The following is a 121,896-nucleotide window of genomic DNA, read 5'->3' as shown; positions in this document are numbered from 1 at the left end:
TGTTCCATATTTAAGGTAGCAGTACATCATGCTATATTGAGTCTTGCTGAATCCCAGACTCCAAGCATACTGGTCCCAGTTCACAAGCAACTAAGCACACTTCTATGCTTTGGTTTGCTTGGGGGAAAAGCTGAAGTACAAAAGGTGAGAATCCCCCCAGAGCCCCCATTGCTGTTGGCACTGGGGGTAGAAAGAGAAAGAGACCTTGGCAGGAGTCAGTGAGCAGAGCCGAATGTTAATGGTCCTCCAGTTCAGGCATAGTTGAAAAACATGGGTTTGGGGCAGTGTTGTATAGTGGTTAGGGTTTGGGAACTAGGATCTGGGAGACTCGGGTTCAAATCCCCACTCTGCCATGGAAGCTCACTGGATGACTCTGGGCCAGTCACACACTATCTACCTAGGAAAGAAAGAAAGAAAGAAAGAAAGAAAGAAAGAAAGAAAGAAAGAAAGAAAGAAAGAAAGAAAGAAAGAAAGAAAGATGTAATCTCTCCAAATTTCAAAATAAGACAAGATGGCCAAACATACATCCTTGATTAGGGAAAGGTCATTAGATAAATATATTGTTACCTGGAAACCCCTTATAGATTTTTTGCGGGAAACAGAGAGAAATTAGTTGATGGTTTGTGCTTTTGAAGATTAGGAGGGGGGAAAGAAAATATTTAGAGGGTAAAAATTTAGGGTTAAGGTATCATATTGATGTAAAGGTAAATTTGGAGTTAGGGTATGATATATAAGACTTATATATCACAGTACTTATTTCTTATTATTTTTATTATCACATGGTACTTATTTCTAATTTCTTTTGTTTTCTAGTTATGTTTTTTTATACTTTTTTCTCTTTTTATCAGTTGTTCTTAGAAAATTGTTTTAATAAAAAAGATTTATATAAAAAAACCAAACTCCAAAATAAGCTACACTGTAAGTAAAGGAGCAATCCGAAGCGTGTTTACAGAGAAGTAAGTCCCATTTTATTTAATGTGGCCTATTACTCCTAAGGACTGCAGCCTCGGTGCAAAACGTTGAATGTTCGCAATAAAAATCCTTTCAATAGATTCTGACAGGGTCTGAATTGGCTGAAAACCACAGGAAAGAGATACGGTGGTCACGGTGAATAGCTCCCTGAAATTATCAACTTAGTGTGTGACAACAGCAAAAAAAAGACAGATTTCATGCCAGGGGGTTATATGAAAAGGGATTGAAAACAAAATGTTGTAATGCCTTTATATAAATCTATGGTACATCCACATTTGAAATACCACATACAGTTCTGGTTCCTCTTTCAAAAAAGGGATATTGTAGAGCTGAGAAGGATACACACACACAAAAACAACCATCAAGAAGTTGGAGCGCTTTTCTTCTGAAGAAAGGACAGAGGTTTTTCAGTTCTGGGGGCAGGGGAGAGAAGAGAAGGAGAGAAAGCAGTTTATAAAATGATGGAAAGGGCAGAGAATGCGGGAAAAGAGAATATAATCTCCCTCTCCCCAATATGACAGCTACGCAAGATCCCCCAAGAAAATCAATCAGCAGACAAAAGGGGCATACTATTCCACTCAACAGGCAGCTGGCTTGTGGAACTCATTCCATGGGACATGACTGAAGATTAGTCATTTGAATGGCTTAATAGAAGGGTTTGGAGTGGACGAATTCATGGAAGGAAAGCCCATCAACTTTAAGCCAGGATAGCTAAATGGAACCTTTGTGTTCAGAGGCAATGTCCTTCTGAATTCCAGATGCTGGAGATATACAATAGGAGTAGGCCTTCACACCCTGCACATAGATGTTTTGGAAACATCTGACCAGATGTGGACCCAGTTGGAGTCGTCTTAAAATGGCAAATGGAGAGCCAGTTTGGTGTAGTGGTTAAGAGCAGCAGGACACTAATCTGGAGAATCGGGTTTGATTCCCCACTCTTCCGCTTGAAGCCAGCTGGGCGACCTTGGGTCAGTCACAGCTCTCTCAGAGCTCTCTCAGCCCCACCCACCTCACAGGGTGATTGTCATGAAGATAATAATAACATCCTTTGTAAACCACTCTGAGCGGGTGTTGTTGTCCTGAAGGGCAGTATATAAATCGAATATTGTTGTTGTTGTTATAACTGAATATATTTGAAGAAGCAATGAGTACAATATGAAGTATAGTCAATGACTCAGACATTCAACTGATTTATGCTACAGTCCTAGACACATTTACTTGAAGGCCCCCTGACGTTATGCAAGATTCCTGCCCATTAACTTGGTTGGATCAAACTGAAATCAATGAACTTGGTAGGAACCTGTGTTCTTTGGTTCCATTGATTTTGAAGGAATTTGGGGCTGGTTAGAATTTCTTCATGCAGTGACTTACCGCTCAGAGAATTGTAGCAGAACGCGAACAACGTCCTTTCAAAAATGCCCTGCTTCGAGTCTTACGAAAACATTGTCTGGAGACTGAGGACCTCTTACAGATGTGCGAGTGATTCCCTCAGGGGATGAAGGCAAATGGGCGAATTCACCTGTAATTTTTAACTTGAGTTAAACAAATTAGCCCTGACTTGGATAGCCCCGGCAAGCCAAATCTCATCAGATCTTGGAAGGTAAGCAGGGTCCACCTGGGTTAGTAATTGGATGGGAGACCCCCCACCAAAGACCAGGGTTGCAGAGGCAGACAATGGCAAACCACCTCTGTTAGTCTCTTGCCATGAAAACGCCACTAGGGGTGGCGATAAGTCAGCCATGACTTGAGGGCACTCTCCTCTACCTCTAATGCCTCAGGTAGCCTTAATTTAAATAAATAAATACGATATGATTCTTTTAACTGGAGATGCCTGGGATTGAACCTAGGACCTTCTGCATGCTATGCAGATGCTCTGTCCCTGAGCCACAGCCTGTCTCTAAGTCTCCCATTTTGTTTTGCTCCATCAGACTAACACAGCTACTCTTCTGGAGCACCGAGAGCTGCTTTACAGGCATCGTAATGTCAGTGCAAAGGGGAGATGGAAGTGCCTAACCTGCATACACGTGAGATGACTGCAGCCCTCCCTCCAGATGTTCCTGCACCTGGAGAAGAGAATCCAACAAACATGGGATGTGCACTGCCCACCATGAAGTTCTCCTGTGCATGCTTCATTGGTATGAATGAGGAATATGCAAGGCCATTACTGAGCAGGAGGGGGAAGTGAAAATGGCCCTGGAGGAAACTCGGCTGAGCAGCTCCTACCAGCCAGCACGTCAGGAGCCACGGAGTCTGTGGCCTTGACAATGGGCGTCCATCCATCCACTCGCCCTCATCCTGCAACATGGTGGCTATGCAGGGGGAGATAATTGGTGAGCTGGCCCTGATTACCGGGGAAGGGTCTAAGCCAAGTGCCCCCTGGAGCCTCTGGCAGAGTTGCTGGGGCTTGGCCACCAGAAGCCCTTAGGGCAGTGGACCACTGGGAAAATTCCCTGTAAGTGAAACGTCCAATCTGCCCCTGTTACTTAGCACTCATATAACTTCCATCCAGGGCTCATTTCAAGGGGGAACGCACAGGAACACAGTTCTGGCAGTTCCCCAAAAAGGTCACATGGCAGGTGGCTCCGCCCACCTGACTCGGCCATTTTGGGCCCGTTTCGGCCTGGATGGGGGCCGAAACAGCCTGGATCAGGCCTCTAACGGGTGGTGGATCTCTCTCCTGCTCATCAGCAGCCTGATCCTGACCTTTTTGGGCCCCTTTTCAGCCATTTTCAGCCCCTTTTTGCCATTTTGGGCCCAATTTCGGCCCTGAATGACTAGGATTGGGTCCAAAACAGCCAGAATAGGTGATGTCAGGGTGTGTGGCATACGCAAATCAGTTATACTAATGATACACTTCCAGAGATGGTAAGAGGCATGGCATATGCTAATGAGTTATGCTAATGAGTTCCTCCAGCTCTTTTTCTACGAAATGACCCCTGCTTCCATCCATAACTTCCACGGGGCGTACCTAAGAGAGCCCTGACCTAGATAACTCAGCTTAACCCAACTTTGCCAGATCTTGGAAGCTAAGCAGGGTCAGTTTAAGATTAGTACCTAGGAATTGCTCTGCAGAGGTAGGCAAAGGCAACCCCCCCCCCATAATGTCTCTTGCCTTGGAAAACCTGAAGAGCCACCATAAGTCAACTGTGACTTGACCTCAAAACAAAACAAACCCTAGAAGGCCTTTCCCCATCCCCCACTGTCTTTAATGGCACCCCAAATCTGCCACCAGCCATCACTGCCTTGTCACAACAACTCATGAAAGGGCTGCCTCTGCACAGAAAGCCACAGCAAGCCCACTGGTCCACTGCCCATCCTGGAGTTTAGAGCAGCGCCCCCCAACCTTTTTGGCACCAGGGACTGGTTTCGTGGAAGACAATTTTTCCACGGACCGGGGTGGGGATGGTTTGGGGACGATACAATTGTGCTCTTTATTTCTATTATTACATTATACATCTCACCACAATGCAGAAACAGTGGGAGCCCTGAGGTTGTTTTCCTGCAACTAGACGGTCCCATCTGGGGGTGAGAGGAGGCTGCAGGTGGTGGCAGACACAGTATAAGGCCAGTACTCACGGACCGGTCGTCGGAGAGGGCAGCAGCAGCAGCCAGCAGGCAGCTGCAGCACACAGAGCCACCCAGCAGCCACACCGCCATGAGGTCTATATTTTTTAGTGCAACTGTGCAGGCAGGAGGTCAGTAGCGCTTCTCCACTCTCCAGCAGCGGCTATGCCACTGGAGGAGAGGAAGAGGCAGGCAGAGGCAGACTGGGACAGATGGCAGGTGATGCTCAGGGTGGCTGGCTGCCCAGTGGGCCCGGTGGTGACCGGAGGAGTCAGGACAGATGGGGCAGGCGGCAGGCGGCACTCAAGGAAGCTGGCTGCCCGGTGGGCCCGGCAGTGACCCAGCACACAAAGGTGCAAGGGCAGGGCAGCAGCAGCTCCAGCAAGCACAGCCGCAATGACCACAGCACGAGGCGGCAACTGTGCATGTGCTGGCTGGGAGCAGGAGGAGAGACCCAGAGGCATGATAGGAGTCAGCCAGCCAGGAGAAGTGATATTTCTAATGAAAAGCGCAGGGCCGGCCAGGCCAGGCCAGGTGCAGGCAAGGTGCGGTCACCCCTCCCAAGACAGTGACCGCCTACCTCGCCTGCTCCCTGGAGCCGGCTCTGCACTCACCTCCTGTGCGGCCCGGTTGCTAACAGGCCACGGACCGGTACCGGTCCACATCCCGGGGGTTGGGAACCCCTGGTTTAAAGGAATAGGCACAGCTCCTTGTATGCTTTTAAGTATCCATCATGACACATTATGACACCCTCGAGGTTCTACAGCAGAACCAGCAGATTATTTCTAAAGGTTTACATGGTTATAAATGACCAGAGCCAAAGAAAAACTGCTGCTAGAAATACTAGCAGCTGCTTGGAATGACACAAAAGGGGACAATTGGGCCAGAATAAAAGTGCCTAAAACCCACTGATCGGAAGCCCTCTCTTAGCTTTTCCATTATGCTACAGTAGCAGAATGGCTGGGCTGTGATCGAGAAGACTGCTGGTTCGAATTTTGCTACAGACAGACTAAAGACCTTTAAACAAACCCTCGCTGGCTCTTATTGATGCTTCCTCCTGTTCGTGGTGTTTTGTGTTTTCTTTATGGCATTGATAGTCTGCCTTTCTCACTGAGATTCAAAGCCTCGGTGAGATTTGTATTTGGGTACCTCAAATTGAGTGGAAAGGCCTCTTTTAAAATGTTTTTAATAAGTAAAAATAAACTATTTCTCAGCCTCATTCTTCCCTCTCTATTTTGGGGGGCAATGTGACTATCCTGTTTTAAAGGGCTATAGTTAGAATCTGTGTGCTAAGATCTTAGCACAGGGATTAAGCAGCTGGACTGTGAATCAGCACTCTACTGGTTCGAATCCCACTGCTGCCATGAGCTCAGTAGGTAGCCTCGGGTAAGCCACTCCTCCCAGCCCAGCTCCCCAGCTGTATAGTGGGGATAATAATAACACTAACTTGTTCACTGCTCTGGGTGAGGCACTAATCTGTCTAGAAGAGCGGTATATAAACACAGTTATTATTATTTATTATTATTATTATTATTAAACACAAAAAGCCACATGGGAAATGTTGGCTAGAACATCGCCAACATTTATAAAGCAGCTCACAGTTCAGACAGAGATTTCTCTTTGTCATCTAAAGAATCTCTTGGTTTATAAAGAAGAAAAATATCTCTGTGCTAGTTTCTCATTCTTATTCTCTTTGTGTTTTAATTAATGTAAGTAAATAATTTTTTTTAAAAAAATCTAGTACAGAATTAACCAGTTCTCTTTTTTGGCTGTCTGCCAAGGAAAGAATTTGTGAAGCTCAGTCTTATCCCTTTTTGCTAGGAAATGACTCACTGACTTTAGTTGGGCTTACTGCCAAGTAAGCATAGGTAGGATTGCAGCATTTACTCGGAAGGGACTCGTTCTGAGCACACGTGGCTAGGATGGGGCCGCTGGCCAATTTATGCTTTGTCTTTTCTGCGACTAAAAACTTAAAACTCGCACATTGCCCAAAAACACAATATCTGCAATATTGGATCAAGAGATAACTTTCAATTTAATAAATAAAAACTACAATTTAATAAATAAATAAACCATGATCTAGTCAAACTTGACACCTTTTAGATCTCATTTTATTTATTTCATTTATATCCACATTTCTCCCCGATGGGAACCCCAAGTGGCTTACCTAATTCTCCTCGCCTCCATTTCACCCTCTCATCCATCCTGCGAGGTAGGCGAGGCTGAGAGAATGTGACTGTTCCAAGTCCACCCAGGCCAGAGTGAGAATTCGAGCCGGGGCCTCCCAGATCCTCGGCTGACTCTAACCACTATACCACATTGTCTCCCTGAAATTAAATTCAGTGGGATCTAAAAAAGCTAGCTGGACCGTGCCCCTTGTCGATTTCATTTCTAGTCTGGGTTACAACAAGGAGACCCCAAATCGCCTCAACCACAAAACAAGGGCTCTCTAAACTTGGACCTAAATTGACCCCACAAATGACTCATCTAAACTTTGTGTTGATTCATCTGCTTCTTAAAAACTATTCGCAGCCCCTGTAGATGCCACGGAGTTCAATTAGGCGGGGTAACTCGGAAAGAATAAAGATAGCAAAGGTACATATCCAGGGTGGGGGACTTGCGAGTTATAGAGACACAATAGAGTCGTTGCCATGAGCTGGGGTTGGTATGGGGGTCCCTTCTCTTGGTTTCCCTATTCCTAGGATAATCGTCGAGCTGTGTTCTCATTTAAGAGGTTACAATCTTGTGGACATGTATGTACTGAAGAGGTTGAATTCGGTGAGCTTTGCCTCCGCACTAGGATCCTTGAAAACAGGCAAACTGATTATTTTTCATACTGCTTGTATCCGAAACATGGAGCCCTCTTTCTTTGAATGAAACTTCGAATGAATTGATATTCTTCCCTTCCTGACTGCTTTCCTCTTTTCTTTTCCTAATAGAGCCAGTTTGGTGTCGTGGTTAAGAGCGCGGGACCCTAATGTAGAGAGCCGGGTTTGATTCCCCACTCCTCCACTTGGAGCCAGCTGGGGGATTTTGGGTCAGTCACAGCTCTCTCAGAGCTCTCTCAGCCCCACCCACCTCACAGGGCGATTGTTGTGAGGATAATAATAACACCCTTTGTAAACCACTCTGAACGGGTGTTAAGTCATCCTGAAGGGCGGTATATAAATCGAATGTTGTTTTTGTTGTTATAGGGTTGGCAACAACTGTGGAGGAAAAAAAATATCCGCTCCCCCTTAACAAAGCTTAGACAGTAAGTTATTCACCTAAATGCCCCGGAAAAAACTTCAACTGCCAGTTTCCATCCATGAAGCCTCTATTAAAGGGAGAGAATATTTTCTCCCAGACTGTTGGCAACCTTATTTACGACTGAACATGCCTTAATCTTGACCGACGGGAAGATTGCATTCATGGCTAGGTACCTGGCATTTTTGGGGCCAGGGAGCCTAACAGAACCAGAGATACCATTCATCCACCTCTCCCCTTTTTCCACACTTTAGGGAATCTTAAAATGAGAATCTCTTTACGCATCTTACACGGGGAGGCTCAAGTGACTTCCTTTCTGTGCGGTCTTATATTCAAGTGTACTTTCCCTAGCAGTGCACGTGTATCCACAACGGGAGAACAAGTGTAAGGGTTTTCACTTGAGCATCCCCGTGTAGAGAGACAGTCAGGTGGGTAGCTGTGTTGGTCTGCAATAGAAAAGCAAGATTCGGATCCAGCAGCACCTTAAAGACCAACTAGATTTCCCCAGACCCAAACCATGCTCTTAAAATGAGAAGTGATATATAAAATGGAGAAAAGGAGCAAGAGTCCAGTAGTACCCATAACACTAACCAGGGCTGTTTTTCTGGGAAAAGAGGTGGTGGAACTCAGTGGGTTGCCCTCAGAGAAAATGGTCATATGGCTGGTGGCCCCGCCCCCTGATCTCCAGACAGAGGGGAGTTGGCTCGGAGGGCCATCTCAACTCCCCTCTGTCTGGAGATCAGGGGGCGGGGCCACCGGCCATGTGGCCATTTTCAAAAGGTTCGGAACTCCGTTCCACCTCATTCCTGCTGAAAAAAAGCCCTGACACTAACAAAATTTGTGGTAGCAGGGTATGAGCTTTCGGAAGATATCTGAAGAAGTGAGCTGTGGCTCACAAAAACTCACACCCTGCCACAAATTTTGTTAGTGTTATGGGTGCTACTGGACTCTTGCTCTTTTCTACGGCTGCACACAGACTGACACGACCACCCATCTTGATCTATAAAGTGGAGAGTGACAGCAATCCCTGCAGAAGGTAAACTGTCTTCTAAAGCAGTGGATTCTCTAGGCTGGTCGTTGCTCTCTTTTCCCCTTCTCTTTTCTTCGTTCCTGAGCTAGTTACAAGAGGTGTCCTTCGTACTGTCGCCTACCACAACCTTGGCCACGTCGCCTCTGCAAAGCCCTCGGACGGACGGACACCCAGGGAGGATTTCCCCGGAGAACCCCTGGGGCCGTTCCCTTCTTCTCTCCTCCTCGCAGCCTGCATCTCCAAACAGCAGCCGGAACGGTGTAGAAGAAGCCGCGAGACTCCTGCGTATTTGGCCCTGCCGCAGACGAACCCGACGGCTGCCCCTCTGGAAGAAAACGGGAGTTGCTCGTCTCTGCTCCAAAAACAAGCCGGGCGAGCAATCCGCTTATTGGGGGAGGCTCAGGCGAGAGCCCCAAAAGCGCAGCTCAAACGATTTCAAGATCCGATTGGAGAATCTATTAAAAACTCGTTTGGCGAGGAGAAGGAAAGCGGCAAACCCAAGCGGCTTAGCTGGGCTTTCTTTGCTTTTCTAGAGCTAGGATGGAAGATGTAAAGCCCAGACGCCAGGGCGCGCGGTGGCGAATGCGCCCGTGCGCGGCGGTTGCGGATCCGGGGTGAAGAATTCGGAGCAGGCTGTGCAATGGAAACGGCTTTGACCTCCATCCCAAGCGCGTTGCTTGGAAGGAAGCTCGTCTGAAACCTGTGGGAGTCCAAGAGTCACCTCGGGAGGGTCTCACGGAGGGCAAAGGCTTTTCAAAGGGACAGGACAGTCGCTTGACTGGAAAGGTCCTATCCCAACTCTGGCCAATTGCTAGAGAGTTCAGTGAGCGCGGATGGGATTGTAGCCTTACAGCACACGCGGAATTAAGCCTGCCTAAATTGCTTGAAATCATTGGTGAGGATGCGATTGCCGGTCGTTTAACACAACCAGGCAAAATTGTGTGCGAAAGGTATTCTTATCCCACCTATATCATTTGTCAAGATGTGCCTGATCAGTTTTATCTATTCAGAAAATCAATGACAGATAATACTTGGCTGTGCACAGGCAGGGCACTTTATCTTTAGGATTGCCGGCAATAGGGGGGGGGGGGGAAGATGCCCTGTTGCTTTAAAAGAGGCCATTTACCGCCATTCCGTGAAAAGGTTCCTGAAGATCGGAGGGAGGCGGTGGAAACTGTGGAAAGGTGCCTGGAGGCCGTTGTGGGATGAAGGAGAGCTAAGACGCTGAAACTTTATCCTGACAAAATGGATGTGCTACTGGGGGCGGGTGGGTCTCACCCAAGAAATGGATTATCTTCTGTTCTGGATGGACTTGCACTCCCCACAAAGGAGCAGGTTTATAACTTGGGGGTGCTGTTGGACCCAGGCCTCCTGCTGGATAAACAGGTAACAGCGGTGGCTGGGTGCCTTTCACCGGCTCTGGCTGGTGGACTAGCTACTGCCCTTCCTGGGCAAGAAAGATCATGCCACTGTGGTGCATGCCCCCCTCCTAACATCCAGACTAGATTACTCTAATGCACGCTGTGTGGGGCTGCCCTTGAAGACTGTCCAGAAATTGCAATTGGTACAGAATTCTGAAGCTAGAGATGACTGGACCCCGGAACCATATATCACTCCAGTCTTGTTCCATCTACACTGGCTCCCAGTTTGCTTCCAAGCCCAATTCAAGGTGCCCCAATTGACCTTTGCAGCCCTATATGGTTTGGGGCTAGCATAGTTCCCCCATAGGAAACTTCCCATCCACTCCAGTCATATTCAGAGGCTTTGCTTCCGGTGCCCCTGCCCTCTGAGGCTCGAGGGGTGGCAAACATAGAAAGGGCCTCCTGGGTCATGGAGCCAAAACTTTGGAACTCCCTCCCCAGGAAAGATTAATCTGTCTCCCTCTAGCATTGTCTCCCGCCAACTGGTGAAGACTTTTTGTTCGGTTTGGCATAACCCCAATAACTGTTACAGGCCCCAATATAACCCCAATATAAACCCCAATAACTGTTTGGGGTTTATCTCGAGATAGTGGAACAACGGAGGTGCAAATCCGCTGGGGAAGTCTCTTGCACGAGTAAAAGAACAGAAGATGAAAAAAATGTGCCCAAGTTTCATCGGAGATTAACAAAACAAAACCAGCGTCCGGCTACGTTAACTTTTAAGCAAACGAAAGGAATGAGAGAATCTAAGGTTTGCTGGCCCAATATTTTATTACACTTGGGATTCCTCGTTTCGTTTTTCTTGTGTTTTGGTTGTCCCCTCCCTCCTAAAATATCTGGTCCTGCACATGCGCTACGGAAAAAAAAGAGAGATCACCTGTGCACGTAGGCATCAAGCCTTCAAATAATAATAATATTAATAATAATAATTAATAATAGCAATTATGATAAAGAAAAAAACGATCTACCCACGGAGCAATGCTTTAAATAAGTCAATAAACATTATATAGAATATTTATAGATATAGATATATATCAAAAAACCCTTTTGAAAGTAAGCCGACAGAGAAAACGAACAAAACGTCTTTTGGAGAGAAAATTCAGGGGTGTGTGTGTTGTGGGGAGGGGGATTCAGGGCAGGCGATGGGGCTGCCGCCCCCACGTCCCCTCCTGCGTTTTATTTTCGAGGCATCTTTTCAGCAGCTCCTTTCCGAAGAGCGGAAGGCGAGGAAGGCGCGGCTGGAGGCAGTCTCTCCCGGCGGCGTCTTAGACGGGGCGGGAGCTGGACGGTCCTCGAGGAGGAGGCTTGGCCAAGCGGTGCCAGCGCCCGGGCGGCAGGCGCCGGCTGGCGGCGGAGAGGCTGGCCGGGCAGGCGCGCCCCGTCGGTCCGTCCCTCCCTCCCGCCCCCCGCGGTCCGGTCCAGTCCGGTCCGGCCCAGCTCTCCGTCGCGGCGTCACAGGTCGCCCTCGCTGTCGCTGGAGGTGATGGAGATGGCCGAGGAGGCGGCGGCTTTGCTGGACAGGCTGGCGGCCGGGCTGGAGGCGGCGCCCAGCAGGGGCGGCTCGCCCGCGCTCTCCTCCTCCGAGGGCAGCGACCGGCCGGTGCCCTGCGACGACAGGACCTGCTGCTGCAGCCTGCGGGGAGAGAAAAGCCGGCCGTCACCGGGGCGCGCAAGGACGGAGAGGGCTGCCCGCTGGGTCTCCGGGGTGGCCAGCTCCAGGCGGGGAAACCCCCGGAGATTTGGATGGCGGAGCCAGGAGAGGGCGGGGTTTGGAGAGGAGAGGGACCTCCTCCGCGGGATACAGCGCCATTGAGCGCGCCCTGCGAAGCGAACTTCTCTCTCTAGTCTGGAGAGCAGTTCGAATTCCAAGAGATCCCAGGCACCAGCTGGAGGTTGGCAGCCCCGCCTGCGCCCCACCCCGTTTTCACGCCTGTCCCGAGGCACCTTCACCTCTGTGTGCTCCGCCCCCCACCCCACCCCCCATGCATGGCTCCCACCCGCAGGGATTCCCTCCCTCCAGCCCTTTTGTGGTGCCCAGAAGGGCACAGGCCTCTACTGTTATTGCTCCCCCCCACACACACCCCAGGTTCATTTTCCGAGCTGAGGGAAGACTGGCAGGAAGTGCCTTGTTCTGAATCGGACCCTCGGCCCGTCAAGGAGGATTGCCCACTCCAGTTTGGAAATTCGTGGAGGTTAAAGGGGCAGATTTGGGGGAGGGGGGGTTCAGTGGGGCTGTAGCACCAGGTGCCTGCCCTCAGAAGCTGCCCTTTCTCCCATAACTCCAGGCCCCGGCTGAAGGCTAGCAACCCCCAAGGACAGTATTGTCTACTCGTCCTGGCAATGGTGCCCAAGGTCTCAGCTACAGGTCATCACCTCCTGCCTGGTCCTTTTAACTAAAGACAACAGGGATTGAACCTGGCACCTTCTGCATGCCACGCAGATGCTCTGCCACCAAGCCACAGCCCATAAACATTCCTCACGTTATCTTCAGCCGCAGTTCATCCTCAGACCCCTCACCCCATCTAGCCCAGACCCTCCACTTCTTCCTAGTTGCCCTCCCCACAAACTCCAGTTCTGTCCTTGGAGCGCCCATCACACTTTTACCCCATTGTAAATAGGAAACCCAGCCTCTAGTAGTAGCTATCAATTCCCATCATTCCCTACCAATCTCCAGATACTGCAAACCATGTTGCTCTTTGGCAGAATCAGGATATAAATCCTTGATGCATTTATCCAGGCCCAGTAAAAACAGAGACTGTGTCTCCCCTCCCCAGTCAGCTCTCATGCAAACAATATCATGAAGAATGAAAGGGGGGGTGCTCTTTGGTTTCTGAAATGGTCAAATCCTAGGTTTTGTGTTTACAGCTGCAGGGGCTTCCATTTTTTGCCCTTCTTCCCACAAGGTCCCTGATACTAGCTCCGCCTTGTGCCCCCTGAAATTGGCAAAGCATGCTATACAGAATGCCAGGCCAGAGGCCCAAAGTTCTTGGCCTAAAAGATTTTCTCTCCCGCCTCCTGTCCCTATCTGTTTGTTTTTGAACATCCTGCTTGGTGAAGAGTTCAAAAGCTTGCATGATGCTGCGTTTTTCCGTTTGGCTTTGATGAAAGATGTTACATGGCTTTCGTTTCTGGATTTTGCAACACCACTACCTACATTCTGTGTTTTGGGAGCTCCCAAAAAGGACCACCCCACCTTCGATCTCATTTTCTCCTTAGGCTGCACCTCCACCCAAGTTTCAACCACCCCCTCTGAGCCTAGATATCTTACTCCAGTCAACAAGGACTCCCTTCCCCGCTTAGCCATTGAACTCCACTGTGTTTCCCTCTAAACCTTCACCTTACCCCAACGTCACCCACACTCCCTGTCTTCAGGCATCCCAGCTCTGTTTCATGCTCCTGCTTCCAGCTCTGAACCCTCCTACCGTCACCAAAAGGTGGCCACTAACCCCAAAATGCTTTTTCTCAGATTAATTCATGGATCAGGAATTAAATCCCACTTCAACCACCAATACAGTTGAGATCTGAGCCACCTCTCCAATAAAAAAATCTCTGAACAAATGAGGGAAATATTCCCTTTTACAGCCTCTGATTCTGTTACTAAAAAGGTGACCACATAGATACCCTCATGCTACATTTTACATCAGTGATCTCCAACTTGGTGCCCACGGGCACCATGATGCCTGGTGATGGATTTCTTGGTACCTGTTTGCTATTTCCCAAAGTAAATTGCCAGTCCTGGCTACCTTCCACCTCAGTGGAGCAGGAGGTGCTCCAGAAAATCCAAAGAGGCATCACTTTTGTATCTATAGGGAATACTCAAAACATCTGCCTCCATCATAGGTGGTTGCTTGAGCTGCAACCTCCCAACATTTTGTGAATGGCTCCAGTACTGTGGCAGTCAGTTTGCAGTGGTACCTACTCCCCATTCTTAAAATCCCCAAACTGTCCACAGGTTGAACGAGATTGGCAAGTCTTGCTTATACACAGGGTACAATAAAGCTTTATTCCTAAACTGTTTATGCCTCCTAGTTCAGTCTGACATCACCCCACTCTTTTATTTTATCCTGCCCAACAGAAGAGCACCAGGAGCAGACTAGGAAGTGAAAACAGCCCTAGAAGCCATGCCAAGTACAGCTACACGCCAGCGCTACAGGGGCTGTTCAGCTCAGCTGCCCCAGCTATGAGCATTAGCTCCTCCATTGCTTCCTCCCAAGAAGTTACGGCTCTGCAGAAGGAGGCAACAGCTGAGCTGAGCCCAACTACCACAGCTGGTGAAGCAGTTCTCGAGGCAGAGCTGTTGCGGCTTGGCTATGCTTCTTCCTGGGCACCAGTGGTGCTCTAGGGCAGTGACCCACTGGGAAATTTCCCTGTAAGCGAAAGAGCCAGTCCATTCTTGTAGAGCACATTCCTGTGCATGTATAAGACATTGGGTTCAGTCTAACAGAAACTGGATAAGACCATGGCTAGTCAGAGTAGACAGAACTGGGCGACCTAAACCAATGGTTTGTTGCGAGGAAGGACCCCCATCCTTGCAATGACCTTGGAGCCTCTGTAAAGCAGAGCTTTTCTGATGTGCTTTTGATGGCTCATGAGTGAAAGTTATGATCTGCTTCTTTTGCATATTTCTTGGAAGCAAGATTCTATTTGTTTTTAAGTGTCGCAAGCCGTGTTGAGTCCCATTTATTGGGAGAAAAATAGTAAAGAGTCCAGTAGCACATCTAAGGCTAACCAACTTTATTGTAGCATATGCTTTCGAGAGCCACTGCTCTCTTCGTCAGATGCATCTGATGAAGAGAGCGGTGGCTCTCGAAAGCTTATGCACAGTAAAGTTGGTTAGTCTTAAAGGTGGTACTGGACTGTGGTTGTTGTGGGTTTTCCGGGCTGTATTGCCCGGAAAACCCACAACAACCATCGTTCTCCGGCCGTGAAAGCCTTCGACAATACATCGTGGTACTGGACTCTTTACTATTTTGCTACTACAGACTAACATGGCTAACTCCTCTGGATTTATTGGGAGAAAAGCAAGATAAAATTATTTTAAATGAATAAGCATAAATAAGTAAACAGCAGCCTGAATATCCTGGACTAGCTGGAGTTTGTCAGGACTTGGAAGCTAAGCGGGGCTGGTCCTGGTTTGTTCTTGAATGGGAAGGAAGGCCGGGGTTGCTATGCAGAAGCAGACAAGGGCAAACTGTGTCTTGCCTTGAAAACCCCTTGAGGCTTTGCCATAAGTCAATTATGGTTTGACAGCACTATATTATTATTATTAAATGGGAGGAGGCTGCTAGGAGGGATGTTAGGAAGGGCCACGGCTCAGCGGTAGAATGTTTGCTTTGCATGCAGAAGGCTCCAGGTTCAATCCTCAGCATGTTCAATTGAAAGGTTCAGATAACAGGTAATGCAGAAGACCTCTGCCCAAGACCCTGCCTGGAGAGGTGCTGCTGGTCAGAGTGGACAATACTGACCTTGATGGACCAAGGGATTGACTCAATATACATTTTGCATGTATTCATGCAAGATGTTAACACAGACATGAAGCAACCTGCAACAAGTAGTCACTGGCCATTCTGCGAGGCCTGCAGCAATGATGAGTCTCAGAGCAGAACCACAAGAGACAAAAGGCACAGATTGGACACTTGTCAGCTTCCCTCAAGTTTTGATGGGAAATGTAGGCAGCTTGGCGGAATGTTGGACAAGTGACAGTTGAAAAGTCCGTTGGACAGCAGTCGGAGAGCCAAGCTGCAAGACTAGGATGCCTACATTTCCCATCAAAACTTGAGGGAAGCTGACTAGTGTCCAACCTGTGCCTTTTGTCACTTGTGGTTCTGCTCTGAGTCAAATGAATCCTGTGGGGGCCACTCGGCTTAACTTCCCCCGGGCCGCCAGAAGCACTCTAAGGGAGTGGCCTGCCAGGAACTTTCCTATTGAGTTAAAGAACTCATCTGCCCCGTCTGTTACCTGAGCTACCATATCCCATACACTTCACGTGCAAGCCTACCTCACAGAGGCCAAGTGCTTCCTCACCTAGCATATACATTTTCTCCAGCAATCTCTGTTGTGCTGTTTATTCCACACATCTGTCAACACTCTTGGTATCACCCTCCCACACACGCCCCACCAGAGGAAGGGCTTTTTTTTCAGCTGGAATGTGGTGGAACGGAGTTCTGGCACCTCTTGAAAATGGCCACATGGCCGGTGGCCCCGGCCCCTGATTTCCAGACAGAGGGGGGTTTAGATTGCCCTCCATGCCACTGGAACAGCATGGAGGGCAATCTAAACTCCCCTCTGTCTGGAGATCAGGGGCCGGGGCCACTGGCCATGTGACCATTTTCACCCTTGTTCCAGCTGACCCAAAGTGATGTCATTGTGCAGTCCTGAGTTCCACCACCTCTATTCCCAGAAAAAAAGCCCTGACCAGAGGTTATCAGTCCTTCCAGCTATCTAACTCCAGAAAATGCCTCATACTGTATTTCCCTTTTCTTTGATACCAAATAACCAAGTTAGGGATTTTTCTACATTGGATTCTTTGCAAATTTATATATATATATATATATATATATATATATATATATATATATATATATATATATATATATATATATATGTTGTAGCCTATTTACATTTTTTATTGAAATGTCTCTGAAATTGACAGGGCTGACTCACACTGTGTAATCCGCCTGGAATCTCAGTGAGATAGGTGGTCTATAAATAACATAAATAAAAATGAATAAAATAAAATCATTTGAAAGAAGTGCCTCAGGCATGGCCAAGGAATGCTCAGTCCCCAATTTCCTTCCCTTCAGTTCAGGAACCAGTGAGCTTTGTTGGGCAATCTATCAGTGCGCATAATAGCTAAAGAGAACATCCATTTTCAGGGGCAGTATACCTCTGGATAACAGATGCTGAACACAAACAATTAGGCAAGGCTCTGCTTGTAAACTTCCCCAAAGCATCTGGGATAGATCTCTCCAGATGATTCTAGTGGGTTACATAATGGATAGACTAGATGGGGTTTTGGCCTAATCCTGTGTTCTTATTGCAAACCACTATATTAGAGTACTTAATATACAGCCCAGAAAGCTCTACAGTTAAGGAAGGCACTGCTGCTCCCCCCCCCCCCACAAAAAAACCCCACTGACGGGTAGTCTCTAGTTTCATCATTTCTTCAACTCTGTATTGCTAGAAATGCTTATGTTCTGTTTCAGCATTTCTTCAACTCTGTATTGGATCCTTGCTAATATTATATCTTTGTAAACTTGTGTTTATTTACCCTATGGCATTGTTTATGAAATTGTCCTTGATACTGACTGTACTGATCTCACACTGTGTAATCTGTCTTGAGTCTCAGGCAGGCTATACATGACATAAATAAAAATAAATAAAAAATAAATAGATATTTGAGTGGGGCTTACTAGAATCCGTCTTGAGTCTCAGTGAGAAAGGCGGGCTATACATGACATAAATAAAAATAAATTAAAAAATAGATATTTGAGTGGGGCTTACTAGAATCCGTCTTGAGTCTCAGTGAGAAAGGTGGGCTATACATGACATAAATAAAAATAAATTAAAAAATAAATAGATAATTGAGTGGGGCTTACTAGAATTTCTGGGATCAGAGGGCAGACACCCAACAGAACACAAATGGAAACTCACTTGTTTCAGTTTTGGGGATCAATGGCCTTTGGGTACTATATAGTAATGCAGTGACTATATTTCTCCACCCCCTCTAAAAAAAGGGGGGGGATTTGCTTTGACAACTTAACTACAATAGCATGCGCCCGGAAATCTACTCTTTCCTATTATTTCAATCCACTTTCCTCTCCTTAAATATGAGAACAAATGTTAAACTGGTAAATGATTCCTGTCTGGGGTCATAGACGACCCCCCAGTAATCTAGAAATCTTAGAGAATATTTTAGAACTTTGAGGGCCTATAAATGGGGGCATCCGGGCATCCAGGTTAGTCAACTATCTCCACATACAATGGGTTCTGACAGCTAGGAGAAGAGAACTGTTTTCTACTGTTTGCTACTGTTTACTCTGCTCTGAGGATGAAATTCCAGATCCTAAGTTTCTTCCCAAGGCTTTTGAAAAAGGAGCAGAAGCAGCAAATAGGAACCAAACCTAGCATTAAACCTAGTAGGGCCACCAGACACGAGATTCACATTGAATGTATGCCTGAGATCTGTGAATCGTCAGCGACCTATCACAAATATTTATTTATTTACTTTGCCTTTCTCGCACAGACTCAAATATATCAATATAAATAAAGTTGCTTTGTTTGGAGTGCTGTTTTGAGGTCCTGATTTTTTAGTTGTGGATTTGGGGAGAGGCCAGAATTGCTGCTCATGTAGTGACTGCATTTAGATTAAGCTTCCTCGGTAATTTTAATACAGCTCTGTGGTTTTCAATGTTTATTCCAAGGATTTTTTAAATATCTTCCAGGGGTTCCACGATTAAAAGGTCAGGAATCTGAGTCAAGATTTTCTGAAAAAGCATTTCTAACAACAACATTCAATTTATATACTACCCTTCAGAACAACATAACAGCCACTCAGAGCTGTTTACAAAGTGTGTTGTTATTATCCTCACAACAATCACCTTGTGAGGTGGGTGGAGCTGAGAGAGCTCCAGAGAGCCGTGACTGACCCAAGGTCACCCATCTGGCTTCAAGTGGAGGATTGGAGAATCAAACCTGGCTCTCCAGATTAGAATCCTGTCACTCTTAACCACTACACCAAACACTCTGTTTTTCTTCTGCAGTGCCTAGCTCCAGGGAAGAGTTGGATTCTGCTGCATTTTGCACAAGGCAAATGGGTTAGGCCCAAAATGTATGACCATTAGAGGGAGAGAGAGTTCCCTAGAATACAGCCAAAAATCTTCACTTGCAGAAACATCAACAGAGAAATCTAAGTGGGAAAGGATGCCCGAAGGGCAGAACATTTGCGAACGCTCCGGAAGCAAGCCCAGGCCTGAGTGATTCCTGCTATCCTACAAACCACAGCTTCAGGGGCCACTAATCTCAGATCTGGCCAGCGGTGAGACAGCAGTGCAGGAGGCAACAGTGAACTCATTGTTGGTGCCACTGGGTTGCTTTGAGCTTAGTGGCCCCTTCAGTGTTAGCAGAGCTACAGAGGCATGGCTTTGGTTGCAGAAGCCCCCCCAGGAGTTTTCAGCCCCCCTGAAAGTTAAAGGGCCAGTCTGCCCTGATGTCCTGCTTAGGGACAAGAAAGAGGGGGACATCAACTGGAATGTGGAAAGAAACAATTTTGGGTATATCTCCTGTCTGGCAACTCTCCTAATTCGCCATCTGCCCATTAGACAGCTTTGCAAGTTCAGCACTTTCAAGCTCTGCCAATCTAAACATTTGTGCAACATTTAATTTAGCTGTTGGTGCATTTAGTTATATTTTCAGATTCTAAATGGTATTATGAGTGATAATAATGTAACATAGAAATAAAAGACTATCATTACTACAACAACAATCAATATTTATGCATATTTTTGGAACTTCATAATTATTGGGGAGGCACTATCATCCATTTATTTTATCTCTTCATATATTTCAAATGTTATGCCTTTATTGCAATTTTCTGACAATGCTATATTAGATGATCTTGTTATGACGAGGAATAGGTGAAATTACACGGGTCACTGGAGCCCCCAAACACGCATCATTAAACATAGTTGGGACACAATCGCAAGTATAAGATGGCTTGTACTTGCAAATGGCTCTTACTTACAAGGATGAAGTTAGTTCCCAGTTCTTTATTCTTGTTTCCTAGTTCCTTATTTGAGAATCCAACCTTTTATTTGGTCTCCATGGAAGCCACCTCTTCATAGCATTCAGGAAAAAATCAGCGCAGTTAAAGAATATTTTTGTGTTTATTATATAGCTCACAGCTATTGCGGTGGGATCACTCCATGTCAAGCATTTCTACGTACACCCTACACACTATTATTTATTTATTTATTTATTTAATTTGACTTATATCCCGCCCTCCCCACGAATGGGCTCAGAGCGGCTCACATCATTTTAATTTTAAAGTAAAGGGATTTATATTTTTAAGATGCAGATGTTATACTTGGGCTCAGCGAATTGTTTAGAAAAACAGTCAGTGAACTGTCTAAAGAGAAAAGTCTCTGCTGAGAAATTTAAGTGGATGAGGGCAAAGATATTGCCTCATTTCTCCCCCCTCCTCATTTTAAAGTATATTCTAAGTATACCAGTTTCTAAACATACCTATACAAATGGTTTCAAATGGTTTAATACTTGGGACTACGCTGTCTTAGACAAGAAATTATGTATAGCAATCTGTGATGTGTTTTGAATGCTCAAATGTGCAAATCATCATCATCATCATCATCATTGCTACTACTATTGCTGCCATTGTTATCATCAACATCTCTTTATTTGTCCAGGCTCATGATTATAGCAGACAATGCATCTTAGAACAAAGGATGGTCTATGCTAATTAAAACACACGGGCTAAGGCTTATTTAGACAAAGATTTTTGCAACTGCCTATTCTAAGACAAACAAAATTATTGGACACAGTCTGAAAATTTGCTATTGAAGATGTCAGTTTCTGGTTTTGTGTATTGTAATATAATGGATGCATTTTGGCAGTTTTTTAGCAGAGGGAAAAAAGTTGTGTCTGTTACGTGAAGCTGCTAGGCTCACTGGCTATTATTGCAATACATTGATTACATCCCTGGTTTCAACCAATTTTACTATGACTACCTCACAAAAGGGGAAAACAAATCCAGGTTTTCTTTGAATTCAGCTATTAAATCAGCCTCCTTCATATAATTTAAGAAAAGGCCTGCATCTCAAGTTTGTGAAGGATTTTTCAAAATAAACACATTTATTCTTGGAGTATTCCCCATACTTAAAAAAAATAGAACATCTGCAAAAATCTCACAGAATAAGGCAAAATGTTTTCTGAATCAATATTTTAGTAAGCAAACATTAAAAAAAATAGCACTACATATTTTAAAGCAGCTTTGATAATATGAACACTTTGACCAACAGAGATAAAGAAACTGTCCTACCATTAAATGTTGTATGGTAGATTTCTTGCTCTTTTGCTCTCTGGCTATTTTTCTACAATCCACTTAAAGCCCAAATCCTGTAACTTCATTGCTGACTTCAGTGGAGGATGCGATTTGAAGGATGCAATTTAACTAACCATATAAAGCTGCAATCCTATGAATACTTGAATGGGGAGTAAAAGTCAATGCACTCAATGGGATTTACTCCCGAGTAAGCATAGCTAGCATATGGGTGCAGGTACATGAACAAAAACACTCTTTGATCTTCATGGAAAGAATATACTCAAGAATGTGTACTTCACTTGGCTGTGAAATGGACTCTCTTTCTTAAAGCAGTATTTTCAAGTTAATGTTTCCAAATCTTATTTAAAACACTGAATGGGAACAAAATTGAATTTATTTACAGTTGTTATTAGGATAAGCAGAGTTGAGTTCACCTTGCTAAATATCCCCCCCCTCCACATGTTATTCCCAGATCAGGGCGCTGGAAAATTCTTAATCCAACCAATAGCGCAAATCGTATCTCTTTGATTTAAGCGGATTTAGCCCCATCGAAGTCAATAGGGCAAACCGGCTTACATCCGAGTTCTCCGACACAAAGGAGTCTGCGTTGCTCGCCTCCTGTAAAATATAGGTCATTTGTGCTAATTAATGCGTCTAAATGGCTCCAGGAGCGCTTTCCTTTTCCCAGCTAGTTTTTCATTTCAAGCAAGCTCGTCTTTCCCTCTCTGCGCTCAAAGAAAGCTCCCTTTCCCCCACCTCAAAATCAGTGGACTGTTGGGATATGCGATGTCCGAGCTTTGCCCAACATTCAAATGAGCATCTTTTCCGAACGGGGTACATCCAAATTGAAACCATAGGCGAGGAATGAAGAACAATGGGGGAAACAGGTCGTTGTAATGGCGTTTTCCAGTGTGCAAGGGCATGCAGGCGGGTCTTGCTGCATCTGAACACGGATGTTTATCCAGGGTTCTTTTTATCCGTGTGAATGCAGACCAACACCACCGACCCGTGTGATTCTTATCTCTATTCTTAAACAAATGGACAGCAGAATGAAGTATAGACCGAAACACACACACACACACACACACACACACACACACACACACACACACACACACACACACACTAAGCTGGTGCAATGGGAAAACCCCTTTTGAATCAAACCGTGCTTCGATTCCTAGCAAAGTCCTTTTAAAGCCAATCTGTAATCTAGTCGTACACATTGACTGGGAGAATTAAATCTCATTAAATTTAAAAGGGTCTTACTTGAGAGAAAATATGGGGTTAGGACCGGGGTGCCATCAGCCTTTATCTACGCTGCCTTACGGCCTATGCGCATTTAGAAATTTCCATCTGCCTGGGTATCAGCTGATAAAGCACAGGAAAATATGTAAGTATATAGCATACCCTTCTAGACTTCAGTTCTACTGTACATCAATGTACGCTTCCCCTAAAGCACATCGGATCGAGAGAAAGCGATGCAATGAGGCAAAATATATCTGCCATTGTCAAGTTAGAGACAGAGCCTTACAAAGAATAGTCCAGTGGGGGGAAATGTAATTATAGAGAAATTGTTACAAAAATCGATGGTTCTGCAATACAATAGAAATTGTAACATAGCCCTGTTACTCTTTGTTATTATTATTATTATTATTATTGTGAAGAATATTTTAGCGATTCTTCAGGCCGATCATTTCCTCGCTCTAGAGATTATTTAAGGGTAGCCTGTCACTAGCTTGAGTGCGAAAGGCCAGAGAGAGCGAAGGAATCCGTTTGGCCTGTAAAACATATGGACGGATCCTGCACTGGGAAGGACAGAAGCGCGGATTCGGATGGCGCTCACGCTCGCTTTCTAAGAAACGCCCTGCCCTAGCAGTAGCAATTAGGCATTATCAAGAATTGTAAGCGAATATTTGTGCACGTAACACATACACACACACTCTGGGTTTAGAAGAGAAGCCGTAGGCTTCGAAATATCGGAATTTTGCACACAACTGGAAGGCTGCGATTCCTGGGAAGTATTGGGGGGGTCGAGTTAAACGGCCCCCCTAAACTACGGGGTCCTTAGGGCGAAGGAAACCCTACCGATGTCATTTCCACACGGTGCTCTGACGATTAAAGATATTTCTGGGTGGGTCCCCTGTTGTGTTTTAATAGCTGCTTTGCAAATTAAAATAAAACCTCTTGTTAAGTATCCCACCTGACGTTGTCTCCTTGCCTGCATCAAGCTACAAAATCCCCCCTAGGGAGAAAAGCAGGGGATAAATATTCAAAACGACTAAACAAATCCAAATAAACAGGACGCCTCGCTTAAAGCGAAGCGGCTGGCTTTGGAACCGGTGCATTCATTTTTGTCCTCCTTCGCCCCTTCTGCCTGCGAGGATCTTGCCTGGTTATGTAAAAGCGGAGCACCGAACCATCAAGAAAACTGATACCGCTTTCGCTGCTCCTAAGCCGAGTTTCACCCTTCTAAGTCCATCGCGGTCAGTTCCTGGGGTGGTCCCATGAATCAAGTCGACAGGACGGTGGTTGGGGCGGGGGTCCGATCTGTTTGGAACCCACCCAGCCCCAAAGAGACTCCCCTGGGCGCAGGGAGGGAGCTGAGATTTCCAGCGGGAGATACAGAGAAATCGACCGCGCTGTCTGACTGTCAGCTGGGAAAGCTGCGGTTGCATCCCCACCCTCTGCGAGTAAGGCCCACGAAACTGACCGCGACTTGGTTTCTGAATAAAGGAGCGGAGGATGGCGCTGCACCATGCGTGCCAGGGGGTCTGTTCCCTCGAGCTTTGGGTCAGAACACCAGACAGGCCGGCCACTGGCTCTTTTCTGGGAAGTGCCAAAAGGGGTCCTACGGGCTTTGCTGAGAAATAAGTCCTCCTGCATCCAGAGTTGCGCCTTTCTTTGCCAATTTGTTGGGGCTTGCTCGGCCCGAATCCTAGGCGTGCTTCCTCCGGAGAGAGTTCACCAAGGCTTACTCTCAAGGAACGGAGCCTTAGGACTGGAGCTGCCACCTGACCCGGGGGCTCTCGCATTCCTGATCCTCCCCCGACTCCCGCTGATGTTTGCAGCTCTTTTGGTGGCCTGGCACCCTTGGGGGATCCCGTTCCCACCCCGCGCACGCCTCTGGAATGGAGCAGGGCCCCCGCCCGCCAGAAGCAGGAGCCAGAGGTGCGCTGGCAGATGCGCCTTGGCGATTTTTGTTCCAGCTGGTCAGGCGCGCATCAGGACCAATGCGAAAGGGTTTCAGGTGGGCAGCCGTGTTGGTCTGCAGTCGAACAGCGGGACTGGAGTCACAGCTCACTTCTTCAGATTGTGAGGGTATACGCTTTCCAGCGGCAACGTCGTCTTCTTCAGGTACAAGGAAGAGCGGAGACCTCTGAGTTTTTATACCCCAATATAAGGGATCTGAGCTTTCATACCCCTGGATATGGGATATAAAGGCTCCACTCCTCCCTGCCCCCGAAGCAAGGAGCAAAGCTCATACCCTGGGAATCTTGTCGGTCTCCAAGGTGCCACCGGGCTCCAGCCCTGCTGTTCAAATGCGAAGGCGCCTGTGTGTGGCTGGGGGCCCGAAGCCTTGCTGCGAAGCGACGGGCTCTACGCGCGTTCAGGCCCGTCGGGGAGGGCCCGATCCCGGGCTCCAACCCTCCCTCTCCCGCCCCGGGGCGGCACCGACCTGTTCTTGGCGGCGGCGGCGCGGTCCCTCTGGCGGCGGTTCTTGAACCAGTTGCCCACCTGGGTGGGGGTGAGGCCGGTGGCCTGGGCCAGCTCGCGCTTCTTGGCCGGGTTGGGGTAGGGGTCCTGCAGGTACCACTCGCGCAGCAGGTGCCGCGTGCGCTCCTTGAAGCAGTGCGTCTTCTGCTCGCCGTCCCAGATGGTGCGCGGCAGCGGGAACTTCTTGCGCACGCGGTACTTGTCGACCGGGCCCAGCGGGCGGCCGCGCAGCTTCTCGGCCTCCTGGTAGTGGGCCTCCAGCCAGAGGGCCTGCAGCTTGGCGTGCGACTCCTTGGGGAACTTGTGGCTCTCCAGGATGTGGTAGAGCTCGCGGTAGTTGCCGCCGTGGAAGGCCACCACGGCGCGGGCCCGCAGCACCGACTCGTTCCTGTGCAGCGCCTCGCAGGCGGCCGGCGCCACCGGCAGCGACCACAGGAAGCGCCCCAGGCGCTCCACGTCGCCGCTCTCCTCCAGCGTCTCGCACACGCCGGCCACTTGCGCCGGGCTGAAGTTGAGCAGCGGCAGCTGGAACATGGAGGCGGCCGGCCCCGGCGGCGCCCGGCCGCCCCGTCCCCACCGGCAGCAGCGGCGGGCCGAGGCGCGCCTGCCTGCCTGCCTGCCTGCCCGCCCGGGCCGGGAGCCGAGCGCGCGGCGGGCGAGCGGGGAAAGGGCCGCGATCCGGGGCGCGCCCAGGGCGCAGCGCTCGGGAGGCAGCCGCCGCGCGCCCTTCTGCGCTCCGGCGCCCGCGGAAAGAAAGGAAGGAAGCGCGGCGCGGCGCGGCGGCGGCTGCCTCAAGTTGGAGGGGGGAGGCGGAGGCGGCGGCCGCGGGCGGCGTGAATGGGGGCGGGGGAGAGAGGAGGGAGGGGACCCCCTCCCCTCCCGGCCCGGCCCGGCCCAGCCCCGCCGCCGATTGGCCGGGCCCGGCCGGCCGCCCCTCGGTTTCCATGGCGCGACTCCTGCCCATCACTGTCAGAGCGCGCTGCCAATCAAAGCGCCCGAGCCCTGCGCGCTCTTGCTCTCCCCCGCCACCCTTCCCCGGCCCTTCCTTCCTGCTTTCCCCCGTGCCCACCGAGCGGAGGCTTGGGGCGGGTGGCTGCGGGGAAACAGCAGCCTTTGAGTCCCCGGGCAGCTGAGGAACAAGACTGACAGGGCCGAAGCTTCCGAGAGCCAGAGTAGAACCCAACGGGATTCGGGTCCGGTAGCACCTTAAAGACCAACTCGATCCCCGGGCGATGAGCTTTCCAGAGTTAAAGCTCCGAAGCTGGGATGCGTGAGTGGGGCGAAAGCGCCCCGATCCCTCGCACCCTTGCCTCTGCCCCGGTCTAGAGCGCGCGAGTGGAGATGGGGCGCCCCGGGCTGCTGGACCGCTCCTCTGCCCGCCCCCCGCTCAGCTACCGGGCACCTGTGCAGCGCGTGAGAAGGAACCTTAGGCGGGCCCGGGGAGGCGGGAATGGGACCCCAGAGGCACCAAAGAGGCCGGCCTCTAAAAAATCCACCGGATCAGTCTGGAAAAAATACCGTAAGGGACGGCGTAGGGGCCCGTGGAGTGGAGCTCTTTGGTCGCCCTCCCCATAACTTCAGGGTAGCCACTCCGGCTCCCCGTCCGAAATGCCGGCAGTCCTAGGCGCTAGCGGAGGAAGCTCAGTTGAACTCGGTGGGAGTCGCCAGGGATCGAGCTGCGTAAGGGGGCTGGGGCCGGGTCCCGACCTCTCCACCGCCCGGAAGGAAAGCGCGGGTCGGAGAGGCCACCGGCAAAACAAACGCGAAGCTCGTCTCGGCGCGTCCCATTGGTCTTCCCGGTGGGTTGTAGTCTTAGGCGTGTGTTTTACTCGGAGGTAAGTCCCTCCCAGGGAAGTGGCCCCTAGGGTTGTGGTGTGTTACCCCATACGAAGAAAGTCACACCTCCCGGGCAGAGATCAGGCGCCCAAACCGGCATCATTTTCTCGAGTTTTAAAGACTGGCGCCCTGGCCCTGTCGCCTCTTTCGTTTGCCTCTTTGACCCCCGCTCCCAAACTCCTCCGTTTTCCCTTGAGCAGCCTGGAATAAACACCCAAGAAGGCCGCGGAAGAAGTGAGAAGTCACTGGTCGGTCAGGACAAACAACTTCAAGGAATCGTTTTAAACTATTGATCATCTCCCCCCCAAAAATATCAGTGCCCTTCATTCTTCCATGTTACTGGAAATGAAAAGTCAGCGGAGGCTGAAAGCGTGGGAAAAACTCCTTTCCCGCTCTTGAGACATAGTAGTAGTAATAATAATGTGATGGTGTTCTCCGAGAGATGGGGAAGGAAGGATGGATGGATGGATGGATGGATGGATGGATGGATGGATGGGTAGATTTTGGTTGACCGCTTTTCTTCCCCCCTCCCAAGAATATTATTAGACATAGCTCGTGGGGGGAAACATATTTGGGATTAAATTCCATTCTAATGCAAGGCTGTAAATAGCCAGTTCTGGTCGTCGTCGTCCCCCCCCCCGCCTTTCTTGCCACCTCTTTCCCCTCCGCCGGCAGATGTCAAAAGGAACGCCTTCCCGATCCGCAGCGTTGGGGCTCCTTTTTATTTTAAAACGTGAAGATCATTTCGCTGCCTGCCCTGTGGATGAAATGGACCATATTTCAGTGTTCTCCCACAATCGCGATCTGCAGTAAAGAGCGTGTTGTGTGTGTGGGCGCGTGTGTGTGTGCGTGATGGGGGGACGGAGGCGGAGAGGAGACGGAGGACTAGAGAGAGAGAGAGACAGAGAGAGAGAGAGACAGAGAGAGAGAGAGAGAGAGAGAGAGAGAGGCGAGGACTGTCTTTTCTTTAGTATCAAGCACACACTGACTCTTTCTCGGCGAGATCTGGTAAACCAGACGGCGGATACATAGCGCGGATGGTTTGGAGGTGTCGGGTCAGATTAAGGCACGCCTGGCTGGGCGGCCAAGTTCGTTCTGACGGAAAACCCTGAGATTATTTTCACAGATCTTCACAGTTCACTTGCAAAAAAAAAAAAAAACCCTCGGAGCCATTTTCATCATTTATGCGGAGCTCTGAGCTAGCGGGACGGAAAGGCTTTCAGTACTGCTCATTTTCATAAAAAACGACAGGCGAGGAGGGGAGGGGATGCCCTCGTAGAGACCAACAGGATTTTCAGGGCGCCCGTCTCCAGATACCAGAGGGAAGCTCCGCTCTGCAACCCAGGGAAAGCCGCGGCGCTTTCCTCTTATCCGTTCCAGCGAGTTCAGACCGCTTTCCCAGCGCGACAAGCCCGCATGTGGAAGACATCGGAGTAAATAAGAAAACTCCCCGTGTCAAACAACATTCAGCTTCACTTCCCAGGGCCGCATCCACTAGGCGTTCAAAGCCTGGGTTAGTCCCACTTCATTTCTCCTAGAAGCGATTTCCATGAAAATCATTCGAATCTCCTTTCGAGGAAATATAACTGGGGGAAGAAGAGTGTTAAATGTTGCAGTTTACTTTAAGGGTAAAAAAAAGACTGCATTGCAATCCACGCCAAGGATGAATTTCGTGGAAAAAAATATTGATTTTAAAATTGGCTCCTTCTTTTCAACGTGAAGGGGGTTCTCTCCTGGTTATACCCGGAGATGCCAGCCGGCTACTCTAGTGGGTAGCAGAACTCCGAAGTTTCTTTTGACTGGGTCGTTACTTGAGATCCTAGAAAGCAATTCGAACCAGGTCTAATTCACCATACTAATGCAGTCTGTTCAGTGGCGATTACTCCCAGGAAAGTGTGTTTACAATGGATGACAGTCCCAATTCGAAATGAATCTACTTAACACTATGAACTCCAAAGGGACTGAATTTCAAAGGAGCTTGTTTAGGCTGAAATTATAGGTAGGTCCTTTTAAAAAACAATGGAGTCCAGATCCTGAAGGGCAGATAGGCGAGTGTCTGTTGCAGCCGAACAAAAAAAAGAGAGGCTTGTACCGTCAAGGACTAGCAACTTTATTGTGGTTCCATAGCCCTTTTCATCAGATGTAAGAACGACCTCTTCTCTTTGGCATTTTGAAACGCAACCAATCGAGTCTGTGACATGGGCCTTACTTCGGGATAAGATAGGTTTTCCCATGCAGTTGCACAATGCAACGCGAGCAGGTAAAGTTCTACTGATTTTAAGAGTCTGCTGAAATCTCTCCCATTGAAATAAACTCAGGTGGGCAGCCTTGTTGGTCTGTAGTAGAAGAGCGAGATTCGGGTCCAGTAGCATCGTAAAGACCAACTAGATTTCCAGGGTATGAGCTTTCGAGAGGCAGAGCTCCCACTCTCGAAAGCGTACACCCTGGAAATCTAGTTGGTCTTTAAGGTGCTACTGGGCCCGAATCTTGGCCATCGAAATAAATGGAACTTTAAAATGCTTGGATGGGAGACCGATTCTCGCTGTTTTCAGAGGGAGAGATTTAAGCATGGGATTGAGAGGTATGGGTTTCAATACTGCTTTAAATCTGGCTGGATCCGGAATCCATGACTTTTGGATCAGCAGCAGAGACAATGGACCGACTTCAGTCCTTGCCATCCTGCCCGGTGAAGACGCCCGAGGTCTAGGCATAGTTAGCAAGCGGGAAGGCAGTTTGATCTTCTTCATTCTACGAATGGAGTTCACTGCGACGAGATGTGGCGATAACCAGGGCTCAGGTGGGGGCTGGACAAATTCTTCGAGAAGGACAGGTCGATCAAAGGTATTAGCCATGTTAGCTTAACTAAGCCCCGGGATCAGCGATAGCATCAGGGCAGCGACGGTTAGGGGACACGATTGCTTCCCTTGCCTTTCTTTGCTCACTTCCCAGATCTACCTGGCTGGCCAACTGGAAAATGGATGCTGGTGTAAATGGATTTGCGGTCTGGCCATCCAGGGATTTTTATATCGAAGGAATATTCCCTTATCCTGCATTCTCTGTGGTGGCCCCACTTTATGGAATGGCCTACCTGAAGAGGTCGAGAAAGCTCCCACTCGTTTAGCTTTCCGCAAACGATGCAAAATTAAATTATTCTAGAGGGCTTTTTGCTCAGATAGGAGGGCGGTAATATAAAGAAGTGGTCTCAAAGAGCTCATCAGTAAAGGGACAGGGAGGGAACACAGACTCTACTACTATGGCTCTAAGTATGATCGACCATAGACTCTACTACTATGGCTCTAAGTATGATCTCACTATATGTCAGTCTCCCAATTGTTTACGCTCTGTTCCAGCATTTCTTCAGCTGGATTTCTGCTGGTTTTAAATCTTTGCAAATTTTTGCGTTATGTACGTTGTTACATGATTATTGAAACGTCTTTGCAACTGACTGTATAATCCCCTTGAGTCTTAGCGAGAAAGGCGGACTATAAACAACGTCAATAAATAAAATTAACTGGCGACCTTAGCATTCTGGTTTTCAGATAATTAAAACAATCGAAGAGACGCAATAATGGCAGACGTCTATTTAAACCCCTAAAGGCCCTAAACTATATTTAACATTTTTAAAAGCGTTTATGCATCTGGAGAAAGCTGCAGCTCGGGCTCCACTGGGGCCAGACTGCTGGAAGATTCCAGCAAGGCGCTTTTCTCCATCTTGCAGACCAATTTCTTACAGGTGCGGACGCTGAGAGAGTGAATATCAAATCTCATACATCGGCCAGAATTGACAGTAGAATTGGCTGTCTTCTACTTTCTGTTTAGCACTAACAAATGCTACACCTGGTGGGTGGGAGAAGATTCAGCATAAAGGAGGCTTGGTTCATTTTGCATTCTGTTTTTCGTAAGTGCAAACCCACTTGAAGCAACGGTGAAAATTCAAGCGGGGAGGGCGTCAAGGTACTTTATAGTGCCATGTTCAAAACCGGTTTTAAATGCATTTGGTAACCTGTTCCAAACGGGCAACGCACCCCTAATTTGGAACTAGAGGTCAGTTAGTTTAATAAGCTCACTCCCATTTAAGCCAAAAGATCTGAATGGAAACCAATTTAGAGTCATTGATATCCAAGTGAAGAAATAGGCTTTAATTGTGTAGCCCAGTTTTATTGCCTTATATGTATTATATGGGTCTTTCTTTGCCCCAACTATTGCTACCCAACAATTCTGCAATGAAACTTGAGCCTCAAGGGGGACAATAAATGCAGTGAACAAACATACATAAATATATTAATACAATAGCATAACTAGGTCTTGGGTGGGAATGTTGCAATAGGAGCATAGCACTCTGTACATGGTGTCTGTCCTTGCCAGGGGCCATAAAGGCGGCTCAGGTTCAATGTGCATATATTGAAAGGGGCTGAGGAAGAAGAGAAGAGAGGAGAAAGATACCATCCACTCTGCAAGCCACCAGAAAGCGCTCTCACTCACATTTGAGAATTATAAAAGTGATTAAAGCAGAAAACAAAAGCTTTGGTCACAAGTTTCATCTGTCTGCTTGGCTTTGCAAGAACCTTTACCAAGACTGAGGATTGCTGCAAATGGTGAAGTTCTACAGGGCAAAGTAACAAAACCTAATGACTCCACACTGTATGCAAATGAGAGATGTTCAGATTGTGTTCTGCAAATCAAAATGAGAGTCCAAATGACACAATGCGGAAGTTACATATGCACATTACCATGTACACTGTTTTTCACAACCACAGTAACAGAACAGTTTTTATAAATATTTTTTAAAATGACTTGCTATTACTTACTATAGTCACTAACACAAGGGATCTATAGATCCCTTGTGTTATAGATCCTCTGGATCTATAACACAAGGGAATGAGCATGCTATGCAGAACATTCATCAATCTCTGTTTTTGTATTCATCTGATGAAGAAAGCCATCAAAACCAGGAGGAATACCACTTTCCTGTTGCATTTGTGGAAACAAACATAATATTACTGTGGTTGTGCAAACAGACAAGAAAATAGTACATGTGGTAACGTTCTAATAAAAAGTGCACAATTTGAATACATTTTTAAAAATCTATTGATCCAGAGGAGTTAGCCGTGTTAATCTGTAGTAGCAAAATCAAAAAGAGTCCAGTAGCACCTTTAAGACTAACCAATTTTATTGTAGCATAAGCTGAGAACTGTGATTCTCGAAAGCTTATGCTACAATAAAATTGGTTGGTCTTAAAGGTGCTACTGGACTCTTAAAAATCTATTTACTCCCCATATTTGATGATATTGAATTAGCGTGTATCAAATTGTCAAGAGTGTGTATCAAACTGTTAAAAAGTCAGTTTTCTATCTTCTGGGGAAGCCCCCACCCCTTTTTCTGATACCCTTGTGAGTGACCTTGTAATTTTGTGAGCACTCCGCACTCTCCTGTAGAACATTTGAAAAATCTCATAAAGACAAGTGAGTACCCAATTAAGCTCAATGCTTAATAATAATGGCTGGAATCACTGTGGGTTCCTGTGAAAATTTTGCAATTTCTCCTTCTCTCCAGCCTGGCAGTCGATTTGCAAAGCTCAAGTTGTCCTGTGGGCTTGGAGAGAGTTTAGCTACATCTCTGCTTTCTGCTAATGTATCACCCAGTTAGGCACACACATCCTTGTGCAGTCCAGGCACAATGTTGCCCTGTGACTCTCACAGACCCTGCTTCCTGGAAAAGGAGCGAAGGCTCTCCGCCACAGCATCTAATTATGCTGAGTCAAGTAGCAAGCAAGTGTCAGGAGGATGAAAGTGTTCTTTGTCGTTGGCAAAACATTTAATACTTTAGGCCCTACTGTTTGCCTTGCAAATTGTACAGCAGCCTCATTAGCTGAAATCCAGCAGGGATGGTTGGAGAAAAGAAACCTCTGAAAGCCAAGGGGGTGGTTGTCGAAATGGCATTTATTTATTTAAATAAATGAATCCAATTATGATAGTACATATAAATGTTAAAAATGAAGCCATGCTCTTACAAGTATATCACCATGGACAAGCAGTATGCATCTTTGTTTCCATGCTGTTTTTTCTCTCTCTGACATTTTCATTTTATTTATACTGCAGCTCAAAGGAAAGTCATCATAGAAAATTGTGCAAACCTGAAATGAAAAGCTTCAGTGGAAAGTACCAGGAACTGAATAGACAGACCATAAGAGCTCCTATTACTTTAGAAGAATCAACATCAGCTTTAATTTGAAACGTTTCTAGCCCTCAGGACTGCCGAAAAAGCTTAAGCAATCCCTACTGAAATCTCAACGTTTCTTTGCTATTTCATTTTGTTTTAAATTTTAAAAAATTACAGAATATCAAGGGATACATAAATGCTCTTGAACAATGGCATCCAAAGGACTTTCTTCTCCTCAGATACAAATCTACACGCTCACCTTTGCCTTGTTCCTCCATCATAGGGTGAGGTGAATGTCTTCACAACAGAAGGTCTTTTTAGGAGCTACGCAGTGTTTCCCAACATTTTTTACATGGAGGAACCCCTAAATTGATTTTTCAAATCCTGAAGAACCCCTACCTATGGAAATGTTTACAGGCCAGAAAAAGTTGATGGCAAGGTGAGCAATTCAATTACTGATGAACGATTGTCAAGAAAATTTAATTACTGATGAATGATTGTCACACATACACACATGTATCTCAGCTTTCATAATAATAGCTGAGAAATTTTGAGGGATATTTTGAGAGATATTTGGAATTTCAACATTTTTATTATTTCGCAATTTCTCATGAAACCCTTCACAATGTCCATGTTTCCACAGAACTCTTCTTGGGAAACACAGAGGTATCTCAGGCTTTGAAGCTGCCTTTCTCAGAACTTTTTGTGTTTTTTTAAACATAGTAAAGAGTCCAGTAGCACCTTTAAGACTAACCAACTTTATTGTAGCGCAAGCTTTCTAGAATCACAGCTCTCTTCGTCAGATGCACTTTTTAAACATAATCACTTTTAGTTTGGCAGCTTAGCTGCCTTGGTGGCAGAAGGGCACTATAGAAATATGTTAATACAAATAAATAACCCCCCTGATCTTGAAAAGGTGTTCCAGGAAAGCTCATGTGCCTTCTTTAAGCCTTTTTATTTTAAATTAGGAAGTAATATTTTATAAATTAAGAACAATTGGGACAGGACTGTGGCAAGAACATGGTTACATGTTAAAGGATGGTAGGTGGCAGGTGTTGCAGAAACATCTTTTGTCATATATAGCGCTTCTGAGGAGGAACAGATGACAGCTGTAATTGCCCTCTTGAAGAAGGATCAATTATTTGGACCATTCTTCCTTAAACCTCACTGCCAAAAGGGGAACCACTCCTATCTGAATCTCTGTTCTGATATTTTAAAAAAAAAAGGATTCAAGAAAGTCACAGATTTGAAAAGTTTATTTACAAAAAGATAAGTACTAAGCACAAGATTCAAAATTATTTTATTTCCCCTCTCCTTATCTAATCTCTTTACAAAAAAAACCTCCATGATTTTTCTTTCCCCCAAAGTCATTTTCTTCTGCTTTCTACTCCCTCTTTAATATACAAAGTTCACTCTCCTCTTCCAGTTCTATCTGCCCGAGATCCTGGAGATCCACTGCAAATCAGAGTAGACTGTGCCAAGCTAGATGGGCCAATAGTCCGATTTGGTATACAGCAGTTTCGTAGGTCTGTGTGGTGACTGTATTCTTGTAGTCTGGAAGTTGTAATTTCTTCCTATCTGTTCCTGACCTGTTGTGCTCTTCCTCAGTTCTCATTCCCACTGCATCTTCTGTGAGAAAACTGAGTTAATTGTACTCACAACTTCATTTTTGTTTTGATATTCAGTCTTGGCCTTCTTGTCTCTTCAGGCTGAAAAGACTATAGTTGCTTCTTTTTTCCTTTTCTTTTAAATTATCCATTAATTCAGTATTTGACCAATGGGGCCTTTTTTGTTTCCTTGGTGATCGTTCGTTTGTCTCAATAAGTAAGTGTGAATTATTTCCCAACGGAGGCCTTGGTATATACTGATAATAAAAGTGTTTATGTTGGAGATTACATTGCTTGGCCAAATGTATGAAGGATAATTTTTTTGCTGTTTGGTTGTGGGTCTTGACAATCAGTATTTGACAACTCAAAGCGATTTGTGGTGGCGCAATCAATTGATTCTATTTGCTGAGAACGTTTATCACACTGTCATCATCGTAAGTACTTCTAGTAATGAATTTGATGTATATTACTTGTAATTCATATGTAACCTAGGACGGCAATTACCAGTCTCTCAGTTTGGGGATTTTTCTTTTCTTAGTCATGCTATTGATGTTCCACAGTCAATCAACCATCAACCAGTCTTGTTTCATAACTACTGCATCAGTTTTTATCTTATAAAAGATAAATCAAATCCAGATTTGAGTAATCTGTTAGGGCTTTTGCTACAGCTGCAGAAAAATAAATGAAATCAAATGAAAAAACTAGTAAATTCTACCATATTAATGAGATGTTGAAACATAACAGCATTATTTTGTTAGATTCAACTGCTATCATACCTCGTAATCCGCTTACTGCTTATGTTATAATATTGAGTAATCTGCTTACTGACTGTCTGAAAAAAATGATCATACATTGAATCTGCCTTGAATCCCAGTGATAAACGCAGGCAATTATTATTTTTATCATTGCCACTCTTGCTGCCTGTCTGTTATGTTGGGGGTCTGCCACTGAAAGTGGCAGCTCCGGGCAGTAACCGTGGCCCCAATGGGTGGCCCATAACCAGCCTGCTCCTTCCCTCTCTTTCTTCGGCAGGAGGCAGTGGTGTGGGTAGGCCTTTTGCTGGGTAGTTTTTTGCCTCCCAGTGCATTCTGTTGGGAAGCCTGGCAGTGCTTCTAGCCACGATCATGGCCACAGTGAGGGTGCCATGAGTGGAGCTGGCTTCCCTGTGGAATTGGATGTGTGCGCACAAAGTCATTTTCCTAGAGCACCAAACATCCTTGGGCCAGCCCTGTTTTTAATGAGTTGTAACCCATAGACTTGCTGGACTGCCTTTTCCTATTTGCACCTCAAAATTTCTGCATCTACCTCTAAAGGGCCTGCTTACAGATACAACACCGAGGGAGGTTAGGACAGTTTCTGATCATACTCTGGCTTTTTTCAGTAGCAGCCTCAATCTGTTGGAATGGGCTGCTACCTAGAGAAGTGTGGGAAGTGTCATCTGTAGCAAGGATGAGCAATTAATAATTTTAATGTATATTGTTTGTATATATGGAAAAGTGGTAGTTAAATAAAAGGATAAACATTATTTTTTACAGAAAACTAGTTGTTTTGTCAATTGCCCCCATAATTACACACATTTGCCTTATGAATAAAATGAGGAAACAAAGGATGCAGTTTGTGAAACCTATATCAGCCACAAGAATTTTGACTTGATTGCATTGAAATGAACTCGTCATCAGACAACTCAGCAGTTGAGGTGTTACGCAATGTTTATGAACATTCCAGTTGTTCAGGTGGTTAAAAAAATGACAGTATATAAGGTCAAGGGATGGATGGGGATGAATGTGGATTTACATGGTTCTCCACTTATGTCTTCATTATTTATGGTTTATAAGAATGGTATATTTGATTATCATGCCCTGCTTTATTTCTTGTCCCCTCATATTTTCAACCTAAAGTCAGGTTTGTCAGCTTTTCCTGATGCATGAGCTTTAATTTCCTGAGGCAATATATTCTGTCTGTGTCTGACAATAGGATATATTTTGAGCCGAAATAATTCATTGTGTTTACCTGTATTCCATTTCCAATGGTGGGTTTTTTCCCCCTTGTTTACTTCTTGTCTTTTCTCTTGTTCTGACTTCCAGCTTTAGGATTACCCAATTCATCTTCAATATTTCATTTATTAAATTACTTCCTTCAAACATCTAAACTCATTATTTTCTTTCTTCTTTGTACTAAGGGCAAGCCCAAATGCCCAAGCAACTGGGCTGTGTAATCTTGGGGCAGCTAAATTGCTGGCTGCCAGTGAGCATCCCAAGATCCTTTGCAATGCCATGGAGAGAACTGATACAGAACTGTGACATTTTTGATAAACCTTAAATGTTATCCAAATAAATAATAACAGACACACACCTTGTACAATCTAACAGTTGATTCCTATCTTGTCCTGTATCTATGTGTGGGATCCTGAATGTGCAGCTCTTGGATAATTCAGCGTAGCTATTTAGAGAATCCACATTTCCATTTCATATACCATACCAGCTTCTTCTGGGAACTGCCAGGGAAGGAACTCCCACAAATGTGGGGCTCTGATGCCGATCTAGTTCTTAAATTTTCAATCTCATTCATGCCTTATCTGGAGAAGTATCAATATATATGTACACAGTCTAGGAACTTATTTTCTCTTTTTCTACTGGATTCATCAAGGTGGATATCCTTATATCTTCGCATTAATTGATTACTTTCCAACAGTAGTTCATTAATGACCAGTCTGTTGTGATAAATATACTTTTGTTTCTCAGTTTGAGCACAATCACTTCAATAACGGTGTGATAGCTCTTAATACCTTCATCCATGAAGACCTCCTACATCCATAATCTTCTCTCTATATAAAGACAAGTGTCCTGACTGACTCAGCATCACCCAGCCCAAACCCCTGGACCTAGAAACATGAAATTTAGGGAGAACATTCCGTTCATGATGTAGAGACTCACTAAGAAGGGATTTTAAGAAATTCGCCCCCTAAGGGAGTAAAAAGGGGTAAAGTGTGTTTTCCCATAGGGACACAGCTTTCCTGTGTGGCTGGCAGGCTGCTCCTCCCCCCTCCTGCCAACTGCCAACTTGGCCACTCTTCCCTGAGGTCATTTGCATATGCAGCCTGATTGGTCATCACCCCAACATTCTAAACAGTATGCAGTTGTTGTTCGGAGTAATTGAATGTGTCCTGAGGTAAAAATACACCTCCCAGTCTTCCCCTCTAGGGTTGCCAATCTCCCTGTGGGGCCTGGCTTTCCTGTGTGGCTGGCAGGGTCCTGCCTGCTCACCCCCCCTTGATTGGTCAGCTGTAGAACTCTGTGTTCTAAGGTAAAAATCAGGTAAAGGAAACTGCAGACAGTTGAAGAAAAACAGCACAAGACTCCTGAATAGGGATTTTATATAAAAGTCAGTATGGCAACCGAGTTTTTAAATGTTCACGGGGAGATGGTGCATGCCGTTTCTAGGGGTCATTTCAATGTGAACCTCTCACACGAACCTGCTGAAGTGCCCACCACACCACCTCTCCCTCAGTCCAACTCCACCGCACACTTCTCGCAGCCATCACCTCTTACTGCCTCCAAAAATCCTTCTGGCAGATGTCGTGCAAGATACACCAATGCTAAAAGGAGGAAGCAACTTAGAGATGCGGCAACGAAATATGCACATCCTACTCCTGCAGTGTACCACCAAGCAGCAGTGGCTAAGTACCAGCAAGATCATTCCGAGGTGCACAGAGCAGCAGAGCAAAGCAATCCTGGAAGACGAGTAGAGAGGTGCTCACTTCCATGGAAGGTCAAGGCTCATTCAGGCATGGCATATGATCCTTCGTTACCTTCAAGCTGCCTCTTAACTTCATCCATGCAGAAACACCCCTGTTCAGCATCTCAAAACAAAGCAACATGGCCCAAGTGCTGTGGAACTGTAAGCTCATTGTTTGGGATGAGAGCAACATGGCACTTAAGGGGTGTTTTGAGGCACTGAGCATAACCCTCAAAGATGTCAGGGGCAATGAGAGAGTGATGAGGGGATTCACCGTGCTGCTGGGTGGAGACTTCTGGCAGATTTTGCCAGTAGGTCCAAGGGGAACTTGAGCTGACGAGGTTACCGTGTGTGTCAAGGCTTCGTATCTGTGGCCCCTCATCAGGAAACTCTCACTAAGAAAGATCATGAGGGTCCACTTGATAGTGAGAGGCGAATTCTCTGAACTCCTACTAAAAATAGGGGACAGAAAGTATCCTGAGTCCAAGGGAAAGGTGACCATCCCTGCAGGCCTGGGCACAGTAGTGATAACCCTAGCAGTCCTAACAGCTATGATATACCCTGATATCATCACTATCACAGAGAAGTCCATGAACTGGCTGTGCAAACATGCCATTCTGACCCCCAAGTATGACAAGGCTGCCCTCATTAATGAAACACAACTTAACTCCCTCCAAGGGGCAGAAATGGAGTACAGATCTGTGGACTCAGTGGTGCAAAATGGATGATGTGGTTCACTACCCCATGGAGTTCCTCAGCATGCTCAACCCTCCTGGCTTTCCAGCCCACAAGCTTCTCCTCAAAGTGGGGGCTCCAGTGATGCTGCTCCAGAACCTCAGCCCACTCAAACTCTGCAATGGCACCAGACTACGAGTGAAAGCCCTCCATAGGAACATCATCGAGGCCACATTGTTCACCGGCAGTGTTTGGGGGGAGTCAGTGTTCATAACACACATACCATTCATACCATCAGATAACCTCTTCAAGTTTAAGAGACTGCAGTTCCCTCTCAAGGTCTGCTTTGCTATGACGATCAACAAGTCCCAGGGGCAGATACTGAAGGTGGCAGGAATTGACTTGAGGGAGGACTGCTTCTCACATGGGCAGTTCTAGGGGGCCTGCTGCAGAGTGAGCTCACCCAGTAGCCTGGTGATCCTAGCACCTGAGGGGAAACCACCAATAAGGTCTACAAAGAGGTCCTTCAGTAGAAAAAAAAGGTTGTACGTATTTTTCACTTTATTTATTACACTACAGTCTTTTCCTCCTAAAATTTCTTCAATAAATGTTACATTTCAAAATTCACTTCATCAGTTTTTGGCATCAATATGCTCACCTTCATTCAAACACCTTTGTAAAGCTCAGGTACTATGCTATTATACTACAAAACCAACGAACCCCCCCTCCCAACCAAAAAACGTTACCCATAAGTATTATAACTGGATTTAAAGTAGTTAAATACCATAGCAAAGCACAGATATCAAGCTAGTCTCTCTATATAAAGACAAGTGTCCTGACTGACTCATCAATACCCAGCCCAAATCCTTGGACATAGAAACATGAAATTTGGGGAGAACATTCCTTTCATGATGTAAACACTCACTAAGAAGGGATTTTAAGAAATTCACCCCCTAAGAGGGTAAAAAGGGGTAAAATGTGGTTTCCCAAAGGGATACAGCTTCCCTGTGTGGCTGGCAGGTTGCTGCCTGCTTGTGACCCAACCCGTTGCCTGCTTGGCCACTCTTCCTTGATTGGGCCAGCCTTTCAAGGTAATTTGCATATGTGGGATGATTGGGGCTCACAACATTCCACACCTCATCTCCACCACCCCACCCCCAGAAATAGTTGGAACACAAAGGGTCATTTGTGTATGCGGCCTGATTGGTCCTTACCCCCCACATTCTAAACAGAATGCAGTTGTTATTGGGAGTCTGTGAACGTGTCCTGAGGTCAAATACACCTCCCAGTCTTCCCCTAAAAGTCCACTAGGGTTGTCTACTGACCCCCCCCCCATAAACCAAAAAATGTTACTTACTAATAAGTATAACTGGATTTAAAGCAGTTAAATACTATAGTGAAGCACGTGTATCAAGGTAGTAGGGGTATATAAAGAATATATAAGGGTGCTGGAAAATAAATGAAATCTCTGCCCACACAGCGGTCTATAACAAAAGTTACTGCTGCTTTCCAAAACACCATATGTAATGAAGATTTTAGATCCCAACACTGAATGTATTTGTGAATTCATCAACAAATTTATAAATCCCATTAGTTTCAATTGAATCTGCTCATTTACAAATTATTCACAAACTTCCAATGGCTCAGTGGTAGAATATCTGTGCTGCATGAAGATTGACCCAGGTTCAATACCAGATATTTCTAGCTAAAAAGATCAGGTAGTAGGTGGTGTGAAAGGCGTCTGCCTGAGCTGCTGCCAATCAGAACATTGACCTTCCTAGACTGATTATATGGCTATGTCTAAGGCATTTTGTATGTTCATGATTGTAGCTTCTGTAGGGTTTTCAGAAAAGTCAAAATATTTATTAATGTGAGTAATAAAACTGGAAAATTTAGCACAATATTTTATATAAAATGGCAGAGCAATCCTACTATATAAAAGAGTGTGTTCCACATGACTCACTTCCTACCCCGGTGCACCACCAGAGGGCACTGTTGCGGCAGGAAACCCAGGCTGGGATGAGGAGCAGAGAAGGTGGCAATGCCCACCCCCTGCCTTCACCTGGCCAGGATCAGGAGAGGAACAGGAGGCAATGCCTGCCTCCTGCCTTCACCCGGCCAGGATCAGGAGCAGAGCAGGTGGCAATGCCTGCCCCCTGCCTTCACTCGGCCAGGATCAGGAGCGAAGCAGGAGGCAATGCCCATCCCCCGCCTTCAACTGGCCAGGATCAGGTATGGAATAGGTGGCAATGCATGCCCCACCATCACTCAACCAGGATCAGGTGTGCAGCAGGTGGCAATGCCTTCACAAGGCCAAGATCAGGAGTGGAGCAGGTGGCAATGCCTGTCCCCGCCTTCACCCAGCCGGAATCAGGAGCAGAGCAGGTGGCAATCCTGCCCCCCTGCCTTCACCTGGCTGGGATGAGGAGTGGAGCAGGTGGCAATACCAGTTCCCTGCCTTCACGCAACTGGGATCAGGCGCAAAGCAGGTGGCAATGCCCACCTCCACATTCACCCAGCCAGGATCAATAGGGGAGAAGGTGGCAATGCCCACATTCATCTTCACCCAGTTGGGATCAAGAGGGGAGCAGGTGGCAATGTCCACCCTCCGCCTTCACCTGGCCAGGATCAGGCACAGACAAGGAGGCAATACCTGTTTGCCCACCCTCCCCTGTCTAGAGCCCATTGTGTTTTCCCCACAACGAGCTTTGTTGCTAGTTAATGATATTATAGTATCAAGTTCCAATGTTGCTCTGTATTAAAATAGATACTTGATAGACACAGTTTATTATCTGTACCAAACAGGACTGTAGGAGTATATAAATCTAACTATAACAATAAAATGGATGAATTTGGAAAATTGCCCCATTCTTTTGACATATTGAAGCCAGGAGGTATCTTATGAATACAAATAGATCATTGTAAAATAATGTAATGAACAGAAAAGCAGTTCTTAAAACACATGGACAACTTTGCATGGACTTACGGCTCTTGCTTGGCGATGCTACACAAATTCTCCAGTAGATGGAGCATCTTCATTGCTTTTCTTTAATCAGATGACAGATACACACACAGATAGACACACAGACAGATCATTCATGTTTAATTCACAAAACAGACTATTTTGGGTATCCTGTGGCAATTATCACCCAGTCATTATCTCAAGGCCCACTCATACAAATATTTCTGATGTGGCATGTTTAACTACTCAAGGTATGTGCCACATGCTGAGGATACAAGGATCAGAACTCTTCATAGATTAGCGTTATGATTTCTCTAGGTGGGTTGTAGGTAGTTCCATCCCAATATGGATAACTAATTTGTGCAGAGTTCTCTGTGTGGTATTGAACATTACAGTTACTTTAGATGGTGGAACAGGGACTTGAAGCCAGGGTGAATTGCAGCATCTGTATTCTTAAGGCTGTGAGGATAGGTTCTTACACACATTTGAAGAGTTCTTGTTTTTGTTATGATTTTACTCTTGCTTAGCTGTTTTGTCGAACAATAAATGTGTATTTATTTCATTAACGTGTATTTCTGCCACAGGCATATCACATTTTACAAACAGCCACACTACAGTTTGATGTAGCATTTAAGAGCAGCAGGACTCTAATCTGGAAAACCGGGTTTGATTCCCCACTCCTCCATTTGTAGCCTGCTGGGTGAGCTTGGGTCAGTCACAGCTCTCTCAGCCCCACTCACCTCACAGAGTGTTTTGTTATGGGGATAATAATGACACACTTTGTAAACCACTCTGAGTGGGCGTTAAGAGCATGGGACTTTAATTTGGAGAACTGGGTTTGATTCCCCACTCCTCCAATTCAAGCCAGCTGGGTGACCTTGGGTCAGTCACAAGTTCTAGGAGCTCTCTCAGTCCCACCCACCTCACAGGGTGTTTTGTTGTGGGGATAATAATAACATACTTTGTAAACTGCTCTGAGTAGGTATTAAGTTATCCTGAGGGGCGGTATGTAAATCGAATGTTGTTGTTATTACATTGTTTTGGACCTAGGAAAATGCAGTGTTTCACTGGTGGCTATGTAGATTTGGAAGAGGAGACAAACAAGTACTGGAACCATTCAGAAGGCTAGGAAAGCATCTTGCTATGAGTGTGGCTGCAAAGTATCCCTTGGTGCTGGTCAAAAGAAATTTTGTGAATCCACCATACAAGGGTGGTGGATGAAAGTTTTCTATGGAATTGGGGGGGGGGCCAATATTTTATGGGTACCATGGAGAGCTCAATATGATTTTTTTTATGTTGTGGTTTTTCCTTGATGGCACATAACCATATTCAAATTAATGAGAACTTCTTTCTTTCTTTCTTTCTTTCTTTCTTTCTTTCTTTCTTTCTTTCTTTCTTTCTTTCTTTCTTTCTTTCTTTCTTTGCATGCTTCTCTCCCTTATTTTTCCTTCACAGGAACCCTGTAAAGCAGGTTAGGCTGTGATTGACTGGCTTGGGACCATCCTGTAAGCTTCATGGCTAGGTGGATTGCCGAACCCAAGTCCTAGTCTCTGATATTCTTAATTGTGAGACTAGAAAAGGCATTGGCTGTCTAGGTCATGCCTTCATTTCTGGAAATTTGCCCCCAATTCCAGATCTGTTTGGATGGTGATTTTTGGATGCTCTCACGAGGCTCAGAGTTCATCTGCTCAGAATTCTTGCCTTATTACTGCATGGAGGGAATGGGGCTAAAGAGGATCTGAGATATTTATAATCTACAAGAGATAAATCGGTTAGTAGATAAGCATGCAGGGACACCAAATTTTGCATCTCTCTCCCCCCACCCCCCGCCCGATCGTGTGTTCATAGGAAACATTGCTTTGTTGCCAGTGCCACTTTTTTCCTGGTAGGGTTCCTGCGCCTTTAAAAGCTGCCAAGTAGAAATTTAAGTCTTTCCAAGCACGTGAATTTAGTGTGTGTGTGGGCTTTCCCTGCCAAATTTGTCTGTGTCAGACAATCGCCAAAAGCATAGATCTTAACCACCCTTCTCCGGGGGAAAGACAGACAAGAGGGCAAATCAATGGCACAAAACTTTCCCTCAAGTCGTTTCCTCCCTCCATTTTGAACGTTATCTGTGCGTATCTACCAAAGCTGTATTGTGAACATCCGTCGGTCTTAAGTAAGGGGTTTTATTCTTTGGACCCTACGAACTTTTACATTTTTTATGAGACTAACTTTATGCAAACGTACACTCCCTGCTGTTCCCCCAACCCCCTGTGTTTCCTCCTGAGGCGTTTCTCTCACCGCCCTTTCAAGGCAGGCAGCGCCGCCTCTTCCCGCCAATAAAAAACGTTGGCAAAAAGGCGGGAAAGAGCGGTCGAACGGTTGACAGAGAAAAGCGCTGAGGGGAGGATTCGAACGGGGCTGCAATTTGAGGCGCCCCTAAAGCAGAGCGCGGGAAAAATTCCCCCCATTCCCCCTCGCTCGCTTTTCCTTCTAGAATCCCAGAGGGTGAGATGGGAGGGGAGGGCGAAGTTCCTAGTATGCCTTTTGCTGATGTAACGCTAAATTCCGAGAGTAAATCTCACTGACCTCCATGGGATTTTATTTCTGAGGATACCCGTTTAGGAGTGCGTTGCATGTCCCGTAAATTCCACTGGGGACAGGTTCTCTGGACAGGTCTTTGTAGCAATATTCCTCACTTCACCCCTCTTACCATTTTAGACAAAATCTCTTTTTCTCTAATCTAGATTGCAGTCTTTGCTTCATACGATTCATATATAAAATTGCATTAAAAGAGTCAGGGAGTGATCCAGGCTGTACTTTTATGCCTCACTGAATAACACTGATTGTTCACTTTTGTACCTGTATTTTATTTATTTTCCACCTCTCTCCCCAATGTAGACCCAAGGTGGTTTACGTAATTCCCTTCATTTTATCCTCACAATAACCTTGTGAGGTAGGTTAGGCTGAGAGGGTGTGACTAGCCCAAGGTCACTCAGTGAGCTCCCATGGCAAAGTGGGGATTTAAACCTGGATCTCCCAGATCAACACTCTAATCACTATACCACACAGCTGTAAACATGAGTCTTTCTTCTGAGAAGACGTGTTTAGGCTTGTTCCCGAAAAATATGCATAAAATGAATCCTCAACCCATCTTTACAATACAATCCTAAAAACACTGGGAGAAAGTAAACCTGATATAATAGGCCTGATTCTGAAAACAGCTGCTTAGGATGGCTGACGTAGGGAGCCATCCAAAGCAGGTCTACTCAAAAGTAAGTCCCTTTTTATTAGAGCCAACCAAAATGACACAAAATTCAGCAAAGCCAGAATATGTATGTACTTGGTGGAGTAGCACGTCTTGACATTTTTCCCCCCACAGGGTATTAAATAGGGGAAAGTTTCTGTGTCTTCCCTGCCCCCAAAATTAGTTGGTCTGTGGTTTTAGAATGTTTCCCCAAAAGTACAGTTTTCTGTAGTATTTCAGGGTTACATACTACATAATATATAAGTACAATCAAACTTTTAAATGTTTAAATTAAAGTGAGCCTGCACAAAGAGATCCAAATGAATAGCCCTCACACTTTTTCAGTATCTCTTTTTAAATTTGATATATATCATCCAAAGGGACATGGGGATGGACCAAGCCAATTTTATCACTCTTATCTCATTGCCCTCCAGTTTGGTGTACTGGTTAAGAGTGGCACGACTCTAATCTGGAGAACCCGGTTTGAATCTCCACTCCACTGCTTGAAGCCAGCTGGGTGACCTTGGGTCAGTCACAGCATTCTCAGAGCTCTCTTTGCCCCTCCCACCTCACAGGGTGATTGTTGTGAGGATAATAATAACACACTTTGTAAACTGCTCTGAGTGTGGCAGTAAGTTGTTCTGAAGGGCAGTATATAAATCTAATGTTATTATTGTTATTGTTGTTATTACAGCTATGGGAGCAGATCTGCTAAGACCTCCTCCTTCCCCTGCCTCTGGTCCTCAATTGCAGCAGTGGGAAAAAGTGGGGGCAACACCACAATATCACTTTCAGTAGCACAGTAGCACAACTGGAAGGGATGTCATGCAGTACTCTAGCAAATACTGGAGCAAAACTCTTTGGTGAAACTACCATAGAGTGAGGTCATTTCCAGTTACATAACCAGAAATGATGTCAATGCTGTGGCACTGTGAGCCACCACACAACACTGGCCTCTCTCCTGAAAGCTAATTACAGTCCCATCATGTATGGCTTTTGTCCCTGCAGGTTCTGTTATCATCTTTTTGGTGGTTGGAGGGCATCTCCCTTTTTCACCAGTGGAAAAGCTGGTTGAATCCAACCCTTGATGCAGCAATGTAGATGTTAAACAGGGCAGACTCTCATCAGTGTCTGAATGAGTATGTGTGTTATGTGCTGTCATGTTGCTTCCAACTTATGGCGACCCTATGAATTGTCCTCCAAATTGTCCTATTCTTAACAGCCTTGCTCAGATCTTGCTGGTAGCCACAGCTTCCTTTCCTGAGTCAAGCCATCTCTTTTGGGGCCTTCCTCTTTCCCTACTGCCTTCCACCTTTCCTAGCTTTATTGTCTTTTCCAGTGAGTCTTTTCCAGTGAGTCATTTTAGTGTCTAGGGAGAATTCAGGCTTGATTTGAATTAGAACCCACTCATTGTCTTTTTGACCATCCATGGTATTTATAAAACTCCTTTAGCACTGCATTTCAAATGAATCAACTTTCTACCTGTCAGCATTTTTTCATTGTTCAACTTTCACATCCATATATAGTATCTGGGGAATACCATGATATGAATTAAATTTATCTTGGTCCCCAGCTTGGTCCTTAAAGATCTTTTCTAGTTCCCTCGTGGCTGCCCTTCTAAGTCTCAGTCTCTGATTTCTTGGCTGCCGTCTTCCATTCGGTTAATGATTGAGCCAAGGAATTTTTAACAATTTCAATTTCTTCATTGCCATCCTTAACATTGTGTAATTCCTTAGTAGTCATTACATTTGTCTTCTTCATGTTCAGCTGTAATCTTGCTTTGTCACTTTCTCCTTTAACCTTCATCAGTAGTTGTTTCAAGTCTTCACCATCTTCTGCCAATCTGAATGAGAGATAGTTTGAAAATCCTGTGTACCTCACCTTGAGCACCTTGTAAAGAAAGATAAAGATATAATAAAGAAATACACCTGGAAATTCAGGCTAAAAGACTTGAATATATATCGAAGAATAACTGAAATATATTCATTTGATTTTTGTAAAATATATATTTTTGGTAGTCATTATTTACCGTACCTTTTAAAAATATCAGGTCTCATTTGGGCTCCCATTCCTGGATATTTTGCACCATATTCTGTATCCATGCAAAATGGTTAATTCAAAGTCATAAAGCATTCTGATTGATTATCCACTCATCTTAATCATCTGCTTAAATTTCATTAATGATCAGAACACAGCAAATACCTATGAATGCAGTGTTACAGTGTAAAGAAGAGGCTGTAAAATTTTGAAAGTCTGTGATACTTGCCCAGACATATTAACATTAATTAATTGTAGCCAGCCTAGAAAATGATCCAGCTATTACCATACATATAAGAAATATCTACCTAAGACTCAGTGGTTGCAGAAAGACACATATATAAGCACTAGCAAGATGTTAAGCAATCTTAGGAAAAGCTGGAAAACAATGGCATTTTTATAGCAGGCATAAATAGAAGGGAAGCCCTCATCTTGAATCTGTTCAGTTTTCTTCACCTTTTCTGCAATATGGCAGATCTGAAAAAAACAATTCCTGAAAAACTGCAAAAATAGTGAAAATTACTAGAAACACACAGAGTTCTATATACGACTGACAAAGACTGAACACAGGAAGCTGCCTTATACAAAGTCAGAATATTGTTCTCTCAAAGGTAATCTTGTCTACTCTGACTGGTAGTGGCTCTCCAAGGTCTTAGGTGGAGATCTTTCACATCACCTACGATCACTACTACTATCCCCTTCCATCGTTATCTTCTACCAGTAAGTGAAGGACGTTTTGTTTTGTTTGGCGTTCCCTTACTGACCTTCCTACCTGTTAATTATATACAGGGCTTTTTTTCTGGGAAAAGAGGTGGTGGAACTCAGTGGGTTGCCCTCGGAGAAAATGGTCACATGGCTGGTGGCCCCGCCCCCTGATCTCCAGACAGAGGGGAGTTGAGATTGCTCTCGGCACGGAGGGCAATCTCAACTCCCCTCTGTCTAGAGGTCAGGGGGCGGGGCCACCAGCCATGTGACCATTTTCAAGAGGTTCCGGAACTCTGTTCCACCGCGCTCCTGCCGAAAAAAAGCCCTGATTATATACAAAATTTCATCATCTTGAGGGCCCTAATTGGGTGGAAAGGCTGGACAGAAATGTTTTAAATAAATAACAAATCCTGCTCAGTACTTTGAGCTGGAGATGCTAGGAAAAGAACTGGAGACTTTCTGCATGCAGAGCAGATATTCTACCACTTTGCCACAGCCCTTCCCCTAACATTATTTAATTAGCGCTATGTCATATATGTCTGCCTACATATCTGCCATGAGTATTTTTCTGTATCCTGTGCTCTGTACTGATCCTCTGAGAGTATACGAAATTGCATATCCGTGGCCTGTTTGGCTGGGAATTGCTTATCTTACAGGTGCCTACTGTGGAGTCTTTCGTTTTTGCAGCTGGTAGAGAATGTGTCCTTGAGTGCCAGCTTGAGCCTGGGAACTAAAAATGACATCATTTTTTTGCTTCTCTCCTCCCATTCTTCTTTCTTCCTATCTCAAACCCCCTTCCCCCACTTCCTGGCTCTTTTGCACCAGAATCCTAACCGTCCATATCCTACAGGCGGGAACTTGCCCTATAACTAACCCCTCCAAACCTCTACACGTCACTTCTGCCAATACCCTTGTTTGTGGGTGCTGATACTGATGGATCTCTAATAAAGTAACTTTAACTCATACACTGGAGTGTGTGCAGTGGACTACTATGGGGATCTAACTGCCAGAACCTGACACACTATTTAATAAGTGCTGTATAAAGTGTGACCTGAAGTTGTGAATGACAAATAAAAAGTGGCAGTTTGATGGATTGCAGGAGACTATGTTGGTTCATTTTAGATGAAAGTAGGTTCCTTTAGAAAAACACCATTTTGCTATTGTGGCCTGAGAGTTCTTTCATTTGCATGAACTAACATTTCACAGGCACACTTCTGGAGACATAGCCCGAGTACCTGAGTATACCCCAGATAGCTGGTTTGAGGAGGAGGAGGAGAGGCAGCACAGTCGTTTTAATATTCTATTTTCTTTTCTCTTAATGCAGATTACAAAATGAATGATGATGTTTTAAGCACCTTGGACAAACTGGTGCTACAGTTTGGTATGTCACAATGGATTATATTGAGGTCTATAGCTGAAATTTGAAAACAAGCAATACAGTATAATCCTCATTTCCCAAGCTCCAGATTGTCAGACTGTGGCTAGATAAGGCACTCTCTGCAAGGTTCTCTTTAGAAGCAAGAATAAGTCCAGTGTCTGGCAAAGGAAGCTTTATTGCAGAAAAGGTCCATTATAGTCCACTGTCCTGAATAGGAGACTCAGGATGGTACATGATCATTGTTACCAATGAAGAGCAAGCATAGGATACAGAGTAACAATACCCATCTGGATCAGCCTCCCCCCACAGTTCTCAAAACAACATCTTTCAGTCCTGGGAAGCTGCTCTCCTTCAAGGCCAATGCTTGGTGGAACGGTGTTAGACAAAACAGTCTCCTCCGGTGGGAATGCTGCCTGGGAACTGGTGCACCTGGGAAGAAAGCACTTAAACACTAGAAGCATTAGAAAATGGAGTCAGTACAGTTTAGATATATACTGGACCTGACATTCTGCCCCCCTTAAAACAGATCCCCCCCTGGTTTATATGGGTAGCGAGTATGAAAAGCTTTGGTTAATCTAGGAGCATGAACATGTGCAGAGTTCACCCATTCATCGTAACCAGAATCAAAGTCCTTCCATCTAATGAGGTAAAAAAGCTGATTTCGCTTGAGTTTAGAGTCCAAAATTTGTTGTACCTCATAGTGTATTTGGTCGTCAATTAAAGTTGGAATGGGTGGAGCTTTGATGTGCCATTTGTTGTCGGTGGGAGCTCTCTTTAAAAGGCTGACATGGAACGTATCATGCACATGGCGCAGGTTCTTGGGCAAAGTTACAGCAACAGTCACTTTATTTATTATCTTGCGCACAGGAAAAGGTCCCAGGAATTTTAGAGCGAGTTTGCGGCTTGTCTGAGCTAGTTTCAGGTTTTTTGTGGAAATATACACATGATCTCCGGGTTGTAATTCCCATTCGGCCACACGATGGCGATCTGCGTATTTTTTATAATCCAGTTTGGCTTTTTCAAGGTGTTTCTTAATAAGAGTCCACTGCTGCGCCGCCTCCCCCCACCATGAAGATACATCTGGCAGTTTAGAGGAATGGAGAGGGGGTGCGTCCAATGGGAAGGGATTGAAGTGAGTCCCGTATACAATTTTGAATGGGGCCTCTCCCGTTGAAGCGTGTACACTGTTGTTATAGGAGAATTCGGCTAGGGGGAGAAGGTCCACCCAGTTATCTTGTTGAAAATTGATGTAGCAACGAAGGAACTGTTCTAATATCTGGTTTGTTTTTTCGGATTGCCCGTCGGTTTGTGGGTGGTGGCTTGAACTGATGCCTTGCTCAATATTCAACATTTTCAAAAGCTCCCGCCAGAAGTTGGCAACGAACTGTCCGCCGCGATCCGAAATCACCTTGGACGGAAAAGAATGTAATTTTACGATGTGTTTTAGAAACAGATCCGCTAGTTTCCGAGCGGAGGGTATAGCAGTACAGGGGATAAAATGAGCTTGTTTGGAGAACAGATCTACCACAACTAAAATACAATTATGTCCTTTTGAACTAGGTAGATCAGTGATAAAGTCCATGGAGATTACTTCCCAGGGCCTGTTCGGCGTTTCCAATGGTTGCAGGAGACCCGGAGGTTTCCCTTTTCTGGTTTTTGCGCTGAGGCAAACAGGGCAGGAACTAACGTATTGGGAAATGTCTTTGCGCATGCCCGGCCACCAGAATTGTCTTTGAATTAGGTGCAAAGTTTTCAGGTACCCATAATGTCCAGCAGTGGGAGCATCATGACAGCGCTGCAAGACCTCCAGCTTGAGGCTGTCTGGGACATAAAACTTGCTCCCAGCTAGCCAATCCCCGTGTGGAGATTGGGTTAGTTTGTTTCGCGGAGCTTTATCCCCCTCCTTCTCCACTTCAGTTTTAAGTTTCGATTTCCACTCTTGGTTGGTCGGGAGGGGCTGCTTGGCACGGCTGCGAGTAGTCACCACGCCCCCAAGTTGCGTAGGCGAGAAGACCGTGTCGACAGTCTCCGCCCGTTTGCTCTTATGTTGGGGCATGCGCGACAGGGCGTCCGCCAAAAAGTTAGTTTTGCCCGGGAGATAATTTAGAGTGAAGTTGAATTTGGAAAAGAATTCCGCCCACCGCAATTGCTTGGCATTCAGTCTGCGTGGGCTTCGGAGGGCCTCCAAATTTTTATGATCTGTCCAGACCTCGAAAGGGTATCGCGCTCCCTCCAGCCAATGTCTCCAGTTAGTAAGGGCTGCTTTTACTGCAAAGGCCTCCTTCTCCCACACATTCCAATTCCTTTCCGCCTCCGAAAACTTTCTAGACAAGAATGCACAAGGCCGCAATTTCCCATCCTCCCCCTTCTGTAGCAAAACCCCCCCTATTGCCGTATCGCTGGCGTCGACCTGTACTATGAAGGGGGATTGTTCGTTGGGGTGGGAGAGGATGGGTTCCGTTACAAATTGCTTTTTTAGGCATTCAAAGGCCGTTTGGCAATCGGGGGTCCATGGTAATTTGGAAGAGGGTTTTTTAGCTTGGTCCCCTTTATCTTTGGTTTTCAGCAACTCTGTTAAGGGGAGTGTGATTTGGGCGAAATTTGCTATGAAGTCTCTATAGAAGTTGGCAAAACCCAGGAAGGATTGCAGTTCTTTGCGGGTGGTGGGTGTCTGCCAATCTTGGATCGCCTGTATTTTGGCTGGATCCATTTTCAGACCCTCTTGGGAGATACAATACCCAAGGTAAGTGAGTTCGGTTCTATGGAATTCACATTTGGACAACTTGATGGGCAGTTTATTCTTCATCAAGGCGGCTAGGACTTTTTGTACCATTTGAATATGTTCTTCCTCGGTGTCCGAATAAATTAAAACATCATCAAGGTACACCACCACCCCTTTGTACAGAAATTCGTGTAGAACTTCGTTTATCATGGACATGAATACAGACGGGGCTCCCGTCAATCCAAAAGGCATAACTAAGTATTCATATTGTCCGAGGGGCGTATTAAACGCGGTTTTCCACTCATCCCCTGCCTTGATACGAACGTGGAAGTAAGCATCTTTTAGATCTAATTTCGTAAAGATCTTACCTTGGGCCACGACGTTGAGAAGGTCTCGGATGAGCGGTATGGGATAGGCGTTGTTGGTGGATACGGCATTCAGTCCTCGGAAATCCGTGCACAGTCTGAGCCCCCCATCCTTCTTTTTCACGAAGAGGACTGGAGCGGCGTGGGGGCTAGAGGCTGGGCGGATGAACCCTCGTTGGAGGTTGGTGTCGATGAATTTCCGGAGCTCTTCGCGTTCATGGAGACTCATGGGATAGAGTCGTCCTTTGGGCAGTGAGGCTCCGGGTAAAATTTCCACCGCACAGTCCGTTCGTCGGTGCGGGGGTAGAGTATCAGCTTCCTCCTCAGAGAAAGCATTTAGAAAAGGCCAGTACGGTTCGGGTATTTGGTTGACTTCTTCTTGGGTGAGGAGGGCCTTTTCCTTATGAGTTGGATCTTCGCCCCAGTTTTGATTCCAACGGTGATTTTTACAGTTGGCATGACTGAAGGTAATACATCCTTGTGCCCAGTCTATGTAGGGATTGTGATCACATAGCCATTTGCTGCCTAGAATTAACGGGTACTTGGCAGTAGAGCTGATGACAAAGGACCTCTTCTCCCAATGTTGTCCCATGCCTGTGATCACCGGGATGGTTTCAGTTGTGACAGGATTCATGTTGGTACCATCCATTTGTTCAAAGATTACTGGATTTTGTAAATCCCGAGTTGGTAAGACCAGTCCATTGACTAGAGCTGGGGCTATAATGTCTCTCGAGCAGCCCGAGTCAATAAGAGCTTGCACCCGAATGTGCATTTTCCTCTCTGGGTTGATTAGAGTCACTGGCATGAATAAGATGGACCCAGGTGGCCGGTTCCGTGCAGGGACGGGCTTGGGGCGGATCTGTCGTTTGGGCCCTTTTACGACAGATCCATCTCGTTTCCCGACTGGGGACTTTCTGGATTGACTTCTGAAGATGGGGAAGCGGGATCGTATTCCATAACTTCTTCCGCTTCCAGCCCTCTCTCTGAGGCTGACCTTTGGGAAGCGCCGCGGCCTCTATTCGCTCGTGGAGCTGGAGTCGGGCGTTGGAGCGTAGGAAACGGAGCAAGGGTTGGACGCCGTAATTGAAGCGGAGGTCTTTGCACAGGTCGGTAGGGGCATTGTGCTGCAAAGTGACCAGCCTGTCCGCATTGCAAACACAGCCCTTGTTGCCATCTAGCATCTCTCGCTCCACGGGTGGCGTAGCCAGCTCCCCGTGCTCCCCTCTGTAAGGTCAATGGTCTTCTTTGTCCCGTTTGTTGTTGTTGTTCAACCAAACGGACTTCCAAAATGCGATTCTCCACTTCACAAACAAGTTGAATCCAACCTAACAGTGTAGGGGGATTGTCTTGCATGAGGGCTCTGACCAAAAGTTTCGGGTTAAGTCCTTGTTTGAACAGAATAATTTTTGTGGACTCCTCACACCTGGGGCACTTGGCTGCTAATTGCCGGAATTTTGTGACATAGTCTCTTGCTGACATGCTGCCTTGTTTGAGGGCTTGCAATTCTGTTCGGGCCCGGGTTTCTTCTAAGGGGTCTTCATATTGTGCTCGGATAGCATCCACTAACCCCTGGAGAGTATCAAGTTCTGGGGCCCCCACATTGTATAGTCCTACATACCAATCTGCTGCCTTGCCCTGCAAACGAGATCCAAGATGTTCAATTTGGCTAGCCTCACTGCCAAAAAGGTGCCCCCACCGGTTGAAAAATTGTACCACTTGCACCAAGAAAAATCCCAGTTTGGAGGGATCCCCATCAAAGGTGGCTTCCAGCTTCACCCAGCCCATCGGGAGTTCTTGTCTTGGAGCAGGCGCTGGGTAGAAGTCCATCGGCAGTCTTAATTGCGCCTGGGGCGCGGGAGGAGGTAACTGGAGCCTCGGTCGGGGCAACGGTGGCGGCTGTACTGGCGGCGGTTGAACCGGCAGTGCCGGCGGAGGTTGGGCCGGCGGTGCGGGCGGAGGGTGCCGTGGTTGAGCTGCCGGGGGTGGTCTCGGTTGGGCCGGAGGCTGCAGTGGCGGGCGAGTAGGTGGCGGCAGTCTTGGCCTGGCTGGTAACACCGGAGGCGTTGGCGGCAGCTGTTGAGGTGGAGGAGGCTGGGGTGGTTGAGTGGAGATCGGCCGCTGAGGAGGGGGTTGGAGGTGCCGTAGTGGTGCAGGCCTTCCCGGTTGATTCGGAGGTGGTAAGGCGGGCCGGTCCTGGGGCTGCTGCAACGGTATGAGCTGCGGTCGAGGTGAGAGGGGCCGCAGCGGCGAGGGTCGAACGGGCGGAAGGCCGCGCGGGCTTGCCCCTCCAGGCGTTGTTATTCTGGGAAGCAACGGCTGGCCTCGTGGCGCTGGTAGACCATCTCCCGAAGGTTGCCCGACGGGAACAGTTTCTCGCGGTTGACCAGGGGCTCCCCCCTCGGATGGAGCCGCGTGTGCTCCCGCTTGGTCCGGCCGGACCGTTATAGGAGAAGTATGGGGGGGTATCACCGGTGTATCACTTGGCTTTTCCTCCCCTTCCGTAGGCCTCTCAACGGGAGTCTCGTCTGGCGGCACATCCCCTCCCGCGTTAGGAGGTTCGGTGGGAGTCTCTCCGGGTGGCTCAACCGGGTTATCCCTTCTCGGTGGAACTTCCTGCTGTGTGGGAAGTTCCTTGGGTTGTTCTCCCGATTCGCCAGGATAGGTGCCCCCCTCGCCTGTAGGTGACAACCGCTGCTGAACTTCCTCCACTGGATAGGAGATGACACTTTGGAGGGTAGCTATCTGTATCGCCATCTCTTCAGGAGACAGTCTTTCTCCTGCTCCCATTGAGGAAATTAAATGAATGGCGTGAGCCAAACTTTCTTCCATATCCATCAGCTTAGCTTCTAACTGTTGCATTCGACTTGGCCCCGGTTGTTCACTCATGGAACCTTCATTCGTTGTACTCACCGGGGAGAAAGGGCCCCAAGGAGGAGGGTCCCCTTGGACGACTCGCGACCTCGCGGCTAGAATTCCCTTGGCCATACCTGTCACGGCCGAGATGCTGGTATCTACCGCATAGGTGCGACCTTGTATCTGCTCCCAACTTTGTTCAGGGACTTCCGTTGGCTCTTTCCACGGAGCAAGTTCGGAATAATCCCAACTCAGGGCGCCGCGGCGAGACATGTCCCCCTCCGTCTGCTCAAACGTCCTGTTCCAATATCGCCATGGTTGGCTGCTATCTAGCTCCGGGACGGTTTCTAGGCTTCGGCGCCCGTCCATCGAAACTCGTGGATGGAGTCCACCTGCCCGGCGCTCTCTCGTTTCTCGGGGTCTGGCTCCCCACTCCGACGGGGTGGGTACCGAGATCAAGGGGAGAGCGGTTGCTTTCGGCCTTGCCCCGAGGTCGTCTTCGGTCTCGTCCCGAGTACTGAAGTCGATGAGAGGCGGGGTGGAAGTGGAAGCTCCGGTTCCGTTCCCGGTTGCTCCCAGCTCCTGGGAGTCTTGGGCTTGCACAGGTTGATTGTCGGGAGACGCATACGGATCAAACAAAGGATCCCTGTCCGGGACAACCTTGGATTCCGCTGGGCCCGACTCAGACATGATTGGTAACAAAATGTCAGACTGTGGCTAGATAAGGCACTCTCTGCAAGGTTCTCTTTAGAAGCAAGAATAAGTCCAGTGTCTGGCAAAGGAAGCTTTATTGCAGAAAAGGTCCATTATAGTCCACTGTCCTGAATAGGAGACTCAGGATGGTACATGATCATTGTTACCAATGAAGAGCAAGCATAGGATACAGAGTAACAATACCCATCTGGATCAGCCTCCCCCCACAGTTCTCAAAACAACATCTTTCAGTCCTGGGAAGCTGCTCTCCTTCAAGGCCAATGCTTGGTGGAACGGTGTTAGACAAAACAGTCTCCTCCGGTGGGAATGCTGCCTGGGAACTGGTGCACCTGGGAAGAAAGCACTTAAACACTAGAAGCATTAGAAAATGGAGTCAGTACAGTTTAGATATATACTGGACCTGACACAGATATCCAAATCTTCTAATTCTGTGAATTCATTATTGCTTGTTTAGCGTGTGTATAACAATGTCCTCACCATATGGGGAAGTACTTGTTACATACATACATCATTGCTACTTTTGTTTTAAAATACAAAATGTTTTTATATTTGATAACTAATCAGACAATATTATTAAATATATATTTTTGCTTCAGTTTTTAAGCTTGAACAAGAATCTTACCGCAAAGAACATGTGAGACAACAGATACAGAGTAAGTAGTGGCATACTTCTTTCTATCCAGTAGCACATTATGTTTTAATGACAGGATGTTTCGGGGGTCATTAATTCATAGGGTTGCCATAAGTTGCAAGTAAGTTGGGCACATAACAAACACTTTTTTACAATAGCAAGCCTATAATATGGCCAAAGAAGGATCAGATTGCTAACGTATCATGTACAGGACCGGTCACAAGTGCATCAGAAGTGATTATTCATAGATTATGCCAATATAATAGCTAAGGGTCATGGCACAGGTAATTTCAGTGCCATTTTTGGATGGACTGGCCCTTTAACTTACTGGAAAAATTCATGGTGGGTTGATTCCCCAGGTGGGGCCACTGGGTGCCAGAAGCGTACTGAGACAAGTGGCCCCATGATGCTGGCATATTTATGACAAGCGACTTCCAAGCCCCAGTTCCCATTTTCTGTAGAGTTTGAATTTGCCTCCATTTCTAGGATCAACCCAATCACAGACCACTGGCAATTGAGACATACACCTGTCCCTTGCCTCTGGGTTATTGCATTATGGTGATCTTCCAATACAGAATAAATAATTTCTTTCTTCCAGTACATACTGGAAATGTTGTGGGGAAAAAAGGCAAAGTATGTTGGCTGCAAGAAGAGATTAACAAGAACGACGAAGTGATTGTTGGCCTTCAACGCAACAATAGCAGCAAGGAGAACTGTAATGTGTACGTATATTGTAAAAAATGTATCTGTAAAATTACTTAAGGCTATAATACAATTCTTTTTTCTATCAAGGAGTAGTTTGACATTTATGGACTTAGCTACTGGAAAGAAATGTTATTTTATTATAGACTGAAAATAACATTTAACACATTCTGAAAGTTCAGATAGCTTTATATGCATTATAGTAGCTTTACAACTGTTCTGTAAGGTAATAGTATTATCACCCCCATACAACAGATGGGGTCTGAGAAAAGATGACTTGCTTAAGACTACCTACAAAATTCATGGCTGAAATGAGATTTGAATTTGATTTTCCAATTCATATTAATTTCTCTTAATCAGTTTCATATGGAGAGCATTTTTATTAGTGCTGTATTTGGTTCATTTTGTTCCCTAATAACTCTGCACTTTCCTGATTTTAATTATTACATCTCTTTATGTTATTACATGTTACATTATTACATTTTTAAAAGTTCTTTACCTGTTTCCATTGGTTTCAGTGAAAAACACTCTGTAACGTATTTTCAACCTAATTGAGATAAGTTCTTGAAAACTGTACTTACTGGTACTAGGAAGAAAGGGTGCAAGTTTAAAAGTTACTAGGCCTTACTTTCACAGAATGGGAAATGCCAATTATTTTGATGACTTTCTTACTTATGATGATGCTTAACAAATAGTTATTTAATATAGGTTCAAATTTGTTGCCCTAGTTGGAAGCCAACATATATGATTCTTAATAAGCATGAAGATTATTTGCAGAGGGAACTCCAGAATGGCATGGACGCAACAGAAAAAGACAAGTATGCATGAATTTCTATGGCTCTTTATATTATAAAAAATGTCACACATTTCTAACTATCATTAATTATCAATTTCAGTTGTTATTAAAACACACAATATATGAAGTTAGGACTGCATTCTTTCATGGATAATCTGGATGCTTCCATATGACAACCATTTCCTGTTTTTATTCCATTGCTGCTGCATATGCAGAGACGTTTGCAGAGCGTCCACGTAGAAATTTCCCCCACACTTTCCTTGTGCAAGTCCCCTATAGCCACTGTTCCCTCTATGCCACCAAAGGACGTTTTCAGATCCTAGGGGACTATCGCAAGGGAGGATACGATGGCCGCAGCCGATTGACACAAGGAAAATGGTTCCAATGAGGGTGGGAGCTGAAAAAATGCAGTGCTTTTTTTCTAAAGAATTGTTTAAGGGTACTCTCAGTTTGACTCAAGAAAATCACCAATCACATAAATATCCATAATAATACATTTGGAGTTGGTTTAGCGGGAATTCTGACATTTTAAAATTTTTACTTTCTCCTGTTAGATTCACAAAATGTTTAGGGGTGTGCGTCCCCCTGTGTCCCCCCAGAAAAAAAGCACTGCAAAAATGTATACCTTTCTGACCATACAACATTCAAAGGCATTTTGCAATCTTTCCCAAATTCAGGTTTGGGAAATGTCACTGTAGCACTGTGTAGCACTGTGATTCTCGAAAGCTTGTGCTACAATAAAATTGGTTAGTCTTAAAGGTGCTACTGGACTCTTTTTGATGTAGCAGCACAGGAAGGGAAACACAGAAAGTGGATGATTAGGGGACAGCATCGTGTGGATGGTCCCAAATGAAGTGTTGCAGTAAGGAAGAGCAAAACATCTTTGTTGCAGCTTCCTTAAAGTAAGGATGCAACAGTGTTCTAATGGCACTTTTTTAACCACAAGTCTCATTCCACTAGTGAAAGTAAAAGAAAAACTACTAAAGTGGCCTCAATTTTTCTTAACTATATACCAGAAGAATTAATGAGCTTGCCACCACCACCAAGATTTTCTCAGGGTTCAAGTGGCATTAGAAAGTTGAGATTTAAAAAGGAAGTTAACATCAATAAACAGAGTAAACAGCATCAAAAGTTGATTGCATTTTCTTGGTTGGTTTGTTTGTTTTTTAAAAAAGGAAAATGTACCAGGATTACATGAATCAGTATGAAGAAACTTTCAAACAGCACCAGGCAAAATATTTAGGAATGCCAGTTGTCCAGAAAAATATGGAATTTAAAGAAATACAAAACCGAGTTCTGAAACTGTCAGAACTAGTTAAACAGAAAGAATCTGAAATAATGGATCTTCAAGGTAAAAACATGGTTTCTATAATGTGAACAGAAGCATCAATTGGTAAGAGTTTCTTTCCATGTTCACAAAATAACAGTTAATGTTCAGTGTGCATGAATTCCCTGAGAATCTTTCTTGATTTATTTGTTTATATATTTTTGCTCCAAACCTCCTTTCCTTTGTTTTGTTACCTCTTGTCAGTCAAGGCCTGTTCTTGCTTCCTATTTTTTGGATAGCCCTGTATCCCTAGAGGCCATCTGCTCTATAAGAAACTTTGCCAGTGGAAGGGCAAAAGCACCAACCATAGCCCTGCTGATCTGCTTCTTTTTCTATTTTGCCATTTGTACTTACACAAGTTGTAGTCTGACAACAAAGCATCAGCAAGACATGCTGTCTTTACAACTTTTTTGCCCCAAGGTCCAATCCTGTGCTATGACAGAAAATACTATACCATGTGGGTCTGATTCCTCCCAAATATCTTTTCCCACAGAGGAAGAGAGGTCTATGGATGGTTCTATCATGCTAAGAAAAATTGTATTGGGGAAAAGTATGCAAACAGCCATAATGTGAAAATCTACAGATCCGCAGAACAGAGTAAAGTACATGTAAAGCAGCATTTGGTCAGAAGTCATCCAATGATGACATAGTTCAGCACGTAAAGTGATTTTTTTTCTCAGTGGTTTTTTAAACAGAAAGGAGTTGCCAAGGCTGTAATTTAAAGGGGGGGGGGTTGGAAGAGGAGGATCCAGCGCTGTCCCTCTCCTCAGGTTTCAGAGGGGGATGAACCAAAGAGTTAGAAAGATAGAGAGGTCAAGGTACTCTGTTTACTGTTTACTATTGATTACTGTTCTGACTGTCCTTTAATATGCAGATTGGTATTCTCAGGATTTCTTCCTCCTGATTTCCTCCCTCTCACTCCTTCTCTTCCTGACATTGTTCCAGGCAACACCTCTCTCCTTCTCCTCCCTCCATCTTGGCAGCATGGATGCAGGCCTTGCCCTGCCATCCATGTCCATCCTTAGACTAAATGAGTAGTTAGGATCTATCTCTTCTCCTTTCCTATCAGAGTATGGAGTTCCTGCAATAAAGAACTCTTATTCCTTTTCTAAATATAAACCAAGTGTAGGCTCTTATTATTTTCTCTCCTGCAGACACACCAGCCAGCAGAACGAGCTCACACAACCACCTATAATTACACTTCCTATGCCTATTGATAGACTCTGCTAATGGCCCAAACATGGAATCATTTAATTAGGTTTCTGGGGCCTACATAATGATTTATTCATCAGGGGGAACAAATACAGGAGAAGCAGAGCCGTTTAACTCGCCCCTTATTTGCTATTTTCCCACCCACCATCTCCAAGTTGCTTTTACTTCTACTGGGGAAAATTTATGCACTCCTAAAGGTTTTCCTCAGCAGAGATAAAAGCCGCTTATGCTGGTGATTTTTTGATATATGGGGAGTTAAACATACTGCAGCCCAAGCTCTGCTCATGACCTGAGTTCAATCCTGGCCGAAGCCGGGTTCAGATAGCTGGCTCAAGGTTGACTCAGCCTTCCATCCTTCCGATGTCGGTAAAATGTGTACCCAGTTTCCTGGGGGTAAAGTGTAGATGACTGGAGAAGGCAACGGCAAACCACCCCGTAAAAAAAAGTTTGCCAAGAAAATGTCATGATGCAACATCCCCCTATGGGTCAGAAATGACTTGATGCTTGCACAGGGGACTACCTTTATCTTTTTTACTTACTCTGTGCCAGTCTCCCCTTTTAAATTGCAGTTCTATTAGCTACTTTCTCTTTCAAAAAGCCACTCATGAACTTTCACCTTTTAACTATTTTCATGAACTAGAAAAATACTGAACAGCTACCACCTTCATAACTGTGACATCAACAGAAAGCAGCTAATTATTTCATTTTGTGGTCTAAGTAACCACATTGCCACTTCATTGAAATACTCATATTCAAAACAAAAATACAAGGAGATGGAAGGCAATTAACACAGAACAATTTCCCCCTTTGTTCTACAAGATATGATGTAACACAGACTAGAGGGAGAGGTTTATATTTTTTCCTATTCCTTTATGGATAGTTTTTATTTCAAATGTGTAAGAAGGTTAAAGATAGATTAATCTATGAATACTTTGTTTTCCAGAACCTGGTCCATTTCAGTCACTTTCTTATTGGGCATCTCAAATGTATCCAGACAGTTAACTGTGGGCCATTAAAAAGAAAATTAATAATGATCTTTTTGGTTGTTGGGGGTTTTCCGGGCTGTATTGCCGTGGTCTTGGCATTGTAGTTCCTGACGTTTCGCCAGCAGCTGTGGCTGGCATCTTCAGAGGTGTAGCACCAAAAGACAGAGATCTCTCAGTGTCACAGTGTGGAAAAGATGTAGGTCATTTGTATCTACTCAGGAGGGGTGGGGTTGAGCTGAGTCATTCTGTAAGAGTTTCCCAGGGTGTGGAATGCTAATGGCGGGAGGCTTCACTGAATCCTGAGGAGGTTCTTTTGCATATGGATTGGTGCTTGATGTGCTAATCTTCTCTGCAGGGCTATTGTCGGGTGTGGAGTGTTTTGTTAACTCCCCATATATCAAAAACCACACCCGACAATAGCCCTGCAGAGAAGGGCTTAATTTTAGTAATGGAGCTTAATCTCATCAGATCTCAGAAGCAAAGCAGGGTCAGCCCTGGTTAGTATTTGGATGGGAAACCATCAATGAAATCGAGAGTTGCTCTGTAAGAGGCAGGCAATGGCAAACCACCTCTGTTCGTCTCTTGCCTTGAAAGCCCTGCGGGGTTGCCTTAACTAGACTGTGACTTGACAGCACTTCACACACACACTACTAGATATTATAATAAAGTGTTTGTTTTGCGCTGTAATTCACCATAAGTCTTCAGGATAAAATTAGGGTGGAATAAAAATTGTAATGTATAATATATGTAAACAGAATACACCAAGTTCTATTCATGTTATTTGTTTTTCATTTAATACTCGCAATAGCACTATGAAATAATCATAATTTGGTTTTTCCAAAGCTGAGCAGAGACTTGTCTTATGAAAAGCAATGCCATTAATTCAAGTTGAAGCTATGATTTGGAGTAATTTATATCCAATATTTAATTAGTTTCTTAGCCACCCTGAAACCCTCCTCAGAGGCTGAGAACCAATCCTTAGCCTATTTAAGTCGAAGTACAAGGACTTAAGTCTTCAAGGGCTAATTTCACACAGACATCAAGCTTATGATTTGGTCTTTGTCCCCTTCCCCCCCAAATTCTGACTAAATAATTTCCATGATGCATGAGCTTAGCATGCTACTGCAAGCCTTCCAAAGGTGACCTCCAGTAGTGGCACAGAAATTACACAGATAGCATGGTTCAGTCCGGAGATGGAATAAAGGTACCTGTTGGGTTATGATTTTTGATTATGATAATATTTTAGCAGAGTAGAGCTTTGCACAGCATATAAAGAATCACAGAGACGTGTTCAGCTTCTAAAATAATGTTTACTACATAAAGGATAAAATAATAAAGGTTACATTGGTGGTAAAATAAAGAAGAGCTAACTAGCTTCTACTTCCTTACATGCTGGAGGTAACTGTGCAACTGACTAGTGGGCAATGGTGTCCTGGACAAAGGAAAGAATGTTAATTGCCCCCAATAAACCTGGTCAGCCAATAATCGATCCTAGATTAGTTCATTAGGCATGCAACTCCCCTTTACCCTGACCGGAACAGTAACTCGACACTTAACTGGCCTCATGCTAATTAATTATGCCTAGCTAAGACAGAAACAGATTAACCCCTTCATGACAGAAGTGAATGACACGTGCAAATCCCTACAGTACCTAACCTTAAGCAGCATAGCAGTGTAAATCAGCCCCTAGTCCCATTACACTAGAATAAGCTGCTTTGAGCCTGTGGGATACAGTGGGGTATAAATCTAACAAAGAAATATTTTCAGTGTCTGAAGTCCAAGTAAGTGCTTCAGTCTTTGGACTGAACTGATTTTCCATTCAGCTTTTTTACTCGTCTGTTTGTTATGTGTAGTTTATTGATTCCTTAACGTAAGAAAGTGCTTCTTTGAGGCAGAACACAAAAGAAACTCTTCAGCATGCTGCAGTTCTCAGGCAGCAATCACTTGAACTAGAAAAAACAGCAGAGGAGCTGGAGAAGAAAATGAATTCTTTCAGGCAGGTAAAAAGTCTATTATTCATTTCATATTGTGTTACGTTATGCACTAAACTATCATTCCATATCTCACCATGCTGGAGAAAAATATATTGTACATAAAAAAATAGGACCCTGCAGTTAATACTTTCTCTGTGATATTGTTATTAGAATGTTAAATTATTTTATTTTAAAAAGAGGAAATGGGAATTCTCCATGAAGTACTGAACACGCCCTACTCTTCTTTGAGGTTTACATCACTGTTGTTTCTCATACATCATAGGAACATCTCTTCCAGTTCTCAACAGCTTTTGAATATGAGCTAGCATTATTACTGAGCCCATGTTATGTATTATAGATGATATGTCTATACATAACTGTTTTTGAGAAATCGAAGCCGTTCCCATCAGTGATTCTTACACCAACAAAATAGCAAAATATTCATTAGACAGACAGGTAGACAAACTCATGGAGGAGAGATCCATCAATGGCTACTACGTTTATGTTGCAGTAGAAAAGAGTCCAGTAGCACCTAAAGACTTAACAAAATTTGTGGCAGGGTATGAGCTTTCGTGAGCCACAGCTTAATTCTGCAGATACCTTTCGGATGCTAGTGGACTCTCACTCTGTTCTACTGCTACAGACAAACACGGCTACCCATCTAAGTTTATATTAGTTTTTATTTTATTCATTTTTAAGAATTGTATTTTGAGTGACATTAATATTGGTTTGGGGAATGTTTTATTGTTTATTGTGCTGCTTTGAAAATTTAAATTGAGTTGTCCTGTTTCTGAGTTAAATTATTTAATATGTTTATATTTTATATTCTTATTGTTTTATATTTGTATGTTTTATCTTTGCTGTACACCACCCTGAGTCCTTCAGGAGATGGGCGGTATAAAAATTCAATTAAAGTAAAGTAAAGTAAAGTAAAGTAAAGCTGGAATTTAAATAATTTTTTTAAAGATACCAACGGCTGGCGGATGTAAGCCATGGAAAAAGGAGACTATCTACACAGATTGGGAGTAGCCAGGAGTGAAAGTAAGCCACTGAACTGGATCAGATTACCAGAAAGAGGCTGAAATGGTACTTCCCATGTTCAAGTCTCCCGAAAGAGGCCGTATCAGTAAAAAAAATCGTTACTTTCAGTCCTGGGAGCATTATTCCAAGCTTTAAAGGAACACTCTAACTAAAGTCCGTAGGGTAAACAGCAGCACTTATCATATGAATTTTGATGAATTGTTTTGTTTCTTTACCTTATTTTTCTTTTAGAAACTTGAAAGGATTACAGAAGATCAAAACCATTCTGAAGTGGGACAAGAAAAAAGTGAGAAAAATCATGAAACAAGGAAGGAATTTGATCCAAGGTAGCACTTTAAAATCTAGTTTACTACACATAGATGACTGTGGTGAAATAAATTCTAGGACGCTACATAAATCTTAGGACATACATTAGTCTTATATTCTTGTAACTGCCAGGGCTTTCCTCAAAGAATCCTGAAATCTTCTATTTGCTGAGGGTGCTGAGAATTCTCTATTAGAAATCGCTGGTGCGCAGAGCTAGATTTTGGGGGGGGAGAAAAAATGCCTTTTAAATCAGTTTAGATCTGTAATGTATCTGCCCACCCTCTCAGTTGGAAGAGGCCCTTCATTACTTCACTGTAGTACATAAGATTAATGTGTAACTCCTGCGCTTCCACTACATCCCTGAGAACTATATTCTTCAACCCTAACATCAATTAAGTTGTTTTATACATCTTGTGCAAAAAGGCAACAATAATTATTTTTAAAAGCTGTATGATGAATGATCTACCATATGCTGCAAATTCATTGCCAGTTGGGGCTTTAAGGGAATCTTGCTTAGGAAAATATGGCATCTCTTCTTCAAGTCTTGCCTCTCATCTTAGTATATCCCACACCCTGCCATTTCCATCTCTCCTTTCTTTTTGTGAATCTTCCATATTTTGTTCTCTACTTGTTTTCATTGAAGTCTTTTCCTCCTTTCAGCTTGCTCAAAATGGGTGTTCAGCCACATTTGTTAAATGAAGAATGTCAGAAATATAAACCACTACACTTCCCTATCATTTCTCAGAAATCAATCTGGAGCATACCAACTCTGAAGCCACTACATCAACAGCCAGAGACAGGTGTAGTTTGTCTATTTTATTTTTGTCTTTTGGGGATTATAACTCTGATGTAATAAGCAGTGTCAATCACAGCTGAGGGCAAACTCCATGTTTCATGAAGCAAACATCTCTGCTGCAAGTATACCAAGGTTTATTGTCGAAGGCTTTCACAGCCAGAGAACCATGGTTGTTGAGGATTTTCCGGGCTGTATTGCCGTGGTCTTGACATTGTAGTTCCTGACGTCAAGACCACGGCAATACAGCCCGGAAAATCCTACACCAAGGTTTCCTTGTAAAGTGAGAACATGTAAAGTGAGAAGGGCATATCTGTTTCTTTAAACACCTGTGTAAACATTATTTATTTAAAATATTTGTATCCTGCCTTTCTGCCCAGTTATTTCAAATATTTGTATCCCTCAAGGAGGCAAACAATTAAAAAGACAATAAAAATAAACTTTAAAAATAGTACATATATATATATAACAATCAATTAAAAAAGACATACTTGAAGACTGATAGGACCATGAATCCTGATGCATGTATATGAATGTTTGATGATGCAAGTAGTTTTTCCACAATGGTGTAGCCTGGAAAGCATATTTACCAGTTATTCTCGAGCTGCCCTGGTTAACCCAGGAGGAGGGCTGTGTGAGTGACTATGCACAGTTTGGCTGAGTGTTTTGACCAGTATTCTTAGTTTAAAAGCCTTTATATTTGTGGCACCTATATTCTATTATACCTCAATCATACAGGACATCAACTTTCTATATTAATTTGATAAATCTATGCCTTTAAAACCAACAAGAGTTGGCTTGGAAGGCCAAGATATCCCCTTATAATGAAACACTGATGATTGTTTTTTGCAGGCAGCCAATGAGAAGCTTATACAAAAGAAGAGAGGTGTCCTTGATACATATGCCAGAACAAGAGTACCACATCTTGTAGAGCCTGTGGGCACTTTTAGAATTTTGAGAACAGGGAATGAGCAGTACCACAAAATGGCTGCCGTGGAGGGATGGGGCCAATCACTAAATGTTGGGTAGTCGAACATCCTCCTACTCTGAAATTGGTTGTTTCTGGATTCTCTTGCTCTAGTGAGTTGGAGAAAAGCCATACTTTGGGGGACAGATGCTTCAGGGAAGTAGCAAATGGGCACTAGGAAATCTATCAGTGGGCACCATGGTGCCCATAGCTGCCAGGCTGGAGATCACTATACTAGAATACAGAAAGTAACAATTTATTTCTTTGCACTATAAAAAGAAAAGTACACAGACAGGAAGACTGGCTCCATATTTTATTCATTCTAACATTCTGAAGAAGTGAGCTTTGACTCATGAAAGCTCATAACCTACCACAAATGTTGTTAGTCTTATAGGTGCTACTGGATGCTTGCTCTTTTCTACTGTAACATTCTATTTGTCTTTCTTTTTTTAATAACATATATTGTTAGAACTTGTTAGATATTGTATTGCCGGGGGTACTGGTAAGTGGTAATGATTGTTTTATAAACAGGGAATAGATGTAGTACTCATATAAATATTGATGTAAAATGTATTGAAAAATTGATTTAAACCTCTTAAGAGAAAGGAAAACAATCAGTTTTGAAGCTGATTTCAAATGAATGTGGGCTATATCCACATCATGCTATGCTGAATAGGTTTCAAATGTTGCACTGGTAAAAATTTGTCCAATTTAGTAAAATATCACATATCACACAAATGAAAATTTCATGATCCCATCTGTTTCCCCATCCTGGCCTTGACAGATGCATTTTTGCTGGGCCCCTAATCTCTTGAGAGAGAAAAATATGTAAATATTTATTTATTTCAGATTTCTGTTCCGCCCTCCCCGTGAGTGGGCTTGGGGCGGATAACAACATATTAAAAATACAATTAAAATTCATGTACATTCAAAACAACACATTTAAAACAGGATGGTGGACAGCTTTCACAGGGAGGGTTAAGATTTTATACACCCCTTTTTTCAGGCTGGCGGAGGCCCAGCCTCAGCCATATGCCTGGCAGAACAACTCTGACTTGCAGGCCCAGCGAAAAGATAGTAGGGCCTGCCGGGCCCTAATTTCAGCAGTCCTCAAATTTTGAAATTTCAAATTCAGTCATTATGGGGTTAATGTGTTTACCTACCTGGAAAGGGAACCTGGCTCAAAGCCAATAATCTGCAAGCCCGGGAAACTTGAGAGTGTTTGTAAACTGTTATTGGTCAACAGGTCAGGTGACTTTCTTTCAGGGTCTTCGTGAAATGTTGAATATGTTTGATCCTAATGCTGAGACAAAAGTTAAATGATGTTTGTTAGATATGAATGCATAATGACTTCCATGCTAGACCTTGAGAAGGGGTGTTGGAATATATGTGTGTTGCAAGGTCTGAGATTCAGTCATCATGGGGTTAATGTGTTTACCTACCATGCTATTGTTTAGATTGACCTGGAAAGGGAACCTGGCTCAAAGCCAATAATCTGCAAGCCCGGGAAACTTGAGAGTGTTTGTAAACAGTTATTGGTCAACAGGTCAGGTGACTTTCTTTCAGGGTCAAGAAGAAGGAGGAAGAAGAAGATTCTCCATTCTGTTATCCCAGCTCTTTGTTGTAAACAGTAGGGGAAAATGTAGCTCTAGGCATTTTGTTATTTTGTAGCAATCCTGTGACCCTTTTCCTTTAGAAGTAAATGTTTTTTAAAAGCTAAACTCGTGCGCTGACTCTCTATTGATTCAAGATCCATTGCACCTCTGAAGAAAAGCTATTTTTAACCTTTTCCCCCCTGACACTATGGACATTAGAGATGGGCACAAACCCAATTATGAACCAAAGTTCGACATGAACAGGGCCGGTTCATGGTTCGCGAACCAGCGGTTTGTGGGAGTTATTTCTCAAGAAACGCAATGAATTTTAGCCCGGTTTGTTTGGTTTGTATTTCGGTTTGTCACTGCAGACAGCCAGGCACCGATCAGTTTCCTAGGCAACGGGGGGGGGAATGGGCCCTCTGCAGACCTTTTGCTGACACGAAAGTGACATTTTCATGAACGAACCAGTTTGCAAACTGGGGCAAGTTCATGAAAGTTCATGGTTCATAAAATGTGACGAACCACAAACTGCATGGTTCAGAGTTTTCCCAGCTCGTGCCCATCTCTAATGGACATCCTTTATGGCAAATGATTCTGAGCTTACTTTATGTAAGAATAATGCTGTACTGTTATATAAGAATATATAAAAATTCTGTAAAGACTATTTACAGTGAATGCACTAAAAACTCCTAGTGAGTAGAAAAATCTAAAGGTGTTTATGAAAGTGAGGAAGGAGGGAAACAGTTTCCACAGGGAGAAGAATATTACATTCAATACCGTGAATGATCTGCACAAAAAGGTTGCTACAACTCAGAGCCTTATTCTGTTTTCTCAGTTCTGCTGTATGTATCACAGACCATCCCAGTAATAATTCAAATGTATATCTTAAGATGATGTCAGATTTGCCCTGAGCAGGTAACGCTGCAAATGACCATGTTGCTATTTATACAGATTTAATATAAACTTTCTTTGTTTTGTCTGGAAATGAATCTAAACTATAGCATGTTGTAAGGCCACTAATCTATTCTAAAATAATCTAGATGTTCAGGAGAAAGAAAATTCTGCAAGGCTTTCAGCCGTGACCAGTATTTATTTCAGTCATGTGGAAAATGAAACACAGGTATACAAACGGAAAATAGATGAGGCCCATTGGTAAAATATGAAAGGATTAATGCAAGTAATTTTTTTATCTTGTAAAGTGTTATTTTAATTATTCTTAAGATGCTTTAATTTTATTTAAGTCAGTACTTAATAGATCGAACAGCTAATAGTAACTGTCTAATTGTTTATTTTATTCATTTAAAGCACTTATATGACATTTCTCTTAAGGCCTGTTAACTTTTAGTGATCATTCCAATCATACCCAAATAACTTTAAAAAGAACCCAACTAGGCAATAGAGGAGCAATTTCTAGGAGTAGCACAACAGAGTATCATCACAGAAATCCCAGTGCAAAACATCATTAAAACTAGTCACCAAGCTAGGGTTCCCAGCCCTGCGCCAGCAAATGCTAGGAAATTGGGGGGCAGTACCTGTTGAGGGTGGAGCTTCAGAAGGCAGTGATACCACTTCTGGGTGATATTTTAGGAATTTCCTGTAATGTTGATGGTAAAGACTGTAGAGACATGGGGGGATTTTTTAGAACGTTGCCATCAGTATCTTTCCCCCATTCTATCTCCTGCTTCTCAAATGATCAAGGGCAGGGAATTTCCCACTTTTGGGGGGCAAATAGCAAACCTGCATCAAAAGCCTTCTGGAAATGACAGATTTAATCCCCCTCCTGAAAGGCTGTGAGGAAACCTCTTTGGGTAAGCTGTTCCACAGCCTTCAAGCAACAACAATCATGTCCCTGTCTTTTGCCATAACTATCCTCACTTCACCTGTCATGGGTACAGAAAGAAAGTCTTACACAGGGAAAGATGCTTTTTAAGAGATGTGGTTCTCAAACTGTAAAGGGCTTAAAAGGGTAAGAGCCAGGTCCAGCACACTGAATTGGGCCTAGAAGTCAACTGGCAATTAGTGTAGCTAAATAGTCTGATTTGATCCTGTATCTAGAATCTGTGATGAGGCAAGAGTTGACATTGTGCACTAGCTAAAGCTTCCGTATCTTCTTCAAGGGCAGTTCCATGAAAAGGCCATTAAAACAGATGATCCTAGAAGTTAGACAAGTATGGATCAGTGCAGCAAGATCCTTTTTTTTCTTTAAAAAACCACAAATATAGAAAGATAGAATTAAATATATTTAACTAAATTAATGTATGCATATTTGCATTTAAAAGACTTGGTCCGTCAAATACCACAAACAGGTTTCTGCCTGTGGTTTGGTATTAAAGCATTTACAAGGGACTTCAATAGATACAGGAAAATCTTCCAAACTGAACATAAGCTAATTCAGCAGCAAAAAGGCATTCTCTCAACTTCACTTAGCTTGGAAGATGGGACACCCCCTATCCTGATGCAGCTGATCTAGCCACATGGATCCATGCTATTACCTTGAGGCTGTACTACGGTAATGTACTTTACATGGGTTCACCCTTAAAGACAACTAGAAAACTCCGCTTGGGACAGAATGCTGTAGTCCGACTACATTTAGGCGCTGAGGAGACAGAATATATCATCCTCCATTCTGCAGACACTCCACTGGTTAATGAACAGGTACCAGGTTCAATTCATTGTTCTGATTATCACCTACAAAGCTCTTGGACTGTCTCTCTTGCTATGTTTCACTACAGCAGCTGTACTTGTCTGAACAAGGCCTTTTGAAGGTGCCTCCCTACAAACAGGTGGAATTGGCAACTGCCCATTCATGCCTATTCTCTGTGATGGCTCCCACATAATGGAATAGCCTGTGTGAGGTTATCAGAAAGGCCCCTACATTTCTATAATTCTGCAGAATGTGAGCTTAGAGGCACTTTTTAAGAAAGGGACCAAACTGGCTATGTAAATTTGGGCAAGATCCAGCTAAAATGAAACTATTGAAGTCTTATTCATTTCAACATTCATTACATTTTTATCCCATCTATTCTCCAAGGAGCTTAGGTGGCACACATAATCCCCTCCCAATTTTATCCTTCCAACAGCCCTGTGAAGTGGGTTATTCTGAGAGACAGAGACTAGTTCAAGTGAGCTTTGTGGTAGAATGGGGATTTGCAGAGGTCATTTCGTAGAAAAAGAGCGGGAGGAACTCATTAGCATAACTCATTAGCATATGCCACACCCTTGCCATCACCGGAAATGTGTCATTAGCATAACTGATTTGCGTATGCCACACCTCCTGACATCACCTATTCTGGCTGTTTTGGACCCAATCCTGGCCATTCAGGGCCAAAATTGGGCCCAAAATGGCAAAAAGGGGCTGAAAATGGCTGTAAAGGGGCCCAAAATGGTCAGGATCGGGCCGCTGATGAGCAGGAGAGTGATCGTTCACCCGTCAGAGGCCCCATCCAGGCCGTTTCGGTCCCAATCCAGGCTGAAACGGGCCAAAAATGGCTGAGAGTCAGGTGGGCGGGGCCACCTGACATGTGACCTCTTTGGGGAACTGCCGGAACTGCGTTCCTGTGCGTTCCTCCTCGAAATGAGCCCTGGGGATTTGAATCTGGGTTTTCCTACTCATAAGTTTGGCTGCATTTTTAGACTGTGTTATTTCTAGCCCACCTTTCTCTGAGACTCAAGGAGGTTTACAGAGTGTAAGTCAATATGATCAATGGCCAGGATGTTCAATAAGCAATACAATAAGGTATGAATGCTGGAATTTGAACAAACAAGCAGAAATCACATACAGAGCTGAAACAAAATGTAAGCAATTTGATGTATTAAAAAGCGGAGGGGAAAAGGCAAGCTGGAGGGAATCTGACGGCAGCAAAAAATATTGTTTGAAAATTATGACCTATAAATAGAGATTAAGAGAGCTGTACTTGTGTATCCTAAGGAAAAGTCGACATGTCTGAAGTTATCTTTTTGTATTTTCTTCCATTTGAAATACGTCCTTTCTTTCAGAAATGTAATGACACCACAGAAACTTACAATGCAAAAGCAGCCCAGGTTACCTCAATGACAAGCTTGCAAAAAGAAACACAATTCAGGTAATGTTTCAGACAAATCCTATTTTCACGTGTGTCTCTTGCATGGAGATAATGCAGCTGATGCAAACTAATCATCCCGTTTACTATCTTAGGTTGCTGGCTAATCCAAAGCAAATGAATAGCAAGGAGTGGTTGGAGACAGAGGCTACAGAAACAGGTAAAATACTGCTGAAACATCAGAATGGAAAATGCTATTTAAAAGGGAAATGGTTTAGTAAATACATAGTGTTTTCCTTGAATGCAAATTTGTTTAAAAGTTGTGGTTTATTGTTAAATAAAGAACGGAAGATATAACTATAGTGTCTAGTGTTGTTGAGTAAATATATAGTGTTTTGTTTTCCTTTTTTCAAAGCATTTTCAATTCTATTGTTTCATTCGGCTGAGGCAAAGAAAAATACAAAATTTCCTCCCGATATTTGTTTGTTGTATGAGCTACAAATTGCATAGCTTAGAGTTCTTGATTTTAACATAATGGAATGCCTGATCCTGTGGGTTCTTGTGCCAGAATATAGGTTGCCAGGATAACATCCACTCACTGTTTTGGCCTAATATAGAATCTTCAGTATTGTGCCATTGTCACAATCATATGCATTGATTGGGCCAGCTCAGCAACGTAGAACATCCCTGTTCAGTCAGGAATAGCCAGTCATCACCTGAGACAACATTGCATGAAGTGGCAGTAGCAGAGTATAACAAGGCTGAAGCTGTGGTTGCCTTATCTGTATGCTTTCCAGTCAATTTAGAATCACTTACATTAGAAAAAAAGCATTAACATACATCTGCTTTTTTGCTTCCCCATAGGATATTACTTTAAAAACGAAGGTTGCTAACTCCAGCTTGGGAAATTCCTGGACATTTTGGGGTGGAGCTTGGGGAGGAGTTCAGAGGATGCCATCGATTCCACCCTCTAAAGTTGTCATTTCCTCCAGGGAAAGTGATCTCTGTAGCCTGGAGATCAGTTGTTATTCTGGGCGAACCCAAGCCTCTCAACCTGAAAGCTGGCAACCCTATTTAAGATATTTCTCAATATGTAAAAATTTGGGCCACATCAGGCCTGTAAATCCTCTTTGACAGACCCATTGAGCCTCTCCAGTAATCACAGTTCCTGCACTATTTTATGTTATTTGCAATGGTTAGGGCATCCCAGTACTAGTTGCTATGCTTCCAGCAAAGGTAAAGGACAGCTAATAGCTCTCAGAGTGATGGAGCAAGGGCTTGATTGGCACTCCATATTCAGCTATAACCATATTATTGCACATTACTCTGTGAGCTGTCTTTATAATGGTGTGTGTGTATGTGCTGTCAAGTCGCCTCCAACCTATGGTGACCCTATGAATGAAAGACCTCCAAAACGTCCTATCATTAACAGACTTGCCCAGATCCTGCAAACTGGAGGACATGGCTTCTTTGATTGAGTCCAGCCATCTCATTTTAGGTCTTCCTCTTTTCCTACTGCCCTCTACTTTTCCTAGCATTATTGACTTTTCCAGAGAATCTTGTCTTCTCATGATGTGACCAAAGTATGATAGCCTTAGTCTTGTCATTTTAGCTTCTAGGGAGAATTCAGACTCAATTTTTGTCTTTTTGGCTGTCCATGGTATCCACAAAACTCTCCTCCAGCACCACATTTCAAATGAATCAACGTTCTTCCTGTCAGCTTTCTTCACTGTTCAACTTTTACATCCATATATGGCAATGGGGAATACCATAGTTTGGATTATCTTGATCTTGGTCCCCAGAGATATATCTTTATGTTTAAGGATCTTTTCTATCTCCCTCACAGCTGCTCTTCCAATCTTCTTCTGGTTTCTTCATTGCAGTCTCCCTTTTGGTTGATGATTAAGCCAAGGAATAGAAAATCTTGAACAATTTTAATTTCATCATTGTCAATTTAAAAATTGTGTAATGAAACCTTAATGATTTAAGAGAAACACACCATTGTACTTTCATTCTCAAAACATTTGTATTAGGAAGAACATGAGTGTTTGGAAATAATGGTCAGATTTTCAAATATTCATCTCACATGACCTGATTGACAAGGCATAGGCACATTATTAATGTAAGCAATTTTCTATTAGCAGAAAAAGAGATTGACATCATAAGAAGGGAAGAAGGCAACAAACCAAAAGATTTTGCATATGTGACTCAAGTGAGTTTAACCTTAAATTTGTTTTATCTAATTATTTTCATTGCATTAACGCCTAGTTAGCTCGTTAGAAGATTTTTACAGTTCTAAGTACAATCACATTGTGTTGATAACATATACTTCAATATCTTGAATTATCTTATATGTTTCCCCTTTGAAAGCAGCCCTTTGAGGAGGATGCAATTCAGAAATGCCACCTGCATCCTACCAGAGATTTCCTTCACAACAGATTCATATCTCATCATTTTTCTAAGAAGGAAGATTGTGATTATTTATTTCATTTATATTCCATTTTTCTTCCAGGAAACTCAAGGCTGTCTTATCCAAGCCTGTTTCAGCAAGGTTATAATGTGACCATTCTTTTACTGACTTTGGAAGACACTACCAGCCAAATTCACAAATTATTCTAAAGTACTTGTGTTTAAATTAATGTATGGCCCACTCTGAATATTGACTATGTGAGCAAATGTTAGATTGAGGAGGGGCTATGTTGGCCTAACACAAATCAAAATTGTGTCCCCTCTGTGACTTTTGTGCTGAGAAATCTGTATGGTGGAGGAGTGGATTATTCCTGTGCCCCAAATCCAGTCTAGGAGCTGGGCCTCGCTGAGATCTGGGAATTCACAGTTCAGTGAGTGGCTTAAATAAGTGGGTTGTTCTTTTCCACGACAATAAATCTTGTAGACTTTTTGTGAGGAGAGCTGGTACTGCACTGAGTGTGTACTCCTCCTACTCCCTCCATGGGCAGAACTAAGTCAGTTTAGAAGGTTAGTCCCTTCAGCTGGGACCTCCCCACCCAGTTCAGGTCTTGCCTGCTGTGCAACAACAGATAATTTCAGAATTTCTTCTGTGTTGTTAATTTTACCTCAGTACTAGAGCTTTTCCTGATCTTTACCTTTCCTGGCTTAGAGTTGGGGTTTTTTATGTGGAGGTGGGAGTTGACAGGAAAGGGAGCTGAGATACCTTATATTCTTTTCTCCCCTTATAACTTCTTTCTAAAGTACTTCAACAATCAGAATACGGAAAGATCAGGTTAATTCAGTAGCTTGTCCTTGATCTAAAAGAGTGTGGAATTCTGAGCTTTCAGTCTTAATGCTTTCAGTCTTAATGCTTAATGCTTCTGGAAGACTAAAGATACAGTTTAGTGTCTCTTGGCAGGGAGTAATGGATGCTAGTCTGTGTCAAAGATGGCGCACAAACAAAGGAGTAAATTATTTGGCTAACAATTAAGAAGAGCTTGACTCTTATCCACACAAGTAGAGAACAAGATTTTTGTTCGAATATACTAAAATACCAAGCTTATGGTTGTTGCTTGGTTTAGATTGATCTCTGGTCATCCTCACTTAAGCTCCATGAAAGAAATAAACAGAAGTTTCAGCACAGAAGTTCCATAAAGGAATTTTTTTCTCTGCCATACTTCAGTTTGTTCATAGGTATCCCTTATGATCTGCCTGGTGTCATAATGCTCTTACAGAAAAAGTCATTCAGCCTATACAGTTATCCCTTTCAGTTCTAAACTGGGACGTTTGGCTTTGGGTAACTATAATTTCAACCAGGGCCCTTTTCACACTGCTTACCGGGACTCACAACGACGCGGAACATCACGCTACAAATGCGGAAAATCGCATTTTCTGTGTTTGTAGCGCGATGTTCCACGTCGTTGTGAGTCCCAGTAAGCAGTGTGAAAAGGGCCCAGGGCTTTTTTTCTGGGAAAAGAAGTGGTGGAACTCAGTGGGTTGCCCTCGGAGAAAATGGTCACATGGCTGGTGGCACCGCCCCCTGATCTCCAGACAGAGGGAAGTTTAGATTGCTCTCCGCATCACTTGGTGGCATGGACGGCAATCTAAACTCCCCTCCATCTGGAGATCAGGGGACAGGGCCACCAGCCATGTGACCATTTTCAAGAGGTTCCGGAACTCCAGCTGAAAAAAAGCCCTGATTTCAACCCTCATTTCCTTTATCACAGTTGTATTGATGGGGCTTTTTTCTCAGTCATGTTGCAAGCTGAATCCATGTTGCAAGCCAAGAAATTATGCTGCTATATTTTTGTTCCATGCCTAAACACACCAAAGTAAAAGGGAGCCTTTTTTGTAGATTTTTTTCTTTTGTCTTAAGTTGTAGGATCTAAAGGAACAGGAATAATATAACCTAGATGGGCATATACTTGAAATCCATGAGAGATTACCCCCCCCCCCATCATGTCTGTACCCATACATCCATGCCATTGTCTAATATTGACCTGATATTTTAAACCATTGCTGTTGCTGTATCCTGATGTCATATTGCTAATACCATAACTTGATTTCACAGACTCTCTGAGGCTGCAGGTGTCTTATCTAACGCTTTGAAGCTCTCAGTGCTTCTGACCTTGTACACTGCTCGCTCCCATGAATTACTGTATTTCAGCTTTAATCTCATGCCTTCTTAGTGTGTAGACTTGATAGATAAAATATATGAGAAGTTCTTGGGATTGGTTCACGCCAAAAGTTATGTTTTACTATTGGGAGGGGGAAAGGAGTAATTGTGCTCTATAATCGAATGATTTTCACACGTCTTGAGTATTCCTGTCAAACTGCTGTTACAGCTTAGTTGCTTACCTTGCTTCTGAGTAATCCTATGGACATATCTGTGGAAATGATCTGATTCCTGAATAAAGCCTTTTAACCAAGAACCTGGATTCTTGCAGTAATGGTACAGGGGTATATCTGCCATAGCCTGTTATCCATAACTTGACACCCCCCCCCCCCAAATCTGATATCTTATTTAACCCATCAACAATGGGTAGGAAGATCTTTAAAAGTACCAAAAGCAATTGGGTTAAGGCATAATTTACAAGATCCAGTTCTGAGATGTCAGTTCTTCTGTTTAACATCTCTCACCAGAATACCCTCCTCCATTGATGAACTCCAACAAACACTGAATTTATTTTGAATGTTTTTTATTTTTGTTTTGTTGGAAGGTATTGTTGGAGAAATCAGTGTCTCGGATCCACTCTCTCTCAGTCAGCTAGATAGCTCTGTCTCTTTCCTTTCCTATCAAGTATGCTAGTTCTTAAATAAAATTTCTTTACTCTTTAATCATTTCGAGTTGCTATTGTTATATAGACGCTCTGCCAACAGGTATCCCCAACCAGGATATCTTGCTGTGTTTGGGATGGGATTGGACAGTTACCCTGTTTGTAATGATTTCAAGTAAATGTGTGCATATGTCTTTAAATGCTTGGTGAGATAGGTGAAGAGTAGGGGAGAAAGAGAGAGATGAGTGAGTGATATGATTGGTTGATGACTGAGAGTGTGGGCGGAGTGAATGCAGTTTGAGACTGACAGGGCAAGAGAAAAAAAGTTTCAGTCCGAAGAAAGCAGGCTAGCTGTGTGCTGCCTGAGTATATTGAAGTATTTATGAGAGAAATATAACCTGTGTGGAACCTGAACTGAGCATGTTTGTGAAAGAACACCCAGTCAGGGAAAGAGAGGCCAGCTGGGTGCTGCCTGAGCAGGTTTAATATTTCTGTGGATGAGAGTCAGAGAAAGAGAGGCCAGCTGTGTGCTGCCTGAGCAGGTTTCATATTTCTGTGAATAAGAGAAAGAGAGGCTAGCTGTGTGCTGCCTGAGGAGTTTTCTGTGAGAGAAATATAGAGCCTAAAGAAAGAGGCTAACTGTGTGTGAAGCCTTACAAGAGATCTGTGTGAATGAGTTTAAATGAAGTAACATTAAGAACTAAGAACTACTTTTATGAAACCAATACGCTTCTTGAAAAATAAACATTTATTTTGTTTTGTTATATCCCAGAGTAGCTGTCAGTGTTATATCCCATTCCTATCCTCAGGGCCACATAGAACCACAAAGGAGCCTGACATTTAGGAACGTTACCAAAGGCAAAACTTAATTAAAACATATTGGAATATAATATTCCTGGTGGCAGCTAACTACCCAGAGGGTGTAAGGGGAAGATTAAAAGAAAAATCTACCCCCCCCAAAAAAGTAAAGGTCATAACACTGTTGTTCCCAGATTTTCTGTGAAGTGTCATTTGGGAGGCTTGTGGTGATCCTCTGTCCTATCCTCTTGTTCTCTGTTGTTTTCTTTATATACAGTTTGTAAGCAAGGATCTATTTACGTAGAGCTATTAAAACTTAATGTAGTTTGTGGTGCATTGTGCTCCAGAACTGTGTGGGTTCCTCCGGCTAGAAAGGATTTGTATTGCCCTGCTGGTGGAATGAAGGAGAGAAGAAACATCACCACAGTACCATTCATCTACTGCTGAGAAGAAAAATTTCATGTTTAGTCCAACATTTCTTTCTTAACTGTCAGTATGACCATCTTATGAACTGCATTCAGATTACATTCCTCCACAGCCATCACCCACAATTAACTAAGACACCAAAAGTGATCCGTAAAGAATTAATGAGCTTTATTTATAATAAAACCCAGATGCCGTGCCATGTTCCGACATATGCATAAAGATCAGCCGTAGCAGAGAATCTTATATACTTTTCGATTGTTTACAGAAAAGAGATAAAATTGTTATACAAAACTAGATACAAACAATTCTTCAGAATCAAATTCTTCAGGAGACGTGGCACAAATACAGGCCTGATTGACAAGGTAGTAAACTCTCTCTGTAATATAAACATGCTCCATGTCTGGTGCCACAAAGGAATCTTGGGTGTCTTCCTGAGAGAGTGTTTATCCAAGGTAAATTCTTGAGTACAAAGTCAAAACAAGAGAGATACTGTCCTTGCAACAGGGCTTTCTAACCACAGTCTCAGAAGGAATCTGCTTACATAGGAATAACTTTTGCCTTATGTGCAAATGGTCAACTCCAATAAATGCTCATACATACATCTTTTAGAATAGGGGTCATAGAAATTCCCTAACAGTTAGATATTAAAATTGCTTACTTTTACAAAAAAGCCCCAAAACATAAATGGTGTTATTATAGTTGTAAATGCCATTCACTGCCTTATATTTGACATTTCCATTTAACAGGATGGACAGACAGAATGTAGTATTAAGTCAGTTGGACATAATTCTGCTTCAGGAGATGAACATGCTGAAAACTTTCCAAGAACCCCTGAGCTTAATCTGTCTGTGAAGACACCTGAGTCCAATGAAGCTCCATTTGAATTGTAAGTATTTTTAGTTACAATATTATTCAAGAACTTTGCCCGCCTCCAAGGCTCTTGACATCAAATATTCTCTTGACTCCAATTAAAGCCCAGATTTTGGGTATGTTTTGAGTGGTCCACAGAAGCAAAGTATGCACTTTATTGATTCATATCATATCCTTGTTGGCACAGATGGTGTTTCTTCCTATCATGGGGACCAAGAGAGCAATTGTCTTAATTTTTTTGCAATATTACAAAATTCTGGCCACTTTTGAACCCATGCAATAATGGGAGACTAATATTATGCTAGCAATGGGAGACTTACAATGGGGCATCCTTGCAGCCAAAGTTAGATGAAGCTACAGAAGTTGTGACACCAATGGGGATCCTAATAGCCAAAAGAATATTTTCACAAGTCACCACATTATTCGCTTAAATTATTTTTACTCTCTGCCAGTGACATCCTAGGTACCTTATGATATTTTTTAAAAAATTTCAAATCAGTACAACTGCCAACATTAATAAAACAACCAGCAATTAGCATAATAATTAGAATAATTAGAATAGTAATTAATTCTGCAAACAGTTGTTAGGTTTTTTTTGTTAAAATGGCTGTAACACTAAACTGAACCCGGGAGAAAAATATTTTAAAGCAGTAGATAGATAAATTAGAAGCAGTAAAACTATTGAGCAGATTTTCAGTGCAATCCTAAGACTGGAGTAACTCTGCTTAGGATGGCACCGTCACAGCAGGAAAAAAATAGTTACTTAAAAACCAGGCAATCAAAAGTGATTAAAACATAAAATACAAATTAATGAACAAAAATGGTGGAATAAACTAAAAGTCTTAAACTAGTACTGCAAATGTACGAAGTTTTTTTGATGCTCCATGGCAAAGAATGCCATCTGTAGGGACTTCTCACAGCCGTTTAGCAGGCAGGGGCCCATGGAAGAGGACTTCTGAACAGGGCCTCTCAGTAAATGGTTGGTACAGATGGAAGCAAGTTGTCCTTCAAGTCTCCTAGCGCTAAACTACAAGAGATGAATTACACGAGGACGCCCACGTGAAGGGAGTCATGATGTTAGCTGGGAAGCTGAGTTTGAAAAGACAGATCGGAAGGCTTTGTCAATTTCCCCTCTCTACAGAGCCTGCAAACATTGCTCCTCAAGTGGTTTGTTTATTTCCTCTTTGCCTCCCGAAGACTCCGTCAGTTTCACCTCCCCTTCTAGGAGATGAAGAGGAAATAAACAAATCCTCTGAGGAGTGATTTTTGCGGCTCTGTAGATAGGGGAAATCCACAGAGCCTTCCGATCTGACTTTTAAAACTTGGCTTCTTGGCTAACATTGTGACTCCCTTCACATGAACGTCTTTGTGAAATTCATCTCTTGTAGTTTATCTCCTAGTCTCCCAATTTTGTAGAGTTTTAGAAGTAAAGCCATCATTTTGAATTCAAACCACCACTAAAAATGACTCAGTGGCCAATGAAGGCCATTTAGCAGTATGGCAAGAGACATGCCCCCTATCATTTTTACCGGTTAGTGATCTTGCTGACAAATTCTGCACTAACTGAAGGTTCTGAATAGTCTTCAGAAGCAGGCCCCGTGTAAAGCATGATGCCATTGTCTAGCATAGAAGTGATCAGAGCATGAGAAACTGGCCAAATCACCTTTCTCAAGGAGGGGGCATAACTGGATAGTTGGCTAAAGGTTCTACTGCTGCAGAGAAGACCTAAGCCCAGTTCCCTAGACATAAACCTAATAGCCCTCCAAGTTGCAAACCTGCTGTTTTAGGGAGAGTGCAATCCCATCAAGAACAACCTATCTTCTCAAACTCTACAGCATTGTATCTATCTGGCACCTCATTATCAACCAACATTATCTCTGTCTTTTCTGGACTGAGCTTTAGTGATAAGTTGCTTGACCGGGAACCATTCTGGGGTTAGATGTCACAACTGTAGCAGGTTATTCTACATAAAAACTCCCTCACTTTCAGTTAGACTGTTATAGAAATATTTGCGAAATGAAAGCATTTAGAAAATTGAACACTAGGCCCAGCGGAGATATCATGCTGAGGTTGGCCAGAAGTAGGTAATTATTAGAGCCAGAGGATACTCAGGTCAATTTAAAATAAGCATGTCTTTATTTGTCATAGTGAAGTTTTAAGCATATAAATTTATTTTCTTCTCATTGCTTCCCTTTTTTTCATTATAACAGACTTCAGACAGAAAATGAAGGATCAAGGTCAAAGTCGCCAGGTTTCTGTTTTCTTTCTAGCTTTAATGCCAAGTCACCAGGATTTAATTTCTTTGAGTCTTCTGCATTTGGAGCTGAACAGTCACCAGACCAGGTAACATTAAATTATCAGCAGCAGGAGATCAACAGATTGGAAAAATTTGCGAACAGTATTCTTAAAATTGGGCACAGTTAGGCAGGTCCTGCTGAGAGGATTAGATTGCTTCTACAATATTTTATACAAGTGAAACTGCCGTACACTCAGACCATTGGTCTATCAAGATCAGAATTATGTACTCTGGCTGGCATTGGATCTCCGGAGTCTCTGGTAGAGATCTCAAACACATCACCGACTCCTGATCCTTTTAATTGGAGATGCTGAAGACTGACACTCAGGGCCAGATCTAGGGTTGCCGGTGCCCAGGGCAACCCAAGTCTGCCCCCCCTGGATGTCATCGCACAGGGCAGCGCGCATCGCAAGCCGGCTGCCCAGGCATGCTGCGGAGCTGGTAGCAGCAGCGCAGGTGTCTGGGAGGCCGCCCGTGTCATTCGGCTGCCCCGCTGAGGGGGTGGCCAGCTTGTCGTGCGCCCCTTGTCCTGCAGGGCAGGTGAATGGTGCGGGCGGCCTCCCAGCCACCCGTGCTGCCGCCGCCAGCTCTACAGCACGCCGGAGCAGCCAGCTTGCCACGTAGGCTTGCCGTGCGCTCCCTGCCCTTGGGGCAGGCGAATGGCGCTGATGGGCTCCTAGCCCTCTGCTCAGCCACCCACGTGTTCCCAGCGGTTGGCAGCTGCACCCGGCGCCCCCTCTTTGATGGCATGGGGGGGCAGACTACCCCCCCTACCACCACCCCCCATCGATCTGGCCCTGCTGACTCTGGAATCTTCAGCATGCAAAGCAGATGCTCTATGAAGCACAATCCCTCTCTTTTCTCATCATCTATCTTGTCATAGGAGCATAGGGGCTTTTTCTTCTATTTAGGCTTTTTTATTCATGGTCAAAGGCATGACTCTTTCACAAACACTTGCCAATAATGAAATTGCATGTGGATGGTTGGTTCAGGTTAGGATGCTGAAAGGATTGTGCCGGGAGCAGAATGACTACCAAAATTTTTACCTATCTCGAATTTAATCTGTAGTTTTCATAAACACAGAAAAATGTTTTGGAGGTGAAGTGTTATGCTTATCCCTTGGAAGTCAAGGCTACAGATTACAGCAGACAGTAGGCTGCTGTTATAGTCAGTATTCCCATGTCATGCTCTCCCTTAATGGTTAAGTGGTTGGGTTGCAAATCAATAGTCTGCTGATTCGAATCCCATAACTGCCATGAGTTCAGTAGGTGGCCCTGGGTGGACTGCTCCTCTCAGCCCCAGCTCCCCATCTGTATTATGGGGATAATAATAACACTGACTTTGTTCACAGCTCTGGATGGGGTACCAATCTATCTAGAAGAATGGTATATAAATGCAGTTGTTGTTGTTGTTGTTGTTGTTGTTGTTAGGAGCCCCGGGCGCAGAGTGGTAAACTGCAGTACTGCAGTCCAAGCTCTGCTCACAACCTGAGTTCAATCCTGGCGGAAGCTGGGTTCAACTAGCCGGCTCAAGGTTGACTCAGCCTTCCATCCTCCTGAGATTGTAATGAAACGGTGCTTGCACAGGGGACTACCTTTACCTTTTAAAAAGTAGTAGTAGTAGTAGTAGTAGTAGTAGTAGTAGTAGCAGGAGTAGTAAGTCATTTAACTTATCCATGACGTGATATAGTCACACTGCATTTTTGCACTCATCAATAATATGAAGCAGAAGTGAAGAAATGCATGATATAAAAATACCACATCACAAAGTAAGAAAAACTACATGTTGTGAGAAGACAGCATAACTTTTTGGGTAGCAACTGCATGCCTTCCATTATGAATAATTGTCCACGTATATTTGGACATTGAACAAATCTCTGAGGAATTTCACTAACACTTTGAGTGATTCCACACACGTTGGATAATGCACTTCCAATCCTCTTTATAGATCATTTGGAATGGATTTTTTTGTGTGCGGAACAAAAAATCCACCTCAAACGACTGATAAAGTGCATTATCCAACGTATGCGGAATCAGCCGCTGTTAAAACATACAGAACCATGTGCTAAAATAATTTACAAAATTTCTTGGCTAGATTCTACGGATCCAGCTCATGATGTCATAATATCTGCAAAAGAATACTAACATTCTCAGCAGTAAAACACAGAATAAACATGAACAGTTATGTGCTTAATTTATTTACATCAATCTAATAGGCACATTATTCATGTGAATATATTCTTGTCATGCTATTCTGGAAAAAATTTCCTCCTTGGATTTTTGTATAGCCTTATGGGTGATAATCAAAGTCTATTCATTTGGAGTTAGCTGGAAAACAGGATCTCCTCAGCCTGTTGGAATGTCCAGTCCCTTGGAGTATGTCTGAAATTATTAGCATTCCCCTTGAAATCACAGTCTTCACCCACAAAGACGTAAGCAGTGGGGTCCCAAGGATCAGTACTGGGACTGGTGCTATTTAATTTGTTCATAAATTATTTGGAATTGGGGGTAGATGATACCAAATTACTCAGGATAATAAAAACCAAGGTGGAGTGTGAAAAACTATGGTAAGATCTCTCTAAATTGTGTAAGCAAGCAACTATGTGGCAAATGAAAAAGAGTCCAGTAGCACCTTTAAGACTAACCAACTTTATTGTAGCATAAGCTTTCGAGAATCACAGTTCTCTTTGTCAGATGCATGGAGGGCTAGAAGAAACTGGTCAGATCTATAGGTGGAGAGAGGAGGGAGGAGTAGATGCAAACAGTAGCTTCTGTTAAGGAAGTCAGTTACTTCTGATAATGAGATAACCATTCATAGTCTCTATTCAATCCCAGCTTGACTGAGTCAAATTTACATATGAATTCCAATTCAGAAGCTTCCCGTTGGATTTTGTTTTTGAAAGGTTTCTGTTGAACTACAGTGACCTTTAAGTCCTTGATGGAATGTCCTGGTAGATTGAAGTGTTCTCCCACTGGTTTCTGGACGTTTCCATTTCTAATGTCAGATTTGTGTCCATTTATTCTTTTGCGTAGAGGTTGGCTGGTTTGTCCAATGTACAGAGCAGATGGACAATACATCAGATGGACATTGTTGGCACATGAGGGCATATATCACATTGGAGGATGAGCAGCTGTAAGAGCCAGAGACAGTATAGTTGATGCCATTGGGTCCTGTAATTGTATTTCCTGGGTAGATATAAGGGCAGAGCTGGCATCTGGGTCTGTTGCAGGGCCTGGTACCTGCGCTGGTGACTCTGCTAGCTGATTCATGATTGTAAGTGCAAATGAAGTTCAACGTTAGTAAAGTGATGCAGATAGGAACAACCCCCCCGCCCACCCCCACACATACTTTAAATGTACACTGGTGTGGTCTGAATTGTTTGAGGCAGAAAGATGTCTTGGGGCTGCATTAGTAGGCTTGATGAAAAGGTCATCTCAGTATGCAATAGTGGCAAAAAAGGCAAACTGCACTTGGAAGTATTAGGAAAGAGATTGGAAATGTAATGATCAGTATTGTAATACCCTTGCACAGAGCTATAGTGCAGCCTTATTTGGAATACTGTGTGCAGTGCTGGTTGTTGCACCTCAAAAAGGATATTTCAGAGCTGGAAAAGTACTGAAGAGGACAACCAAGATGATCAAGGGGCTGGAGCACTTCTCCTGTGAGGAAAGGCTGAAGTGTCTCAGACCTTTCAGTCTGGAAAAGAGATGGTTAAGGGGAGACATGACAGAGGTTAACAAAATTATGCAAGGGGTGGAGAAAGTGGATAGAGAGAGCTTTTCCTCCCTCTACCATAATATTAGAAGTCAGGGGCACCCAATTAATCTCATGGGCAATAGATTTAGAACAGACAAAAGGAAATACTTCTTTACTCAACAAGTAATCGTTGTCTTCACCCAGTGAGAATTTATGTTTAGAAGTGTATAAAATTTTATAAAAATTCCCTCCTGAACAAATTGAAAATGAAATTAGATGCAGTAAGCAGTTGTGTGTTGTGCTCCCAAAAGGGCATTATGCTGGGTTTGCCTACTCTCCAAACTTCTTTTCTGCTTGCAAGGAAAAAGATATAGATTTCCTGGCTGCATTTCACGTTTGGTTTGGCCTTATCTAGAGGTGTCAAGGATCAATACTAGAGCAAACCAAAGTCTATGCTCTTACGGAGCAGTAGGAGGGTGCTGGGAAGTGAAAATGGCCCAGGTGCAAGCCCAGCTGAGTAGCCCCTGCATTGTTACAAGCCAGCACTTCAAGGCCACTGAACTCCACGGCACCAACAATGAGCATTGGCTCACCCTTTGCTTCATCCCACCAAAGGGCAGCACTGCAGAAGGAGACAATCAATGAGCAGACATTGATTACCAATGACAGGTCTGAGCCATCCCCTAGAGTTTCCAACTCTGGGTTGGTTGAGAAATTCCTAGCAGCTAGTCAAGGATCCTGGAAAGGTGGGAAAAGCAAGTTCTTGCATCTGGGGACAGGGTTGGTATCATAGTTTATTGCAGGCTCTGGTACCAGAGTCCATGTCCATGCTAGGAAGAACAATAAAACCATGGGGCTGTACAGAGACATAGGACTCTGTACTGGATTTCTGCTGGTTTTAAATCTTTGCAGATTTGCATTTATAGACCCATTACATTGTTTATTGAAATGTTCTTGAAATTGACTGTGCTAAGCGTCTCTCTACATGAGAGGCCTCAGTGCATGTTTGTCAAGTGTAGGGAGATGCAATGTTTGCCTGGAAGTGTAGTTTAAAAAGACAGAGCCCACAGAGACTGCTCCTCAGAGGGTTTGTTAATATCATCTTCACCTCCCTGAAGGCTCTGTCAATTTCATTTCTCCTGTCTAAAATTGTGTGGGATCACAACCAGAGGGCAGTGAGGAATGGAAATGGGCTGGAGCAGTGTATACTTTGCCCTGCCTCCGGCTCGGTCTTTTTAAACTAGCCTTCCCTGGTAACATTGCATCTCCTGACATTTGTTCTTCATGTGTCAGATGTCTCATGTAGCTAGACTCTCACTAACACTGTGTAATCCTCCTTGAGTCTCAGTGAAAAAGGCAGACTATAAATAATGTAAATAAATAAATAAAATCTCACTACAGATGCTAATATCTGCTCTAACCAGACTGCATTGTATCATTACTTCCTGACTCCCTTCTTTGCTTCATTCATCCCACCTCCTGGTGGGGATATAAAGGCTCAGGGATCTCCATTCCTACTCGTATCTGATGAAGGGATCTTTGACTCTCAAAAGTTTATATCCTGAAAATCTCTGCAACAGCGTCTTTTATTATCTTGCAACATTTTCTACACTTTGATATTCAGAACTTTTAAATAATCAGTTTTATAAAGTATTTCTTAATTTTCTAATTAACTCTTTATACTATTTAATTATAATCATGCAGTAATAAATGTTCTATTAAAATGCATCATTATTATGTTTCAGATAGGCAAAAACTATTCTGCTGGAAATCTAAACCCTGTTTCCCCACACGAATCTATTGGTAAGCTTTTACAATGAAAGAAATTTTACCATTAGTTTCTATGCATTCCTGTATTACTGATAACAGGCATACTGGCAGCCTCCCTACAGCTTCACTCCTTTGGCCCAGTATTTAAACTGGTCCCTGTAACTACCACATGCTGGAGCTCTTAGGCTTAGCAGCTGTTGTCTACCTATTTTATCTGTCCCCCAGTCCTTCCCCCATTTCTTTCCCCCCTTGTTCCCACAGCTGCTGTCTGATCATTTGAAGGTACAGTTTTTCATAAACACTTATCCTTTAATGTAAGAGAACCAACATATGCCCTAAATGCAAATTTTGGTCCATCATCTAAGAAATAGTAACTGTCCTAATCTTTAGCCATTTATTTCTATAATAAAATTATTACTGTTCAGATACCTCCTCCTGTAAATGCAATAATAGGAGTTGACTGTTATTTTGTAAAACCAACTTTTAATTCAAAATATTATTCCCTTCAAGGAGATTTATTTGGGAAAATGGAAAGTGAGGATTCATTCGCCTTTTCTTTTCCATCGTGTTCTTCCGTTCAAATTTTTCAAGATGGCAAAGACAACTTCAGTTTTCCCTTTGCTTTTGGATCCCAGCCTGCTTCTCAAAAAGGATTTCAGTCTTCCTCACAAAGTAAAAAGGCATTTTCACTTTTTTAATGATTTTTAATAGCTGTGGCAAACATTTTATCTTCCTGCCCAAAGAAGATAAAAATAGAACATCAGTATTTTCATCCAAGTGGTGACCTTTTTGCATCCAGCTGTATCATTTTTAAATGAGTCTGTTTAAAGAGATTAGAACTGCTTAGTTCATTAAAAATTTTGGTTAAGTTTTACTTTATGAAACACATGCAATCTCCTTGAAAAGCTTCTTTTCAAAGTAGCCTTGCCAATAGTTTCAGTGTTATTTATTAAGAACTGAACAGTTCATATATTGTTTTTTGAAACTAGCAAAATATTGTTATATGTTACAACAAGAGAATGTTTGCCATTGTAGTAGTTACTTTCAGAGTTTTTTTATAATTCCTTGTGATATATTTTTACTATCACCACATTAAAGTTGTTTTCACACCCAATAAACATTTCTCTATGGACTAAAAAGGAGTTTGCATAAACATTTAGCCAATTAACTCTTCTTTTTAAAAAATCTCTTTTGTTTTAAAAACATCATTATATAGTGTCATATGCTTTTGAGCAACAAAAGCTCTGAGATTGGGAATGGGACAGGGAAGGTTGGAAGAGAAATGAGGTCCATCCACAAACTTCACTGCTATACCCTTAAGTCTTTGGGTGGGGCAAACAGCGTGAAGCCCTGGCAGGCAAAGTCAGGATAGAAACTGGTAAGTCAAGGACAAGGTAAAGATGATAGCTGATGAATTTGGAAGCTGCCTGCTGAGTTATGGGAGAAGCCTATGTGAAGCTTATGGGTCAGGTCAGGATTAGAGCTTGACTGAAGCTAGATCTGGTGTGTTTACTTGGCCAGGTGTTGATAAAAGATTTTGGCAGACCTCTGTCTTCATTTCCAATCTGTGCTGTATCTGTTCCAATCAAACTTCTGTACTAACTACTTTGCAGATTTCTAAAACCATGAAATATGCTATTATATTGCTTCTGAAGATGGAAACCATTTAACTTGTCATAGTTAATAGTTCTTGATAACTTTCATGGATTCATCTAGCCCTTAAAATACACAAATAGTTAATGGAATCCATCATATTTTCTGACAACAAATTCTATAGATTAATTATATTTTCCATGAACAAATTTTCGTTTTGATTGTAATGACTTATATTGTGTAATCCGGCTTGATTCACAGAGAGAAAAGTAGACTATAAACGAACAAACAAGTAAATAAATAAATAAATAAATTTTTGGGTTTATTATCAGCTCATTAAAGCACCAGGTGTACTGCAACTAGTACAGCAAAAAACTAATTAAAAGTTGTAACAGCACAACTTTCTTCCTATATCCAATATTCGTGAAAAATTCAGCTGTCATGCTTCTAAAAAACCCCAACTGAAGCAACGCCCTACAGAGTATAATTGTGGTAAAATAAAATAATTGTTGTGTCACAAGGCAATGATCTTTATGCATTACAGTAAGCATTTCAAAGGAGTAAGCTTTAACTGCTACTTACTGTAAGAAATTGGAATATATAGACTTTATTTGATGGCTGTAGTCCACTGTACTATAAGGCTGATTACATTAGTAAGGAAGAGTTGGCTAATCCTTTTTAGTCAATGGCATCAAATAAAGATTAATGTCTCTTCCTCTCCTCTTTGGAATCCCCAAATACATTAATGAGCCAAGAGGAAGTGACTGGGCTCTGCATTCATAGCTTGAAGAAGTAGAAGAGAAAGCAATGGTCTTTACAGAGTATACTCCGGCAAGAATCCAAAGGGAACCATATTTATGCTGTTTGTACGCACCAGATTTCCCCCCTTATGTTAGCCTTTCAGAAAGTGCTCCCCCCTCCAAGAACTCCGAAAACTTTACATTCTGAAAATAGTTTAGGCTTTAGATATGGCTCGTGCAAGAAGACAGCAGTGGCAAACAAATGCCATATCCCAAAGACACAAGGAAGGTCAAGAGAACCAACTGTGTTGCCATTGTTATTTTACCGCAGATATATAACTGACAGGGTTTTTTTCCAGTCAACACACATACGCTGCCACTGAAAAGGACTGTGATGTTAGGTCTGTCTTTCCAAAGAGGGCTTTTGAAGGTTTTTGATTCGATATACACAGTGGTTGCTGCTTGTTTGAGATATTCCATTTTCTGATGTGACATCCGCTGACCACAGAGGCAAACGTTTTGCTTGCATACCTTGGCATTCAGGCACCACCGCAGGCTGGGGAATAATAGAAACAAATGCCATACTTGAGCCTCTTCTGATGATAGGCAGTGTTTGCTGTTGTCTTTCAACCATGTATGTGTGCGCAGTGAGCAGCAACATAAAAAGGACAGACTTTAACTGGGTGCTTGTAATGAAAGGTTTCCCCAGTAGGCATAGCGGCAGCTTTGGGGTTTTGGTAGGGAAACGGCATGGGAGGAATTAAAAGCCCCCCTCCACCCTCCCACTTGGATCTCCCTCTTGAAATTTGTAGCCCTAACAGCTGCATTCAGCTAAAAGATTCATGGAATTGTGGGTAACAGGTAGATCTTTTCTCTTGCTTGATGTTTTTATGATTTACTTTATGTCACTATTATTTTATGTCGCTATTGGTTTATCTGGCTGATGGTTTTAAGATTCTAGACTTGAGTGATTTTATTGCTGTTGGGGTTAGTTATGTTACATTAATTTAACCTGTTGCATTAATTTGCACTTTTATTTGTTTATAGTTATCTGACTTCTGAAAGATATCTAGAGAGGCCACATACAAATATTCTAATTAAACAATAAAATGTGTTCTTCTTCAAAGGGACACAGTAGTACCTCAGATGTTGCTGGTGCAAACAATGCAGGTTAGGTACCCTCTCCCCTACACACACAGAATATTAATTTAAAATTTTATATATTTCACTTTCTTGAACAAGGGAGCAGAAGTGAACTCAGATAGTCACTGGCCCACAGGCAAAACTATTGCCAAAAAAACCCTCTTCAGAGAAAATAAGCTTCTTCTTTTTTAAAAAAACACACCTTTATAGTAAAAGAATCAGTGGGTTATTGGTAGACATGTGCTTTTTTCATGACAACAAATAATGATGGAAAGGATGCTCGACCTCTAGAGAGCACACCTGGATTGTTGGCTGCTTCCCTCAGAATTTTAGTTGCTGCCAGCTCGCTTGCCTTCAAGGATGAACGGCTCATTTAGAAACCTCTCTGTTGCCTTGGCTTTTTTGTGTGTTGTAGCTCTTGACATCTCCAGACTTGACACAAGTCACATGCAATCAAGTCTCTCTTTCTGGTGGACAGGGCCTGTCTTAATGTTCTCTGACTCACACCCAGGTTGTCTGCAGCTCAGCAGTTCTGCTTCCAGACACATCACTTTGTGTTCCCATGTTAACATCTTGCCAAGAAATTGCCATTGGGTGTGCTGTTCTCCTTACCTTTGCTAGATTTGATGTGAAGATGATGCTCTTTTTTGTGAGTGCTTGCAACAGTTCACCTTTGTAAAGGTAACTTTGGATGGTTCTTTCCTTTGTCTCTCAACCACGCTCTCACTGTCGTAAATGGCTTTATTCTCCCTAGAAAAATCTTCAGGGCACTCACACTGGGCCAGATTAACCATATTTTGCCCAGTTGCTGGTACAACACCCTCCTCTATGATCTGTGCCATCGGAGACTTCATAATCTTTGACAGTCCTTTGCCTGTCCAGAGAACTTTCAGCAGGAGAATTAAGAATCACTTCACCTGCACAGTTCAAAACTGAGCACTTCAATGCAACTGGGTGTCATTGTTCAACTAATTCTAATGCAGTTTAATTAAATCACAAAGACTGACATGGTGCCTTAGCAACTGCAGAGCAGAAATAAGCTAACTGTTGAATGGATTTTATTTATTTATTTATTTATTTAAAATTTCTATTCCGCCCTCCCCACGAGCAGGCTCAGGGCGGATAACAACATATTAAAATACAATTAAAAATTCATCTACATTAAAACAACAGTGTACACACAATACACATTTAAACAGGATGGTGGACAGCCTTCACAGGGAGGGTTAAGATTGTATACACCCCTTTAATCACAGTACAGGCATTGTAGCACAGAAAAGAAATTAAAGAGGCCACTGAAGTTCTTTAAAACCCATGTTTAGTGTTCCATTAAGTCCCCAACATTGTGCCCATGGACATTATGGCGCCCACTGACACCTTTCCAGGTGCCCAACAAGTGTTTTTAGAAATTAGGTGGTGCTTCTGCCCAGCAAGGGTTCTGATTGGCTATTTCAGATTTGATTGGCTGTGCCAATTTTTTTAAAAAAGTTACTTGAGCTGCAACTACCACCACAGCACAAGGATCTTCACTGTGTGACCGAAGATCAGACTGCGGCAGATATTTTGTGGCTGCGTCTGCCTCCTATGACAGCCGTTTGTGGCTGTGCCCACCATGCTATATCAGAAGTCCAAAGGCGCCTGCAGGTTCCAAAAGGTTGAAGACACCTACATTAAGCATCTTTCTATTGCAAAACCCTTCTACAATTATTACGACATAGAGTGCCTACCAAACTTGCTGAGAGCTATACAAAACTTGAATTTGTCTGTGATGGCATTTAAACACACACGCAGCTCGCCATAGTAGTGGTGAGTAAGCATGCAGACTATTTTCAAGTACCAGTCATATGCTCAAAAGTCCTGTGATCTGGCCTTTATTTTCACAGTGTGAAAGGGTAAAGACAACATTTCTATGTACACTTTGAAAGAACAAGTGAAAACAATATTGCTAACAACAACCGATTCTTGCAAAGCTTTGAAGCTGCTTTATGCTGCATGGAACCCTTGAGCCATCTGTCTCACTCATGTCCACTCTGATTGGCAGCAGAGAGAAAGAGCCATTCTAATACCTGATATTCTTTTACCAGAGATGCCACGGACTGAACCTCAGCCATTCTATCATTCCTTTAAAATCTGGAAGTTTTTAAATAAGCTACATTTCACAAAGGAATTATACAGTTTTGTGTAGTGGTTAAGAACGAAGGGACTCTAATCTGGAGAACCGGGTTTGATTCCCCACTCCTCCACTTAAAGCCAGCTGGGTGACCTTGGGTCAGTCACAGTCCTCTTAGAGCTCTCTCAGCCCCACCCACCTCACAGGGTGATTGTTGTGGGGATAATAATAACATACTTTATAAACCACTTTGAGTGGGCGTTAAGTTGTCCTGAGGGGCAGTATATGAATCAAATATTATTATTAATATAATTGCAAAGTAGTGCTTCAGAAAATGATCTCTCTTGGGGGTGGGGGTGGGGGGAGCCAGTACTAAAGATCCCAGGAATAAAACCAAAAGCATTCTTGATTCCAATCCAGCCAGAATGATCAAGAAAAACATGCTAAACCAAAATTCTGCAAGAAAGATACAACAAAAATGCTGTTCTTTTGAAGCAGGACCAACCAAGGTCCTAGCCATGCAAGGATCACTGAAGGATTACTTTTCTGTAATCAGCTACAAGTAAAATCAAAACTGGGGTTCCACATGGTGCAATCTTATAAGTGCTTCATTGCACCTCAAAAAAATCAGCAATGCCTGCCCCCAAAGGGCAAGATCCCATTATATGTTTACTGGAAAACTAAGTCACACTCAGCAAAGGTTCTGCTTCTCCTTATAGATTTTTGTTCTTTTATTTTACAGCTTAATTAATTACTTCTTATTCATTCTGGCGCTGGTCACAGCATTCATAATAAAGTATAATAAAGTATCAGTTCTCGGGATCTTTCTTGGGTGTGGTGGTTAGATATTGCTTTTCACTTTGTAAGCAAATCACTGCTCATTTATTTTTTAAAAAAATGATTACAAATCAGATCTGAAAAAATACAACAATGAAAACACTGGAATGCAACGGTCTGACAATGCTGTTGTTGGAACTCTTTTAAAACGGAGTGAATGATGCCTGGCTACCGTAGACGCATTCCTTGATTTGTAACGGGGCCAAGAAAAAAAGCAATATAAAACTAGCTGCCCTGCACAGAGGGACTGTCCGTGGCTCCAGATCAAGAGAGTGAGGGCAAGATTCTAAAGATCAGGTTCCACAGGGGTTGCAAAGATGCTTCAGAAGCAACAGTCAGATGCAGACGGAGTCTTTTTACATCTGGTAGCAGAAAGCCTCTTTCTAAACCATTTTCATGGAGAAGTCTTTGCCCTACTTTTGAGAAAACAAGACTCCTTATCACTGGAATATCAAAATAATATTAGAAGTTTTAAATCTATTCCAAACGCTCAATTATCAGTTATATGGATCACCAATACATCCTATAAAGTAACAAAGTGCAAGCATAAATATTACTTTGTAAACTACTGTCAATGTCGGTTGTGATGTGCATTGATGATACTTTCCCTAGAATCTTTGATTGTACATAAGAACATTCTATCTCACACATTCAATTTTTTGCCTTGAACTTCAGTAGTTAGTAGGTTATGGTGGGATTCCTCCTTGTTGGTTATGCCAGGAATTTCCAGCAATGTGATTTCACAATTAGTGATGCCTACAAAAGTCTCCAGTTTACAGTAGTGTACCTGGCCTGAATCCTGACCTGGATAGCTGAGGCAGGCCCAGTCTCGTTAGACCTTGGAAGCTAAGCAGGGTTGGCCTTGGTTACTAATTGGATGGAGACTTCCATAGAAGACCAAGTTTGCAGAGGCAGACAATGCCAAGTGACCTCTATTAGACTCTTTCCTTAAAAACCCCAGTAGGGGGTTGCCATAAGTCAGCTACGACTTGACAGCACTCTCCACCACCACATCTCACCTGGAGAGTGGCTTTACTGCACTGAGCCAGTGTGGTGTATTGGTTAAAGTGTTGAACTAGGATGTGGATGGGAGTCGGCTTTGCTAATTCCAATATAGCCCAGTAAAGCGTGAGGCTTAGAGCTAAACTACAAGAGACGAATTACATTAGGACGCTCACATGAAGAGAGTTGCAATGTTAGCCAGGAAGCTGAGTTTTAAAAGATATCGGAAGGCTCTGTCAATTTCCCCTCTACAGAGCCGCAAAGATCACTCTTCAGAGGGTTTATTTTCTCTTCGCCTCCTAGAAGGGGAGGTGAAACTGACAGAGCCTTCAGGCTCTGTAGACAGGGGAAATTGACAAAGCCTCCTGATCTATCTTTTAAAACTCAGTTTCCCAGCTAACATTGCGACTCCACATGCATGTCCTCATGTAATTCGTCTCTTGTAGTTTAGCTCTGTGTTTTTGGGCTGGAAGCCTGCCAAGGCTTAGTAAGGGAGCTGGTGGCAGCAACCCAGGCTGAGGTCTGAGTTTCCTCCAACCTGGGGACAAGATGCAGTTTGTGACCTGAATATGTATATTGGGTCTGGGGTCTGTCTGTGTAATCAAAGGCCTCCGTATCCTGCTTTCTGTTCATACAAATAATCTTGGATCTTGCCCTTTAATATCAAATATCCACCAGATAATCAATACTTTATACGATTCCCACAATGATATTTGGTTTTTAATATTTAATGTTTCAGTGCATTTGACATTTAATATTTGACAGCATTTGGTAGTTGAGATGACATGGCACCGAATGAACTTGACAGATGTAGTCTGAACTCTGACAATATTTGATTAGTGATACCTCCTCGCATTTGATATCTGACAACTGGTAGGCAATAGTGTTTGATTTATTATTTGACAGTCGATGTGTGAGTATTTGGTGTTTGAGAATGACATTTGATTCAGTATTATCCCTTAATTATTTGACAGCTAATATTCAGCACCAGTGTTCCCGCTAATGTGAGCACGTGAGCAATCGCTCACAGATTCTGACTCCTCTGCTCACAGCTTCTCAGATGTAGCTCACAGATACTAACCCTCAGGTGGCCCTGCCCTCCCACTCAGCCAGCATCTGCAGGTGGGCCCTATAGGGATGGAGCAGGGATGGAGCCTTATCCCACTTCTCCCTTCCTGGCTGTGGCTGGTTTGGCCCCCAGGGTGGTGCCAGAGAGCGCCTCCAGCCACTGCTGGCTCTTTAGCTGGGGAACAGAACAGAGCTGAGTGATCGGGTCTGGCCTGACCCATGCAGCCTGAAATTGCTAGGATCCCCTCAGCCCCAGAGAGCGGAGGAGAGGAGGTAGCGCCTCAGCCGCCACCATGGTGAAGGCGTCATTTAACTTGGCCTTGGCGCAGAAGGAGGAGGAAGAAGTAAGCATTGACTCACAGGAGGCTGAAGAAGTAAGCACTGACTCACAAAAGCTCATCTTGAAATAAATGTGCTAGTCTTTAAGGTGCCATTGCGTGTCTGCTTTATTTTGTAGCAACAGACTAATACAACTACCCCTTTGTAATCAGCATGGACATATCCATTTTCATACAGAAGTATACTCTGATTTTTGTGGCTCTTTCACCCAATGGCTTTTATTGTTAAATTGTTCTGATTGTAATCAAAATAATTCGATTGTCATTTTTTTTTAAAAGGAGGTGCACTCAAAACTTTAATGAAAGTTGTTGTTTCGGCTCACAAAGTAGATTTTTAGCTTACAACAATGCAAAACTTAGAGGGAACATTGTTCAGCACCCGTAATTGGCAATGCTTGCCTGCTTGCGGGGAGGGCGGAATATAAATATGATCAAATAAAAATAAAATAAAATAAATAATGTTTCACTGTCCGTCTTCTGTGCAGCCCCACATGGGACTGCGCCTGCGCAGGCCTGCCGACCGGATTTTTCTTTACTAGTCAACGTCCACTAGGGGGCGCACGTCCGATCCAATGCGCCTGCGCGGCAGTTTCCCGCCCGAGCGACATTGGGCGACGTCGCCCCCTTTCCCCTCAGTTTCTTCTTTGCCGCCGACCGGTTAGCTGCTAGCTGTCCGCTGTGAAGAAGTTACTTTTCTGTGAGGAAATCGTTGTTTGAAGAGATGGCTGACACGGCCTTGTTCAAACGCTGTTCGACTTGTGCTACGAAGATGACGAGGACGGATGGTCACTCTGTTTGCCTGGAGTGTCTGGGAGAAGGTCATATCGTGGAGAAGTGTGAGCATTGCCGGCGCTTTACGCCTAAGGCCAGGGCTGAGAGGGCTAATAGGTTGAACGCCCTGCTTTGGAAGAGGGCTATGAACGCGTCCGGGGCCCCGAGTACCCCTCAGAAAGGGCCATCGCCAGTTAGCGGGACGATCGAGACATCTGTGCCCCTACAACCTGCCCGTAGCTCCATCTCCACCCCCCGATCCCGCTCTCCTGATCGGCCCCGTCAACCGCCGGCTCCGACCTCGGATCCGAACACCACCGTCGGATCCGCCTCTGATCGCGGGAGGCTGTTGAAGTCGGATCCGACTCGGAAGCGCCGTCATCGGTCCAGGTCCCCCTCGAGATCGGAACCACCTCCTCCGTCGGCTCCGAAGGTGCAGAAGAGGACATCCTCGGTTCCGAACATCCCTGCTGGGTCGGTTCCTGAGCCATCGGATCCGGCACCGCAGTTGTCGTCGTCGGTTCCGAAGAAAACCGACCCGACTCGCCCTAGCCTCGCTTCGAATCTTCCTGCTCGGCCAGATCCAAATGCTTCCGATCCGTTAACATCTTCGGATCCGATGCCTCGGAGTCGTGACTGCGAACGTGCCTTACCGGCTTCGACTGCCAGAAAGACCAAGAAGAAGTCGAAGCACATACAATCGACTTCTGCCCAAACTGACGAGGTGTTATGGGAGAGGCCACCGACTCCATCTCCACACCTGTCTCCTCTATCTCCCCGTTCTGCAGATGAGGATGGTGACCTGCCTGACGCTCCTCCTCTTGCTTCACGTGCCTGGGTGCACGGTGGGCCCATCGGTGGAGAGAATCCACCTTATCGTTCTCCTTGGAGAGGCTTTGAAGGGGAAGGTTCCCTCTATGTGAGGTGGCACCGGTCGTATTCCCCATCCCTTGGCAGAGAATATTGGGGTGACATACGGAGTGAATTCTCCCGTTATGGGTCCCCCGGACGGGGGTCCCATTATCAGCAGGGCGATCCTTATCAAGACCCGAGTCCTAGTCCTCCGTCTGACCCATTGCCAGAGGACATCATTATCGGGACTGGTCGTATTTCACCAACAGATGATTATAGGCTCTATACGGAACAAATGATCCGTATGGCCCGCTCCTTGGACATCGACATTTCGGCAGTAGACCCGAAGCCGAAGGATAAGATCCTTCAATATGTTCAATCTGGGAATCCGCAGACCATCTCGTTCCCATTTACGGAGGGTTTGGTGGATATAATTAACACCATCTGTGAGAACCCAGCGACAGTTTACCCGACGTCTCGGAAGCTAGAAGCATTATATAAAACCAGAGATGACGTCTGTACGTACCTGTTTGCTCATCCACCTCCCTCTTCCCTTGTTACGGAAGAAATGCAGCTCCGTCCTCGCCAGGGTTCCCACGTTGTGCCCACTGACAAAGAAAGTAGGAAGCTAGACTCGCTGGGCAAGAAGTTGTACTCCTCTGCGGCCCTCACACTGAAAATTTCCAATTATTCGGCTATTATGGGGGCTTATCAAATCTTCTTGTGGAACCGTATGGCAGTCTTCATGGAAAAACTTCCTGCTGATCAGAAGGTATTGGCCAAGGTTGTGCTTGATGAAGCACTTCGATTGTCCCGGCAACAAATCAATGCAGGACGTGACACGGTGGACACTTCCGCAAGAGCGTTGGCATCCTCCGTTGTGCTAAGAAGGCACTCCTGGCTCCGCACCACGGCTCTCCCGGTGGAGACGCGTAACAAAGTGGAGAACCTGCCTTTTGAGGGCCAATCCCTTTTTTCCGCCAGAACGGATGAGTACCTTTCGCAGAAGCGTAAAGATCGACTGACGGCCCGTTCCTACGGGATCCTCCCCCCCAGGCAGTTCACCGATAACCGTTCCCAGTACCGCTCGTTCCAAGGCTACCGTGGTCGGCACAACAGATATCAACCGTATCCGCGTTATGGGTCCTACAGGCCTCCCCAACCACCTGTGAATGCCTATCAGCGCAGAAGGCCGGCTTACTGCCCACGGCGCACACATCAGGGCCCTGATGCCAAGGAGTCAGCAACTCAACCCAAGCAGTTCTGACTAGGATTGGAACAGTCCGTTGTTTTTGGCAGCAGATTGGCTCGTTTTGCCTCTGCTTGGGCGGAAATTACCCGGGATAGTTGGGTTCTCAATATTATATCTGTTGGATATAAAATTCAATTTGATGTTTACCCCGTGTTGTCTCTTCCTGATTATGCAGTACACTCCTTTTCTGATAAATTACAGACGGAGGTTATAGAGCTTCTGCATAAGGGAGCGGTGCAGGAGGTGCTTTCACAGGACTCCTCCTGGGGATTCTATTCTAGGATGTTCCTGGTAGACAAGAAGGATGGTGGTGTCCGGCCCATCTTGGATTTAAGAGAATTGAATAAATTCGTTCTCGTTAAGCGGTTCAGAATGCTTACTTTAAATACAGTCCTCCAATTAATGCCGGAGGGCATGTGGTTTGCTGTTCTGGACCTCAGGGATGCGTACTTTCACATCGCCATCCATCCTGACCATAGAAAGTTCCTTAGATTCCTGTGTAATGATAAGATCTACCACTACCAGGTGCTCCCGTTCGGCCTCTCATCGGCCCCCCGGGTCTTTACGAAATGTATGGCCGTGGTGGTGGCGTATTTGAGGGAGCAAGGGTGTACCATCTATCCCTACCTTGATGATTGGTTGTTAGCGGCTCCCTCTGCCGATGAACTACGGGCTCAACTTGAAATTGCCCTCAGTACCTGTTGCCGGTTGGGGCTGCTGGTCAACCTAAAAAAGTCTAACCTTACCCCATCCAGGAGGATTCTGTTTATTGGTATGGAACTGGATGGTGTGGTAAATAGGGGTTTTCTGCCCAGGGACCGTGCATTAAAAATTGGGAGACTGGTGACCCTCTTCTTGAGATGTAGGTTTCAGTCAGTCACAACTATACAGAAACTGCTCGGCCTTATGGCTTCTTCCACGGCAGTTACCCCTATGGCCCGGTTGCACATGCGACCCCTTCAGTTGTGGTTCCTTTCTGTTCATGATTTTGAACATGGGTCCCAGAACAAACGGTACTCGATACCCAGGGGGGTCCTTCGCTCCTTGCAGTGGTGGCTGAATGAACCTAATCTTTTACGTGGGGTAGGTTTTGGTTCGGTTCAAACTGATATTACTATTTCAACCGACGCCTCCACAATAGGTTGGGGGGCCCAGTGTGGGTCCCTTAGGGCACATGGAATTTGGTCAGAGCAGGATAAGAGTGATCATATTAACCTGCTAGAACTGAAAGCGGTACGTTATGCCCTTATTGCTTTCGCAGACACGCTGCACCGGAGGTCGGTTCAGGTACTCACGGACAATTGCACCACTATGTTCTACCTGAACAAGCAAGGGGGCACTACTTCCAGGGTACTCTGCGACGAGGCCAGTCGAATTTGGACCTGGGCCGTGGAGAGGGACATATTCCTGCATGCAGTCCATATTCCGGGCACCACGAACGTGATCGCGGACAAACTGAGTCGAATGCGATCCGAAAATTACGAGTGGACTATAGCAGACTCCTACCTGAATACCATCTTTTTGGACTGGGGGTTTCCGGATGTAGACCTTTTTGCCTCAGAGGCCAACAAGAAGGCTCTACAGTTTTGTTCCAGAGGGGGGCTCGGTCGTCACTCCATAGGGGACGCATTCCAGATACGCTGGACAGGGCACCGGTTTTATGCCTTCCCCCCCTTCCCCCTGTTAGCTCGAGTGGTCAGCAAGGTTCACAGGGATGGGCCTCACATGATTTTGATAGCACCTTTTTGGCCCAGACAGGCTTGGTTCCAGCATGTCATGCAGCTGTCCCACGGGTCATACCGTCGGTTCCCTCTGAATCCGGACCTTCTGTCCGACAAAGGAGTGTGGTATCACGACCTACCCAAACTCAGCCTCACTGCTTGGCGCATTCAGGGGCAGGGGGGATGTCTGACAGGGTAGCTGAAATCTTGCTCAATGCGCGTAGAGACACCACTCGAAGATCATATTCAGCTAAATGGAAACGTTTTGAGACCTGGGCTACTGACGTTGGCCTGAATGCTTGGGATTGCCAGTTGTTTTCTGTTTTTGAGTTCCTCCTGTCTCTAAAAGACGGGGGACTTTCTAATTCCTCTATTAAAGTGTATTTGGCTGCAATTTCAGCATTCCACCCTAAGATAGATGGAAAGATGGTGTTCTCCCATAGTTTGTCAAAGTCTTTTTTGAAGGGGTTATATAACATGTATCCACAGGTGAAAGATATTGTTCCCCAGTGGTCCCTGCAGGTGGTGCTGACTGGGCTTATGAAATCGCCCTTCGAGCCACTCGCTACTTGTGACTTGAAATGGTTATGTTGGAAGGTGGCCTTTTTAGTTGCCATTACTTCTGCTCGTAGAGTGAGCGAACTGGCGGCCCTGAGATGTGACCCGCCCTTCTTGAAGGTCCATCAAAAGAAAGTGGTCTTGAGACCTGACCTTCGTTTTAGGCCTAAAGTTTCCACTCAGTTCCATACTTCACAGGACATCGTATTGCCTGTCTTCTTTCCTAGCCTTTCTGGTGCTCCGGAAAAGACCCTACATTCTTTAGATGTCAGGAGGGCTGTTTTGTTTTACTTACATCGTACGTCACAGTTTAGATGTACCAAACAACTGTTTGTGTGCTACTATGGACCCAGGAAGGGAAGAGCTGCTACGGCTCAATCAATTTCTCGCTGGGTTACCCAAACTATTAGGGCATGCTACTCTCAGGCTCAGTTACCTTGCCCTTTGGAAGTAAAAGCTCATTCCACCAGGGCGCAAGCTGCATCTGCGGCTTTCCTCAGGGGCGTGCCCTTGCATGATATTTGCAGGGCTGCAACGTGGTCGTCCTCTGACACGTTTGCCAAACATTACGCACTAGATGTGTGGGAAAGGAAAGAGGCTGCTGTTGGTAATGCAGTGCTTCAGTCTCTTTTTCGGTGAGAACACATGCCCGCCTCCTGGGTAAGTGGCTTGTGAGTCTCCCATGTGGGGCTGCACAGAAGACGGACAGTGAAAACAGAGTTGCGCTTACCGTAACTACTGTTCATTGACGTCTTCTGTGCAGACACACAACCCTCCCTCCTACCCCGCTGTGTTCTTCCAGGTAATGTGAAGACATTCGGCGGCAAAGGAGAAACTGAGGGGAAAGGGGGCGACATCGCCCAATGTCGCTCGGGCGGGAAACTGCCGCGCAGGCGCATTGGATCGGACGTGCGCCCCCTAGTGGACGTTGACTAGTAAAGAAAAATCCGGTCGGCAGGCCTGCGCAGGCGCAGTCCCATGTGTGTCTGCACAGAAGACGTCAATGAACAGTAGTTACGGTAAGCGCAACTCTGTTTTAATTTCTAAAATGAGAGAGGGGAAGCATCAGTCTCATTGGTGTCTAAGTCTCTCAGTGGATTTTGTCCTCTCATCAGACAAGATGGCACCACTCTAGACCAGCCAGTCTAGGAAATCAAAGCAATATGTGCTTTCCTTGGAGGTGCTCGCTCTTTGCTCTGTAGAAGACGCAGCCAATGATTTAGATCTTAGTGGTGGCATATTATTTTGAAAACATTATATCCCTAATTTCCTGTTTGGGGGCAGGGGGATTATGATCAAGCCAGCCTTTACTGGAGTCAGATTTCTTATCCCATAATATTTCCCCAACAATTTGATTTTGTGCTACAACGCCAAAATGGGAGTATGGAAATTGAATACTAGCCATGCTCTTGTAATTAGGCTAAAGCAAATATATGACATTTTCTGAAAAAGTACTTACCTCTGAACTATATACATTGGCAATCAATGTACAGTAGGTACTATAAAGACTTCATCCATCATTAAAAATGGCTTACTTTCAAATAAGTTTGCAGCTCTCAAGCCATTATAAATAGTGTAAAAGGAAATTCATCCATTCATTTCTACAAAGTTTGCACAAATACAGGCAGCTTGGCTGTTCTTGTTCTACTTTCAACGTAAATATACAAAATTATCTTAACAAGCTTACTGTGCTCAGAAAAGGGGGGAAAACCCTCATTCCTATAATAGCTTAGGTAAACAAGCAATTATTCTGCTACTAAGTGTAATTAACGCCTGCCTGACATCTGTTAATCTGGTTTGATTAACAGAACACATAACATCTGTTCCTGGAAATAAGGATTAAGGGCCTCAAGAGCTTTCCTTACATTTCTTTTTAATTCAGTGCATGGATTTGCTTGAAGCAAACTTATCTTCAATGGAAAAATACAGCTGTGCCCAAACTCTGCTGAAATTCTGTGACTGAGGAATTCTGATGTATTGTTTAAGCTTAAAGGGGCAGCTGTGGAATGGGGGGCGCAGATGGGATGAGGCTGTGGCATTGGGGAAAGGAAGTTAACTCTTCCCTATTCATTTCCCTAATTAAAAGCTGCTTTAAGTCACTTTAGGGAAAGATACAGGTATCCATATCCTGCTGCTCCCCCCCCCCGGGGGCGTCATTGTTGATTGGGGAAAAGCAGTGTGCATAGGGGAAAGAGTTAACTAGCTCTTGGAACACACGATGCAGCCTTATACCGAGTCCAACCACTGGTCTATCAAAGTCAATATTGTCTACTCTAACTGGCAGAAGCTCTCCAGGGTCTCCCATAGAGGTCTTTCATTCAGAACTCATATCTGGCAGCACTCTACCTGGTCACTTTAACTGGAGATACTGAGGTTTAAAAGTGCAGACCTTCTGCACCGGCCCTCATCCCATCCCTAATAACTATGACCACACGAAGCTGCCTTATGCTAAATCAGACCATTGGTCCATCCATATCGGTATTGTCTACTCATACTGGCAGCAGCTCCCCAGAGTCTCAGGCAGAGGTCTTTCATGCCACATACTACTTGGTTCTTTTAACTGAAGATGTGGGGGATGAACCTGGGACCTTCCACACCGCTCTACCACTGAGCCAATGTTCCACTCTTTCCTAGCACCATAGCCCTAATTCATTCACTGCTGCTTTTTGTAGTCAAACAACACATTGCAAGTTCCAATCACAATGCTTCTGCGTCACACCTTTCACCTGTATCTCCATAGAGAATCAGCAACTGATCCCCCTATGGACAATAAAAATTTAGTGCCTCCAACACACATGCGCACACAGAGAGGATGAGCTTAATATCCATCCTGTGGGCCCAGCATCCTCCAGACATCCTGGAACTGGCAGAGGATTCAGAACAGGAGAAGAAAAACATGCACCATTGGCCAAGGAATAAGGGGATATATCTCCGAGCAGAACTACAAGTGACAAAAGGCACAGATTGGACACTTGTCAGATTCCCTCAAGTTTTGATGGGAAATGTAGGCATCCTAGTCTTGCAGATTGGCTCTCTGACTGCTGTCCAGTGGACTTTTCAACTGTCACTTGTCCAACATTCCGCCAAGCTGCCTACATTTCCCATCAAAACTTGAGGGAAGCTGACAAGTGTCCAATCTGTGCCTTTTGTCACTCGTAGTTCCGCTCTCCATCTAACCCGAGGCAAGGCTGGAATTTTGAGAACCTGGGTCACTGCCAGACTACTGAAAGGTGATAGGGGCTTGTGAGCGGGAAAGAAAAAGTTGTAGGAATGGTGCTTAACTCTTTCCCACCCACTGTTCTCTTCTGTACTCTCTTCCCCACCACTTTTCTTCAAGTGACATTAAAAAGACATCTGAAACCTTGGGAGGAGCTTGTGTTACACAGGCCTCTTACTGAAGCCTTTCCTCCCTCAATATTTCTGAAAGAATGGTAATGTACAATAAGTCATTAATGTACAAATAGTCAGTTATATATCAGGATGATACAAACTGTGCTGTAGATCAGGGGAGAGCAACACTGGTTCCTGAGGCAAATTATTCTTCTGTGCAGTCACATTTTATTTAACAAAACAAAACATTTATTGTCACTTCCGAAGAAGAGTAAAAATAGGTGGTGGAAGGGCCAAAAAGACACATCACTGATTACCACAGTTTCCAGCGACTCCTAGAGCTATACTTTGTCTCTTCTAGGTTGTACCCGGAAGTGACTTGGCAACGTAACTGACATCCACCCTCCACATCCCATCAGATACCAGTCTCAGCCTGGCAACCTAGGGAAAAACCTATGATGGTTGTCAGACAGTATAACTCAAACATGTTTCAAGTATTTACAACTATGTTGGAAGGCAGTTTCTTGTAGAGTCTTAAGCAGTTACCCCAGTCTTAGCCCACTGAAATCACAATATGCATTCCGACATACACCCAAATAACGAGCTGCCTTGCCCTAGTGAGAGCTTTTAAGGTTCAATCAGACCTTCACTCAAGAGATGAATGCTGGAGGGGTGGAGTATCTCTTCAGTTCTCACATTTCCCTAGTCCCATAGACTCCACCCTGGATCCTTCTGGATTCTTCTCTGATCCAATACCTCAAACCTAACCCCCTGTCTCCCTGACATAGCCTGCCTTGCTTAACCCAGGATATCCAAACCTCTCCTTCTCCTGTCAAGCTCTATCTCTGTCTCTCATCATCTCTTTGCTTGCTGAGCCCTGTCTGAGGACGCTCTCTGCCTCCAAAACTCCTCTCCTCCCACCTCTCTCAAAAGTTCCACAGCCCCTCATTGGTTGATGTTGGTGGGGATTAGTATACTTCCCCCCTGTAGGTAGGGATTTGTTGTGAGGGTGGAACTAAAGGCCATCCCTCACAGAGCTCCATGGAGGAAGAGGCAGGTATGCGAAGGACTGAGAATGCTTTCTTTGTTTGCCACTCATCTCCAGATTGCATCCCCTCATCACCACACATACTTCCCCCCTTTTTTGTAGCAATCAAGAACAGTGGTCTTCAGCTCAGGGATCAGAACTTTTCGGTTGGTTGCAGAGTTAGGCTTGTCATTTGCCTGCCCATGGTGGATAAACTTTCACCCTCAGACCCAATCATGTGTCCTTGAGAAACTGAGGGGCAGGATAAAAAACAGCTGCAAAATAGTTTCCATAGCGACACTCTAGGAATTTCCCCATGTCTCTATGTCCTTTACCGTAGAGATTAGGTGAAATTCCTATAGCATTGCCCAAAAGTGACATCATATCCTCCCCAAATTCCATCTTCCCAATGCACTGCCTTCAAAATCTCTATGAGGCTCTTATATAGGGGGTGCTAACACTGCCCCAGCAAATACTGGGAGAATTTTAAGGCAGTGCCTGGGAAGGGTGGAATTTGGTGAGTATGTGATGTCACTTCTGGGCAACGCTGTATGAATTTCACCTAATCTCAAGACCATAAAGATCTGAGGAAATTCTTAGAGTGTCACTATGGAGGCCATTTTCTGGCCATTTTTCTCTCGCTCCTCAATTTCTCGAGGTATGTGATTGGCGCTGAGGGTGGGGGGTTTACCCTCTGTGGGTGGTCAAATGGCAACCCTATGCTAGACCAACGTTTGCACTTAGTGCGAGGCGCTGAAGCAGGCCAAACTGCAGTCACTGTTGTCAAACTCAAAGTAATTATATATTTCAGAAGAACGATAGCAAAGTAAACAATTATATGTGCTATGCATTGTTGGTTGGTTTGGTGCTGGATGTTTCCCCTGTCCTCTAGGAAACAGAGCAACAGGCTTTCCACAAAAAATATTGTATTAAAATAAAAGGTCTTCAGCAGATTACCTCTGTAGCCTCTGTGCCATGCTGAAGGGTTTGCAAAAGACGAAGCTACCATGCTAATCATTTTGGCCCCCTCATCTTCTGTTGATCCTAAAGGACTCTCAGATGGGAGGCAGTTAGATTCAAATGCTAATCCACACGGATAACAGACATTCCCCATATGGCTGGGGGCCAGCTTTGCCTTAAGCCAATCAATAATTACTCTGTTGAAGAAAAATAAGGGACTTAAAAAAAAAACACCTAAGGGGGAAGGCCACAGTTGATCCCTAGAACTCTGATAAATGTTATTCACGTGTTGAGTATGGCATGGCCATTTTTCATTCAGTCCTGTTTGAAACTGGAACCTCTTGTTCAGAACTTTATTAAGATGTTGCATAGTGGACTTCCTCCAAAAGAATCATGGGGGTTTGTGAGGCTCCTTCCAACTAAAGTCCTGGCCAGACTCGCCAGCTCAGCTCCAGAGCAAAACCTGAGGCTTTGTGTGTCATGACTAGGTTTTGTGTGCCATTCACCTGCTGGGGGCAGGGGATCTGCCACTCCCACCCTCTGCCTCTACTCACCTGGCCAGCTGGGGAGGAAAGGTGGGGGAACACTACCCTAGGCACGCTCCTGGGGCAGTGCAACAACGTCTCCTCCGGGAGTCATCGCGCCGCCCCTGAAAGCGCTCCTGCACTTCTCAGCAGGCTGATTTGGGCTCCAAATGGGCTGAATCAGGCCCGTTTGGGACCCAAATCAGCCCGCTGAGAAGTGTGTGCGTGCTCCCACATCTGCGCGATGGTGTCACTTTCCACAAGTGATGTCATCACGTGGGCACAGGAGCGCTGAACAGGAAGCGCCAAAAGGGTAGGGGGACCTGGCATGACCCCCTCTGACTGACCCAGTGACTCTAAGTCAGAATACTCAAAGGAAGAGCCTGAGAATCCAAGGCCAGGAAATCTGCCAACCAGAAGCCACCCTGCCAGAGCATGCCAAGGAGCCTTTGCCCCCAGCCCCAGAGATAAGTATTAGACCTCCTCCAGCCAGGATGTGAACCCAGACCTGTAGCCTCTCAGGACCCACATCCGCTCCACAAGAGCTGCGTCGGTGGAAGGCTGGAGCCAAGATAAGAGCAGAGGAGGCGAAGTGCCAGGATGGCAGCATGCACCCCCAGCCTGGATCCAGATCAGGGCTCTAAGAATAAAACTTCTTTGCAGGACCCTGGCCAAGGCATAGATCAGTATGAGGAGCCTCAACAGCTGCTAGGAAACACAGCTGAACCAGATTACATCTCAGCCTATTTAAGCTGAGGTTTGGGCCAGTTGCTGGATCACCCTGTTCACTCAGTGTAAGCCCTGTACTCCCAAACCTAGGTAGCCAAGCTCCAGAGGAGTGTAGCTGTGATCTGCCTGTAGGACATTATGATCCTGACATCTCAGGGAAAGGCAAAGCCAGAACTCTTCTCTGTAGTTGTGCTGTGTTGTGTTGTATATTGGCTGTTAGCCTCATATCTAATAGCCACATCCCTCAGTTTGCAGTAGGATTGACAGGCAGTGGACTGTGAGCATTTATATGGGAAGAGGGGTGGGACACTAGCTGTGGTGTCATGTCACTTCCAGTTAAAGAAAAACCCATAGTTTCCAGAAGTGACATGGAAGGAGGGGAGGAGACAGAACTGGAGCCTTGATATACCCCATATGTAGCAATACAATTTGCAATTTAGAAACATTCCTCCTCCTCATCTTATATATTAATATGCAGGTGGCCCTGATCTGAGGATACTTAAATTCAGAGACTGGAGCCATGAACAGACAAGGCAGATTTTCCTACACATCTGAAAAATGCCCCAGATTTGCAGAAAACTCTGAAATCTAAAAAATATATTAGGAGTTTAAAAAAAAACAGAATGATAAAGGTGTGCCTGTAGCTTTAACTGGATGCCCTCATTGGCTGTTGCTAGGCAACCAATAACAGTTCAGCCAATATTCCAGGCTTGATTTCTGTCAGGAAAAGACAGTGGGAGGGGGAAGGGCCCTTTTCAGGGCTGTTTTGGACTTTGAGGAAGGACGCATTGGGAACAGGCCCAGAAACAACCACCAGGTGACTTACCATTGCAGAGCTCACCCAAGTGCAGCTGCTTGCTGTTCAACAGTAGCCCCCTCCCCATTAAAGCCAGTGTAGTGTAGTAGTTGGAGTTTTGGAGTAGGATCTGGGAGACCCAGGTTTGAATCTCCACGCTACTGTGGAAGCTCATTGTGTGACTTTGATCCAGTCACACACACAGTCTAACCTATCTCTCAGGGTTGTTGTGAGGATAATATGGAGGCTAGGTGAATGGTGTAAGCGTGTTTTCGGTCCCCATTATGGAGAAAGGCAATCTATAAATGAAGTAATTTAAGAAACGTGGGTCAAGATGGAGGGGGACACAGAAAAAATGTAAGTTTTTAAGTGAGTTTGAAAGAGAGAAGGATGTAGGGAAAGGTGAGCATATGGAGGCTGCCAGGAGGAGAGAAAGTGGTAATAATATGGAGAAGGGGATATAGGGGAAAGTGAAGTACTCTCCAGCAAGTCTTTGCATGTTCCTCACCATGCAACTGGGCCGTAGGAGAGAGGCTGCTGGGGGGGGGGGGAGAGAGAAAGGCAAAGTTTGGGAAGGGGCGGACAAAGGTGAATGGAAAAGAGAGAAGCAAACAGAAAAGAGGAGAGGCTATGGGTGAAGAGAAGGAAAAGAGGACATGGTGGAGGAAAGGACAATAAGATGTCCCCTGCAAGTCCTTGCACGTCCCCACTTGTCTATTCTAATTCTTAACTCGGTCAGATATGAGGATACTTAAATTTGGCTATTGGAGCCATGAACAGGCAAGACAGATCTTTCTACAGACCTGAAAAACATCCCAAGTTTGCCGACAAATCTGAAATATTAAAAAAAATACATATTTTTTTTAAAAAAAAACTCAAAATGATAAAAGAAGTGCCTGTAGCTTTAAGAATCAGATGCCCTCAGTGGCTGTTGCCAAGCAACCATAAAAGTTTAGCCAGAATTCCAGACTGGGGAGTAGGAGGGAAGCTGAAAACAGAGAGGCAGACAAAGGTGTGTGGGAAGGAGAGAAGGAAAGGGGGAGTGGCTATGGGGAGCAGGGAAGGGACAAGCAGACATATTAAGGGAAAATGAAATGCCCCCCAGGTTCTTGTGGGTCCACCAGTTGTTTCCTTATATTTTACATGTTTAAAGGATTGGTAAGTTGAGAACTAGTATTAAAATAACATGACCTTAGTTCAGGAACAAGACCCAGATATATTACACCATTGACTTAAGAAATATGCTCCTATAATGTTTAACCTGTTATTCCATCCCTACCTTTATTCTGCAATACATTAAAAGAAAAGTGCTCTTATGATTGGGAAGCTGAAACATTTTCTTTAAGGTGAAAACATTTTCTGAGGAACTCACTCTATAGACCTTGCAGTTTCCATAGTGTTCATTATGTTATCTGTCTTCTCTGCCAAACAATGCAGATTTGAGCGGGAACATGGTACTCTCTGCATACCCTCCAAATATGTACTGGTCCAGTTCAATTTGTACTGGCTTTTCTAAGTGGCTTAAGCCAATTTTGGTTGTGATGATGTTTTTGTGCTCCTATCTTGTGTGTGCTCCATACACTCCTCTCAGCATTCACCATTTTGTGGAATTGGGTGTTTCGCATATTTTTCCTCAGTTGTACAAACTGTTGGAAACCCAGATTTTTTAGGGTAGATGGTCACGTGTATTGAAGCTGGAAGATACACACGTTGCCCTGTTCACACAAAATGGCAAACTATATCCTGTGTATGTCCTGTTTCGTCTTGATTATTATTTTTATTATATTGATTATTTTAATTTGTTGATTTGATCCTATGCTGTGTGAGCAGACCTGCCCTGCTTAAACAGCAACTTTCCTCCCTCCCTCCTCCTCCTGCAGTTGTATATCCCCTAAATTGTGTTCTGTGGGTCAGCAGACCCACAGGAACCTCTTGGGGGGGGTGAAGTGTGGGGCTGCAGTCAGAGGGGGAAATCGGTGAACATCCTCCTCCTCATCTTCCTTATACCTCCCCCCAAAAAATGCAAGACATCATATCATGTATATTTTTATTGTAATGATTTTTTATTTTGATGACGTATTGGTTGCAAGCTGATTTATGCTGGGTGTAGTGATTGAATGTATAATTTATAGCACAATTCAAGCCCTGCAGTCCCTGTTGGGTCCATTTCCAACTCACACTGGCTCCCTTCCACCTACCAGATGCAAAAGATGCTGGAAGAATTTATGTCCAGCATTGGGAAGGGAGGGGGTGTCATTTCTACAAGAGGAAGCAAGATGCTGAGAAGAACTCTTCCTGTGCTAGACCATTTCCAGGGATATTTCCAATGTTCCCACTTCCTTAGTGAAACACAAAAGAGGTATGAGGTAGGCACCTTTCTGTGTCCCCCTCCCCAGCAGATAAATGCTATGAAAGGAGAGATCTTTTTTTAATAGCATCCCTTCCACTACAGGAAAAGCCCGCAACTTATTCTGTTCAGCCATTTTCTGGATGAGAAAAAAAAGATGCACTTGCCTGAGTTCCTAATTATCTAAATTCCCTTTTAAAAAAAAAAAAAGAGAGAGAGAGAGAGAGATGGGAAATGTAGATTTAATAAGATGCCAGTAGACAAGAAGTATCAACTAATTGGCCCATTACACAATAAATGTGTCATCATCATTAGCCGGAGGGAGAAGAAGTCTAATTGAATGAAAACTCCTGATGGTTTCATTATGTTTCTGCTAAGGGAAGGCCAGTTCCCGCTGGCTGACCAAAAGGACAGATTCTCACGTGGCAAAAGGGCTGCCCTTGTGTCCCTCTTGAGTTGAAATTAAGACTCCATCAGCCATTCGTTTGGCAGATTATGAAAATTCTGGTTGGTTTCTGAAATATTTCAAGAATTATCCACCTGTGTTTAAAAAGAAAAATCAATACCATAAAGGTGCACAAGCTTCCGCTGCTTGTTAGAAGGGAAGGCCTCCTTTGAGATTTCCTTTTCCTTAACGTTTAAGAATCCAAATAACCTCAAAAAATAAATCAGTGCTTTTAAAAAGAGGGTTGCCTTTCAAGGCCAGTCAAACGTAATTTATTTTAAATGTATTGATCAATTTTTAAAATTGTTTGCTGCAGTTGGCTGATTTGATAACTCCATCTCCCACCCCTGCGATAAAGATAATCCCTCCCTCGATTTTGTAGCTCTGGGTATAAATCTGAACACATGAAACTGCTTTGTGCAGCTTCAGACCATTAGTCTATCTAGGTCACTGCTGTCTTCTCTGACTAATAATGCCTCTTCGGAGTCTCAGGCTGAGGTCTTTTAGATCACTTAGCACTTGATCTTTTTAACTAGAGATGCCGGGGATTGAACCTGGGACCTTCTGCATGCCAAACAGATGTTCTCCCACTGACCCATGGCCCCTTCCCTTGCATCTTCAAAGTAGGCTGTGGCTCATGAAACTTTATGGCCCAATAAATGAATTTGTCTTTAAGGTACCACAAGACTCATTACTCAAGAGGTAACTCTTAATTTTCTTTATTCTTACTCTTTAGAACTGTTTTGTCTTTCATTGGTTGAACTTTTTCTTGGTGATTCATTTTGATGTGTTGTTTTAAAACGGATACATGAAGTATATGACAAGGGGGAGGGTTTTGCATGATGTACAGAGAGGAGAACAGTTCACACATGGATCCTTATCCTGATGGGAGAAGAAGATTTGAGTCTGGTAGCACCTTAAAGTCCAACAAGAATTCCAGAGTGTAAGCTTTCAAGAGTCAGAGCTCCCTTCATCAGATGCTTCATTGGGGAGGTTTTCAAATACATGTCTGAAGAAGGGAGCTCTGACTCTTGAAAGCTTACACTCTGAAAAGCTTGTTGGCCTCTAATGTGCCACTGGATTCAAATCCTGCTTTCCTATTGCAAACCAACACAACTACCCACAAAAAGACTGATTACTTATATAATTTTTTTTGAAAAACACACACCCCAATAAAAATATAAAAATGTCTTTGGAACCTGTCCAATAACAAATGTCTTGAAATATTTCCAAAAGTCCTTCACAATCCGGCTAACTAAAAGGCAGTGACCTCATATTTTGGTTGATTGTTCCATAGGGTGGCTTTACCTTCTATGCCCACCACATCTTCTCTTCCCTTTCCCTCCAAAGGGCCTCTGTTTAGCCTCGTCATCACTCTTTGTTCTCTGGAACACGGCTGCACTTTAAGGTTGCCAATTCTGGGCTCGGAAATTCCTGGAGCTTTGGGGGTGGAGCTTTGGGAGGATGGAATTTGGGCAGGGAAGGGAGCTCAGTTGTGATGTGATGCCAAAGAGTCTGCCATTTCTTCCAGGATAACTGATCTTTGTATTTTGGAGATCAGTTGTAGTTCCAGGCGAACTCCAGCACCCATCTGGATGTTGATTCTGGATGTTTGGTGTAGTGGTTAAGAGCGCGGGACTCTAATCTGGAGAACCGGGTTTGATTCCCCACTCCTCTACTTGAAGCCAACTGACCTTAGGCTAGTCACAGTTCTCTGGAGCTCTCTCAGCCCCACCCACCTCACAGGGTGTTTTGTTGTGGGGATAAAAGTAGCATATTTTGTAAACCGCTCTGAGTGGGTGTTAAGTCATCCTGAAGGACGGTATATAAATCAAATGTTATTATTATAATATTGTTATTATGTTGGCAACGCTTACGCTTCCTCAGCTTAGCTTCAGTTTTGCTTCAGTTTAGGGTTGCCTGCCTGCAGGTGGGACCTGGAGGGCTCCCCAGAATTACAAATAATCTCCAGACTACAGTTGCCCTGGAAGAAATGGCAGTTTTGGAGGGTGGACTCTACCCCACTGAGGTCCCTCTTCTCCCCAGACTCCAACCCCAAATTTCCAGGAACTTCCTAATCTGGAGTTGTCAACTCTACTACTGTGTGACTAGGAATTATTTAGGGCTCTAATTAGATAGACCAAAGCTACCCTGGATTATTCATAGGGCTACGATTATCAGGGTAGCCAGATCTTTAACAGACACAAGGGAAATACCGAGACAATCCTATTAGTGCTTTGTACTCATTAGATATACTTATGTCAATTAGCTGAGCACTGTAGCAGAAAGGTGAATGTAAGACATGCATTTTTTTTAAAAAAGCAGCATAGATTTCCAGCTCTGACCATCCACTAACCATCACAGTCCATTAATGAACCTTATCTGACTCTAATATGGTTTAATTATATTAAGATGTCAAAACTGATTTAATGGCATAACCGCTCTCTCATTCAGAAACGAAACACCAGTTTAATAATATAAAAATGCATTCCCTAAACAGGTTTGTACTGAGAGTGGTGGATTCCAAAGAAACTGAAGCTGGAAACACACAGTAGGAGAGAGACTTTGGACTTGTCTCTACTGGGATAGGTTTGCAGCTTCTCCTGGGATAGAAACACTACAAAAATCTGCAAAAATCTTTTTTTCTTGACAAGCAAAAATGGCATGAGTGTAGCCAGCAGGGCTGAGCTGATAGTGGAGGACAAAAACCTTCAGTAACAACAGAAAGGCTCCCCCTCCCAACAGTTTTTCTGTGGTAGCCCCAGAAGTGGGTAAAAGGGGTTCCCCTTTAATGTATCCGTATCGCTGATCCAAGAAGTATGGCCATCTGGCTTAAGGACATTATCGTGTAGCCAGATCTAATTGGATTCATATGAAATCCCTGTCTGAGACTTAAACTACAAGTCAGGTTTGGAATCAGAGCTCCCAGCATATTTTTTTTTTACCCTCCAAAACTGTTGAGGAATGGGTTGAGTTTCCTGGGGTGCATCCATATAGATTTGTACCTGAACGTGTCAGGTCTGTTGCCCACTGTCCCTCCATATTGTCACCCAGCTTAAGATATGTTGCAATAGCCTCGTGCACCTGTTCCCTTGTTGCTTTCCAGATTCCAGGACGGTTGAGCCTTATCTCGGATGACTCGCCGCAGTGGCCTTGGGACAGCTCCTTCCCATGCCGCTACTGATCGTGTTCGGCTGGGAGAACTGGAGGGGTGGGGGGACATGTGGAAGGGTTGATATAATGTATCCTGTACTCAGTGCGTCATTCTTAACAAGAGACCTGTGTACAGCCAGACGCCTTTACTTGCTTCTGTGTAACCTATGGACATATGTATGGAGAAGCCTATGGTATCTCAATAAAGACCCATTTACTCAAGAGAGGTTGAATTTCTTGCTGCAAGGGCTGGGAGTCACCTTCAACATACCTTGTCTTCCATAGACTGACAGAACGTGTGTGGGTAATTCCTTTAAAATCTTGTTTAGTTCTCTTGGGTATTTCAGAGTGGGGGGACTACTTAAAAAGTAGTCTTGAAGAGCTGTCATTCAGCCTCCAGAATGTAGTTTGAATGGTCAATCGTGACAGCAGCTCCTCCTTTGTCAGCATCTTTACGTCTGGATTGTTTCTGAGGCTGCTGCTGACTGCTTTTCTTTCAGTGTGGGTGAGGCTGCATTGTGGGAGATGTTTCTTGAGCACATCGGTGTGGGCTTGGCAGCAAAAGCATTGTGTACAGAGATCTAATGCAGCACTGTGACCATTGGGAAGGGATCCCTCTTGAGTCTTCCTGTAGCATTGTGTGGGTGGCAATTGGTGGCCAATGTGTTGCCCATTGGCAACTATCTTCGTCTACACAGGCTCAATATTTCTGCCTTTTCCAGGATGCCTCAGTCACTTTCACAGAAGTGAAAGTTTGGGTCTTAAAGTGCAGTGGTTCGATTTTTAGAACATCTGCATGGCATTATCATGCATTCATCCGTCTTCCAACCACTTCGCCGAGGGAGTTCTTAAACCAACTTTGCTATGATTTTTTAAAAAGTGCAGTCAAAGCAGGGCGCCATTTTCCCTGTAGCTGCGATTTCCCCATTCAAGGGCTTTGTCAGTTTTTTAAAAAATTGATAATTAATATATATATTAATTACCAATTAAGAAAAACTACAGCCCGGGGATGCAGGGTGGGGGGGTGAAGGTGGCCGCCAGGTGGATGCTCCATTGCTCCTGCAAATGCTTCTGCGTTCCTAACAGCAGTGAAAGATAAGAGAACTGTTGACGGGCGAGGAAGCAGCCCTAATGTATTATTTATTCATCCCTGCCCTCTTCCCAGGAAAGCTAGCACCACTGGAAACATTTCCTTCAATTCCACTGAAAAAGTTTGGTGGGAAAGCTGATTTTGTTGCGTGTGCATGTGCGTGCGCCTCTGCATGTGTGAAATTGCCTGTTCCCGTTCTCATTCTGCCATAAACCAAACTGATTTTCAAATCGAGACTGAAACACATCCCTTTAGAGCTGAGCAAGAGCCAAACCGGAGGCTATAATATATTAATACAGCATATAAAGAAGGCAAAGGGAAGGATTCCTAGTGTACAGCAAGGCCTCCACTTTAAGTGCATTCCTGGTAGTTCTAGCGATGAAATTACATGCTGTTCCTGCATTTTACAGCCCTAATTTATACCAGTTTGTTCAGCTTACTATGAGAAGAAAGCCCTTCTGCTTTAAGTACTAATGGCCCAATAGCAGCTAAGCAATTCTGAGTGGCTGAGACCTAGTTAAGAGAATCTATGGCGAAAGGGACTTCTGACACTGTACGGCTGCCTGGGCAATTTGTGTTCCATCAATAATACAACATACTTGTTTGCAGTTTCTATCCCCAATGCATTAAATTTACATCACCCATCTCCAGAATGGCAGGTTTATACTGAAGGCAGAACTATTTAACTAGGAGGGGAAGGGGGGGATATATATATATTCCACCTCGCTTAATGGCCAAGCACATGACTGCTGTACTGCAAACCATGTCATCATTTTTACATATACTGTATTTCCAGCATGAACAATTCCTTACTCTTAATTCCAGAGCTAATGGCATGTACCTTTTTGACCCCTCTCTCTCTCTCTCTCTCTCTCTCTCTCTCTCTCTCTCTCTTCTCTCTCTCTCTCTCTCTCTGGGGTGGGGCTGTGGTTTAATGATACAGCATCTCTTTTGCATGCAGAAGGTTCCAGATTTAATTTCCGGCATCTCCAGTTAAAAACAATGAGGTCATAGGTAGTGTGAGAGAACTCTGCCTGAGATCCCGGAGAGCTGTCACCAGTCAGAACAGACAACACTGACCTTGATATTCCAGTGGTCTGATTCAATAGAAGGTAGCTTCATGTATTTTGGAAATCACAGTTTCTAGAGGGGTAGTCATCTGCTGCAGGAAAAATAAGCAGGAGTCTAGAGGCATTTTAGGAAACAAACAGGAATGGAGAGCCAGTGTGATGTATATGTTAGAGTGTCAGATAAGAACCTGGAAGACCCAAGTTCAAATCCTCTGGTCATGAAAGTTAGTTTGGGCCAGTCATACCGGGTTGTGGTGAGGATAAAACTAGGGAGGACAATGTAAACCACCTTGGATTCATGTCGGAGAGAAAGGCCCAATGAAGTAAATTGATAAATGGAATTAAATAAATACATCAATAAAAATACTTTAAATATTTCATTCCAACATAAGCTTTCAGTTTCAGTATTATTTGCTGGAATCCTCAGTCAGCCATATGCTACAAACAAGTCAACAATACATAAAAAGTAATACATGAAAGAATAATACATTCTATAAGGAATTCATTTCGCTGTTAAATGAAGAAGCTGTTAAAATTCTGGACCAACTGCATCTTGGTTGAACACTCCAAGGTGCAAAATTTTGCCACTTTAAAGATGGTTTCTCAAAATCAACGAGAAGAGAGGTATAAAAATTATCAGATCTATCCAGATACTTGGACAAGATTGGGGAAATATATATTATCTGAATGTCGTTAACAGTTCAAAATGACATGGTTGACGGTTTCAACTGTGCATGATTGACAGGGGCAGATATGGTGGGAGTATGGAATACGAGTATCTCTCTTCAAGGAGGGCTGAAGGTAGCACATTTAGTGGGCCTGAGAGCCAAGCTACAAGTGACGCCTGACACAGGTTGGACACTTGTCAGCTTCCCTCAAGTTTTGATGGGAAATGTAGGCGTTCTGGTCTTGCAGCTGTAATGGAGAGCCAAGCTGTAAAACCAGAACGCCTACATTTCCCATCAAAACTTGAGGGAAGCTGACAAGTGTCCAACCTGTGTAAGGCATCACACGTAGCTTGGCTCAAAGTAAAGGCTGTATGGAATTTAGGGAATTCTAATACATGGAGGAAGTCTGTTGGGCAAAATTTTTGTCACAATTCTGGAGCAAATTGGGCCCGAGCTCTGTCAACTTGAAGGACTCTATCCCATATTCGTTGTTTAATTATTCCTTAAGTTCTCAAGATCTCAAGAGACTGCAAGGCTGGGATCTAAAACCATAAAGTTGTATTTTCTCCTCGACAGTTCTCACCCGTCCTGAGCGGTAATTTTCTAGGAGGATTAATGAGGTAAGTCCGGCACAGGGTGAATGTTAACCTGAGCCAGAAACTTACTCCTTGCAACCAGCCACGTGAACCAACCACAAATGTTGACCTGAGAAATTTGGATCGGATTGCTTCTAAAATTTGTGATAATCTTTGTATATGCATAACTGTAAACTATACATAAGCTGAGATAATACCTTGCCTTGAAAAATTTTAATTGCATACGGCAAATATGAACCCCGTCTGGAAAAAAAGAATCTCAAACTTGTGGAGACTGGGCATTCTCAATAACATGAGAAAGTTGACCTCTCTGTGAGCCGGACGATTGAAAAACTACCCCTAGATATTTAAACACTAGATATTGAGACAATCTCAGTCACGACCATCAATCTGCCACTCGCACTTGATAAATCTGTTGGTGACCGTGAAGAATTTTAGTCTTTTGGAAATGTATTAGTAACTACTCCTTTTTGTAGTAAAAGGGCTCTTCTGAGCCATACATCCACGTATCATAATGTGGAGATTGGTCTGTTCACTAACTTGGGAGGGTAAAAATTCTGGGAAGCGTAGTTTAAATTCAATTTCAGTTTCACCTCTCTACATGAGAGTAGTTTAAAAAGAGAGCTAGTAGAGATCATTACTCAGAGGGTTTGTTAATTTCGTCTTTGCCTCCCCAAAGGGAAGGTGAAATTGACAAAGCCTTGGGGGAGGCAAAGATGAAATTAACAAACCCTCTGAGGAACAATCTCTACTAGCTCTGTCTTTTTAAACGACCCTTGTGTAGAGAGGAAAAATTGACGGAGCCTTTGGCTCTGTCTTTTTAAACTACACTTCCCAGAAACATTGGGTCTCCCTACACTTGAGCATCCTCATGTAAAATGTCTTGTATACAGAAACTCTCAAATAGAATATTCTTCCAATCAAGCCATTCCCAAAACTTCCAACGTAGATGCCGAGCATAAAGCTTGTTCATCATACCAAGCAAGCTGATGGGTAAAATAACTGGAGGGATTGCATTTCTCCCTTTTCTTGTATATCAGAATGATAATGGCTGCATAAACTTCCACGGACTGAACACACAATCTTTATGGTGCTGTTAGACTATTCTTCCTGAAAAAGTGGGACCTTGTCATTTACGCCACCGCAATCTTATATATCATGCACAACAACAACTAAGGCACAAGTAGCATGTCTTTTTTCATTATACCTGCCTCTCTTTTGGCTTATTAAAGACAGACCTAGGTGTACAGCTCTGCCATGCGCATTTGGGTGTTTGTGTGCATCATACACCCAAACTAGAGGAGAGGGGATGCATCCAGGTTTGAGTGCTTTCAATGTTTAGCACTCTTCACAGCGGGGCGGGGGGGGGGAATGTGTGCCGGCCCAAAAGAGCGTGGCCTCAATAAGCCAGATTTTCAAAAGAACATCCTTTTCATTACCTAGTCAATCTCAATTAGAAGCGAATGTTTTCTTGGAGGGGGGGCTCCCCCCTTCAGTGCTTTATGCCTGCCTCTGTTGCGGCTCTGGGAGAGAAAGGGAAGGAGCTCAATGGGGAGAGGAGGGTTGTGTACAGTGATTTTCTGTCTCCTTCAGCCCGCCAGCATAATGCATTTTGTCAGAAGAACAGGCCAACATCCTGAGCAGATTTGGAGAATTAAAGAGCGCAGCGGGGGAAGGAAACTTGTTGCTAGGTGACTGGCGACCGCTCTATGTCACTCTATCTCCGCGCCGGAGGTTTGCTCCTTTTTATCTCCTTCGGCTTGCACGGCTCCAGCCTTGCCTTTTAATCGGCATCGACAATTAACTCTCTTCATAAGACTTTCCCATTTGTTTCCCTCTCTCTTCAGCCCAGAGGCTTCCCAGTGTCTGAGATTTCATCTGTCATGAGCTGCATTTTAAGGTTCCAGGTGGATCTGCAGTAGAAGAGCAAGATTCGAGTCCAGTAGCACCTTAAAGACCAACAAGATCTCCAGACTGTAAGCTTTCGAGAGTCAAGCCCTCTACCTATAATAATGTCAGCAGGTCAGAAAAATTTGGTAGTGGGGAGTGCAATTCAGTTACAGCTATATTATTGTCAAGAAAATATACGCTTAAAGAGCTGCTTTGTGTGTGTCTGTGCGTGTGTCATCTTATAATGTAAGGAAAAAAGTGAAGGTTTTCCTATCTTTTTATTAGCTAATCTTTGGTCAAATGTCAAAATATCACGTCAAAGTAACATTTCGTTAAACATCAAAATAAAGTTGATTGTCAAAAGTCAACATTTGAGCTTGTTTGTTTTTGCACAAATGTTGCACAAATTTCTTATGGAACCCCAGATGGTGCCCTGTGGAACCCCAGTTGGGAAACATTGGTTTATACTCGTCAAGAAGTTAGTGTGGGGTCTGAAGACCAAGTCCTATGAGGAAAGATTGAAGAAGCTCGGTATGTTTAGCCTGCAGAGGAGATGACTGAGAGGTGATATGATAACCATTTTCGAGTACTTTAAGTCTGAACGGAAGATATAAACATATTTCAATGCCTAGGCATAGGATAGCTGCTTACATTGAGGGGACACCAGAGAGCTTTGGGCTGCATCATGTCTCAAAAGCAAACAACAAATGGGACGGGAACCCAAGAAATAGCTTCCTTAGGAGGAGATGCTGGGGGACCCCGACGACTGGTTTGGCTACCAATAATGAGGTTTTGAGTTTTGCTGCAGAGTTTGGCTTCAGACTGTGGGAACGAGGTAGAAATATTAGAGTAACACGCACTTCCTGGTTTCCAGTTTCCATCGAGCTCTGCCAGATCTGACGCTGCTGAGTAATAGCAGCAAATTTTTGAAAGGAAAAAAAGTGGTGTAATATAGAAGGGCTGGCAGATCGGTGTGATGCAGATGTGCACAGTTGATGCTATGCTTATTTCATTGTGATATGGGATGGGTTGGGGGGAAAGAAAGAAAAGTCAACTTTTGCTTCTACAAAGCCTGATGTAGATGCGAAGTACAGGGAAGAGGTGCTACAGCCCCAAGCTGTAATAATCCCATCCCCAGTTCCATGTGCTGCTGCATGGATATGCCTTTATGGGAACATCAAATCCAGCATCAAGGTATGTGGTTGGGTGTCAGCCAAGGCCAACTGATTGCTGACACTGGTCCTATCTCTTGATGGGAGAAGTACTCAGCAGTTGAGGCACCTCAGCCGTGGCCTGCAGTCTCCTCTAGGAATTCCTCTCATTTAAAAAACAAAAAAAATCTCCCATTTCCCAGAGGAAGAGCTGCAGAGAGTAGAGAGCAAATCTTTTTGCTTTCCATTTAATTCGGTCCACATGAGCAGGGTTAAAAAGATTACGAAAGCGTCTTTGGTAAAGAATAGACATGGGCACGAACATCATTACGAACGCAAAAAGCCACTAACAGCCCATTCGTTGTTTGCGAACAAGTTGTTCGTGAGACCCCATTCTAGATGAACAAGTGATTGTCGCAAGCCTCTTTCGTTGCGTTCGTCCGTTTTTTGTGAAGCCAGACAGTCAGGCACCTTCAATCAATTCCCTTGGCAACGGAGGCAGGGACTGCCTGAACTCTGTCTGCACTCCTTCTGTTGCCCTGGAAACTCCAATCTAAGCCCAACTTAGCTTGATGGGCAGGTCTTCCTTCCAAGTGTAGAGCTCTAAATTGGTTACATGGGAGCAGACACCAGGGGGGAGGGAGGGGAGGGTGTGTGTGTTCTATGGCCTTGGAAACTCCGATCTCATCCCTACAAACCCTGTTAGGCAGTTCTGACTGCAAA

At 44.2% G+C, this 121,896-nt stretch overlaps 2 protein-coding genes across 2 annotated transcripts; one reads left to right on the top strand and one right to left on the bottom strand.

Annotated features, from left to right (window-relative positions):
* Positions 1-11,685: 11,685 nt before the first annotated feature.
* On the bottom strand, positions 11,686-25,537 carry SIX6 (SIX homeobox 6). The gene is made up of 2 exons (XM_054972148.1): positions 24,966-25,537; positions 11,686-11,866 (listed from the first exon to the last, which is right to left on the bottom strand). Exons 1-2 carry the CDS (start codon positions 25,535-25,537, stop codon positions 11,686-11,688), a joined length of 753 nt encoding a protein of 250 aa, XP_054828123.1.
* Positions 25,538-26,344: 807 nt separating this feature from the next.
* On the top strand, positions 26,345-88,110 carry C2H14orf39 (chromosome 2 C14orf39 homolog). The gene is made up of 17 exons (XM_054972073.1): positions 26,345-26,522; positions 49,273-49,329; positions 56,577-56,633; positions 57,210-57,333; positions 58,042-58,131; positions 59,285-59,460; positions 61,592-61,634; positions 63,514-63,634; positions 64,880-64,974; positions 65,615-65,754; positions 69,353-69,432; positions 72,309-72,394; positions 76,184-76,202; positions 79,527-79,666; positions 81,861-81,992; positions 87,384-87,445; positions 87,923-88,110. The coding sequence occupies exons 1-17, from the start codon at positions 26,345-26,347 to the stop codon at positions 88,108-88,110; spliced, it is 1,788 nt and encodes a 595-aa protein (XP_054828048.1).
* The last annotated feature ends 33,786 nt before the right edge of the window (positions 88,111-121,896 follow it).

Source organism: Eublepharis macularius, chromosome 2 (assembly GCF_028583425.1).
Source record: "Eublepharis macularius isolate TG4126 chromosome 2, MPM_Emac_v1.0, whole genome shotgun sequence".
NCBI classification, from domain to species: Eukaryota; Metazoa; Chordata; class Lepidosauria; order Squamata; family Eublepharidae; genus Eublepharis; species Eublepharis macularius.
Note: the sequence above shows the minus strand (reverse complement) of the source record. Positions and strands in the feature narration are given on the sequence as shown.

Bases quoted from the DNA above. Each gene is read 5' to 3' on its own strand.
- SIX6 (XM_054972148.1), bottom strand. From the start codon at position 25,537: ATGTTCCAGCTGCCGCTGCTCAACTTCAGCCCGGCGCAAGTGGCCGGC. The intron at 11,867-24,965 runs GTCGGTGCCGCC...CTCTCCCCGCAG, and splicing joins GCCGCCGCCGCCAAGAACAG to GCTGCAGCAGCAGGTCCTGT.
- C2H14orf39 (XM_054972073.1), top strand. From the start codon at position 26,345: ATGGGGCGCCCCGGGCTGCTGGACCGCTCCTCTGCCCGCCCCCCGCTC. The intron at 56,634-57,209 runs GTAAGTAGTGGC...TCTTTCTTCCAG, and splicing joins TGTGAGACAACAGATACAGA to TACATACTGGAAATGTTGTG. The intron at 57,334-58,041 runs GTACGTATATTG...TTGTTGCCCTAG, and splicing joins AGCAAGGAGAACTGTAATGT to TTGGAAGCCAACATATATGA.